General features: G+C 43.8%; 3 protein-coding genes and 1 long non-coding RNA gene across 10 annotated transcripts in view; 2 read left to right on the top strand and 2 right to left on the bottom strand.

Annotated features, from left to right (window-relative positions):
- The first annotated feature begins 23455 nt into the window (after positions 1–23455).
- Positions 23456–97093, top strand: PRDM11 (PR/SET domain 11). Of its 6 annotated transcripts, none has more exons than XM_029582957.1 (9): positions 23456–23538; positions 44607–44739; positions 46320–46444; positions 47291–47394; positions 53329–53591; positions 54970–55037; positions 74847–75034; positions 87114–87743; positions 89180–97093. In XM_029582957.1, exons 2-9 carry the CDS (start codon positions 44698–44700, stop codon positions 91342–91344), a joined length of 3585 nt encoding a protein of 1194 aa, XP_029438817.1. In that variant the 5' UTR covers positions 23456–23538; positions 44607–44697; the 3' UTR covers positions 91345–97093. The 6 variants fall into 6 exon arrangements, with proteins under 6 accessions (XP_029438817.1, XP_029438815.1, XP_029438816.1 ...); XM_029582955.1 differs by lacking the exon at positions 23456–23538 and adding an exon at positions 23559–24063; XM_029582956.1 differs by lacking the exon at positions 23456–23538 and adding an exon at positions 23559–24067.
- On the bottom strand, positions 77767–109208 carry LOC115079402. Its single transcript, XR_003853282.1, has 3 exons — positions 108908–109208; positions 80730–81107; positions 77767–79272 (listed from the first exon to the last, which is right to left on the bottom strand). It is a non-coding gene; the product is annotated as an uncharacterized LOC115079402 (long non-coding RNA).
- Positions 109209–111291: 2083 nt separating this feature from the next.
- Positions 111292–125961, bottom strand: LOC115079460 (embryonic protein UVS.2-like). Its single transcript, XM_029583078.1, has 12 exons — positions 125844–125961; positions 124242–124313; positions 123593–123715; positions 122787–122904; positions 122376–122554; positions 121491–121572; positions 119766–119893; positions 118369–118484; positions 117279–117504; positions 115010–115125; positions 113988–114210; positions 111292–111392 (listed from the first exon to the last, which is right to left on the bottom strand). Exons 1-12 carry the CDS (start codon positions 125959–125961, stop codon positions 111370–111372), a joined length of 1524 nt encoding a protein of 507 aa, XP_029438938.1. The 3' UTR covers positions 111292–111369.
- Positions 125962–133648: 7687 nt separating this feature from the next.
- LOC115079401 (astacin-like metalloendopeptidase) overlaps positions 133649–144179 on the top strand; it is a 20538-nt gene continuing 10007 nt past the window's right edge. For both annotated transcript variants that reach the window (XM_029582963.1, XM_029582962.1), the window contains exons 1-9: positions 133649–133735; positions 133980–134001; positions 134407–134487; positions 135426–135566; positions 137933–138056; positions 138366–138544; positions 138621–138705; positions 140458–140585; positions 141149–141261. In XM_029582963.1, the coding sequence (XP_029438823.1) occupies positions 133664–133735; positions 133980–134001; positions 134407–134487; positions 135426–135566; positions 137933–138056; positions 138366–138544; positions 138621–138705; positions 140458–140585; positions 141149–141261 (945 nt within the window). In that variant the 5' untranslated portion in view covers positions 133649–133663. The remainder of the gene's footprint in view (positions 133736–133979; positions 134002–134406; positions 134488–135425; positions 135567–137932; positions 138057–138365; positions 138545–138620; positions 138706–140457; positions 140586–141148; positions 141262–144179) is intronic.

The following is a 144179-nucleotide window of genomic DNA, read 5'->3' as shown; positions in this document are numbered from 1 at the left end:
TAGCCACACCTTGAGTGCTATTTGCAGTTCTGGTCACCCCATCTCAAGAAAGATATAGCAGAACTAGAAACCGTACAGAGAAGGGCAACCAAAATGGTTAAGGGACTGGAACAGCTTCTTCTAAAGAAAGGTTATACAGGTTACAGCTCTCAAAGAGGATCTAAAAGAGGTTTAGAAAATCATGAGTGTTACGCATGGGCTCCGGTCAGGAGTCGTGAACACCACCTAGAAGGGTGGCTCCAGGTGGAGAGAGACAGGAAAGGCTAGAAACAGTGTCTGGGTCCAGGCTGGGTCAAGGCAGGCGGCAAGTAACAGTGTCTGGGTCCAGGCTGGGTCAGGGCAGGCGGCAAGTAGCAGAGTCTAGGTTCAGGCTGGGTCAGGGCAGGCGGCAGAAAGCAGTGTCTAGGTTCAGGCTGGGTCAGGGCACAGTAAGCAGGGCAAGGCAGGTCAGAAGGCCCGTAGGCCACACACACACCCAGAAGGCCCGTAGGCCACACACCGTAAGCGGGGCAAGGCAGGTCAGAAGGCCCGTAGGCCACACACACACAGAGAAGGCCCGTAGGCCACACACACACAGAAGGCCTGTAGGCCACACACACACAGAAGGCCCGTAGGCCACACACCGTAAGCGGGGCGAGGCAGGTCAGAAGGCCCGTAGGCCACACACACACAGAGAAGGCCCGTAGGCCACACACACACAGAAGGCCCGTAGGCCACACACCGTAAGCGGGGCAAGGCAGGTCAGAAGGCCCGTAGGCCACACACACACAGAAGGCCCGTAGGCCACACACCGTAAGCAGAGCAAGGCAGGTCAGAAGGCCCGTAGGCCACACATACACAGAAGGCCCATAGGCCACACACCGTAAGCAGAGCAAGGCAGGTCAGAAGGCCCGTAGGCCACGCAAGGCAAGGCAAGGAAAAGGCCCGAAGGCCGCGCTGGGCAAGGCAAGGAAAGGCCCGAAGGCCGCGCAGGGCAAGGCAAGGAAAGGCCTGAAGGCCGCGCAGGCAAGGCAAGGAAAGGCCCGAAGGCCGCGCAAGGCTAGAGCAGGGAGCCCAGGAGAGCTCGATGCCGAAGCACCGAGGGAACTGTCAGGCAGGGTTATAAGGAAAAGCCCAGAACATGGAGTGGACAGGGGAGATGGACTGGGCCTGCCAGGAGAGCCAGCACTAGAGGGACCCCTGGTGGTGAGGCGGTTGCACAGCAGCCATAGCCGTAACAATGAGTGGGGTGGAACAGGTATATAGGGGATGGTTATTTATCCTTTCAAACAGTGCTAGGACCAGGGGACGCTCCATGAATCTATCAGATTTAAAATAAATTGTAGAAAGAATTTTTTCACTCCATACACAATCAAGCTGTGGAATTTGTTGCCAGAGGACATGGTCAAGGTAGCTGACATAGCAGGGCTTAAAAAGGGGTTTGGAAAAGTTCCCAGAGGGAAAAATCCATAAACAATTATTAGCCAGATAGGCACAGGGAAGTGAGGAACAGGGAACTTCCTAATGACCAGGACTGGCCACTTTCAGAGACAGGATTCTGAGCTCTTGGGACCTTTGTTGTGACCTAGCAGGGCACTGCTTATGTTCTGCCTGGCCAAAAGGAAAAGGATAGAAGAAAAGAGTTTACGAGGAGCACTGGGATCATTCTTTAGTCCTAACCAGAATCCTCAGAAGAGCAGTTTCGCTCTTTACCGGAACTCATCGTTCTCCGTCTCCGCTCTCCTTTCCTTTCATATATTTTTATACTTTTTTTTAAAAATAAGGACTGTGTTCCTTTATGGAGGGCAATTTACAAGAGGTATTTACCTGGGTAAAATGGCCTGACAGTCACTTGTCCTCCTGAAATGTGGCTAAAGGTAGCCGCGGCTGCAGTAGCACGAGTCCATTGAGGCATCCCTGTGGGCTGGGGGAGGGAAATATTTATTTTTTATTGACTTCAGCTTGTTTTTTTCACTCTTTCCACATTCTTCAATGTGGAGAACAAGAAGAACATTCATAATAAAATACAATTAAAACATACACATAATTAAAATAAAATAAAACAAAAATCTAACACGTTGCACTATACATGGACTCCTAAATTACTGCCACTTTACTGTACTTTATTTAGCAATGGCTTGCTGCAATAATACTGCCTTAACCTCTTTACTGAATTTCATAAGATCTGGTTTATTTTGCAGCTCGAATGGTAAGAAGTTCCATAAGATCGGTGTTGCTCTAGAGTAGGCTTTTTCTCTGGTCTTATTTAAACGAAAAACAGAACTTGGAGAAGTTTCCGAGATTCTGACTTCAAAGCCCGTGCTGGAAAATACCAATGTATTCTGTATGATAGGCAGAAATTCTCTGAATATACTGATTTATGAACCAAAATGAGCATTTTACATACCACTCTCTGATGGACTGGCAGCCAATGTAATGCCTTCATATAAGATAAAATAATTGAACCCAATGCAAGTAATTGAACCCAGTGCAAGTAGAGCTGAAAATGCCCCATCCTTTGATCCCTATAGGGATCAAAGGATGGGGCATTTTCAGCTCTACTTGCACTAATTTCCCAACCACCTCTGCCATTCCCAATGCGTGTGGGCTCTCATCGCACACGTACATTGCAGCAGTTGATATTCAAAGGTCAATAACGTGGGTTGTTTCCTGTGTAAAGTAGTCACATAGTTTGCCACTGCCCAGTGTAATGTTTTGGGCAGTCACTGGATGTCCTGCAACCGACCGCATTTATCCCCAAATGCCACCAACACGGACAAGATGCAGCAATGCTCCCAGGTCTCCCTATACATGCGAGTGCATATTGCACCAACTCTTGAAGGTCCTGTGGCAGGAAACGAACTCTGGCACTCAGTGATGATGTCACACAGCTGAGTATTTAAACCCCAGCCACGCTCCAAAGCCTTGCCTCAGCAAAAGGTCCTCCTGCCTTGCAGTGCATGTTGCTTGCTGTCTCTGTGCATTACCTTGCATCATCCTGACTTGATGCTGCTTGCCTTGTCTTGCCCTGTTTGTGTCTTGGTTCCTAGTGCCTTACCTTTGTTTTCTCCATCTGTCTCTATCTGACTCCTGGTTCTAACCTTGCTAGAGATGACTACTCTTCTGGACTGCCGCGTGCCCTGACCCCAGCTTGGACCTCAACCCACTTGCCTGTTGCCTGCCCCGACCTTGACCAGGGTACCGCTTGCCTGTTGTCTGCCCCCAAGCTTGGCCTGGACCCAGACACCATTTGCTCACTGCTTTCCCTCTGCTCAAGACTCGACTCCATACAACTGCTCCTTACAGGACTCTCGGCTAAGCCCTGCTGGACCCTGGAACCCAAGGGCTCAACCTGCAGGAAACGGAGTTTGTTTAGGTAAAGCCCTAGATCTAGTCCTAGTAAGAGTGAATCTACCTGCTGTCAGCTGTTCTGGATTTGCTAGGGAGTTAGCAATCTGTCTGAATCTGATGCTTGATGGGAGGAGCAATCAGATAGAAGTTAGCAATCCGTTTGGGTGGATCCTTGGACCAGTGGCAGATGATCACGCCCCCAGGGAATGATCCTGAGAGGGACCACCGGTCAGGCTCAGAGTATGGAGACAAACACACACTAGTTCTTTATTAGACAGTATATTGAACAACCAGGGATGGCAGTAATGAGCTGGTAAGCCCGGCTGGGCTGTAGTCCCTCAGATACTGGAACAGCGATCCCTGGAGGCTGAGCTGTAGAGAGACTGAGAAATAGTGAGTAGGCAGGGTATGCAGATGGTGACACTCACACAATGTCCCAATGAAGCCCAGGAGCTGGAAAGTATAGGCCCTCGAGGAGCGAGTACCTGGTTCCAGGGAAAGCTCAGAGAGAACGATGGTAACTTATTGATGTAGCTGAGATAGTTGGTAGTGAAGACTTCCAGGCAGAGGAGTATATGAAGCAAGTCTGGGATCAGGACCCTCGAGGAGCGAGTACCTGGTTCCAGACTGTCACCTGAAAAACAAGGAGAGAGCGAGGCCCCCGAGGAGCGGGTACCTCTGGTAAGTCCGAGGAGGCAGAGTTGCTTAGGTAGCGAAACCTTTGCCAACTCAATCTGTTAGCAAATTCCAAGACCTTAAATATCCATCGCGGGTGACGTCATCTTCGGGGGACGCCCCTGAAGTTCGCGCCAATGCCGGTACTTCAATCGGGGCCGCGCCCTGCGTGCGCCCCTAGGCCTCCAGGAAACATGGCGATTGCAGCGTCGAGCCAGTCCGGAATGCCCGAGGACAAGTGGCAGGAGAACGCCGCGGTAGCCAGTCTTCCCGCGGACGGAGAGGGAGGCACCAGAGAGGTAAGGAGGGCGGAAAGAGGGCGTCGGGCTCCGACGGACACAACATTCGCATGGGCCTAGTAGGTTAGCCTGCTAGGCTGCATCAACCAAGCCACAGCCCAAGGGCTCATATCCATGAAACCCAGGTTACTTGCAAATTATCCCCATGGTGGCTGTGTCATTCTGGTTTTATAAACTCTTGCCCTGCATCAGCTCATCTCCTGGCGCTGCTGCATTCGTACTTTGCATGTTTCAGGGGAAGATTTTTCCAAACCAGGAAAAGCCTATTCCGCCTCAAGAAAGATGAAACTGCAGAGCCAGCTGAATTTTCGTTCCACCCTTATGTCTGCTGGCCAAGGGTATACAGCTGCAGGTTTTTAAGAAGTCCGGGATGCATCTGTACCCCATTGGTGTGCTTCCAATAATGTACTTACACTGTGCAATGGTTCTGCCATTCTCATTGGGATAGCATCACTGTCCGAAGTGCAGCTTTTGTAAGGCCATCTCCTAATACTGAAGGAAAACAGCTCCTGCTCCAGGGTCTGTAAAAATCCGAATATGGGTCTATCATAGGGGTGCTGGCCACAATGGCATGGGCTGAGGAGTTAAAAATGGATGGGGGCAATTGAGAGAAAGTGCCTGACTGCTGGGGATGAGAGAAGGAGGAGAGGTGGTTTGCATGAGTGTTCCAATTTATGATATGGTTTTGGATCTCAACATAATTTGAAGAAAGAAAAAAACCATGATATGGTTGTTCTATTTTTAAAGGTTGCAGGCCCCTGTCCAAAACTGAGGTCCCCATTCTCGCATGAGCAAGAAGCATTTATTTTACATTTCTGATGCCATCTAGTGGAGAAGTTATGTACTGCCATTTCAGGTCTGCTGCGTACAATAGGGCACAGGAGGTTTTGTTCTGGTTTATTTGCTTATATAAAACACAGGCCCAGGAATGAAACTGTGTAGCATTGCAAAGGTCCAAATAAGCTGGGGAAAGGTGGAAATGTTAGATGAGAAGCAAGGGCCTGAGTCTGGACTTGAACAGTAGCAGAGCATACTGGGAGGGGGAGTAATTATATGCTCATGTTTGAATAGGTGCTGCTCTCTCTGTGTTCCAGAAACATCCAAGAATGCAGGGAGCCCTTGGTGGCAAGAGTCAGGGGCTTGGGGCATTTCAATGTCCTATTTTCATACCCACTTTTTGTTAAAGTAAAGGTCAAACAACACAAAAAATATAAAGTGAGACCTTTTTATTGGACTAATTGAATACATTTTTAGACTAACTTTCACTCCCATCAGCAGGTGAAGGGAAAGGAAGAAGCTACCTGAATCTAGAAGTGATTCACAGATTACATTATAAGGTGGCACCGGGGAACTGTTAGCAGAGTGACAAGCTGGCAGACAGAGCCAACACAATTGTATCTGCTAGTACGTGAGATAGCCCATGTCTCTGTAAAATCTTGGTTTGCTTGCTCTGAAGTGTCTGATCATTTTAATTTTGAATTTCTTATGTTCTTGGACAGTTTTGACTTTCCTTTTTAGTATCCTCATCACAAGATCATTGATGCAGGGTTCTGGTTCCAAAATATGTTCCCCCCATGGAGGTGCTGCTTCGCTCTTCTCTGGTGTCTGTGCACATTTACTCTTGCCTTTAACTTCTAGCTCTTTTTGCCAGTATAGCATCCTTCTGCCACCTTATATTTTTTCTTTAATAACTTGTATTTTCTTGTACTTAAATGGCTAATATTGCAACCATACCAACCTTAGGGTCCTTTACGGAAAATGAAGGCGTTCCTGTGTTCCCTGAACTACAGAGCACTCTCTGTCTTAGTTTTATGCTTTTCAATCCTGCTATGTCAACATTCTTCACGGAGAAGTCATTTCTTTTTGCTATTTCCTTTTCCTTCCATTCAGCTCTTAATGCCGCTCAACGCCTAACTATAATCAAAGTAGCAGAACGCGGCTGACAAGCTTATAGAAATAGTGCCACTGTCAACCTACTTCTGTGTCACTGCAATCTATTTTAATTGCTGTTCAATCATAAGTGAAAAGACATTTGCCAGTTTGCACAAATAGAGAGAAAGAAAGAAAGATGCTCTAAATCGTTACGATTATAAATAATTACCACGGCATCAGCAAGCCAGATAACTTTTTCCCTTTGTGCCAGAGATGCTTTCATATCTGTAGCATTTACAAGGTAAACACATATTTCTCTGCAGGTCTTCTTTGCAGTTGTTTTGAAAGATTAATACGGATATGATTATTCTGTACTAGCACAGACAAGCATGGCCTGATCGTGGCAGCTCTAGAATAAGTGTGAAGAATCCTAGTAGTCACTGGTTCTGGAAAAAACTGGAGACCACAGTTTTTTTTTTCCAGATGTCAAGATTTTGGCTCTCGAAAGCTTGTGTACTACACTGCCTCCTTTTTTCATCCTTTAAAAGGCATCGTGGCCTTCAAACACTGCACTGTAAAGTCAAACACTGTGGTCCTCAAACTGGCTTAGTCATTAATATGCTCCAGCTCTTCACACCATAACACCAGTGCATTTTATCATTGGTAATAAAAACAATTAATTGTGTCTCTTCTTTCAGAAAAGCATCGCAGTGTTACATTTTCAGGCTGAAGAGATGTTTCAAAATGTTAGAATATCAAGCATTACCCATGCTGAGACAGTGCTTGCACGAAAAGAAAGCAATAATCTGATCTTCTGACACTTATCTGGATGCAGTTCTGTCCTCAAGCTGTGCTATTCTAAGCTGCCAGTTCCAGCACAACCTCACACTTGTCTACCTTTCCTAGATCCTCTTCCTCCCTGTCACAAGCAGCACATGAGGGTCATGTTTAAGTTATGCGGTACCACTGGTGGGTGCTGAGAGAAAGGGAGCACGGCATTAGTGGGAAAGGGGCCCTGTCTCCCAGCACCCTGTAGTGGTCCTGTCATCACACAGCAGCAGAGGGCATGTATGGGAAATTCCTTTACTTAACATAAACATCAGGTACTATTGGCACCAACTGACAAAATTCAAAATGGCAGCTATGAAAGAATGATGCATGTGCAGCACTAGATGCAACCCTCTCTCATGCAGCATTAGCGTGCAGTGGATTTTCTCTACGAAAAAAGAGGAGTTGGCTACAAAATAAATATGTAATTTGCTTGCTTTAAATATACCAGCGGCACACTTCCAAGGATTGCTTCTTCGGATAATAGGCCCCATTGCGATGAAGTCATCGGCCCCAGTCTTCCCATCGCTTGCTTAATAGGCTAACTCTGAGTAATAAAACCGGAGAGATACATACATTTCTAATTAGCTGCACTCCCATCTCGGCGGCATGTGGGACCAGCAGACCTGCCACTTTGTTACAGAACATTGCAGGAGCTGTGGAGATGATGTGTCACCAGCTGCTTCCTGATGAGAGAAGGTGACAGGCTGATGTGATTTCTTGCTCTGAGCTGTCAGCTCCTGCACAGAGCCTTTGGCAGCACTATTATTTCAAAAAGACAAAAAAAACGTCAGCACACATCTTCAAACGCAGAAGCCTGCAGCACTGGCTCGAGTAACCCGTTGGTGCTGGGGTCTTTGAAGGCCGTGATGGCTTTATAAAGGACCAACAAAAATGATGTGATAGTCTAGCCTTTGAGATTTATGTCCCTGTGCTCTAGTGCAATGGTCATGAAGAATCACTCAGGCAGTCGCCAGTCTGACCTTCTGAGATATATTTGCACACAACTGAGAAGAAGCACTGCTAGTTTACCAAAGTGCATTTGAGTAATGGGAATCATCCTATGTCCATTTTATTTCTCTTCTTGCTGAATCCCTTGACTGCTCAGACAGGATAAAGTCTAGACTCTCTTGCAGTGTACGCTGTACTGAGACTGCTTACTAGCTGTGGCTCCTTCTGCATGGGGCGTGCGCTATAATTGCAAACCATGTGCAGTCATTTACTGTCATACATCTGCAGTGAGGATTCACAGCAACCTTAAACACCAAATGTAATGTTAGTAGTAGAGAGGAAACGTTTTGCTTTGCTGCTTCTGCCCTGCTTTGGTTCCCCAGATCCTCCTTATTCAGAATTGTGTAAGTATCAAATGTTCACAGTTTCTTGATGGTTTATTTAGGGCTGAAATGAGCCTCTCCTGCTGTCTCAGACATCAAAGACAGCTCCTAATGCTGGAAACAGTGAGGACCCACAGCAACTGAGAGGATGAGGAGTGTCGGAGGGCTTGAAGGGGATAACCAGTTAATATTACAAATACAGTCAAACAACTGCATATAATCTTTAACATGCAGGGCCAGAGGTGACAAAGGCTCTCCCAGAGGCACCGCTGACAAAGCAGACCCCAGTCCTTGGGGGACATACGAAGAATACAACGGCTCAGCTGCCAACTAGGAACCAGCATTTCAACTTTGCCACCCTTTCCTCAGATTTGAAAAAGGAATCTTTAGTCTCAAAAAGTTGCGCTTTTCAAAGTTCATTAGCCAAATATAGGAATCTCTTCTATCCAGTGCCTTTTGTTGGATTTCCTTTAGCAAATGTTCTTCCTGTTGGGCTAAGGTAACTTAACTTTTGTAAAAACTGTATGAAATAAATCTCCATTGTCAGCTCTATCTGGTCACTCTTTCCACCTAATAACAAAGACCAACTCAGCCTAGCAAAACGTCTGGCTTAGCCCTGATTCTTTTAGCCTGCATTATCTGTTCTGCATTGTTTTTGATCTGAGATCATATCAGCCTGCTTGCTGTATTATTTCATCATCACAAGCACACAAGTTGCAATAATATCCCAGCTGCCAGCCATACAGCATGGCTGCCTATAGAATATCACTCCGTGTCCAAGACAAGTTTTGTCATCTTCCTCCATTATGCTCTACCCTCCTGCGGAACTGAGCATTTAAAATCATCTTGCTCACACCCAGCACCCCCTTCCATTTCCAACCACAAGGTCCTACAAGAATTCCAAACAGTCACCAAAATCAGTCCCACTGGACTTTCTGGATCAAATACCATCAATGAGGGCTGGTGCAAGAGTACTTGGCACTCTAGGCAAACCTTCAGTCATGTATCCCCCTTGATCAACTTATCTCTAGTGCTCCCTTCTTTATCTGTGGATAATACTTTAAAATCATCGGCTCAGTGTGCTGCAGCAGTCAAAAAAGCAAACAGAATGTTAGGAATTATTAGGAAGGGAATGGTTAATAAAACGGAAAATGTCATAATGCCTCTATATCACTCCATGGTGAGACCGCACCTTGAATACTGTGTACAATTCTGGTCGCCGCATCTCAAAAAAGATATAGTTGTGATGGAAAAGGTACAGAGAAGGGCTACCAAAATGATAAGGGGAATGGAACAGCTCCCCTATGAGGAAAGGTTGAAGAGGTTAGGGCTGTTCAGCTTGGAGAAGAGACGGCTGAAGAGGGATATGATAGAGGTCTTTAAGATCATGAGAGGTCTTGAATGAGTAGATGTGACTCGGTTATTTACACTTTCGAATAATAGAAGGACTAGGAGGCATTCCATGAAGTTAGCAAGTAACACATTTAAGACTAATCGGAGAAAATTCTTTTTCACTCAATGCACAATAAAGCTCTGGAATTTGTTGCCAGAGGATGTGGTGAGTGCAGTTAGTGTAGCTGGGTTCAAAAAAGGTTTGGATAAGTTCTTGGAGGAGAAGTCCATTAACGGCTATTAATCAAGTTTACTTAGGGAATAGCCACTGCTATTAATTGCATCAGTAGCATGGGATCTTCTTAGTGTTTGGATAATTGCCAGGTTCTTGTGGCCTGCTGGGCTTGATGGACCCTTGGTCTGACCCAGCATGGTAATTTCTTGTGTTCTTATGAAGGTATTGGATCTGGCACAGTACCCCTTTGAACCTTGTTCCTGCAGGATTTTTCCAACCCTAAAATGTTGGTGCTTGCCTAATGAAAAAACCGGCCCTGTCACCAACTTGCTAGACCAATCCAGTCACATGAGAAGCACAAAGCCTGCTAGATAGACCTGGCTATGTGAGCATCTGTGTTTCTATTAAAACTTCTAGATTTTACAATTTTTGCAGCCTGCCACACAGACTTATGTGAACGTCTGCATTTCCACAAGGACTTCTAGTTCCAGTTCTTATTGTATTTACAGCCTGCCAGAGAGACCCAACTGCTAATTAATTATTTTGCTATGTCTTCACTTCTTTAGAACTAAAGTAATCTGTGCTTATCTCATGCCTTCTTGAAGTCCATTACTATCTTACCATACACCACCCACTCTGAGGGGAGGGGAGACATTCCATGAATCCAATAACCTTTCTGTGAAAAAACACTTCCTGATGTTGCTCCTGAGTCTGCCCCTTGGAGCCACCTTTGATGACCCTCTTTCTTTGAGAAAAAGGTTTGCTTCTTGTATGTTAATACCTTTCAGGTACTTATGCATATCACTATCATCTCTCCCCTGTCTCAGCTCTCCTCTCAGATGCAGATATTTACATCCCTAAGTTTAATTTACATAGAAACATAGAAATGATGGCAGAAGAAGACCATTAGGCCCATCAAGTCTGCCCAGCAAGCTTTCACACTTATTTTCTCATAATTATCTGTTACTCCAATTGCTGAGTTCAGGGCCCTTATCGGTAGCTTTTTGATTCTAATTTCCTTCCACCCCCGCCATTGATGCAGGGAGCTGTATCAAAGTGAAGTATAAGGCTTAATGTTTGAGGGTAGTAACTGTCATATCGAGCAAGTTATCCCGATGTTTGTATACTCATACTGCTCATATCAATGCTTTGTTAGATGTTGGCTGGATGTAAATCTTATTTCTTCATTCCCCCATGCCGTTGAAGCAGTGAGCTGCGCTGGATATGCATTCAAAGTGAAGTATCAGGCTTAATTTGTTAGGGGTAGTAACTGCCGCAATAAGCAAGCTACTCCCATGCTTATTTGTTTATCCAGACTGTGCAATTCAGTCCTTGTTGGTTGTTGTCTGAATGTAAATCCTCCTATCTTCATTCCCCTCCTTGAAGCAGAGATTTACGCTGGATATGCATTGAAAGTGAAGTATCAGGCTTAATTGGTTTGGGGTAGTAACCACTGCAACAAGCAAGCTACTCCCATGCTTATTTGTTTACCCAGATTGTGCTACCTTGTTGGTTGTTGCCTGAATGCAAATTCTCTTTTCCACATTTCCTCTTGCCATTGAAGCATAGAGCAATGTTGGAGTCGCATTAACCGTGTGAATGTTTATTGAGTAAGGGTATTAATCACCAGGTAGTAGCCATCATTCTCGCAAGCCACACCCATAACTCTTCTCTTCATTCCCATCCTCCAGGCTTTATGGATCCACAGTGTTTATCCCATGCCCCTTTGAAATCCTTCACAGTTTTTGTCTTCATCACTTCCTCTGGAAGGGCATTCCAGGCATCCACCACCGTCTCAGTGAAGAAATACTTCCTGACATTGGTTCTGAATCTTCCTCCCTGGATTTTTAAATCATGAACCCTGGTTCTGCTGATTTTTTTCCAATGGAAAAGGTTTGCAGTTGACTTTGGCTCATTAAAACCTTTCAAGTATCTGAACGTCTGTATCATATCACATCTGCTCCTTCTTTCCTCCAGGGTATACATATTTAGATTCTTCAATCTCTCCTCATAAGTCATTCGATGAAGACCATCCACCTTTTTGGTCGCTCTTCTCTGAACCGCTTCCATCCTGTCTCTGTCCCCTCAGAGATACGGTCTCCAGAACTGAACACAGTACTCCAGGTGAAGCCTCACCAAGGACCTGTACAAGGGGATAATTACTTCCCTTTTCTTACTCGATATTCCTCTCTCTATGCAGCCCAGCATTCTTCTGGCTTTAACTATTGCCTTGTCACATTGTTTCGCCAACTTCAGATAGTTCGATACGATCACCCCAAGGTCTCTCTCCTCTCCATGCACATCAGCCCTTCACCCCCCATCGAATACATTTCCTTCGGATTTCCCCACCCCATACACATGATTCTGCACTTCTTAGCATTGAATCACAGCTGCCAGAACTTTGACCAGTCTTCCAGCTTCCTTAAATCCCGTCTCATTCTCTCCACTCCTTCCGGCATGTTTACTCTGTTGCAGATCTTAGTATTTATTTATTATTTATTTAACATCTCTTTTATACCGATATCCGTTCGCACATCGCATCGGTTCACAATAAACAAAAACTTTTGGGCGGTGCCCTTACATGTAACAGATAACTTAGAGAACTAGGAAAAATACAATTAACTTTTGGGAGGAGCCCAAAAGTTTGTCTATTTGCGGAGTATCATCCGCAAATAGACAAACCTTACCTTCTATCCCATTTGCGATGTCGCTCACAAAGATATTGAACAGGACCGGTCCCAACACTGACCCTTGCAGCACTCCGCTCTCTCTTTAAGTTCCATTTACAATCACACATTGTCTTCTGTTCTTCAACCAGTTTGCTATCCAGGCCACCACCTTGGCACTCACACCCAAGCTTCTCGTTTTATTCACAAGCCTCCTGTGCAGGACCGTATCAAAAGCTTTGCTAAAATCCAAGTAGATGACATCGGGCGCTCTTCCTCGATCCAATTCCTTAGTCACCCAATCAAAAAAGTTGATCAGATTTGTCTGACAGGACCTTCCCTTGGTGAAACCATGCTGCCTGTGGTCCATCAATTCTGCTGCTTGTAGATAATTCACTATTATTTCCTTCAGCAGTGACTCCAATACGTTTCCCACCACCGAGGTGAGGCTAACTGGCCTGTCGTTTCCAGCCTCCACTGTGCTTCCACTCTTGTGAAGCAGGACCATCATCGCTCTTCTCCAATCACTCAGCACCACTCCCGTTCCCAGGGATCTATTGAACAGGTCACACAGCGGAGCCGACAGCACATCTCTGAGCTCCCTCAGTATCCTGGGATGAACCTCATCAGGCCCCATGGCTTTGTCCACCTTCAGTTTTCCTAGCTCTTCTCATACATTCTCATCTGTAAACGGAGTTTCATCCATTCCACTCCCCTCCAGTTTCTTGTTAACTAGCGACGGTCCTTCTGGGTCTTCTTTAGTGAATACCAAACTGAAGTATTCGTTTAATATTTCTGCCAGTTCTTCATCTGTCTCCACCCATTGATCCTTTTCACTTTTCAATTTCACTATACCACTTTGAACTTTTCTTCTTTCACTGATGTATCTGAAAAATGTTTTGTCACCTCACTTTACCTCTTTGGCAATCCTTTCTTCCACTTGATTTTTCACTTTCTTGATTACTTTTTTTTGTCTCCCTCAGTTCCACCAGATATTCTTCCTTGTGATCCTCCCTTTGGGATCAGTTATATTTCTTAAATGCTGTTCTTTTATCTTTTATTTTATCAGCCACCTCCTTTGTGAAACAGATAGGTTTCATTCTTTTCTTGCTTTTCTTTACTTTTCTAGCATATATATTAGTCGCTTCGGTAATTGCTCCTTTTAGTTTGGCCCACTGTTGTTCCACATCTCTTATTTCTCCCAGCCTTCTAGTTCTTCCTCCAGGTACTTTCCCATTTCAACAAAGTCCGTGTTTTTGAAACACAAAACCCAGGTCTTTGTGCAACTTCTCCATATCCTATTTGTGATATGAAACCATACCGTTTGATGATCACTGGTGCTGAGGTGGGCACCCACCTGGATGTTAGAGACATTATCTCCATTAGTGAGCATTAAACCTCGTAGGTTCCATTACCATTTGTTTGAACAGAGCCCCTTGCAGGGCATCCACTATCTCTCTACTACTGTTAGATTCCGCAGAAGGGATTCTCCAGTCTACATCTGGCAGATTAAAATCTCCAACAATCACCACTTCTCCCTTCTTCCCCATCTTTTGGATGTCTTCAACCAGATCTCTGTCTAGTACTTCCATTTGATTTGGAGGTCTGTAAACCACTACAATAAAAACCGTGTAGGCAACCATGCCTTGTTCATGCATGGTGGTGGTTGGTTGGTTCATGATTATAATATGCTTGAACAAGGCAGGGTTGCCTACATGGTTATATGAAACTTTACCAACACCACTTAAACAATTTATTATTTTTTTCAAAAACTTTCTCAGCAACACATAAAAAGGTAATTTCCACATGGCAGTTACAGTTATACTGTTCCATATGTTCTACGGTTCCATGTAAAGCTCTGCTCTCTGTTGAGCAGTTCTTCGTTTTATGTAAACCGGAGTAATTTGTAGTCCCTACAAGAACTTCGGTATATAAAAATTAAAAATAAATAAATAAAATAAATAAATGGCATGTAGGTTTAAAAAATGTTAGTATATAGATCAAACAAGGCAGAGTAAAAGTCAGTATACTAGCTCTGGAGAACAATTATGAATATTTAGTCTCACAGTGAGTGAACCTTCGATTCCTTTGGATATTAATTCTATTCAGGCTTTGGCCTGCTCTTGCTCGGGTGCCCCCTGTCTGACTGTGTTCCTGTTGGCGCCAAGGTCTCTGGGACTCCACCTCATCCAGTATAGACTGATACCTTCACCTGTTGCTGCCTCTGGGCTGACCTCGATCCATCCATCGACCACCACCAACGGAGGCCACCTAAGTCCAGCTGGCCCCAGCATCCAAACGTTCAACCCATGGGGAACAAGGGCTGGTATTGGTGAAGCACCAGCCGGCCTCCGTCCATCATCCCTCTCTGCCTGCCGATGGTGGAAACCCGTAGGATTCCTCCTACAGGTAGCGTCAACCCCACCTCGGCACAAGGGTCCACCTCCAGTGCAACAATACTTAGTTACATATTTACCTGCAAATACTATTTTGATTCTCACATAGTAACATTAAAGACTGTATTAATGCAATTCAGCCATTTATTTATTTATTTATAAAATCTATAGCCCACCAATCCACAGATTTCAAAAGTTAGAATAAACATACATAGTATTAAATGAAACATAACTCAATACAATATTGAGATGTAACATTTAAACAGACAGGATAAAAAACGTACATACAAGGTTTTGGTGGCTTATTCTCAACCACATGTATTACAGTGGCCAAGCATGGAAATGATCAAAAGGGCAAATTAGTCCATAGTTGCTCTCCCTTGTGTTATTGGTTCAGCAGAATATACTATCTGCATGTCAATCCAACACCCAGATAGTAATTATTTTGTAGATATAGAATAGATTATTGAAGAGTGCAAATACAGGGGCTCATTTTTTTTAAACTCTTGCACCGCAGGTGGGTGGGAGGAGATACAGTAAGTGGTACACCTTAGTTTAACTGTTCCAGATACATATAAAATATAATAAAGCAAGGTGTGAACTGCCAGTGGGAGATGCTGACTTGAGACCAGAATTTATCATAAGGTAGAGAAGCACCCAAATAATTGCAGATGTAGAGAACTGTGAACTTTTGTTAAGCAGGCCATGATAAGCAAAGTGGACCTGACAATGAACAGCAAACAAGTGCTGGACCATAGCCTGTAATGTCAGGTGTTCCCCAAAAGTCTGATCAACTAACCAGTTATTCAGCTACCAGCACAGAGATCACAACAGATGACAGAAGATAGTGAGACCTATTGCAGAGGCTCCTGGCAGCCTGAAGGCATGCCCTGCTACAGATTTCAAATAGACCAGACTTCTGGGTCAACTAAACTCCAGGTGAAATAAGGTTTAGATTTATGCATTTATATATTTAGAAGTTTAGGTATTCCTGATGAGGGTCATCTGACTATCTGCGCCAGGAGAACAACATATGTAGTCAGTTGATAGGTTTTAGTAGTATTACTCACATAACTTTGAACCTATTGACCAGAACACTCTTTTTGTTAATTTTTTTTGTTTCCTAATGTGGGTTTTCTACTTGGTTGTCTGTGCCCAGGAATTGAGCCTAGTTTGAAGGCCATAGGCCAACCTCTTCATAAACTGATATTTACTGTTTTGCACTGTGAAATGCAACACAATGCTTATGAACAGGTAAGAATCTGAGAACTGTAGTGCCAGCAATTCCCAGATGGGAAAGTAAAATATTTAGCCTGTTGTACTGCAAATCTCAATGATAGGGGAGAATGGAATGTATTAACCATAGGGAGAGATAATGTGAAGACATCTTGGTGTTATGTGGAAAGGTTAAATAAGCCCCCATGGAGATTTGTACCTCATCAGATCACTAGGTCTTAGGGTTCAGCAAGGTCTTATGATATATTGTACCAAAGTATATTATGGTTTAACAAGTGGTCAGGGAGGTTTACACTAAATTATATAACTGTAATGTTTGGTACCAAGAGACATTAGACTGTGCACATCGTGAATTCAGCACACAGCAATGAATGCCAAATAGCTAAAATTCCATAGATAAGAAAATGAGTAGTGATGTAGAGTGGAATAAGAATTTGTCAGTAAGGAAATTGGCAAAAAAGCAGACAAAAAAACAGATTGTGACAAAGGAAGGGAAAATTATATAAAAGAAAGCTTATAAATACTGCAAATTTGATACAGGCGGTAGCTCAATGTTCAACGCATACCTTACCCTGGTGCTGAGGTCACAAAGACACTGGTACAGACTGTCACCACTGGATTATAGAGGACCAATTCAGGGAAGTCACAAATTTAGAACTAAATTGTAAATATTATATATATACAGGATATACATATACTCTCATATCTTATTTACTCAGTGTATTATTATTCTATGATTCTTCTCACTACATATTATTAGTCTCATTATATATTACCAGTCATAGCAATAAATTCTAAATTGCTTTTTATATAGTGTGCATTGTATGTGTGTATATATTACAAAAGTAAGAGCACCATCTAGTGGCCATTATACTCACCCATTACAACTTTCTCAAACAAAAGTCAATGAGAAAAAAAGCAAATGTCAAGACAAAACAAAACAATTGTTTTGCTGTATTTTTCATCTCACTTAAAATGAATGCATACCCTTAATTGTAAATGTGGGCTATTCCAAATTGTACCCTTTGTGATTTAACTATATAAACTTGGGAGGAAAATCCAGGGGTTAATGGTAGCTAATCCAATTCCGAGGAGCTTTTCTCTGGTTCACTTTTCTTTAGTATTCTGGGGCACATTGTCTAAAGCAGAGAAAGCCTCTCAGAGCAGCTGACTCCCCATAGGTGCACATAGTGGAGTTCATTCCCTACTCTTCTGGTGATTAAGCATATTTGTTTGCCACCATCACAACAGCTGCTGGGCTCTCACTTTCCAATTAAAGCATGCTCTCTCACTAATTTTAACTCCAAGAGAGTCAATTCTTTGCAGAGTACATGATTATTTTACTTCCACTTCATCTCTTCCCCAATTTATTCTGATTGCACCATGTCTCATCTCAGATTGTTTCTCATGCATTAAACTCTTCAGCCCGCAGTGTCTTCGACAACATACAAATGAGATTTGGAAAGGTATTAAATTTTTAAGACTGCATACCAGCAACTGTATGCAAACTCTTAAAAATGCATTTCAGGATGATCTTGTGAAGCAGGAAGCAGCACTCTCAGCTCTATACAGCTCTGAATTCAGATTCTAATCTTCACACCAACACCTGGATGCATTGCTGAAGAAATGTGTTCATGAGAAAGGGAAGACAGCTGTCATTACAGTAAAAACTTCTTCTGTGAGACTGACAGGCAGCTGTTGATACCGTCTGGTCTTCCAAAGCACAGTACCCAGGGCAATTGCCCCACTTCTCCCCTCCATCCCAAAACTGGCCCTGAATAATACAGTAATAATACTTCCTTGTCTACATGCAATCTAGCTGGGCACTGCATGTGTAGAAGCTTGAGCATCCTATGTACCAGGGTCACTACTGAGTATGATGAAGATGACCTTTGTCTTAATGCTGTATTCTTATAGCCCTGTTTGAATAAAGTATGTGTGTCTAACTTAGCCCTGCAGTATTTCTCTGTGCCATATATTCCTACAATATTTGCTGTTAACGTCTATGGCAGGGGTAGGCAACTCTGGTCCCCGAGTGCCATAAATCAGTCAGGTTTTCAGGATACAGTAGTCTACAATTATTTATTTATTTATTTAAAAAACTTTTTTATACCGGCATTAGTGAGTACATCATACCGGTTCACAATTGAACCAAAGGTGGAAAATACATAAAACAGGGAGCTGGGGGGGGGGGGGGGGGGGGGGGGGGGGGGACACACAACAACAGAAAGAGGAGGCCGAAAGAGAGCACACAGCAGGAATTAGTAATTAAATAACAGGCTAAATAACAGAAACTATCAATATAAATACAATTATGTGCTCACAGTTATGTTTTTATTACAATAATTTGTTGCAAAACAAAAACATAACCTTACTTATACAGAGGTCTGAGGGGCAGAGAATAACTGAATAGAGCAAAAGTCTCAATGTTGTATAACATTTCAGCAAATCTCAGCAAAGTGATCACTGTTATTTAAGTATGAAAGGATGAAAAAACACAAATCCATACTGGCCACACATCACCCAGGATTAAAAAAATGCCCACCCTTAGCCTCATCATTAGGGCTAATGATGGTGATAGAAACCGTGCAGAATATTCAGAAGATGATAACATCCCTGCCTCAGTTATAGGTCATAGGAACCTCTTCATGGACTCAGTGTAGCAGAAAATTGTGAGGACCTGTTGGGCAGTTCTTGCCTCCAGCAGAGGGCCTCAGTGGGCCTCTTGGACTATGTTTAGGTCTCCTAGCTCTATGGGCCACACTTTCTACTGACGGCCATCATATTCCATTTGGACACAGTTATATTCCAGGCTCACAGTCAGTGCTTTGCCAGAGCTTGATCCTAGACTTGATCTTGGTGGTCCTACATTTCATGTTCCTGTTTACTCCTAGGTTCCTGTCTGGTCCTAGATTGCATCATGTTTCCAGTCCTTCTGCAGTGGTCCTATACTGCTACTGTGGGTGCCTTCATATCTCCAGGTTGGGAGTTCTACTTTCTCTCCTGTCCTTGCTGAGAGGGGGCTATTTGGAGGGTTTTGCCCCAGCCCTTTTGTAAGAGAGGAAAATTTGAGCCAGGGTGGAGTCAGGGCCAGACTTCAGATTATGGTCCCCATAGTTAGAATACTAAGGGTGGGGGATTACACCCCTAGAAATGAAAGAGTATTGGGGCAGTCCCAGTTTTGGGATGCCTTCAGGATATGGCACATTAGGCACTTGCTTATGCCTAGATCCAGCCCTGATGGGGTAGATATGGGCATGCCTCAGCCCCTTTGTGAGAGATTTGGGGATAAGTAAGGGAGCGAAAATCGGGTAAAATTTGTTTTGGATATTTTATGATAGGGAAAATATTATTGTATTTTAAATTGGGTTTGTTTTGTTAATTATATCATGCTTTTATAATTCCATAATTCTGTTGTAAGTTGTGATTTTTGTTTTTGTAAGCTCCTCTGAAAGAAGAGGCACAGAAAATATAATGACTAAAATAATAATAAGTGTGAAGACTAAAATCTCATTTACCAAGCTGCTCATTAAGGCAATGATATGCAGAGCATGTGCAGCAGCCCCAGGTGGCAGGAGACGTTCATATGACTGTGGCCCGACGTGATTCAGGATGGCTGATACGTTTGAGGCCATAGCTAAGCGTCACTAATTTACCCCTGTGTTTGCATGAGCTCATTATGCCTTCATCTGCATCTCATTATGCTCTTTAGCATGCACCTAGATGTTATGGTTTACTGCCCACTCGTTGTGTTTGCACAAGCATGTTACAGCTTTAGTGAAGTTATCAGGCACACTAAACTGGACTGGCCTGGAAGCAACTTTTATTGAATCGGCCCCATAGTAATAACGAAGAAAACCACAAGAGAAGCATCGCTAACAGAAGTATTTGTACCAAGCAACTATTCTGTACTATGCAGTAAGAAACAGAAGAACATCAAATTCCAAGAAATGCAATCAAAGACTAGGAAAATTCAGCAAAAAGATGTAACTGGACCTAATTATCTCAGGTGCCACTGGCTAGATTGAAAATAATTTCCAAGTGCACTTCAATATGTTATCTCTCTTTCTCTCTCTCTATATATATATATGACACTGTGAGATCACACCCAGCTTGTGAGCAAAGTTCATTCCTGTCATATGGGCAAAATAAACCCATTTAGAGAGACAACCAACCTATTGTTTTAAGGATGGATATTCATGGAGGTGAGTAAAGAGCTACTGTTTTCCGAAGAATATTTAATTTTGTTGGCCAGTGCAAGAAATGTATTCATAGCAAGTTCAAGGCAAGAATATGGGGACTGAGCTTGTGATAGGTAAGGGAAGCTGTGTACTACCTTCAGCGCTATCTTATAAAGCCAGAGAAACTTTCTAAATGCAACTACTAAATGTGGAACATGTTCCTAGTCCATTTTGGGAAGTGCTTGACCAGATGACTTGGGGGATGGGCTGGTTGTTTTTATTTGTTAACCTTTTATTTCAGTATGTTCCCCAAGATCTGGTAAATTTTTAACTTTGTATATTTCAGTGAAAAGACAACGCTCAAATGAAAATGCCATACCTAGAACTGATCCTCAAAAGATGCAGTAGGGTGAGTTAATTTGGGAAGATCTCCTACACTCCCTACCAAGCAGTGCAAGACACTCCAAATATCTCCAGGAGTATCTTACCTGAAAAAGGAATGATGTAAAATAAAGACTAGAGGAAGAAAATGTATGATTCCTCTGAACTGTGAGATGAAGCTTGTATTTAAACCACAAGCTCAGATTTCAGATGTTCAGAAAAATTCCAGGCGGCTTCAGTCTGAAGACCTTTGACCTCAAAATATGAGTAAAATCCTCGTGAAAAATGGTGGGTATAACTTAGCACATTCTCTGTATAACTGGTAAAAGAAAATGAAATGGATTTGACAGCAGCAGGTACTTCATTCTGTACTGCAGGCTGTTATCATTAATGCTAAGACTTTCCCTCTGCCCCACTGTGGAATGAATAGTAAAAGCTACAACCACTTCTCTCTCTGCCAGTCAAATCCCTGAATTAGAAAAGATTCACCCCGGACTCACAGAAGGGCATGTGTCAGAAATTCATTTAAAAAAAGCAAAACAAATTGTATTATCGCCTGAGGACTTTTGTTTGGTGGTTCAAGCGCTGCTCCTGACCAGTTTGGATTATTGTAGTACTCTATATCTTGCTTTGCTTGATTCACTTCTTAAACCCCTTCAGATTGTACAAAATTTGGCAGCACAGGTCCTGTCTTTTATGGACCTTAGACAACATATTACAACGATTTTACAAAGCCAGCACTGACTTCCAATTACATACAGGATTAAATTTAAAGTCGCTATAATAATTTATAAAGCATTAAACACTCCAGCCTGAATTCCATATTGTGGATTTACCATCCCAGAAGAACATTTCACTCTGCTAATAAAGACCTATTGGAAGTACCATCACTATGTGGTGCACCATCCGAGACTGGGCTTTTTCCATTGCAGAGCCTAGTCTTTGGAATTTTCTCTCAGAAGAGTTATAATTAACCTGCTGTTCCAACTCATTCTGAAAACAGCTAAAGCCTGCCTACTTCATATGATAGTATGTGGTGTGGACTTCATTCTGATCTATGTCTCAATGTTCTTGTTTTATTGTTATGAAACTGTTATTGTGAATATTTTATTTTCCTTAGCCACAATGGAATACAAAGATATTTATGGGATACAAGCTTTTAAATTAAATACATTATATTGCTGGATTCTTAAAAAGGTATGTGCAGCCAAGAAATAATATAGGAAAGTCAAGCAAGATACTAAACAAGCTCAGTTTTAACATAGCAGAGGAAGCTGGTCAGGACTCAGGTGCATTGGCAGACCTGAGTGGATCTTAGTACTGGAAAATCTTCACACATGCTTCTCTCAGAAGCATATAGGAAACAGGAATTTGATATTTGGTCCTGGGTTCAGCTCTGAGAGGCAGCAGGACAGCAGAATGACAAGATATATTCATGTACAGACTTAATCAGGTGTATTTTCTGGTACTAGGATGATCTTACTGACACAGGCAGAGTCTGGGTTCCATATAGTTAAGCATCTAAATTTCATCAGCCTGTAAAGCATGGGTCTTGCTATCCATTAAGGTTCATGATAATTTTTAGCACCTTGTCTGCAGCTGCTCATTAGCTCAGCCACATCTTCCCTATTCCTTTGTTTTCACAAGAACCACCAGCCTTTACTTCTGATCTCTGCAGGGCCAGATTTACTTCTCATGTACCCCAAGTGCTTTCATCCAACAAATATGATCCTTTCCCCACCCCCTCCTCTATTTGTTAGTCTGAAGAAGCTGTGCAAGTGGGTCCCACAAGACTATGGGGCCCCTGGTGGTTCAGATTGAAGCCAACTAAGGAGATCCTTCAAACTGATTACAGATTTCCATTTAACACCATGGTCAATTTGGTTATACTTTAAAAAATAAGCTTATCTCGTCATTTTTAACCCACAGCACTCCAAGTTATGTTCCAACTGTGCCCAAGGCCACTCCTTTGAACTTGTGCAGCACAGATGAACATATCAATGACTTCTGACCAACTTCCCAGGCCTTGCTGCCCTCTTCTGTGTAATATTTAAAGGGAGTGCTCCAGAACTGAGGTGCATTAGCAGTCTGGTAGAGCTGGGTGGGGCTTTCAATGCTGGGATAGCAGGGGACGCTACTGGTCAGGACTGAAGCACATTGGCAGTGCCGTGTTTGGATCTGAGTAGTGGAATCTGCATGCTGCAGGTTAGGATAGATATTAATAATAATAATAATATATAAATAAAAAAAGCCCTTGCATTTAAGAAGTCTTTCTTTCACCTGACTCAGTGAGTGTTTGTTTCCGACCTTTTCAAACCCAAGGCACGCCTACATTGACAAAAATGTTATGGGGGGACATCAGCCTCCAGGAAGCAGGTAGTGCAGAGGCGTGGTATAGCGGGGGGCTTGCTCTTTAAGCGGCTCGGACTGTAACATTAGGACTAGAGATAGTCTTTCCGCTACTATAGCATGGGAGCCGAGTCATAGCGCTCAGCTCCACCATAAGCAAGACGCAGCGTCAGAGATCTGCGACGCTCTGACTGGAAGAAGGAAAATGCGTGACGTCACGTTATGCGACGCCAGATCGCGCAAGCCGAAGGGGGAGTTTGCGTCATCAGATCGCGCGAGCCGGGGGGGGGGGGGGGGAAGGGAGCGTCATCGGCTCGCGCGAGCCGAAGGGGAGGAGGTTGCGTCATCATCCCGCGCGGGCCGAAGTGGAAGGAGGTTGCGTCATCGGCCCGCGCGGGTGAAGTGCCTTCTGGCTGGAGACAGGGTAAGAGAGACTGCTGTGGATGGGGGTGGAGAGTTGAGAGGGACTGCTGGGGATGGGAGACAGGTTGAGAGAAGCTGCTAAGGACGAGAGGTGGGGTGATTGACAGAGCGACGGTGGAGGATGGGGAAGGGTTGAGCCAGCGAGAGAGGGAGTGTGTGACTGCTGGGGAGGGAGGGGGCGAATTAAGAGAGAGAGTGAGTGCTGAGGAAGGGGGATGGGCATTGAGAGACAGAGAGTACATGCATGGGAAGGAATATGCACAGTTCACACCCAGATGCAGACTTGTGTATTGCTAGGCTCCAGTGCTTTGCAGCAGATGAAAAAACGAAACTAAAATGAACAAGTTCTGATGTACAACTGTCAAATCACACTGACTTGTTTGGGGATAGTTTTGAGTGAATGAGTCTCTTCAGACGTATATGAAGATATCAGTGAGTGAATGGTATACATAGTTATACAGATTATATTGAAAGAAGACCAGAAGACAAATTTTGAAAAAAGATATTGGCGGGTATGAAGATAATGGTCAGTAAGTATACTTAAGCAGTTTCTCTTTGCTCTTGTTCCTATATGTTTGAAACTAAATAGGACTCTAAAATGTTCTTACAAAAACTGCTGCTTTGTGACTTTATAATAATTCAATTGACATTTATAATATGCTGTTTCTATTTAGAAACTGAATGAGGCTTTTCCATGGTTACAATTGAGTGCTGGATAGAAAATGCCCCTTCCCTTCCTTCTCCTGCTTCCTGATTTTCTTCATAGGCTTTTTTTCAGCGAAAGAGGCAGGCTTTTTTGTAATCTTCCTCATCTAAGCAAAGTTGTTCATATGCTTAGATCTGTTGTTTAATAGACAATATTTCATAGGGTTACAAGAAGCAGTTAGGAAAGGAAAGCTTTTTTTTCTTTAATAGAAAACAAATGCATAGTAACGATAGCAGAGATACAATGTTCATGTGTGTATTCAGCTTTCAGCTATGCACTTTCTTCATAGTGCTTTTAGATGCATCTGATGTGGAGACAGGGTTGAAGCATATAAAGAAGAATGTGAATGTTGTGTCAGAGAGTCCTAGGTGGAAGCACTTTAATAAACAGATCTAGGGGTAAGATTAGCAGTTGATGAGAAGGTTAAATGCCTGTCAGGATGTTTGGCTAGCCTACAAAGCACAGTCTTATGAAAAATGCTGATAATCTTTAGAAAGCAAGGAGGGGGAGACAAGATAGATGCAGTGGTGAACATGCAGAGAGTGCTGCTGGAGTTTTATAATTGAATTTGGTGGAAACCTGCTTTCTCTTCTATTCCACTTCTGTAGTTTTTGGCTTTCTAGTCATCTCTTATGTTGGCTGGTTTTGGACTAATGCGGTCTCCACTGAGATTAGCATTAACTTTGCCACTTGTTTGGTTAGGTATTGAACCCCATTGATGGTGGATCATTGACTGGGCTGCCTTCTATTTTAATTTTTGGTGTTGCAAATTAAGGAGGCCTTTAGCTTTGCTAAATATTAACAGGAGATGTAAGGTTGCATAATTTCAGGGATGTTATTTGGATTACTCAAATATTTGTATGTTTTATTCTGATTTTATGGGTGTTGATTTGTATAACTGCCTATAAGTGATGATAGTGCAGTTTATACATTTTATAAATAAAATAACAAAACTCTTCTTTTAAAATTTCTAGCTAACAAAGCTGTATACTTCTGCCTTGTCAAACATTCCAGTAGGCAAACTAGTCAACCTCAGAATTTATAGTTTTACTTGATTCATGATATTTTAATTTTATCTTTGTAAATTCAAATTATCTTTAATAAGGCTAGATAAAACTTTTTTTTTAACTTGGGGTTCTGAGAAATATAAAATATGTATAATCTCTGACTGTCAAAATCTATTTGACTATTTTTGTGTGTGTTATAACAGGATGTAGGTGTTGTGCTTGGTTGTTGGAATAGGACATTTTAATTTGCCAGAGATTGATTGTAGTATCCTGTCTGCAAAAATAGCTAGAAGTAGAGAGATCATGGATTGTCTTTAGAGACACCTCCCTCAAGCAAATAGTAACAGAATCTGCAGGGGAGGAGGCAGCACTTGACTTGATGCTTACCAATGGGGAGATGTAATCACTTTTGCTCCAGTGATTATCAGACACTGTGTTTAATATTAGAGTAGAGGAGGAGGAGGTAGGTCACATGAAAATCAAGTTCTTGGACTTCAAGAATACTAACTTTGTTAAAAGTGGGAAATGCTTTAGGGAGGCTTTGGTTCTGCTGTCATAGCCTATATTCCGGTAAATGAGACTCCATTCATGGGATAATGATGGCTTCACTGAATTGTATAGCAGTGAGTCAGGCACCATTAAAGGGGCGGAAGATAATGATGGGAATGAGCCTTTATTACAGGGTATAGGGATCACCGTCTGCAGGAGTTAACTTCTAGCCGAAAGTTTTCTGAGGCTTGTGATTTTTGTGGCTACACAGTTTCCCTTATCTCCTGCATTAGCTTGCTGTCTGAGTTGATGAGAGGAAAAATGAAGATGTTAAAGGTGACAAAATCCTGTAGTGTGGGGTTTCTGGACACTGTCTTTTGCTGGAGGGAATATTCCATCCTATTTTTTGTGCCAGGTTTATTTTTAGTCTTTGAATTTAGAAGGCAATTTTCTGAAGTCATTTAGAGTGGTAAATGATGATTTACCAGATTAAGGAGCTGTCTGAAAATGGCCCAGCCTTAATCCAGCTAAATTTGCACACGTGGGTTTGCATGGCGTACGTTCTTTAAGCTGCATTAGAGGGTGCCATTCCTGGTCAGGGGAGGAAAATAATACATGTAGATTTGCCTTTTTAAATGTATACTTGTTGTTTTTTGTGCAAAAAAAAAAAGGCCCCTGTGTCCATGGCGCTTTCTCCCTGCAGCAGTCATGGAAGTGAAAGGGCATAAAAACCACAGGTGTAAAGCACTGATTCGGGGCACTCCCTGCCCCCACACTGCACTCAGGCTACTCTTCGGGTTTTAATTTCCCGCAAGATGAATAAAGCTAGAATGAAATGTCAGCCTTTACGGGTGTTTATGCTGATACCAAGGAGGGAAAGGAGCAAGGACTATTTATGTAGTACACTTGCAGCCATTGCTGTATCAAGGGATGAAGCTGTGGACCCTGTAAATACCAAAATATTCCTAAGTCATGTTGGAGATCACTAGTACCGAGCTGTTGCTCCCACAGTATTTTCACTGAAGACTAGAAGGCGGTTATGCCAGATAAAGAAACAAACAATTGGAGAAAGCCAGGATACTGCTGCCTCTTTCTGTCCTTAAATCCATTCATTTGTAATCCGAGGAAGAATCCAGGACTGGAAGAACTAAAAATGTTTGTCATGGGGAAAAATACCATAAATAGCTGCCTCCGGGAAAGAGTAATGTGTTTAATAACACTGTGGAAGTTAAGCAACCGTTCCTCGAGCTCTGGGCTTGATTGAGAAACACTGTACCTAGAAAGCATGGTTGTGACTCAGCCGAGGCACACCTGAAGCTACACCCACAGACAGGATTCCTGCTCCTGCTCCTGCTTAATGAGGGCAAGCCAGCTTTCCATCGCCTTGCAGAAGGAAATTCCTATAGCGCCGGAAACCAGGCTGCGCGAGCTGTGCTCTCCTGCTGTCATGACAAAAGGCCAAATGTTTATCTGAAGTAAATGCTCAGCTGTATTGACAATGTTGCACATTCTGACAAAATAGCCTTTCTGTGGGCAAAACAAAATAAGTAGAAATGCAGTTATTTAGTATAACAAAGCACTGTCCAGATCGGACGTACTCCTCTAACAGAGTGCTTTATGTTTGTATAAAATAAAAATTAGTAAGAATCAGCCTTGCCCCCTTGACAGAAAATGCCCCCAATGTGAAAAGGGCAATGCAGTGCTTAAGGGTCAGCCAGCACCATTTTGAAAACTTGGGGCAGGCTCATTTTTATTTTATGGGAGGGGATTGAGGACGAGAGGGTCCCACTAGACCCCATGAAGTTTTGAAACAATGCAGCCTCTTTCAAACATGGCAGTCCCAGGCTGGATAGCCACCATGATTTCCGTAACGTGCTGAAATCCCTTGCTAGTTTTCCCTGTGGTACAAAAGTTGCACATTAATAAATAGGCCCCCATGTGCCCAGTATATGTGCCTTTATTGTTCTAGGCAAGTTGGCCAGTGAAGCAGTTCATTCATTCATTCACTTAGAATAATTGGCCTTGAGCAGTGTCTGTACTCAGTCTTGGAACAGATTAGATTATCCCCAGTCGAGCCTTTATCCCACCTTCCACTTCCCTACATTGCATTTCACGCCAGACAAGCTTATGCCTCTCTATTTCAGCTTCATCAACATGTTCAGTAGCATAGGATGGAGGGAGAAGAGGCTCTTGTCTGCTTTCAAAGAGGCGCCTGTTAGGCTTATTCTGGAGCAACGTTCTCGAGCCTCTTGTCCTTGTCAGTTGTCGCCCTGCCTCGTTATGTTCTTTCTTGTCTAGAGTCCCTGAGCATGCTGTGTACAGGCTGCTCTCAGGATTTGACACTCTTATTCCTGCTCATGGTCCCTGGCCTTCATTCTGCTTATTCCACTGATCCCATCTTTGTCCATCTTCTGAGATCCCGTCCAGCTGGCTCATCTTCTGTATTTGCCCTTCTTGATCTCTTTGCAGCCTTTGACTCCGTGAAGGTTTTTGATAAAGTCTTGGATTGCTTTTCTTCTTACCTGTCTAACTGATTCTTCAGCGTTCTTTTAATAAATCATCATTGAACTGTTCACCTTTCATGGTTGCTGAGTTTTTCCGTTTTCCTTCATGGCCTTCACCCTCTCATCTCCTCCCATGAAAGTCTGCAGGACCTGCTGATGACAGCGAGTGCTTCTTGCTTCTGTCGTCCTTGTTGAGCTCTCCCCTGTCACTTATTGAATGCATCTAAAATAGGAACAATCGTTTTCCCTGAACATTTCTCACTCTACTCCTGCATCTCTTGGCTTTATTTCTATTTTTTCTACTCCCCTTCATTTCTCTGACTCAGCAAGAAATCAGAGTATTATTTCTGTCCCTACTTTATCATTTTCTGCTCCCCACCTCACTGTGCATGCAAAATCTGCACCTGCTTAACTCTCAGTGCTCGCTGTGCACTCCAGTAAACTCTTTTTATCTCTAAGCTCAACCACTGCTGTGGCTTACTGGCTGGCCTTCCCAGCTGCCCTCTGCCCCACAGTCTATAAGCCAAATGACACTTGCAAGGAGAGGTGTTTAAAAAAGGTTTGGATAAGTTCTTGGAGGAGAAGTCCATTACCTGCTATTAATCAAGTTTACTTAGGGAAGAGCCACTGCTATTACTGGCATCAGTAGCGTGGGATCTACCTAGTGTTTGGGTACTTGCCAGGATTGACCTCTGTTGGAAACAGGATGCTGAGCTTGATGGACTCTTGGTCTGACCCAGTATGGCATTTTCTTATGTTCCAGCTACACTAACTGCACTAACCACATCCTCTGGCAACAAATTCCAAAGTTTAATTATGCGTTGAGTGAAAAAGAACTTTCTCCGATTAGTTTTAAATGTGCTACTTGCTAACTTCATGGAGTGCCCCCCTAGTCTTTCTATTATCCGAAAGAGTAAATAACCAATTCACATTTACCCATTCTAGACCTCTCATGATCTTAAACACCACTATCATATCCCTCCTCAGTCGTCTCTTCTCCAAGCTGAACAGCCCTAACCTCTTCAGCCTTTCCTAATAGGGGAGCTGTTCCATCCCCTTTATCATTTTGGTCGCCCTTCTCTGTACCTTCTCCAGTGCAATTATATCTTTTTTGAGATGCGGCGACCAGAATTGTACACAGTATTCAAGGTGCGGTCTCACCATGGAGCAACACAGAGGCTTTATGACATTTTCCATTTAATCACCATTCCCTTCCTAATAATTCCTAACATTCTGTTTGCTTTTTTGACTGCCACAACACTCTGAGCCGACGATTTCAATGTATTATCCACTATGCTGCCTAGATCTCTTTCCTGGGTGGTAACTCCAAATGTGGAGCCCAACATCGTGTGACCACAGCATGGGTTATTTTCCCCTATATGCATCACTTTGCATTTGTCCACATTAAATTTCATCTGCCATTTGGATGCCCAATCTTCCAGTCTCACAAGGTCCTCCTGCAATTTATCACAATCTGCTTGTGATTTAACTAATCTGAACAATTTTGTGTCATCTGCAAATTTGATTATCTCACTCGTCGTATTTCTTTCCAGATCATTTATAAATATATTGAAAAGTAAGGGTCCCAATACAGATCCCTGAGGCACTCCACTGCCCACTCCCTTCCACTGAGAAAATTGTCCATTTAATCCTACTCTCTGTTTCCTGTCTTTTAGCCAGTTTGCAATCCACGAAAGGACATCGCCACCTATCCCATGACTTTTTACTTTTCCTAGAAGCCTCTCATGAGGAACTTTGTCAAACGCCTTCTGAAAATCCAAGTATACTATATCTACCGGTTCACCTTTATCCACATGTTTATTAACTCCTTCAAAAAAGTGAAGCAGATTTGTGAGGCAAGACTTGCCCTGGGTAAATCCATGCTGACTTTGTTCCATTAAACCATGTCTTTCTATATGTTCTGTGATTTTGATCTTTAGAATAGTTTCCACTATTTTTCCTGGCACTGAAGTCAGGCTCACTGGTTTATAGTTTCCCATATCGCCCCTAGAGCCCTTTTTAAATATTGGGGTTACATTGGCCACCCTCCAGTCTTCAGGTACAATGGATGATTTTAATGATAGGTTACAAATTTTAACTAATAGATCTGAAATTTCATTTTTTAGTTCAGAACCCTGGGGTGCAAACTATCCGGTCCAGGTGATTTGCTAATCTTTAGTTTGTCAATCTGGCCTACTACATCTTCTAGGTTCTCAGTGATTTGGTTCACTTCATTTGACTCATCACCCTTTAAAACCATTTCCGGATCCTCATTAGTAAACACGGAGGCAAAGAATTCATTTAGTCTTTCTGCAATGGCCTTATCTTCCCTAAGAGCCCCTTTAACTCCTCGGTCATCTAACAGTCCAACCGACTCCCTTACAGGTCTCTTGCTTCAGATATATTTTAAAAAGTAATAATTATGAGTTTTTGCCTCTATGGCCAACTTCATTTCAAATTCTCTCTTATCCTGCCTTATCAATTACTTACACTTAACTTGACAATGCTTATACTTTTTCCTATTTTCTTCAGATGGATCCTTCTTCTAATTTTTGAAGAATGTTATTTTGGCTAAAATAGCCTCTTTCACCTCACCTTTTAACCATGCTGGAAATCGTTTTGCCTTCCTTTTACCTTTCTTAATAAATGGACTACATCTAGATTGCGGGTCTAAGATTGTATTTTTAAACAATGTCAACGCCTGTTGTACACTTTTAACCTTTGCAGCTGCACCTTTCAGATTTTTTCTATTTTCCTCATTTTATCAAAATTTCCCTTTTGAAAATTTAGTGTTAGAGCTGCAGATTTACTTATTGTCCCCCTTCCAGTTATTAGTTTAAATCTGATCATGTTATGATCACTGTTGCCAAGTGGCCCCATCACCATTACCTCTCTCACCAAATCCTGCGTTCCACTAAGAATTAAATCTAAAATAGCTCCCTCTCTTGTTGGTTCCTGAACCAATTGCTCCATGAAGCAATCATTTATTACATCCAGGAACTTTATGTCTCTAGCAAGTCCTGATGTTACATTTACCCAGTCAGTGTTGGGGTAATTGCAATCTCCCATTATTATTGCACTGCCAAATTAGTTAGCTTCCCTGATTTCTCTTAGCAATTCATCATCTGTCTGCGGTGTGAGGGGTTTGGTTTTCCTGTCTTGGAATCCCTTCATGTTTATGATCATCTTGTCATGTGGCTGCCATGTTAGTCCAGTTGGCTACTCAGAAATCAATGAATTGACCTGAATAAGGAAGCAGTGCTTGCAGAGGCTTGTCACAAATGTACTGTTAGTCCAGTAAAAAGGTATCACCTACACATTATGTACTGATCTTTATTTCTGTTTATAATTTATTTTAAAAAAAACTTTTTTTTTCTATACCGTTAAGTTAAATCACCATCACAACGGTTTACAAAAAGGCACAAAAGGATATTCAAGGTTAATTGGTATAGATTACAAGTTATACATGTGCCAACATGGACCGGTAATTTAAAATTATATCTATGTTTTCTCTTATAGTTTAGGGTTGTTGCTTATTCCTTATGATGTGATCAGTTAAAATGCTAAATTCATAATTAAAAATAAACTGGCTGCACCAGCTGAAGGTCTGGGCATGATCACGACTGAGAAACCCACTTTGCTGGGCAGTCTATCTGCTTCTGGTTTCCTCCCATGCAAACATCTGAGCCTAAAGCCAAGACTGACAGCAGCTTTGGATTTGAATTGAACCATTTTAAACATTTGCTTGGAAGGGAAGATTTTATCATTAGGGAACAGTCCTAAATTAAAAGTTTTTTCTTTTGTTTATGAATATATGGCATGCCCCAGGCTCCTCCATACACAACGCCATTCAAAACCGAGCACCACACCATTGGGATTCCCTACCCCCGGATCTACGCCAGGAAGAATGTCACCTGTCCTTCAGAAAGAAACTGAAAGCCTTCCCCTGATGAGACCCTCCCCAACTCGCATTGACTCTCACACCTCTTCCTTATCACCTTCCTCCTCTCCTGGACGCTTTACCCACTTCCCCTGCCCTCCCTTGCTCTTCCGGCTGCCGCCTCTGCCCCTTATCCAAAGGAACTGTTTATTTAAACTCGCTGCTAAATCAGCACCCCAAGCTAGTCAATTGTATTTTCTGCCTTTTTGTACGACTGCTTTTGTAGCGTTAAGTTAAACTAATTCTCTCTCTCTTAATGGCCCTGAATTGTACCCCCTGTTTATTGTAACTTTCTTTCTAGTTAAATGGTTTTCCCCCGGTTATGCTGTAAACCGGTACGATAAGACTTCGTCTTGAGCATCGGTATATTAAAAGAGTTTAAATAAATAAATAAATAAATAGTGCCCCTTTAAAGGGCTTATAACAAAGCTGGATAATTATGAAAAACAACACTTTCAGTTTTAGAACAATAAACAGAGACTTTATCACTTCCTTTTTTTTCTACTGGTTATGCCTTTCTCTGTGCCCCCTGCCACTGCCCCGTCAGATGTGCTCATCCCCCAGGCCTCTCTCGTTATTGGTGCACATCACATACCCATGCCTTTCTCTCTGCCCCCTGCCACTGCCCCGTCAGATGTGCTCATCCTCCAGGCCTCTCTCATGCTTGGTGCACATCACATACCCATGCCTTTCTCTGTGCCCCCTGCCACTGCCCCGTCAGATGTGCTCATCCCCCAGGCCTCTCTCATGCTTGGTGCACATCACATACCCATGCCTTTCTCTGTGCCCCCTGCCACTGCCCCGTCAGATGTGATCATCCCCCAGGCCTCTCTCGTGCTTGGTGCACATCACATACCCATGCCTTTCTCTCTGCCCCCTGCCACTGCCCCGTCAGATGTGCTCATCCCCCAGGCCTCTCTCGTGCTTGGTGCACATCACATACCCATGCCTTTCTCTCTGCCCCCTGCCACTGCCCCGTCAGATGTGATCATCCCCCAGGCCTCTCTCCTGCTTGGTGCACATCACATACCCATGCCTTTCTCTGTGCCCCCTGCCACTGCCCCCTCAGATGTGATCATCCCCCAGGCCTCTCTCGTGCTTGGTGCACATCACATACCCATGCCTTTCTCTCTGCCCCCCTGCCACTGCCCCGTCAGATGTGCTCATCCCCCAGGCCTCTCTCATGCTTGGTGCACATCACATACCCATGCCTTTCTCTGTGCCCCCTGCCACTGCCCCGTCAGATGTGATCATCCCCCAGGCCTCTCTCATGCTTGGTGCACATCACATACCCATGCCTTTCTCTGTGCCCCCTGCCACTGCCCCGTCAGATGTGCTCATCCCCCAGGCCTCTCTCGTGCTTGGTGCACATCACATACCCATGCCTTTCTCTGTGCCCCCTGCCACTGCCCCGTCAGATGTGATCATCCCCCAGGCCTCTCTCGTGCTTGGTGCACATCACATACCCATGCCTTTCTCTGTGCCCCCTGCCACTGCCCCGTCAGATGTGATCATCCCCCAGGCCTCTCTCGTGCTTGGTGCACATCACATACCCATGCCTTTCTCTGTGCCCCCTGCCACTGCCCCGTCAGATGTGATCATCCTCCAGGCCTCTCTCGTGCTTGGTGCACATCACATACCCATGCCTTTCTCTGTGCCCCCTGCCACTGCCCCGTCAGATGTGATCATCCCCCAGGCCTCTCTCGTGCTTGGTGCACATCACATACCCATGCCTTTCTCTGTGCCCCCTGCCACTGCCCCGTCAGATGTGATCATCCCCCAGGCCTCTCTCGTGCTTGGTGCACATCACATACCCATGCCTTTCTCTGTGCCCCCTGCCACTGCCCCGTCAGATGTGATCATCCCCCAGGCCTCTCTCGTGCTTGGTGCACATCACATACCCATGCCTTTCTCTGTGCCCCCTGCCACTGCCCCGTCAGATGTGATCATCCCCCAGGCCTCTCTCGTGCTTGGTGCACATCACATACCCATGCCTTTCTCTCTGCCCCCTGCCACTGCCCCGTCAGATGTGATCATCCCCCAGGCCTCTCTCGTGCTTGGTGCACATCACATACCCATGCCTTTCTCTCTGCCCCCTGCCACTGCCCCGTCAGATGTGATCATCCTCCAGGCCTCTCTCATGCTTGGTGCACATCACATACCCATGCCTTTCTCTGTGCCCCCTGCCACTGCCCCGTCAGATGTGCTCATCCCCAGGCCTCTCTCATGCTTGGTGCACATCACATACCCATGCCTTTCTCTGTGCCCCCTGCCACTGCCCCGTCAGATGTGATCATCCCCCAGGCCTCTCTCATGCTTGGTGCACATCACATACCCATGCCTTTCTCTGTGCCCCCTGCCACTGCCCCGTCAGATGTGATCATCCCCCAGGCCTCTCTCATGCTTGGTGCACATCACATACCCATGCCTTTCTCTGTGCCCCCTGCCACTGCCCCGTCAGATGTGCTCATCCCCCAGGCCTCTCTCCTGCTTGGTGCACATCACATACCCATGCCTTTCTCTCTGCCCCCTGCCACTGCCCCGTCAGATGTGATCATCCCCCAGGCCTCTCTCGTGCTTGGTGCACATCACATACCCATGCCTTTCTCTGTGCCCCCTGCCACTGCCCCGTCAGATGTGATCATCCCCCAGGCCTCTCTCATGCTTGGTGCACATCACATACCCTGTCCTTCAGTTCTGTTCCCCAAAGGCAAGAGTCCACACCTTGATGCACTCAATCGATCCTCAGACTTTCTTATATTTTATTCCTTATTCTCTCTCCTGTCCCAAGGCCATAAGATAATAACTAAAATATGCTCCCATCGTGACTGGAATTCGTACGCAGGACAAGCTCCCAAATTAACCTTTTAGTAGTTGAGATCTTACCTGGAGTACTGGGTCTGGTTCTGGAGGGTAGGAGGCAGTCCGGGAAAGGGCTATTAAAATAGCTAAAAGTCTGCACCAATAGCCCTGTCAAAATAAGAGTATATTGGGGAAGGGGCAGCTCTGATAGGCATTCAGATGCCTCAGAGTTTTAAGTTTTGTTCAAGAAGCAAACCATGTGTAGTGCAAGGAAAATTCTAGGACAAGAGATCATGATATGAGGCTCAGAGGGCGTATGCCAGAGAATAACCACTGCAGGTGGCAGAGACAAGAGAGCCTGGGAGAAGCTCTTAATTGCAGAAGAAATGAGTTGAAAGTTCAGGATCAGCTGTAGTCTGTAGCACTCTAAAAGGAATCAAATTTGGCATGCCAGATGTGTCTGTCATATTTTATGAAAGCAGATGTGGGTTTGACATCATTTCTGGTCTATATGCCACTGTGCATACTGCTTCACCATCCCGTGTCAGGCTGGGCACACTGAGGTGTCTTTTTCAAAGCATGAACAACAGCCGTTTGGTGGTTTTTGGCACCATGAGATAAGATAAGTCTCTTTGAGCTGCATTGAAATGTAAATTTTATAGGCAACAAAAAAACCTTTAAAAATTCTATTTAAAGACTGAAATAGACTGATGATTATATATAAGGCAGAAGATTTGACAAATGTTTTATTACATTTATCTGATGATGCCTAGTATGATGGTCTAACTTACAGGCACCTTCTATGACATTTCTTTAATGAGGTGGATTTATTACTTTTTGATTTTTGGTCATATTTTATGGGACAGTTTACAGATCTTCTGAACTGGGTTTATAAATCTTTAGCTGGTGGGCACTGGAAATCCAGTGCTTGCTACCTGAGGAGAAGGCACACTAGCGCACAGTGTGCCAAAAAATCCCATAAATAAATAACTTGGGACAGCAATATTTAATTTACTTTAATGTGTTTGTTGATTGCCTTACCTGGGGGCTCCAAGCGATGTGTATAACACAAACATTAACAAACTGTGTCAATAAATGGAATGAATTGCCATGGAAGTTAGAGAGGAAAAAAGATGTAATGTGATTCCCGAGGGAAACTAAAGACCTGATTGATGACCACTGAGGTGTATGGAGGGAGATCTGGCCATAGTAGTTAAGGATGTGAATAATGATCTGTGAGGTATGGGAAGGAAGGTATTTGATTTTCTTCGAGCACAAGCAAGATGTCAGTCTTCACACATGGGTGACATCATCAGATGGAGCCCAACATGGGAAACGTATGTCAACGTTTCTAGAACTGTGACGTGGCACACTGGGCATGCCAAGGATGCAGGATCCCCCTTCAGTCTCTTTTTCCACAGAGCTGACAGCATCACAGTTGGTCAGCTCACTTTTGGCCTTTTTGGCCTGTGTTGGAAAATTTCCAGTTTTTTGCTAATAACCCAGTTTTCTCACTACATTTCGATGCCGGGTCCCTCTTGATCCTCCCTGGAGTGGTTCTAGTCAGGATTCTCATCGTTTATTGCTGTTTCCTTTCGTGGTCGATTCCCCAGCGGCGGCAGTGCTTTGGTGTCCTCTGACCTTCAATGCCCGCTGCATCGATTTTGATATTGTTTCCCATTTATTTTGGCCCATCATGGCCACGTCTGGTTTCCAGTGACGGATCTCTGTGCCTGAGGACCAAGTCTGTCACGGACCCCCATGATGAATGTGTTCTCTGCCTGGGGGCATCGCATGACGTCCAGGATTGCCGTAAATGTGCCCAGAAGACCCAAAGGGACATTGTCTTCGGCTCGATAAGGTTTTTATTGTAATTTTGTTTTAGTATATTTATTGTTCTTCATTGTACATCACATCAAGCGATTTTAAAGTAAATCTGGAAAGTGATTCTTACATTTTATTAAATAAAAATAAGGTCAGATAATATTAATTTAATTCTAAGTCATGAATAAGCTAATACAATAATACTAAAACCAAACTTCCAAAATCAATATTTTATTTTACTTCGATTTTTTATAGTCTGCAGATTACATTCAGGTGCTGTAGGTATTTCCCTATCCCCAGAGGGCTTACAATCTAAGGGGGTTATTTTTCAAAGCATTAGGGCCTTTTCGCATGCAATATAATGCAAATTAGAGGGAGGGGAGGGGGAGGAGTCGGACGCGGCACCCCTGCCGGCGATAATGTGAGGAACATTATCGCCGGCAGTAGCACGGCGAATAGCTACATCTTTTACGGTGTCGCTATTCGCTGTGAAAGGCTGCAGCCAGCCCCACTGCTGCGGGTGAAATCACACCGCCCCCTTTTTCACGGGATTCATCATTCCTGCCCTAAGTTTGTACCTGAGGCAATGGAGGGTAAAGTGACTTGCCCAAGGTCACAAGGAACGACAGCGGGACTCGAACCCTGGTCTCCTGGTTCATAGCCCCCTGCTCTAAGCACTAGGCTACTCCTCCACATAAACAATGTTAATAAACGAATACAAATATTTATTACCAGGTTGTTGGGAATGACTGGTTACGTTTACATCTTTACTTTTTAAATTATCTGCGGTTAAGTACCAAGTTTGTGTATTTGGTTTACTGTGTGCCTTTTTGAGGGGGCTGCTTTAATTTAATTAAATAGGCAAAATGGTTGGATTTTAAATTGTTTTGTGGCTTTAAAAAAGAAAAATATTAGCTATTGGTTGCCTGGCTTGGGGAAAGCCCGTAATAGCAGCTGAAAAGCATTAAGCCATTGATTTCCAGCTAATTGGGAACACATTTGAATAGAGCTCTGTTCTACAGTGGAACTGAAATGCTCTAGCTAAGTGAATTTATGGGAAAAGTTTTTCTGCAGCTAAACTCAACTGTTTCAATCCCTCCCACCCACCCCTTAAATGTGACTGTGTGGGGCCGATTTTCAAGAAACCTCATTCTAGTCATACTGGTCTTGCAAGCTATAGGCTGCTTTCCTTCCTTATAGGCTTACAAGCCTGTGAGAGAGATTATAAAAGATCCTGAACACTTCAACTTTGGAGCTGACCATAGTACAGAGACCCTATTAATGGCCAGTCTAGATGTGTTTCATCACAGTTTTGATGCAGGGCAGTGTTTCTCGATATCTCTTCTGTTTTTGACTCTTAGAGTCACAATGTATTATTTTCTAGACTTTCTGACTTGGGGATGTGCAACGCCATATTGTCCTAGTTTCAACCTTATCTTTCTGATCAAGACTGAAACCAGACCAATATGGTAGTAGAGAGTGTATCTTCATCATGCTTTCCATTGGAGACGCGAGTTCTTCAGGAATCGGCACCCTCCACCATGTTGTTTAATATCTACCTATTTGTAGAATTCTTTTTGATTTAGGTGTTATCTATCATATCTTCACTGATGTTATACAATTTCAGTTTTCCGTAGGTTTAACTTTAATTTGTTTGCAAATAGCCAATGATGTACAGTAGTAATACAAATAATTGCATCTTTCAACGTATCTTCACTGGAATCACAAATTCTTCTTCTGTCAAGATAAGTGAAACCAAATGTTCTTTTGTCCATTCAACTAGGAGATTGTAAGATCGCTGTCACTAATCAGGTCTGCAGTTTAGGCATGGTGTTTGACACTGCTCTTTCACATAAGCCTCAGGTAAATGCTGTAGTAAAAAGCACATTTTTTTACATCTTCAGATTTTCCGTCGGCCAATCATTTTTGGACACTGGTTATCATTGGACTTGACTACTGCAACACAGTACATATTGCTCTGCCATTAGCAACAGTACATGCTTTTCAGGTGGTGCAGAATACCTCTGCAAGGGGGTTAGCAGAAATTACTATAATGTATTTTCCCAATTCTATTTAGATTCCATTGGCTCTGGTGGCATAGCGGATAAAGTTCAAATTTTACTCTACCAATTTTCAATGCCTTCAAAATGGTGTACAATAAAACAACATAGATAATTACAATAAAGTAAAAACAACATTGAATAAAATTATATATAAAATCAAAGCTCAACATTACCTCAAAATTAAAATCAAGTGATAAAATGTTCTTAATAAAAAAAATAAAAGCATTCTGGGACTCAATCAGAAACCTGCTTATACAACCAGGATTTAATCAACGTCCTACATTTCATAAAGTTGTTCTATGTTTGAAGATCAAATGGTAGGGAGTTGCATACTAGGGGAGCCTGATATTGGAAAATAGACTTTCCCTTAGAATAAAGCCTTAGGACAGAGCAGTTTAAAACAAACCTACAGCAAACAGACAACCAGTGTAGATCGTGTAGTAGAATAATGAGATCAAGTTTGGAGGCCCCAAACACAATTGTTCTGCAGTAATTTGAAGCAATTGGATTTGTTTCAGATTAGTTTCTGTGATGCCTGTATACAGAGAATTATGGTAGTCAATTTGTGATAGAACAAAGGCACAAGACAGCATTACTAAGTCTGATTTACCTGAGAAAGAAGGCAATATGCAAATCATCTAAAGGGTATAAAAGATAAAGAGACACTTGCTTTGATATAGATAAGGCATTATCTAAATTTATCCCTAAAATTTTAATCGAGTCAGTAAGAGAAATGGTAACAAAACAAGAGAGTCCAATGTGATGCAGACGTACAAATTATTTATGCAAAAATGTCCCTAGAAAAAGATTTTCAAATTTTTAAATTCTTAAATCTTATACATTACATTTAGATGCAGAGAAACCCCAAAACAATTTCTTTATCAATATTCAGTCTAACTTCATTAACTATGAACAATTATGTAGCCTCGGTACTAAAATGTTTACAAAAACCTGATTGCTGCAGATGGAATGCATTAACATTTTCAGCAAAATCACTTAACTGCACGAAGACTACCTTTTCAACAACCTTCATCGCAAAAGGTAGTTTAAATATTGGATGGGAATTCGTGGGATCAGTACATTCCAAGGATTTTTTTTTTTCTCTTAAGAATTAGGTGCACTGGTGACAACTTTAAGGATGCTGGTTGAGCAGGGCCTGGATTTTTGGCTTCCAGGATTCCCTTTGGGATCTGGTTAACCAAAGGCCTGGTCTGTGACCCCCAGGTTCTCTTATGGGAATGGTCAAGCAAGGCCTGGATCATAACAGAGTTTAACTGTGTTTCAGTACCACTCAAGGTTCACGGTTTAGCTCGATACACCTATATGAGGTTCTGAAAGTAAAAGATGGTCTCCTCTAGCACTTCCTATGAGAAGGGATCATCAGATGTCTTGGGATTCCTCACTTCGATATTGAAACCGTTGCTCCTTCAGTCTGGCACTGAGGCACAAAGAGCTTCTTTCTTCCTTGGACTAGAGGCTTCTGTCAAACTCCCATCGGGGAAGATCTCTAGAGGTTCTCTTGGACCTGTTTTGTATTCAAGGGAAATACTTTCACTTTTGATTTCTGACTTGCCTTGGTGACATCCTTTACTTAGGGGTCAGAAGGATTCATCTCAGCTTTATGTTGCTTGATGTCTTGGTCTTTGAAGACTAAGAAGTGTCTATTGACTTTGTCCAAAGGGGCTCAGGTCTTCAGAGTCTTAGGCTGTGTGATGAGCTTTACAGGAAATCCTGTGCCTTCCCAGTTTCTGGGTTTGCTGGAGGTTTGTCTTGATATCAGGGTAGGCAGAGGTCTCCTGACTTAAGAGAGAGTCAGTAAATGGTTTGCTCAAGTGGGAAACTTAATTCATGGAATTCCCCAGGGTGTGTAGAAGTATCACCATCTCATGGGTTCTGTGATTACATCTCTGGATCCAATTCCCAGCTTGTGGCTTCATATGTTGCTGTTATCTTATTAGTCCCAGCAGTCAGTGTACTGCAGATTGTGTCTCCTTCTTCCACTCAGGCAGCGATGGCCTGACTTGAGTGGCAGGTACCATGAGCTATCAAAGGAATGGATCTGGATCCTTCCAAATTTTTTGTGGACACATCTACATTCTATAGCCCCTCGCATAGCCCGAGGAATAGGGTCCGAAGAAGAAGTATGAGGGTTTTAAATTTTGATTCTAACTGCTTTCCTTGAGGTGTTACTGGGACAGGAAAGCAAACACCTGTGCTGCTCTGTTTTCTGCCTCTGAATATGGAGAAGATACATTACTGATTATTCCACATGGTGGAAGAGATTGCTTAGAATTTTAGTACAGTTCTGGTCGCCACATCTCAAAAAAGATATACTTGCCATGGAGAAGTAGCAGAGAAGGCGAACCAAAATGATAAAGGGGATGGAACAGCTCCCCTATGAGGAAAGACTAAAGAGGTTAGGGCTGTTCAGCTTGGAGAAGAGACGACTGAGGGGGGATATGATAGAGGTGTTTAAAATCATGAGAGGTCTAGAACGGGTAAATGTGAATTGGTTATTTACTCTTTCGGATAATAGAAGGACTAGGGGGCACTCCATGAAGTTAGCGTATGACACATTTAAAACTAATCGGAGAAAGTTCTTTTTCACTCAACACACAATTAAACTCTGGAATTTGTTGCCAGAGGATGAGGTTGGTGCAGTTAGTGTAGCTGAGTTTAAAAAAGGTTTGGATAAGTTCTTGGAGGAGAAGTCCATTACCTGCTATTAAGTTCACTTAGAGAATAGCCACTGCCATTAGCAATGGTAACATGGAATAGACTTAGTTTTTGGGTAATTGCCAGGTTCTTATGGCCTGGATTGGCCACTGTTGGAAACAGGATCCTGGGCTTGATGGACCCTTGGTCTGACCCAGTATGGCATTTTCTTATCTGCTGATCTGCTTTCAACAAGGGACTATCAGCAGGGAATGATTCTGTCAGTGAAAGCAAATGTTATTAAGTAAATTCAAATAAAGTTTATTTTGTAGCTTGTTGCTAATAAGAAAGGTATTTTGTCTGTGTATTTTAGTTGAGATAAGTTTTATGTGGTAGGAGGATGATTTTATTTATTTTGTAACCAGCTGTGACCTGTCTTGAGCGCTTGTGCTCAAGCTGAGTAAGAAATATCAGTAGTGTTTCTGTAACAGTTTGTGCATTCTGGGGCCGATGCAATAAAATGCGCACTGAAAAGTGCGCTTGGATTGAGCGCCTGTTTTCCTAATGCGCATGCAGCCACGTCCCCTGGGCACCTGATGCACTATTTAAATGAGGGGGTGCGCTAGGGGAGAATTGTGCATCCTTAGCGCTCAGAAGCATCGGGTGCGGAATCCGAGCGTCCGTTTTTATCTCACTGCTTCTTCAGGCCGAGTTCTTTGTTATTTTCCTGAGGTTGCTGAAGACGCCCATAGCTAAGCGCCCCAGCTTCTAAATTATGCGGCCAGAAGAATTTGTTTTTAAATCAAGCCAATATACATTTCTTTTTCAACACTGTAAGCCGTTAATTTAAGTGTCAATATGATACTAAATAAGAGGACCATATTTTATTTTTCATGAGCCCTTGACTCGCAGATTTACTTTACAGCATCTCCAGGGCTGGAGTTAAATTTACCACATTGAAAAGCGTGCGTTAGCGCCCAGCAATTTCCCGCATCTGTGGATAGTAGTAAATAGCCTTCTCTACATGGAATTTAGATGTGATGGGCGCTATCGGCTGCACATTTGGGATGCATTTAATCTCCTTGATGCATCTGGTGCTAATCTATGCGTCCAAAACGCTCTCCATGCTGATAAGCAATCTGAAGGACTGAAGATAGATTTCAAATACTCACAATATAGATGTCATGTTTTTCAATGTAACATACTTTTATTTCTAGAATGGTGAAAGGTAATATGTCTGAAAAGATTCAACAAAAAAACTGTACAGGAATAATGGAAGAATCTCTCCTAGTTGCCTTTGGTACTTTCAGTTTACTTTTATTTTTGTACTTTTAATGATTTCTTGGCCCAGTTAGATCTTTATATACTTTCTGAAAGGCAGTAAGTCCAAACCTCTCCCATGCCTTTGCACACGTGATGCATGCCCACATATTGGATAAGCACTTTTATAAAATGTCAAGATCAGTCCACTCTGCGTCCTCCTTCACCTCTGACTCTCTCTTCTGGAAGATGGGCCGACAAAGCTTCAGTGGCCTCTTACTGATTTTCTGCTTCTCCGTGCGTCAGCAGCAGGCTGGACGATGCCCACTGGGATCTTTTCCCCTCTCTCCGTTTGGGAACTGCTTTCTGCCATTAATGACTGATATTTCCAGCTGTTGCTCAGCTGCATTTTCTCTTCTGCAGGCTGCTGCTCTTTATAGCTGTCTGGCCATGGCTTTGTTTAACTTTTATTCTTTTTTTGGGAGTCCCCTGGGTTCTCTTGGCCACTCCTCTTCATTTCCTCCTTTACATTTTAAGTCTTCCTTTTTCACGTCTTGTTACTAATAATTCCGTTTTCTGTGGCACCCTGCCTGACAAATATGATTTTGTGTAATCTTTCCAGTGCTGACATTCACAGGCTTTTAGGGGATCCTAGATCCAAAGGGCAGACTCGTACAGGCAGCCGGATCGGTCCACTCTGGGGAGCAGGGATTGAGGGCATAATCTTGAAACGCTTCCTGCTTTGTAAAGGTGCTTATTTGATTTCCTTTTGGCCTCTCAGCTGTGGTGTTCACTAAGGTTCAGTTTTACCATGTTATTTGATATTTATTTATTTATTTTATTTATTTATAGCTTTTCTATACCGACTTTCCAATAACAGAATTACTGATCAATTCGGTTTACATTTTAAACTTTAACAGTGACAAGTAATTGTCTTACAATGAACAGGAAGAAATAACTTGGAAATAAATATATGGAGAATATAACATAGATACAATATATAAAGCCTAATGTAGGCAAAGGCATAAAAAAACATAGGCATAAAAACATAGGCTTGGGTATTGATTTTTTTTTTTTTTTTTTTTGGACTGCCAAGGATTTGAAATTGAATTGATGAGTTCTTTGGGGTATTATTTGTGTTATTCATTGGGGTATTTCTTTGGGGTTTGAGGAATGTTTAGAGTTGAACTTGTCTCTTTCTTATATAGATCTCTTGTCGGTTGTTTGAAAACCTGAGTTTTTAAGTATATATATTTATTATATATTCAACGCTGGGACAAATTATTCAGAAATTAGGAATAAAATATCACCTCTGTGTAGATGATGTCCAGCTCTACACAGATTTTATCCATGAGTGGAAAATCTGAATCCGTGTTTAGCAGCAGTGATAGCTTTCTGTTCAGGAATACAATTAAGACCACTGAAGTACTCTAGATTACCATGTCCAGTGCTCAGGGCCTGAGTAGCCTCTCAGGGTTGGATGGCTCCCTCTATAGTTTTGAGTGTTCAATTTTTCCTTAATTATAGAAGTCTGAAGTACAATGACTGTCAAGAGTTGTTTTGCCCGTTCAGTCTTGTTTTAATGGAGCAGTTCTAGCCGCTATTATGTGTTGTAATGCCCTTTACCAATGAGGCTTACTCGTAGACTACGATTCATGCAGAATGCGGCTGTGTGTGTTCTGAATGGTAGCACGTTCAGGAAGTACAGTCAGCTGGTTCATTTCTGTGCCCAACTGAAGATTTTAGCACTCGAGGGCCCAGACCAAATAAAACCATACAGCTAGAAACCCAATATATGCTTTTATGTTCCTTCTTGCAGGTTAAGCTCTGCCCAGAGAAGGCTTTTAGATGCCCCTCCATTTTTGGCCAAAGCAAATTTAACGGGAACCCGGAAGCAAGCCTTTTGTTGAATGGTGCCACGCTTATGGAATTCATTCCCAAAAAACATTTGTGTAAGTAGTGATTATTTCACCTTTACAGGACTATCAAAGACTTGGTTTTTCCTCAGGCAGCTTTAGTTAAATTACAGTGTGCCTTTTTGGATACTTTTATTTTATTTTAGTATGTTTTATTGGACTTGATCCAGGATGAATTTATTTGGTTATTTTTACTTGATTGTACTATTTTAAATTTTATTTTATCAGTATTCTTTAGTTTTATTTGCATTTGTTTTACTTCTTGGCAGATTATTATTCTATATTGATTTTGATTTTAATTTTAATGTTCTTGCCTTTTTGCCAAAATGGTGCTCAGGGTAAGGTTTTATTTATCTATCATGTTGATATTATCCTGTATATTATATTGCTGTTTTATTGGCCTATTTATTATATGTTCTTGCTTTATTTTAAAATGCACTGTATTTTTATTGTTTGATTTGTATCTTATTGTTTTCAATTTGTATAATTGTGTTTTTCACCTTGAGCATTTTTTGGAAATATGAGTCAAAACTGGAATAAATAAATACATAAATTCACTTGTTTTTCACATGAACACACACAATACCAAAGCCACACTGAATAACCCCCAGATTTCTGCCCTTATGGTTAAAGAATCAGGATGCTAAAACTATTCCTACGTAGTTGATCTCAGTGGGGCCGACGCAATATTTATGTGCAGAAAAGAGGCGCTTTGTGTTCAGTGCCTTTTTTCCTGGGTGTGTGATGCAATATTTAAATGAGGGGTTGCGCTAAGGAAAAATGTTCGTCCCTAGTGCCTCCGCATCGGGTGCACGGTAGAGGTGGCTGTCAGTGTGAGTTGGGAAAAGGAACGCTCAATCTACGAGTGTCCATTCTCTCCTGCTCCCGGCACATGCATGGCCTGGACCATGTATTTTCTGTGTGCATATTGGACAGCCAGAATGTTTTTTTCTAAAGACCTTTTTGTTTTACCTAAATCTGCTTTCTTTGCTTCCTCCTGCTTAGTATCATGCCGATACTTTTAGGAAGAATCACAGGAAGCAGGTTTTTTCTTTTTTTTGAGCGTGCTTTACCTTTACATCAGCCCTGGGTTGGCTTAAAATTAGCCGCGTTGCAGTGGGTGCATAGGCTGTGCAGGAAAGGTTTTGCATCGGGGTTAATAGCAAATCGCCTCATCTGCATGCATTTATACGTGATGAGCGCTATTAGAACATAAGAACATGCCATGCTGGGTCAGACCGAGGGTCCATCAAGCCCAGCATCCTGTTTCCAGGATGCACTAATCCCCGTATTGCATCTGGGTTATGGCCACGTGTCCAAAATGCACGTTAAGCCATGCGCTAGCCGCTGCGCACCGCGTCGCATTAGCGCCCCAGTGGGAGGGTGGATTTGGGAGGAGCTAGAAGTCCAAGTTTGTGACTTACCCCAAACAGTAGGAGTAGATTTGTGAGTGGGGAAACTTTATAGAGTAGAAGGAGCCTTGCCCCAGGAAAGCTGTATGTGATGTTAGTAGTGCAGGACCTTTCATCTTGGGCAGGATGTATTTCTCTTCTTCAGTAGTATTAAGACAATGTTAGTTCATTCGTCCTACATGGTATTTTATTTTCTCTTTTCAGAGCAGAATGAATGAAAATGTCAGAGAGTGCTATTCGTTACATGCCCCGGCAGCCATGGAGGACATAGTGACAGTGAAGACCGAGGCCTGCTCTCCACGCCATGAAGAGGACTATGCCCAGCAGTGGTGAGGGCTCTCTCTTCCGTGCCCTTCTCAGACACTGCATCTCTCTGCTGTGACCCCAGATGTCGCACCCAACTCAGCAAGCTGTGTACAAAATAGAAAGAAGGCCCCAGCAATCTGTAAAATTTCAAAAGTATCAAGGTTTTACTGCCTCGCAGTTTCTGTGCAAACAGCCTGACCACAAGAGAGTGTTAGATTTCCCTTACAGGTCCTGGTCGCTCGAAATGTCACAAATGACATCACACACACTAATTGGACCCCTTTCTATATGAGTTAATTCTTGACAAATTTCAGACATGGATGATCCTCGTGAGTCAGGGGAATTGCAGAAGAGCAGAATTAAATAGTTTCAAAAGAATTGGCAGTAAAATATTTATTTGGCACCGTTGGCTCAGCGTGATTCTCAAAGATTATTCAGTACCTATGGGATACAACGTCCTTTCAGAACTGACTCACATTTTTATTTTATTAGAAAATTGTAGATGTAGTAGAAACTTTTTTTCTGTCATCCATCATGTCCCTGGTTCCTCTCGTGCCTGTAACATCACCTCCCTTCTGTTAGTATGTACACGGACTGACACGTCATTAAGAGATGGGAAAAAGAGATTAATGCACTGTTCTTCCCAGTACTGAGGCCCCACACACACAGCATTGCTGACGCACCTCAGTCCTGCTTTGCACCGCCCCCTTGCTGTTGCCCCCGAACCCCAAAACACTACAAAAAGGCCGTACACCTGACCAGTAGAGAAGTTCCCACACTGCATCTCAGTCCTGATCGTCAAGAATTTGTCTGTTTTCTACTTTTCTTCCTGACAAAATCCATGTTTTTTGTGCTTTTGCTTCTTTCAGTTCTGGGATGGTCGATCATCGGTTCATGGAAGTGGAGCCCAAAAAACTGAAGGGGAAGCGGGATTTGATAATGAGCAAGAGCTTCCAGCAGGTGGACTTTTGGTGTAAGTTCAGCGGATGGAGTGAAAGGGTGGGAGGGACAGAGAGGAGAGAGGGTTTGTGCGACTCCTGCATGAGGTTGAAAGGACCCGAAGAAAAAATCTGAAACCACATATTAAAGTACACAGCTGATATCTCTCCATTCTTTATGGAGGCAATAATGAAACTGTTCACAATCCGACAAACCCCACAGGTAGTTTTCACTCGCGGGATTTGCTTTCATTATTGTTCCCTCAAATGTGCCTGCACTTCTCTGCACATGCTGTTTTATGCGGATGTTTTTGTTTAAGCAAAAAAACATCCTGCACATAGTTTTGAATAACCCAAACTACCCACATAGTTCTGTCCCCCAAGCTAACCCCACCCTGGAAATATCTACAGAAGTACGCAGGTAAAAATACACACGTCGTTGCTGTGCATGCGGGCAGACAATAAACTGCCCATTGGACAGGACTTTCATTATTTATTTAATTTTTTGGTTAGAAATAAACCTAGTCTGGAACAATCATAACAGTTTACAATTAATAAAACATACATAATATTGTCTTAGTAATAGACTATCCTTAGTTATCAACCCTGCTTGATCCTAAGAAGAACAGTAACATATTGCATATTCCTTCATCTGGAGGGTCCCTCCTTTATTATGAAGCACTTGCATTAAAACCTTGCCCAAAAAGCCCGATTTTCAATCATTTTTAAAAAATATTTTCATAAGATGTTAATCTTAAATGTTTATTTATTTATTTATTTAACATTTTTATATACCGCAATTCATGTAGCAGAGTTACATATCATTTCGGTTTACATTAGAACATTGAACAGGCATGTAAGAATGCAATTACATAGAACAAGGGAGATAAACTAGGATCAAAGTAACTGGGGAATAACGTGCAGTGAATAAATAGACAAGTAATAGGAGTCTGTTGTAGAGATTAAATTAATCTGGTTAAAGATCTAGGTGTATATTGGCATGAATTAAAGTCTCGGTACATGTAGTACATATTTGGATTTGTTGTTTGTGGATTTGGACTCTGAACTTAAGCTCAAATCTGATGGAGTTTGATGGAATTGGTTGTATGAACGATAGGTGTGGTAAGAGGGAATTATTGGCATAAGTTAAAAGCTTGTTCGAATAGCCAAGTTTTGAGTCTCTTTTTAAATGTGATCGGGCAAGGTTCCTGCCAGAGTTCTGGAGGTAGAGAATTCCATTGTGCCGGGCCTGCTGTAGATAGAGATCGTTTATTTAGAGAAGATTTGATGGGTGGGGCGAGGAGAGTATCTCTATAAGCAGCTCTCACTGGTCTTGATGATATATGTGGTCGATAAGGGATAGTGAGATCCAGTGTAATGAGCTTGTGAATGGATTTATGAATGATTGTTAGTGCTTTGTAAGTGATTCTAAATTTGATTGGGAGCCAGTGTAGGTTTCTCAAGATGGGGGTAATATGATTTCTTTTATTGGACTTAGTCGGAATCCTGGCTGAAGCATTTTGAAGCATTTGTAAGGGTTTTAAGGTGTAAGCTGGGAGGCCGAGTAGAAGAGAATTACAATAGTCAATTTTTGAGAAAATGATTGCTTGGAGTACTGAACGGTAGTCTTGGAAGTGGAGGAGTGGTCTGAGCCGTTTTAGGACTTGCAGTTTATAGAAACCATCCTTAGTGGTGTTATTAATAAATCTCTTTAGGTTTAGTTGATTGTCCATGATAAGTCCGAGTTTTCTAACTTGAGTAGAAAAGGATGGTAGACTAGTAGGGTGAATGTTCAACATTGCATAGCTGTCGTCTTGTGAGACGAGTAGTATTTCGGTTTTATTGGAATTAAGGATTATGTTAAGGCTCGAGAAGTTTGTTGATGGCTTGGAGGCAGTTGTTCCAGAATTCTATAGTTTTTAGTAGAGATTCGGTCACCGGGATGAATATTTGCACATCGTCTGCGTAGATGTAGTGAGTTAATTTTAGTTTGGTGAGGAGCTGGCAGAGTGGTAAAAGATAAATGCTGAAAAGGGTGGGGGATAAGGAAGAGCCTTGAGGAACTCCTAGAGTGGTGCAGACTGGGTGTGATTCGTTATTGTTTATTCTGACCTTGTAAAATCTGTTATGTAGGAAGGACTTGAACCAGTTGAGAGCCGTGCCTTTGATGCCGATGTCAGATAGCCAGTCTAGGAGTGTTGAGTGGTTCACCGTGTCGAATGCAGCTGATAGGTCGAGGAGAATGAGTAGGCCAGGTTGTTTTTTATCTAGATTCATAAGTATAGTGTCTGTTAGGGAGATTAAGAGAGCTTCAGTATTTCGGGCTTTTTGGAAGCCAAACTGAGATGGGACTAATATTTTGTTATCGTCCAGATACTCCGAAAGTTGCTTATTAACTATTTTTCCTAAGATTTTGGAAATGAAAGGGAGTTTAGCAATCGGGCGATAGTTGGCGGGGTCGTCTGGAGACAGGTTGGGTTTTTTCAAAAGTGGTTTTAGAATTGCGAGTTTCAAAGGGTCCGGAACTACGCCTTGCATTAGAGAGCAATTGATGATGTCGGCAATCGGTTTGGCGACAGTTTTTGAGATGGCAATGAGTAGGTTGGGGGGGGGGGGGGGATGGCATCAGTGGGGTGTGCAGCAGGTTTGAGTTTCTTTAGGACTGTTTCAATCTCTAATGAGGAGGTCGGTTTGAAGGTTTCCAGACTTGTGTTCTGTTGAATATGTAAATAGTAGGCTGGTGGAAGAAGAGGAGCATTGTTTATATTTAAAGGTCTGATCAGATCAGTGATCTTTTTCTTGAATTAAATGTCTAATTCTGTGGCTTTGTTAGCAGCTTGATCGACCGGGATGGTCATGGGGAACGATTTGGTGAGAGATGAGACGAGAGAGAATAAGGCTTTAGGATCGAAGATGAAGTGGTGGATTTTCTGTGAGAAGAAATCTCTTTTAGTTTGGAGGATGGCTGTCTGGTAGTGGTGCATGAGAGATTTGTAAGCTCCCAGGTTTGATGAGGAAGAGATTTTTCGCCATGTATGTTCAAGTCTTCTAAGTTCTTGTTTCATGGTTTTTAGTTGGGGGGTGTACCAGGGTTTCCTGTTTTTCGAATTGGAGTGGAGGGCTTTGGTAGTTACAGGGCACGTTAGGTCTGCTACGTTCTTCATTATTTTGATCCAGGAGGACATGGCTGAGTTGACATCCGTGAGGTCTAGTTTGTCTAATGCCATGGCTAGATGTGGGCTAAGGGTTTCTGGGTTGCATAACTTTCTGAATTGGAGTGTGGTTTTTTGTAATGGTGGGCGAATGGGTTGGGTGTGCTTCAGAGTTGTCGAGATCAGCCTGTGGTCCGGCCAGAGGACTGGGGTGCAAGTTGTAGTTGAGGCCGGGTAAGGCTTTCATTTATGAAAATTAAATCCAGTGTGTGTCCCGCTTTGTGTGTCGGACCTTTTATGATTTGTTTGAAGCCCATATATTTAAGGGTGGTGAGAAAGATTTCACAGCTGGAGGATTGAGGGGTTTTATCTACGTGGAGGTTGAAATCTCCCATTATAATAGCAGGGGTCTCTGTGTTGATATGTTTGGCTAAGAGTTCAATTAACGGAGACGGGTCAGATTCTAGGCTTCCTGGTGGGGCATAGGTAAGGCAGATTTGCAGGTGTTTAGATTTGAATAAGGCGAATTCGAGTGAGGTGGATGAGGTTGAAATCTGTAGAGATAGCCCTAGTTCTTTTTTTGCGGCTAATAGTAGGTCGCCGCCTCTTTTTTTTAAGTCTGGGGATGGAGAAAAAGTTGTAGGTGTGTGTAGGGAGTTGGTTGATTAGTGCCATGTCTTCATGTTTCAGCCATGTTTCGGTGATTGCGCAGCAGTCCGGTTGTGATTTTGTTAGATAGTCGTAGAGGAGATGAGTTTTTTTAGAGAGTGATTGTGCATTCAGCAGGGTTAAGGAGAGAAGCGTGAGGCCCAGAAGTTGGTTCAGTGGTGATGTCATGATTGGAATTATTCTTTTTTGAATGAAGCTGGGAGTGGTGTGGTTTTTTATGAGGTTTCTCCGTTGGTTGTAAATGATCGGGATAGCGAGGTTATACATGAAGAATGATGCCTAGCTAAGTGCTGGGGAAGTCTGACAGAATGCTGGGTAGGTTTTGTATGAGTTGCTGGAGGCGACTGGATGGATGCTGGGAAGGCGTCTAGATTATTGCTGGAGGTGTCTGGAAGTTGTTGTAGGCATCTTGGAGTAAGCTGGATGAGTCAGAAATGATGTCGGGTGAAAGGGTGTGAGAAAGTTGGGAGGCGGCTGGGTGTATTGGTGGTTCCTACTGAGATAAACGGGTGTTAAGAGCGCTTTTGCAGGAGTAGTGATGCTGGATACTAAAAATGAACTGGCATCTGGGTAGTTTCAGTGCAGTAGCCCTGGTGTTCAGGAGGAAGTTATAAATGGCTGGGAGAGCGGGTGGTTGAAGAGGTCCAGTTTCAAAGGAAAAAAAATTCAATGAAGTCCTTCGGGGCTGCACGAAGGGGCGCACAAAGGGGCGAGCCCCTTTGTCACGCTCCTTTGGCGCACGGCGAAGGAGCAATGTTCTGGCATTGCATTCATAGAGAAGGACAATGTTCTGGCATTGCATTCATAGAGAATGCTGATACACCTAACTGTGCATGATGAATGGAGGGGATTGCATTCCACCATATCATCCCGGCCACAGAGCATGGTTTTTTCCTAACATCTCCTAACTGTGCTGGACGAATGGAGGGGATTGCATTCTACCATATCATCCCGGCCCGACCACAGAGAATGCTCATTCACCTAAATGTACATGATAAATAGGATTGTATTCCAACATGCCGGCCAGTCACAGAGAATGCTCATTCTCTTATGTTACCGAGCTATGCATGATGAATGAAGAGGACCTCCAGTAAGCTTTTGTTTGCTGAGCAAACTGCATATAGAGGAGTGTAAATGCACACCATTGCGCCAAGTCAAGGCCTCCCAATATTAATGATTTTATGAATTAAGCACAAGATCTTATTATGAATTCTATATTTTATCAGCCTCTGTATGATATAAACTACCCTTGTTTTCCTGCTAGCATAATTTAGATATATTTTTGAATATTGAATTCTTTGATGTGCTTGAATGTTTTAAACTGTTAACTTGCGGGTGCATTTCATTAGTTCTGAGCACCTTTTGCTGTATCTATACCTCCTTGGCACAGGTAATGCTTGAAATTTTGTAGGCAATTGAATGTCTGGGAGTTGTACCATACATGGCCAAGTTTGAGCCAAATCTGTGCATCAGAAGGGCTCCCGATAGCTGTTTGCTTGTGCGATACCAAGAAAACTCTCTAATGTGCCTTATTTGTATTAGGCCACAGCATACACTTCTCCCAAGTATTTGATCCTTCTCTCTAAAGCCACTAAATTAACATTTTGCTTGTCAGATTGCTTATGTGGCATCCTTTGAGCTGTAAATCATGCAGCAGTCATGAGGGCCGGTGAAAAAGTAAGTACAGTGCTCCTCATTCAGCGCGCTGCACTTAGGGGAGACAGAATGCGCCGTATGCCATCGCTACAAAACAAAATGGTTGTCTATTTTAATCAGTTTTGTATTAAAGTACAATAAAAATTCTTGAACCTTGGAAGATGGTTAGGTTTGGTTGTAGTTTTGTTATTGTCTTCCCTGGCACATGCGATTACAGGCTGCTCTCCTTTGCATGGTGCATGTGACAATAGTCTTTCTCTTTGAATTAAAATACTCTACTTTGGGGTTTAGTGACCTTGCTTTCCTCACTTCTGGTTCTCTGTTTAGTTATTTGATGAGGGCTCCAGGCTTGTGAGTCTGGCAGTGGTTCTCCAGCACAAACTCTGCTCTCCCTTTAGTAAAAGAGGCGGAAGAATCTCCTTTCTTGTGTCAGTATCGCTGTCACGGTGATTTCTGTTCTGAATTAATGCCGCCCTCTCTCCTGCCCAACAGTTTGCGAGGCCTGCCAGGAGTACTTTGTAGACGAGTGCCCCAACCATGGTCCCCCCGTGTTTGTATCGGACACTCCTGTGCCAGTTGGGGTGCCGGAGCGAGCAGCGCTGACAGTGCCGGCGGGGATTGAGGTGGTAAAAGAAGCCAGTGGGGAAAGCGATGTACGATGCATGGATGAGGTGATTCCGAAAGGACACATCTTCGGCCCCTATGAAGGGCAGATCTCCAGCCAGGACAAGTCGGCTGGCTTCTTCTCGTGGCTGGTGAGTCCCTTCCTTTTTCCAGAGTGGGAAAAGCTGATTCACTGATCATGTGACCGCGGTATTCCAGTCCTCTTCAGGGTCCACTCATTGGTGGCTGCTGAGCAGAAGTAATTGGTATTTTCATTCTGCTGAACCTCCCGCATATACTCGTGGATAAATCGAGGGCAGCGTTTGGCCCCAAAATTAAGAAATTTGCTATGACCTGTGGATAAGTCGAGGCTATCCCCAGTCTTCACTCCTTCCCTCCCCGGTCTGCTTCGGCTGAAGACACAGCTGAAGCAGCTAGAAAGAGGCCGGTGGCAGTAGGACAGCTTCCCCTTCGCACCCCCTCTGGATCCCTTAGCCCACCCGCTGCTGGCAGGACGACAGCGGGCACTGCGGCTGCCCCCACGTGGTTCTAAGATTGCCAGTCAGGCCCTGGAAGGGAAGGAGCGAGGACGCTCCTGAGCAACTGCAACACCCGTTCTGGTCCTGCCAGCAGCGGGTGGGCTAAGGGATCCGGAGGGGGTGCGAGGGGGACGCTGTCCCGCTGCTGCGAACAGACCAGGGAGGGAAGGACTGAACAGACCATTGACCCCTGGCTAAGGCGACCCTGTTTTTCAAGATGAAGTTTGAGACTCTGTGTTGTAGCTTTCTAGTGTCAAGGGGTAAAGGCTTCCTTAAAGAGCAAGAGAAAACTATGGTTGCCAGAATCTTTTACTTTTCAAATGCTGATGGTTTTTAGGTCAGAAAAAGAACTTTTCAAGTTGGGGAAAGTGCAGCAGACAAAGCACGAGTCAGCTGGGGAAATACCATCAGTCAGAGAGCCTGAAGTTAATTGTTGCTCTGTAATTATGCAGATTATACAGTGGAAGAGCAGCAGGGAAGCCAGGGTTCAAATCCCACTGCCACTCTTTTAGGCAACTTATTGCCTCAGGCACAAACTTAGGGCCTGGTTTACTAAGCATTTTTACCATAGATGCAGAATGGGAGAAAAGCCTTAGTAAGTCGGGCCCCAGGGGATAGGGAGATACCTGCAGTACTGCTTTGAAGTGGAATACAAGTTATTAAAAAGAATTATTCTTATTCACCCCATGATGAGCTTCACTGGCCCTATTGGTCTAAATCCGGTAGAGTGAATGTTTATAAAATAATATTATAGCGTGCTCTTGGATATTGGGGGATGAAAGCTGCAATGTGACTGGCTGACTGAGCTACATTCAAATATCATATCTGTGCTGTAAAAGACAGACAGAATGATTGATTTGATTACCCAAATCTTTAAAAACAATGAAAGCAATATAACATTTTCTAATATGGTGCTGTTGCTGCCCTAAGATGCACCGGGGCTGGAAATGGGCATCAAACACTTAATGCAAACCTTTTGTCCCCTATCCAGATTGTTGATAAGAACAACCGATACAAATCCATTGATGGAACTGACGAGAGCAAAGCTAACTGGATGAGGTGAGCTTTCCCACTTGTGTGCTGACCCCTTTGGCTTGCAAGACTCTGCCCGTGTACGTTGCTGGTGCTTCCAGGCGTGGCTCACCTTTCTCAGAAGGCTGGCAGTGAGGTCACAAGGTGTACAGGAAGTGCTGCCATCCTGAGTTTCAGCTATGCATGGAATACATGCACAGGTGGGAGGCATAGGGAATGGTGTATGGGCTCATGCTTAGGGGGAGCACATAACGTTTAGTCTGTGAATACGCTGGCAGTGTGAGACTCCGTTGATAACTTCTGAGCCCAGTACCATCCTGTCTTACCTACAGAAAGCCTCAGGAAAGTGTCTCTGCTACTGAACTGCTCTGAGGATTATGAATAGCTCCTGGGGGCTTCCTGAATTCTTTGCTACAGAGTGCAAGCGGAAGTCCTGGGAGGTGTATGGATATATTTTTAGCATTGTTACATATTTAGTTTTCTGATTTCAGGTTCAAATGTTTTTTGGTAATACCACAGGGATTTCTGATAATGCTAATTAGCAGGACACCTGTAAGAAAAGGGATGTTTGCGTGCATGTGAGTGTATATCTGCGTGCAGAAGGCGTCCATTTTCAGAGGCTTTACACTTTGGGAGTTGGCCACTTTGAAAACTGGCTAGGGCTGAGTCCCGAAATTTAGGGGCCGGTTTTCATCTGAAGAGGCATTTAGAAAGTAGGCAGGGCACCTAAATGTAATCCAATAACTAGCAGGCCTCCATTTTAGGAATCTAACGCTAGGGGTATTTTCAGCCTAAAACTTAAGTCCCTAAGTTCAGCTGAATATTCATTGAACTTTACCCGGCTAAAGGTCAGACGCTTTGCTTTCTTTGAATATCAACCTCATAGGATTGGTTTTCTGTGTAAGTAGGCACATCCATACCTATTTAGCATAAAAATATACTCATGATTATCTTAAATGATTGGAAAGATTAACTCATGTACCCGAAGCAGCTCCGTTCCTTACCTGACAATTGCGGCATCATAAGCATGAAAGTGCATCAGATTAAGAAGAGCAGAGATCAGGAGGGGATGAGGGAGGAGAGGTCTCCTGACACCGCACTAGGAATGCCCGGGTTATTGTGCCCTGAACGCTTCCCGCCAGACGTGGCATGGTGGCAGACGGAGTCCCCTTTCTGCATGCACACGTAGTAAGAAAGCTTTATAGAGGTGGCATCACATTCAGAGGAGGGGATGAGGGAGGAGAGGTCTCCTGACACCGCACTAGGAATGCCTGGGTTATTATGCCCTGAACGCTTCCCGTCAGACGTGGCATGGTGGCAGACGGAGTCCCCTTTCTGCATGCACACGCAGTAAGAAAGCTTTACTACAGGTGGCATCAGATTCAGAGGAGGGGATGAGGGTCTCCTGACACCGCACTAGGAATGCCCGGGTTATTGTGCCCTGAACGCTTCCCGCCAGACGTGGCATGGTGGCAGACGGAGTCCCCTTTCTGCATGCACACGCAGTAAGAAAGCTTTATAGAGGTGGCATCACATTCAGAGGAGGGGATGAGGGAGGAGAGGTCTCCTGACACCGCACTAGGAATGCCTGGGTTATTATGCCCTGAACGCTTCCCGTCAGACGTGGCATGGTGGCAGACGGAGTCCCCTTTCTGCATGCACACGCAGTAAGAAAGCTTTACTACAGGTGGCATCAGATTCAGAGGCGGGGATGAGGGTCTCCTGACACAGCAGTAGGAATGCCCGGGTTATTGTGCCCTGAACGCTTCCCGCCAGACGTGGCATGGTGGCAGACGGAGTCCCCTTTCTGCATGCACACGCAGTAAGAAAGCTTTACTACAGGTGGCATCAGATTCAGAGGAGGGGATGAGGGTCTCCTGACACAGCAGTAGGAATGCCCGGGTTATTGTGCCCTGAATGCTTCCCGCCAGACGTGGCATGGTGGCAGACGGAGTCCCCTTTCTGCATGCACACGCAGTAAGAAAGCTTTACTACAGGTGGCATCAGATTCAGAGGAGGGGATGAGGGTCTCCTGACACAGCAGTAGGAATGCCCGGGTTATTGTGCCCTGAACGCTTCCCGCCAGACGTGGCATGGTGGCAGACGGAGTCCCCTTTCTGCATGCACACGCAGTAAGAAAGCTTTACTACAGGCGGCAGATACGGATTTTTTTTGTTTGTTTAAGAAGCAGCATTACTAATTTCTTTTATTGAGCATGACATTTTTCTTTCCCTTTATAACAGCAAAACGTGAACTTTGTAATTTCTGTGACCTGCCTATTGAAGGTTCAATTATTACTCTCTCTTCTTAACTTGATGAGGAGTTTCTCGGCAAGCAAAGCTGAGTGCTTAGGAGTCCTGTCTGGTTGCTTGTGCAGAGCGGTGCAGCCTGGCTCCTGAAAGAAGCCGCTTTTAGTTGCCAGAATTAAAGTGCAATTCCCTGCCCCTAAGCGAATGAATGGAGTCCCCTTCATCTCTCAGGTGTGGGCTGGTGTAGCCCATTCCAGAAGCAAATGAGCTTGGTATCCCCCATCTAAACAATAAACGAATTAATGGTGGATAATGTTATTTTAGATGAATATGAAATCCCAATTATCTGAATTCCTGATATGGGGAACGCTTCCTGCATTGCCTTCGTAACTTCTGCAAAACGCTCCAAGTATTTAGTAGAGATTTGCTCAACAAGATTTCCTGCAGCTCATTAGGATAACAACACATGCAGTGGGATTTAAGGGCAGATCCGACATTACCAGAGCCCTGGAGGATGTAATGGGAGGCGAGAAGGGTCAAAACCCAGGACCATTGCAGATGTTTAGCCAGGGCAGTTTAAATTCTGGGCAAGCTATTAATCAGGCTTGGCCAATGGAAAGATGATGCCCAAACTCTGGGTTTCTTAGCACCATGCCACCCAGGTAGCCTCTGAGCACCTCTGGCATCTGCCATGTAGTTTATTGAGTGAGCCACACTGAATGCCATTTACCCAATTGTGCTTTGTGGCATTCAACCCAAGGAACGTGGCAGCTGTGACCGACAGAAAGAGGAAGCCCAAGTTTTCCAAGCAGGAGCTGGACATTCTGGTCAGCGAGGTGACCCGCAACGAAGCCATGCTGTTTGGCAGGGAGACAATGAGGCTGTCCCATGCTGACAGGGACAAGATCTGGGAAGGAATAGCCAGGAAAATCAGCTCCATCAGCCAGGTGCACAGGTCTGTGAAAGACATTAAGCACAGATGGGACGACATGAAGAGGAGAACCAAAGACAAACTGGCCTTCATGCAGAGGTCCCTGTCCAGCCCAGGAGGACGCCCTCCAGCAGTCGTCCTGACGGCCCATGAGAGAGCCATTGAATCTACGCTCCATTCACAGCAAATGCACGGCTTCCTAAGAGCAAACCTTGGCATGGCCGAAAGTCCCTCAACAAGCTGTAAGTATTCTTCCTTAACCGCTCTTTCTGTCCGTGCTGTTTGTCTGTGCTATGATGCCCATTGCTGTCACTTAGAGCAAAGTAGATAAAAGTGAGTGGAAGAGGTCCATTTTCCTCTTTCACGCTCATTTAGAAGTATTATACTGGGAGGAATGGGGGACTGTAGGGACATCGCCTTAATGGTAGCGCTAGCACAACCAACCAGAGCAGTTCAGTAGCTGTTCTCAGCTAATTTTATGTGGTTCTCTTCCATATTACTGAGCGCTATGGATTGTGGATCTTGCCCTTGACTCTTTTCATGTGCATTAAAATCCCACCTTGGGTGTCACACGCTAGAGTTTTGAGGTGGATGCTAGATTTGTTTAAGCAAGAGTACACTGAATGGTGCTGCTGTACGGGATCTGAGAGGCTGTAGCTGTGCCTCTTTCAGTCATAAACTTAGCTTTGTCACGTCTTGATTGATTGCCTGGAAACTAACTTGATCTGCCCTTGAAACTCACAGTGCCATACAAGGCATCATATGTCTCCCACCTGCAGTCTCTCGGGTGATTTTGTTTTGTTCTAGAGGACACCAAAAAGTCCGAGAACCAGTCTGAGATGTTCTCAGAAATATCCCTTCTGCCTCTTGATAACGGAGATCAGTTTCTTCCTGAACTGACTTTAGCATTTTATCGGCAGTAGGGTTTTCCCCAGGAGTTGATCTCATCTTCTCTTAAATTCACACACACACACACTGACTCAGATCTAAAAAATGTGGTCCTTCGCCTCCTACTGTGCCTTTGAGAGCTTTCACTCTGCTCCCAATACCCTAATGCCCAACATGGTGCATTCTAGTTTTAGCAAGGAGTAGGGGTAGAAATGAGTGGACATTTTCTCATGAGGACATGCAGTGTGTTGCTGTCAGAAGCGTGATCTCAGAATGAGCCTGAGAATTTGGGGACACAGGTCATTTTTGTCTGCAGGGCAGATATGGTGCTTCGGAAAGTAAATAAGATTCAAGCATCCATGTTATGAATGTTTACATGTTCCTTTAGCTCTTCAGCAGGCCTAATCCAATCCAGAAACATTCCGTTGTCAGACCTCATGTCTTAGGTTTTATGCCTTAACGTCTTCACTGTAAAACATAAATAGTTTACCAAATGAATTCCAGGTAGCCATTCCTTACCTTCCTTGGCATGTGCATATTGCCACGTGGAGAGGCCCTGTACATGCTGGAAAAGGCCAAGCTGTCCTGTTTGGATTCATAATGCGCCTCTGCACATATTGGGCATACTGACCAAAAACCTTTCAGCCCTCTGTTCTCCGTTTTTAAACTTTTGATTCTACCCAAAATGCACCTGCTGGAGATATTAAACAGTGCTCCCCATTCTTCTCCAGGAAGTTTGACACCGACTAATGCCTGTTTCACTCTTTTGGGGTCTGCTCATTAATGAAGGGGGTGATCCTTTTAAATGGACACGCTGCATATATACAGCAGCCCAGATGTCCCTTAGCAATCCAATGTTATAAGCCGCATAGAATGCACACACAATTTATTATATATATATCTCTACCCCTCTCTCTATCTCCCTGGACATATATATAAATAATGTAAGCACACAGCTATTCAGTAGACCTGTCTGCACAGCATGTCGTATGTCTACTGTATAGAAGTTTATAGCAATCGCCAACATATAATAATCATTAGTTGGGGAAATCATTAGATAAATATCCATGCATTTCGTTTTTGATTTTAGAAGTGTAAGCCCTGCTCAAGGTTTGCAATACTCTGATGTTCAAAGCACCCTCTGATCAGTCACAGTCAAGCTCAAACAGCCATATGAGGAGTTAATTTAACATCTTTGAAAATAAATGGCATTCATGCATGACATAAATAGAATTCTTAATGGTTGCACTCTAGGTACTTATTTTATTTTGTGTCCATCCTGAGGGAAGAGGTTTCCAAAACTAACTCATGTGCTATGGAAACCTATCCCTTTACTCCTGGATAAAACAGTTATCTAATAAACAGCTATTTTCTATTTTTGCTGTGTATGTGTGTTCCTGCAAAGGCAAAAATGCAATGATCCAGCTTAAGATATCAACCTATTATAAGTAGTGAGATAGGCTACTGTGTAATAATTTAGACTGGAAGTTTGGGGGGGTTGGATGTGTGTGGATAACAGTGGCGGGTCATCCATGCAACAAGAAAGAAACAAAAACATTTAATTTCACAGAATCAAAGGAAATTTTTGTAAATTTCCAATTTATAAATGGCCAGAAATACCCCTAGAATTTAACAGGGATTGAAGAAGTTATTTCAGGACTGAACTGAGTTATTACAGAAAGGAAGAGCAGGTGAGATTTACATATTCCTTCTGTAGTATTCCTAGACACACACAGTTTGTGTGGGCACGCAGATTAGCTTTTGCATGGTTATGGGTTACAGGTTGGCTTTAGGATTTACAGAAGGGGCTCCTGGAGTATCACAGACATCAGCAACATGTGACGTCTTTTCATTTTCTCCTGTATATATACAGGTGGCTGTGATGAAAGATACCTGGTGATAATCTATGGCTCTCCTTCTGTTTTAAGCTGCTGCTGATGATGACGACGACGATGATGACGATGACGATGATGAAGAGATGCCGGGACCCTCTCAAGAGCATTATCTGCCAGCATTTGCTAGAGATCTGGGAGAAGCAGAGCTGATGCCTGGGCCCTCCTTCCTCCTCACGTCTTCCTCGTCGGATCAGTCAGAAGCCACCAGTCAGAGGCCTGAGGTTCAGCATGCGGCCCCTCGCGTCATGTCTTCCAGCAGGCCTACCCGTACCAGGAGCCCACCCCTCTCCAGTTTTGACAGGCAGCTCTTGAACGCTCATGCTCAGCAGACGGACCTTTTCAGACAGTTCTGCCATGAGCTGGTGGTGGTCCACAAGGACATGGCAGATAGCATGCGCGTCATTGGCCAGGCCATGGCTGAACTGACAGGGCAGGTGAGCCAAATGTGCCAGACCCTGAATGAGATACGGGACGGGGTGCAAGCTTTCAGTCTGAGTCCCGAAGCCTCTCAGATGAGCCTCCTGCAGACTCCTTTCTCCAGGGGCCTATCAGAACCCAGCATGGACCTGAGGCAAAGCCCCTTAGAAGAGACCCCCGTGCGCACCACGCGGTCACGAAAGAGGAAATATCACCTCTAAGTGTCCTTGCTTTCAGCGAAGAGGGCTTAGAGCCAGGAGTTAGGAGTGGAGTTTGACCTGGGGGGGTGGGGGTGGGGGATAGTGAGAGAGCCTGCCATGTAATTTCTCTTGGAAAACTTGCCAGTTAACGTATGCACGAATCAAGGGGAGGGGTAAAAACGTGTGCCTTTCATATGTACCCCGCCCTGCTGAAAGCTCAGGTGGTGTCCCCACTAAATAAGAGTGCAGGTGTCTTTCTCCCCCCTCCCCTTCAGGGCATTTCATGGGTCCTTCTGTGCCAGATTTTCCAAAAGCTGGACTCTTGCACTTAATTAGGCAGAGCTTTGACTAAATTGGGTCCATTGACTTTTAGTTTATTTATTTCTTTGCAGTAATTTACATTCCTCCTATTTCCAGAACTTCTATTCTAGCTCGAATGCAAGAAACCTAAATAATAGTTAGACATACAAATTATATATATCTATATATGCAATCTTCCTTTACTACTGCAGCAGATCCAGGATTCTAAACTTTTTAAAATATCGTTAAAGGCGTATTTATTTCAGCAAGCACTCAAGCCTGAGAGAAAATCGACTGCTCACTGAACTGAACCAGCCCCCTGAAATAAATACGCCTTGAACGACTTCTTAAAAAGTTTAGAATCCTGGATCTGCTGCAGTGATAAAGGAAGATTGCATTATGCCACAGTAAATTGAGATACGCACGCCAGAAACCATGATAGCATGGGTATTACCAACTCCTCCGCCGACTTTATTCTGGTGTCCCCCTGGTAGTGCCACCCAGGTACATTCATTCTCAATAGGCGGTCAGAGTCATTGCACTTATTGCCCTGGAAAACAGACTTAGGAACCTCAAATGTCTGTGTCCTACCTTCATCGGACAGACACATGGTTTCCAGATGGGGGAAGGGAACAGCTCTTACCGTCCATGTGTCCTGCTCTCTATCGCAGCATTTTATGAGTTACAGTTGCAGAGTTTCTGTTGTAGCTAATATATGTTACTTTGCACAGCATTCCCCGTGGCTTAACCACAGATCTCCACAAAAAATAAGTGAACCAAGAAGACTGCACTCTGTTGCATTACATAATCAGATGCTGGTGAAATGAATTGTGTTTTGAAATTCTTTCACATTTAAAAATCGACAACAAAGGAGTGAATATTCCGAGGCTGGGCATGCTGCTGAATACACCCAGATAAGCATTCACCCCAGAAAACCCCCATCCTGCCTCTCACGTAGGCGATAACTTCTCTTAAGGCTAAAAATGTATCGGGCTATATGAAGTCCACTGAATGCGCTGGGATTTGAAACTTAGCCAGACAAGTGGCGTTGAATATCAGCTTCAAAAAATCCAAACGTGCTTTAGAGCAACCCCGAGAGATTCTTGGAGCAGCTGTGCACAGGCTCTTGGGGGAGTCTTGTACACACTACATCTGGGAGACAAATGGCAAACCCCTTTTTGTTTTGGGCTGAGAAGTTCCTCCTGCTCCATGGTGCCATGAGCCAGCCTTCCCAGCTACACAGGGATTGTGCCCTCCTGTGGGCCACACCCCTGCTCTGTGGCTGTGCACGGCAAACGTATCTCCTGCCTGTTCATTGTAGGCATCCTGAAACAGGTTGTGAGCCACTGCTGTAACACACTATCAGTTTGGGCAGCCCACAGGACTCGCCATGTAAGTGATACATTAACACATACACAGCATAAGAGTAAATCCTATGTAACTATGTGAAAACAATCAGCAAAATACATACTGTAAATAATAAATCATTAAATACATCAACATAGATATTACTACAAAAATAAATAGAGCAAAATAATTAAGACTCTCACTCAAATTCCTTCTACATCACTCAAAAACCTTCAATGACAACCCCTACCCCCTTCCCACTCTCACTAGGCAGGAAAGGGGTGTGGCAGGATAGCTAAACATAGTAGGAATCGCGAGCACTAGGACTGATTCCCTCCCCAGGGACTGTGAACGCTGTCCTGGGGAGCAGAAGAGCTGAGCTCAGGTCACTCATGGCAGTAGAGAGAGAGCTGCCACTGCGCCAGCCCAGCACCTGAAGAAAGGGCAAGGGGGCTACTATTCCTCTATATAAGAACACAAGAACCTGCCATACTGAGAGGCTTGTGGGTGCAGGAAGTCCACGCAGCAGTGTAGGCCTTTGCCCTCTCCCCCCGCAGCCAGAGACCAACTCTGTACTCGGCCGGGCTGAGCTCTCAGGTAAAGAGTAAATATGTAAAAAGAAGGGGAGTTAATTTTAGGGATTCTATTCCCCTTCTGGTCTCCGAGCTCGGCTCACTGATCCATTCCCATCTCAGGGGGAGCTTTGGGAGTCGTAGCAGCTTGGTGGGTTGAGCAGCCTTTTTGGCTAGGCCCAGCTCTCAGGCTTGCTTAGACACCACGTGGTAGGCCGTGGCGGCGTTCACGTGCTTTTCTATGCACAAGTCTGTTTGACATCAGTTTGCACTTATGCACCCGGGTGAGCACTTAGGTGGGTGCTCAGGTGGGCCGCTTATTGGGCGTCTACATTTTTGGGCATCTGTAATGTGCACTTATTGGACAGAGCTTTTTTTTTTTTTTGAGTACATGATGTGGGAATAGGACCGGAGGGGAAACTGCCAGAGATGTCGTCTGGATTTGGGGCTCCCCTAACTGGTTCATCAGCAGGTGAAGGTAACTCAGTGGATGCATGACCGACACCCCCTAGTTTTGGTATAAGAACATAAGAAAATGCCATGCTGGGTCAGACCAAGGGTCCATCAAGCCCAGCATCCTGTTTCCAACAGTGGCCAATCCAGGCCATAAGAACCTGGCAAGTACCCAAAAACTAAGTCTATTCCATGTAACCATTGCTAATGGCAGTGGCTATTCTCTAAGTGAACTTAATAGCAGGTAATGGACTTCTCCTCCAAGAACTTATCCAATCCTTTTTAAACACAGCTACACTAACTGCACTAACCACATCTTCTGGCAACAAATTCCAGAGTTTAATTGTGCGTTGAGTAAAAAAGAACTTTCTCCGATTAGTTTTAAATGTGCCCCATGCTAACTTCATGGAGTACCCCCTAGTCTTTCTACTATCCGAAAGAGTAAATAACCGATTCACATCTACCCGTTCTAGACCTCTCATGATTTTAAACATCTCTATCATATCCCCCCCTCAGCCGTCTCTTCTCCAAGCTGAAAAGTCCTAACCTCCTCAGCCTTTCCTCATAGGGGAGCTGTTCCATCCCCTTTATCATTTTGGTTGCCCTTCTCTGTACCTTCTCCATCACAATTATATCTTTTTTGAGATGCGGCGACCAGAATTGTACACAGTATTCAAGGTGCGGTCTCACCATGGAGAGATACAGAGGCATTATGACATTTTCCGTTTTATTCACCATTCCCTTTCTAATAATTCCCAACATTCTGTTTGCTTTTTTGACTGCTGCAGCACACTGAGCCGACGATTTCAATGTGTTATCCACTATGACACCTAGATCTCTTTCTTGGGTTGTAGCACCTAATATGGAGCCCAACATTGTGTAATTATAGCATGGGTTATTTTTCCCTATATGCATCACCTTGCACTTATCCACATTAAATTTCATCTTCCATTTGGATGCTCAATTTTCCAGTCTCACAAGGATCCTTCTGCTTTTTTTGGGGTGGAATTTTTTCAAGGGCTGCAGCCCTTTCTTCAGGCACAGTCTGCAGATCTGGCCAAACCTAAAAGTTCAGGATCACAGGCTGTAGATTCCCGCATGCTTGGTGCCACAGGTAAGCCGGAGTACATCTGGACCTGCTGCAGGTTACCCTGCTAGGGACCCAGATAGCACGGATGATGAAGGCCATCCTTATTCCCTGGAGGATGGGGAAATTCCTCCGAGGTTGGAGCTGATCAGAATGTTGCATTTCTTTCATAGAGATGAGTTACCGTCGCTGATCTCCCAGACATTGAAGATGCTGGGGGTGCTGGGTACTGATTCCATGTCTGAGCCAAAGAAAAATCCCATTTTAATTTCTTTGCGTAAAGCATCATGTTTCTTCCGCATTATGGATGCTATTCAAGACTTGATGGATCTTGAATGGGGCACCCCGGAAGCTAATTTTAAAGGAGACAAGCCTTGGAAATGCTGTACCCCTAGATCCGGCAGTGAGAGAGCAGTTGTGCTTTCCAAAAGTGGATGCATGGGTGTTTGCCATCACCAAGCGGACTACTATCCCTGTAAAAGGGGGACCAGCATTGCAGGATAGGAGAATTGAGGCTATCCTTAAGCAGGTCTTTGAGGCAATGACAAAGAATTTGCAGATAGCCTCTTGCTGCTCCCTGGTGGTTTGCACTTGCTTCTCTCTCAGGAAGTTGATGAATCTGGTTTGAATTACAGGACAGTAATGGAACTGGCACCCGCCTTTTTGGCAGATGCGGGCTACAACTCGGTCTGCACTTAAGCCAGAAGGGTGGCTTCGGTGATAGCAGCCATGCATCAGCCATGGCTGAGGAATTGGTTGACCGATATAATTTCAAAGTCTAATCTTACAAAATTGCCCTTTAAAGGGTCACTCTTGTTTGGGAGTGGGAAAAAAATGGCCAATAAGTGGGGTGAGTCCCAGGTTCCTCAATTACTAGAGGATAAAAAGCAGGCGCCACGCTCTTTCGGGACAAGAGGTCATGCTAAGGGTTTCAAAAGCTTTCAGCCCTACAGAGGAGCGGCTTCTCAGAGGGCTTGACCTTTGGTTAGGTCTCAGTCCTTTCATCCCAGGCAGCCCAGACAGGGTGCAAGTTCGAGCAGCAGTGCTTCCTGACTCCCACAATGAAGGTGTTCCGACCCATCCCTGGGAACAGGAGCTAGGGGGTCTCCTCTCTCTTTTTTATCGGAGGTGAGTGGAAATCACGTCAGTGAGTTCTGAAGATGGCTATGCTCTGGAGTTTCTCGTTGTTCCTTGGAACGTTGTCATGGTGTCTCCCTGCAGCTCTCCACAGAAGAGACAGGCAGTAGAGTGTACATTGTCAAGGCTCTTCAGCCTGCGAGTGGTGAACCCAGTGCCCATGTCACAAGTAAATACAGGCCGATATTCCATTTATTTAGTTGTATCCAAGAAGGCAGTTCCTTTCGCCACATCCTGGATCTTAAGGGAGTCACCATCATTTGCAAGTGACTCGTTTCCGCATGGAAACTTTATGCTCGGTGATAATGGCAGTACAGTCAGGGGAGTTTATGTCTCTGGATTTGTCAGAAGCATACCTGCATATTCCCATCCAACTGGAGCATCAATGGTTTCTGTGTTTCACTGTTTTGGGGCAACATTATCAGTTTCAAGTGCTACCCTTCAGTTTAGCCACCACACACAGAACCTTGTGGTCCACCCATACTTAGACGACTGGCTACTTCGGGCCAAGAGCATGAAAGAGAGTTTTCAGGCCTTGCGCAAGGTGCTGTCCTTGCTACAGGAACTAGGTTGGGTGGGGAACTTGACCAAGAGCAATCTGCAGCCATCCCAGACACTGGAGTATATCTGTGTTCATTTCGACATGAAGCAAGGCAGGGTGTTCTACCAGAGAGCTGCATTCAGAAACTGATGACACATGAGCAGCTATTGACAGAAACAATATGCCCAATGGTATAGTCTTACCTAAAGGTGCTCGGGTTGATGGCAGCCACCCTAGAGGTAGTTCCATGGGCAAGGGCGCATATGCATCCTCTTCAGTGCACACTGCTTGAATGTTGGAGTACACAGGACTACTCAATACGGCTTCACTTACCGGTGGAGATGAGCATCCATCACTGGACTGGCTTGCACTCACAACAGGGGGGAGGCTCACTGTCAGGAGTTGATAGCTCAGAGGCGCTGGAGCACAGAAGAGTCTCTCTGGAGCATCAATCGGCTGGAAGCCTATGCCATTTGGTTGGCATGTATGTGCTTCATCAACTGCTTGCAGGGTTGAGCGGTCCGAATAATGTCAGACAATGCGAAGACAATGGCTTACATCAGTCGCCAGGGAGGAACCAAGAGCCAGCAAGTTTCAGGGAAAATAGCCCAACTCATGGAATGGGCAGAAGAATCTTCAGGAGATCTTAGCCTCATACATTGAAGGAAAAGACAATGTAAGAGCTGACTTTCTCAGCAGAGAAAGTCTGGATCCAGGAGAATGGGAATTGTCAAACGAAGCATTTCAGCTCATGATGGGCCGCTGGGGCCTCCCGTTTCTAAACTTGCTGGCAACATCACACAATGCAAAGGTTCCTCGCTTCTTCAGTTGCAGGAGAGATCTGTAGTCTTTGGGCATCAATGCCTTCATGCAGGAGTAACTGGAAGGCAAGCTTCTATAGGCCTTTCCCCCACATCCCATGTTCGACAGAGTGATTCGGAGGATTGAGAGATACATGAGGATATGGTTCTGGTGGCGCCAGATTGGTCCAGGAAACTGTGGTATGCAGATCTGCAGAGGCTCCTGGTGGACTCTCCTCTCTGATTATCGGTCCACAGGGATCTGCTGCGGTAGGGGCCTAGTCTGCATGAAGATCTGACTCGATTTTGTCTTACTGTATGGTCCTTGTGAGGTCTTCATTAAACAGAAGGAAATTATCAGGTAAGTAATAATTGCTCCTTTCTGACCAGTTTTTCCATTCTTTTTCAAGAAATGATCTCAGAATTGTTATTGTTAAAGAATATTCTTAATCTTGGGATTGTTTGCTAGTTATTGGGTGAATTAAGGCTCCTTGGCATTGGCACAGCCTTCCCCATGCTCTGAACCCCCCAGTATGATTGTGGTAATCATTTTTAGCAGCTAGCTTTCATTGACATCACCATTCCCCTGCCACGCCCCATTCACATTCCCCAGCATAGGAACGAAGTGAGGTATGATAGAGTTGCAAGGTTAAAATGGGTCACTTTGCATTCTTATCCCGGTCATCACTGACCCTCTTGGTCACTTGGGGAAAATAACTGTCACCATGCAGTTCACTTCTCATCCCGGTTCTGTCACTAACTTGGTTTTTCCTTAATCAACTCACTTTGCCTTGGGTAATAAATGTTAAGAATGTAAGCTCTCTGGGGCAGGGTCTTTTCCTGTATGAGTATTTTGAACAGTGCTGACAACGCTGTAATAAAGTTATCAGTATTCTGACCTTATCAGTATGTAGAATTATATCTAATTAGGTTAATCCTGATTTGCTTGTAAATTCTAAACTGTTGCTTTGAACAACTTTAAACTTTTTGTTGGAATAATTCTTAAATATGGTGCGTTCTGTAGACTGTGGAATGGAATGGCTGGTCAGCTGCTTTGTGAGGCTGGATACATTTGTGCTAGAGTAGGAAAGAGCCTAAGACCTGCAGTCAAAGACAGAATCCTTAGGCAAAGAATTTCATGGAAACGAAGCAAATGAGATAAAGCCCACGGTTCCCTGAGGAAGACATTATGAGGGTTATTTTTTTTAACATTGCAAGTTTCCAAAATTGAAAGCAGACTTATGTGCAGAAGCTTGCACACACCTTCTAAAAAGTAGGCAGAAATTATTTGCAAACATTTACAGGACTACATTTGAAAATCCAAAAGAAACTTGGCCCTTGGGAAAGTGTCCACTCACACTGGGTAAACTTGTGCTTCCCGACATGTTGGGTGGGCCATTTCGTAAACATTGTTTTACCCGCAGAAATACCTTTGCAAATTACCCACTCTGTGTGTGTGTTTGCGATGTTAAATCACCTGTGCCTGCTGGCCCCTTCCGCACAGTGTGGAAAGCAGAGCAAGGTCTGGGGATCTGTGCAGTGATTGCCTGCAAGGACGTAGAGAATAGTCCTGGGTGCATCTGTCTAGGCAAGGCCTCCAGGCTGCAGCAGCACTGAAGACTAAAGTGGGAAGTGCATCCTTCTTTTTCCATTTAGGTTGGGGTTTCTCTGCGAGAGCTTCTGACAGGCCTGTTTTTCAGGACATCCACAATAAATATTCATCAAATGTGTTTGCATGCATAAGAGTCTAAGAACAGGACAAATGTATAACTTAATTAACCCAAAACCCAGTCCTGCCAGCAGCCCTCAAGAAGCAGAGTTGAAAACACTTGATCTAGAAATAGTACTGCATATAGAAGGGGAAATGATTCTGTATTGAAACAGCTGTTTAGCTACTACTATGTGATGTAATCTAGCCTCACTGAATCTCCCTTAAATGTCAGGAGGGGTGATTTACTGTTCCGATGCAGATTCCCATAGTCCATGCTAAAGGTTAAGTACCCGTGCTGAGTTTTAAATCCAGTTTCCTCCTGAGTTTTTACACATGTAACTGCATCAAAGTTCGATTAAATATCATCTCTATCCAGCTATTTTATTGATTTTTCTTTTCATTAATTTTATTTTTGGCCAATTAACATGAAACCCTTTCTCCACATCTTCCATGGAAGACAAAAATTACTTTTTTTCACCTTGTTAAGGCAGTCATGCCATTTCTGTGCACCCAGTATGTTGATGTCTGTGCTTTAACCTGCCCGAGGCAGCCCTCAAGTGTCCCGAGCTTGTTTCTTCAGAAAAAAAGCATGTGATTTAGTAGTTGGGCAGACTTTTGGCTTCCTGCCCAGGGCATGCCTTGTCTTCCGGTTTTCATGTCTTAAACTTTTCGGTGTGTGCGTTTGTTTATATAACAAAAAAAATACCTCCTCATTTTCAATGTGTATTTTTGTTAGGAAAGAGGACAGTTTTGTGAATGCGCTTCTAAGATACTGAGAAATCTATGAAACAGAATATGTAAAGCTTTATGATCAGATGTCATGCTGCACAGTATTGTAATCCCTACTATTGTTGATAAGATGATGTTGCCGATGCTGGTGTGGTGTTTATGAAGCATCCAGGGTTACCCCCAACAACCCCTCTGTTATGATGTCAACAGGGGGGGTAATTCTGCTGGGGCATCCTCTTTGCAAGAGCTGAAAGGGGTAAGGGAAATCAAGACATGATTGGCATCTAAGATGGTAATGAATGCAAATTCATTGTACAGAAACCATCACATTAATTGAATTGTCTCATTAGTAAATAATATCAATGTAAAAAAAAAAAAGTATTTGTGATAAAGTGAATAAACTGCTTTAAAAATCCATTTCATAAAAGAATAAAATGCCCCAGGGCAGGGCCAGGTTGAAACAATAAGCTGTGAAACATGACTCGTTACAAAAATTGTCATGTCTGGATATTTTCAGCACTGCCTGTCGTGGCTGTTTGGTGAAATTTAATTGCTCTTGAATTAAGTGGGGGAAATTAAATACATAAAAATCTTCCAACAATGGTAAACCAATTCAGAATTAAAAGAGAGAAAGTTCAATGCAAGAAATTCTCAGGACACAAAGAATAATTGGAAATAGGGAGGCTATCGTGAGAGTTGGGTAGAGAGTTCGACACGATGCAGACTACTTTTGTAATCGGCCCCCAACAAAACAAAAAGAAGGGATAACCTAGGAGAGTTGGGTAGAGAGTTCGACACAATGCAGACTACTTTTGTAATCGGCCCCCAACAAAACAAAAAGAAGGGATAACCTAGGAGAATTGGGTGGAGAGCTCGACATGATGCAGACTACTTTTGTAATCGGCCCCCAACAAAACAAAAAGAAGGGATAACCTAGGAGAGTTGGGTAGAGAGTTCGACACAATGCAGACTACTTTTGTAATCGGCCCCCAACAAAACAAAAAGAAGGGATAACCTAGGAGAGTTGGGTGGAGAGCTCGACATGAGGCAGACTACTTTTGTAATCGGCCCCCAACAAAACAAAAAGAAGGGATAACCTAGGAGAGTTGGGTAGAGAGTTTGACACAATACAGACTACTTTTGTAATCGGCCCCCAACAAAACAAAAAGAAGGGTTATATCTAGGGAAGAAGCAGTCCATGAACCACCTGACAGTGGCCATTGCTTCTGAGTGCTTGCTCCTGCCTTAGGGGTGAAAGTATTCAACCATTGCCCTTATGAAATCTCACAGACAATTCAAAGGTTCCAACACGTAGATGCCAATCTTTTCGAAAAATCAAATTGTACTTAATGACAGGATTTCTTGGTGCATCGCGAATGGCTGAAGCTTTGCAAGCTCTTTAACTTTTGGGGTTAATTTATTTAGCTGCTTCTTTTTCAGTTGTTTTAACTGTTGTCATCTTGGTGGGAACATCTCATCCAAGAAAAGAAAAATTGTTGGTAGGCAAAAGAACTTGTGTCCAGGAAGCTGCAAAGTGCATGCATGTAAATTGGGGGCTTGGTAACAGACACGAAAAGGGGCTGCATAGCACAAATCTGAAACCCTGACTACTGTCCATTCGTGCATCTTTCGCAGGCATTCATAATTCAGTCAGCTTTTCAAGAAATCCATCTGACGTGGGTACTTTACTCACCTCGTGGCTGGGGAGCATTTGGGAAATGTAAATATTGATGGGTGCGATTGTCCAGGCAAAGGGGCAGGGGACGGGCGAGAAGCACATGTTAAAAGTAGCTGGGATGCAATCCTATGGAATGGAAGTAGAATCACAAACAATAGGGCAGGAAGATCAGTGACTGAATTAGGAATATGGGAAAGCTTGTCGATTTGGCACTGCTGCTGCTTATTCAACCCCTTTTTGTGTCTGTCCGGTAAACGCAAATGACTTAGCTGGCGCATACAGGGTAGCCAGATGTTTTTAAATGCTTCTCCAATATACGTCTTGTAGAGACTCCAGTGGTTCTCTGAACATCCTTTCTGTATAAAACGCCTTGTCTGGGCTGGGTAGCACATTTTTCTGCTAATGTAATTATATCCTGTCTTTTAAGGCCTCTAGGACTGCCCAGAATTTATCTTGTATATGCTGGAAAACGTACAAATATCTCCTTGCAGTATTTTTGTTAAGATAATAAAATCTACAACACTTTAAACATGCACTGTTGTTGGATTTTTATTTTAAGAAATGGACAAGAAGGGATAGGTCTTAAATTGCAGCATTGGAGATGTAGGCCCGAGGTGGTGAAGAACTTTCTTACTGTGAGGGTTTTAGGGACAGGAGTTGGAATTTGGCCCTGGAGGATGTAAGGGAGATTTCTCCTGCATAGGGTAGGTAGAGCTGGTCCTGTGGATGAATTTTCACATCAGATCCCCACTCCCCAAAAACACATCCTGAAATTTCCTTGCCCACCTCGGCACTAGTCTGGTGCTACGGCCATGTTCACCAGTGACAGCGTTGTTTGTTTGCTGTAATATAAACAAATGTTCATTGAAATGGGAACATTGACAGAAGCAGTGAAACCTCCACTCGGCCCCCTTCCTCTCCTCCACATGCGTACTTCCACGCTTCCCATAACCCTGGTAGAAACTGCACTGATTGGGCAAGCTTCAGATGTTTAGGTATTGCAGATATTGATTCTATGACCAGGGCTCCTGATTGCGGTTCAGATTTCTCATTTCTCAAAACTTTCCAAACCGCTTAAAAAATAAAAGAATTAATCGTGAGATGTTGCCATGAGCCAGTGTTTGGTTCTCAGATCTTTGTAATCTCAGGCTTTATTAAACCACCTTACAGGTTGTAAAGAATGGTGTCGGGGAATCTGGAAGCTTTTGTTATCCATGGCCATCTCTGTGCTAAATATGAGGGTCTCACCTGCATCACTACAACCAGCAAGTTGCTGGACCTATTTCCTACCTGACCCTGTGCCTGGTGTGGTTATGGAAGGATTAAAGCTGATCAGTCAGGCTCCTGTTAGGTGGCTCCAGGGTCAGATCTTGCTATACTGGGATGGCAAAGCACAGAATGTGATTCCTTACAAACACAAGCTTGTTCTGCTTTCCAGTACGTATCCAAATGCTATGTGCATACCTTGTCTTGCATTGGCAGTTTGAAAGGGACTCAAAATTGCTGCTCGCCTGTTCACTTAATTTGAAAGCAGATAAATATTTTCATGCCTACCATAGACGTGTTCCGAGTTGATCAGTATTTTCTTGTGAGTCTTGTCAGTTTTAGAGGGGTAAAATGATTTAGTTCCTTTTAAGAGCAGGAAGGGTGCAGTTGGCATTGGGTACCCGGAATGCTGTCCTGGATAGGGAGGGCTGTGTCGCACACAGCTGGAATGCTGTCCTGGATAGGGAGGGCTGTGTCGCACACAGCTGGAATGCTGTCCTGGATAGGGAGGGCTGTGTCGCACACAGCTGGAATGCTGTCCTGGATAGGGAGGGCTGTGTCGCACACAGCTGGAATGCTGTCCTGGATAGGGAGGGCTGTGTCGCACACAGCTGGAATGCTGTCCTGGATAGGGAGGGCTGTGTCGCACACAGCTGGAATGCTGTCCTGGATAGGGAGGGCTGTGTCGCACACAGCTGGAATGCTGTCCTGGATAGGGAGGGCTGTGTCGCACACAGCTGCACTGACTGGGTTACATCCTTGGAAGAATGGGCAGACTTGATAGACCAGGAGGTCCTTTTCTGCTCTCGTCTGCTTTGTTGTTTTGAATCGCAGCAGCTTTTGCCACCTTGGGTTCCTGCCAAATTTGTATGCACCCTTTCCTTTTTTTTTTTTTTTTTGACCTGCTTATTCCTCATGTCACCTTTTTCTTCCAGCTCGCTTGGATCCTGGTGCCATGAGCTTTCATTTGCAGCTACCCAGAGATTTTCTCCTATTTTCATAGGCCCTCCCTCCCTCCCGCTGTCATTACAGTAAGTGTTGTAAGGCTCCTTCCAGACCCCTGAATCCTCTGCCAGGCGTCACCCTTACTGATGACCAGGACACCCTTCCGTCTCTTCCCCCTAGGGGTTGTATATGCCGCCTTTGCAGGGACACAGAAGACCTGTTCTTGGATTGAAGCAGGAGCCCTCTGCAAGACAGCAGACAGCGCTGCCCTTATGCACTGCTCGGGGACAGGGACGCCCTCGTCTGGTGTTGGAACAGTGGATCTTTTTGCTTTGACCTGGACACTAAACTGAGCCAAACCCACTCCAGATGTGTAAGAGGTCCACAGTCCCATGGTAGCCCATTCATCCTGCTCCCCCACCACCACTCCAGACTCCAGTCCCAGGCCAAATTGAGTCTAGCAGTTTGCCAGATTTGATATGGTGCCTTTCTGTTATATATTAAATTACAGGCTTGCATGTTGTGCACATTGAGTTCCATAAAGCCTGTTTTTTGAGGGGAGAAGGAAAAGGAGGCCACACAATATGTGGATGCACTTCCTGAAAGGCCTGCTGGGTGGCCATCATCAGTAAGGTGAAAGGTTATCAGATGGTCATCAGATGCTTACGCTGGTAATGCTTATCCCTTCAGGTATGTGGTTATTTCCCGAGAGGAGAGGGAACAGAACCTGTTGGCTTTCCAGCACAGTGAGAAAATCTACTTCCGAGCATGCCAGGATCTCCAGCCGGGGGAAAGACTTCGAGTCTGGTACAGTGAGGATTACATGAAGCGACTGCACAGCATGTCCCAGGAGACTATCAACAGAAACCTGACTGGAGGTGAGACCTTCTTACCCTCCTCACTGTCTCTGCTTCTTGAAACTGGTCCTCGCCATTTTAATGCAAACTTGTGAATCCTGCAGCTGTGGTGCCGGGGGGATGGCTGTCTTCTCAAACCAGTACCTGTGAAAGAGTCACCTGCACAGCATCCTTGCACCACTGTGCTCACAGATGGTGTTACAATGCAGTCTAAGGATTTGGAATATTAGTTGTGACAAAGCTCTCTTCCTGAGGTTCCTGGAGCTTTTCAGCCCAACCATGGGAATATTTGCACTAAAATATCCTATAACACAAAAAAATAGTAGTAATATTTAAGTATGCAAACTGTCAGAAGAGTTTGAGTGGTGCTAAAGCTCCATATAGAAAAATACCTGGTGAAAAACAACCAGGTTGTCGGGTTTTTGTGCTGCACTTGGTGTGTCTTTCAGCTGTCAGGATTTAGAGAGTTACGCGATACTGTTGGGTTGTTTCACGCTTCAGTTTGTAAGTGGGCTGCACAGCAAACACTTTTATATTTAATTCAGAAATCTGTTTGCATCTCAGCCATGTACAGTATGAAGATGTAGGATAGCATCACGTCCTAAGAGAAGGCCGTACCTCATGGCAAGAAATGGGATTCTTTCTAAGCTGTCACTTCCTTACCTTTGACCTGTAAGAATACCCCCAGAGCTATGTGCATTATTGGCCTAATAAAGGGGAATCACAATCTACAGGAAGTTTAACTTTCTCCAGAACCAATATGGCTCTTATCGACCTCTATGAGACACTTATTTCATGTACTTCAGGACCATCCATGCTCAGATTTCCATCTACCAACACCGCAGTAAATGAGTCTTACATTGCATTTCCTGAGAGTATGTGTACTGTTAGTTTATTTCTTTTAGTATCATTTCAATTTCCCAAATTGCTGCATAACATGGGCTAGTGACCAATTGCAAAAAAGAAATGCAAATTAGCATGAGACTTGTTACATGGTTATATAATTGGTTGCCCTCAAAAAAAGGTAATCAGTCCCACACCATTAAATTATCAATATCCACAGAGAGTCAAAAAATGGTGTTCTTTTGAAACTATATATATTACAATAAGTAATTTTTCCAACACATTAATATTTTAAAAACCCACCCAAATATTGCACAACCCATTTGGGACCTAGTTTCAACAAACCAAAATAATCATCTTCCTCAGAGGACCCACACAATTAAAAATACCCTTTACCAAAACATACCCAATACATACAAAATAGCCCCACGTTCAATACAACATTAAATATCAATACATAATTTCACAAAATGTATAAAGATCTAAATACAATATCTTTTATATTTCACAAGGCTATAAATACAATATCACTTGTGTTGATGCATTCATATAATACCTAAAAACCAACACATAATAGATTAGAAAACCCCTGTTATTCAGATCTTATCCAATGCAATATTTAAATAAGGCACATAAATAACCTCATATAACACCCATAGAGTTACAATATAAACTTACCCAAAATGTCTTTACTAACTCTTTTCACCACAATGATCTCAGACACCCCTTATAAACAGATCATAATCTAAAAAACCAAAAAATATTTGCACAATTGACCTCACAGCCATCTTATTTTTACAAACTACATCTACTATACGGTTTCTCGTTTTTTAAATTACAAACCACGAATTCCCAATCTTCAACACTGCCCACTACACATTCTACTCTATTTCCACAAAATCATCACTCAACTAAATATCAAAGATGTTTCACTGCAAATCAACCCACCCCAATAGCGTCGCTGAAAGATCTTCACCATCAACATCCAAAACCATAGTTCTATCGTGAAAATGTCAACACATGCGTATCATAGACTTTTACTGCATACGAAGCCTCCCAATCTAAATGCACATCTATTTAAATGTTCTCATGAAGTTCACAAATCTTTCTACAAAATAAAAAGGACTCTGATAACCCAACATACCACCATTTCAAAAAAGTTTTCACCAAAATCAATACAGACTTACCTACCGCATCTCCAAAACCAGCAATCAATGCTCTAAAGCAAATTCTCCCTCAAAGAAGGCCAAAGGTCCATAAGAGTCTCACCCACTTTCTGATAAAAACAGGAACAAATTAAAGTGTGCGTATAAACAATATAATTATATTTCTCTTTGCCACCGCATGTAAATCTTCCAAGCTCCTTCATTCTGTCTGCACTATTACAGACTTCTCCCACACCAGCGAGCACCAGGAGTTATCTAGGGCCACTCATCTTCAGAATTACAGAATAATAACAATAATTTATAAGCCATCTTTCACAACAAAAATTGCACCAAGGTGGTGTGTACCAAATAAACCAAAGAATGTCCAATAGTGCTAAAAATACACAGTCAATATAATGCAAATGATGATCCATGCATAATCCAATATGACGAGAAATGACAATAAGTCGGTAACTTTTAAACAGGCGCAAGGACGCACTTGTGCACTTTCGTTATCCCGCACCCAGAGTCACGTTCATTTTATAACATACATGTGTATATGCGCACATGTTATAAAATAGCCTGACCGCACGCACACGTGCATGCAATTTTAAGTGGACATGTGCCCGTGCATGCAAATCCCATTTCTACCACTTAAGTGAGGGGATTTTAAAAGACACGCATGCCAATGTCATTGCCCATTTTCCCAGTTCATTCCTAGTTCACCCAGTTAAGGGATAGGCCTTCCACACCCACCTAGCCCTCCTTCTCCCCCCCTGTTAGACCTGCTGATTAGTTTTTTGGTTGTATGACTTGCATTCATCCATAGCAGAAGTAAAGTTATGTGGCGGGGACCCCGACGCGCCAGTGCGCGTAAGTATTTATGTGCAGATTTCAAGGGGAAATCCAGGAACACCCACGCCCCGCCACGTTTTTTGGAACTTTTTATTTGTGCGCATAGTGGTAAGTGTGCGTGTACTTGGGTGGCTAAAATCTGCTCAGCGTGCGCCAGCCCAACCTATGCGCGTATCTCGTGGTTTTGGCATGCGCTGGGCTTTTAAAATTCACCTTTAAATGTCTAAATAATAATGACAAATCATAAAATAAAAAAGCATATAATAAGTGATCAAAAATAAAATAAATGGCAGGCAATTGCTGCATACCGCTGAAAAATTCTACATCATATTAAAAGGGCAAGTTTTCAGGCTTTTTCTGAAAGCGTCATAATTAGACCCCAATCTCCAATTACAAGGGAGCCAATTCCAGAATATAGAGGCTGCTGATGGAAAATCTCTGGATCTAATTCTAATGTGCTTTATAATTGTGCAGGATGGACTTCCTGGCTAGATCTCAAACAATGGGTGGGCTCCTACATAGATTCCAGTCATCTGGTTATATACTCGGACCTGATTTATTGCCCATGATCCGACAGTTAATGGAAAAAATTAGAAGTAATACATTATATGATATGGGGGTGGGTGTTCAAAGTAGGCTAGCTGCTAACTCCATAGGTAGGTGGCTAGATCGGCTCTTTTGAAACCTGCCACAGCTGAGTAGTGAAATCTGAGCGGTCCTGGAGGTGTGGTGAGGTCAGGGGAGTTAACTTAGCTGGCTAGTGTTAGGTTAAGCAGCTATCCCTGTGCTGACTGAAACTAAATTTAGAGGTCCTTTTCATAGAAACGCAGAGACTTGTCGGCACGCAGGCAGCAGAGATGCCTGTCTGCTGACAGTGTGGCGCAGAGATCTGGTGAGGAACTTTGACATACTGGGAGGAGAAGCTAACAGAGAACGTAAGATGCTGATGTTTGTGCAGTGCATCCTAAAAGTATACAGCCCCTCCTCTTATTTTCTGGTTTCTTATTCTTGTCCCAGTGACAGTTCATCAGATTCACTCAGATCCTTTGCTCTTCTGCCTTCTCTTTATCAGGACGTATTCCTCAGCTTGCTGGGCTTGTAACGCTCCTGAAGCACCAGCACTAACCCATCCACTATGCAGCCTTTTGGCTTTTCCTTCTTGGTGATACTGCTTCCTTCAGACCACTCTCATGCCACAGGTTTACAAAGTGAATGAAATGGTTCTAGTTCACAGGGCTTCTGCCAGAGAGGGGCGCAATATGTCCCGCGCCATACTGTTAGCTAAAAGCTGTTCAGCCTCACGATCTGCAGTTGTCTATTTAGCACGCGATGGATGATTGCACGCGGAGCAGCTGGCAGTTCTCTTCACTCCACTGTTATGATGGTGGAAGGCATGGTAGGAGATGGAAGTTAGTGCTAGATTAGAAAAGACAAAAATGTTGAATAGTAAACGGTATGTAGTTCCGAGAATGGTTTTCCGACTCTGAGCTGGAACTTGCTTTTGGTAGAAACGCATACAAAAAGATGGGTGTAAAGTAGTCTCTATTTCTCTTGGTAAAGGGTTTCTCATACTTTAAATTAAAAATAAGCAGGTACTGTTAGAGTCCTTATTTATTTAATGGCCACTTAACACACACAGGAATACTGCTGCGATATCTGTTTGATGCTAGGATATTCTATTTGACTGGATCCTAAGGTGTGGACAGTTTTTCTGGTAGAAGTATTGTTTGTATGATGGTCTAATGGGTCACATCCACTCAGGGCTGAAAAAGCTACAGAGGTGACCTAGTCAGCACTTCCAAGTCATTGGTTACCACTCATTCATTGCCAGAGTGATTAACAGTACTTTAGGAAATGAATGCATTGCAGGCTACCTTCATTTTCTGTGCCTCTATTCTACAAAATCCCTCGCTAGTCTTCCCTGTATGGAGTCAAATATTCCCCTAAACCAGCCTGGATATCTTCTTTGCAGCATAAGAAAAAAATGCCTTGTGCCATATATCTCCAGGAAGTCTGCAGAATAGACGTTGCCCTACTGATCTTTTATTTATTTTTATTTAGTGACTTTTCATGTCATTTAGAGCAATTCCTTCACAATGATTCACTGGAGGCACAAAATATAAAACAGTATAAAAGAAATAAAAATTAGATCAAGTACCAAACATCTCACTTAAAATACAATTTTGCATAATAAACACAATAAATAATACATTAAAAATTTCAGATATTCATATCTGTAAACTATGAAATAAAATGTCTAAAAATCTTAAAAGAACCACAATTTCAAAATATAGAACCAGTAAAATAAAACCCATCTATCAATCCAGCTTTGAGATTAGTTGAGCACAAAGAAATGCTTAAATTGTCTTGAGATGGAAACTGAATTGCATAATTATCACATTAGTTAGATTCTCCAAACTATATGGGATGCTATTTTCAAAAGATTTCTCCCCAGGTGCACAATGGGAAGAGTCCCTTGCCAGTCAGGGCTCCCCTCTTCATGGAGCGAGTTTCAGACTACAGAGCTGCTGCGAAAAATGAGAAGGAACAAAAAAAAAACAAACCTGAATTGCTTGATTACCCCTGTAAAATTATCTCCTTTCCATTACTTTTGCACAAAGCAATTCACCTCCTTGGAAAGGTGATCAGATTACAGTGACTGTGACTAGCGCCGCAATCGCCGACGTGTCCCAGCACGCGACACACACGAGGGTTTGCAGTCTGAATAGACCTCCCGTGCATAAGAAGGAGAAGACCTCCATCCCCCCAGCCATGGACAGTGGTGACCTCCCCTAAGAATAGCACTGACCCCACCCCTGAGGAAAGCTTTCAAATTCCACCCCAATATCATCTTTTCAAAACAAAAAAATTACCCAAAATGAAGTCGGTTGATTTGGGACAGCAGCAGTCCTGAGGATGTCTGAAGCTTCTTTACAAGGGAGAAGACTTGCACAATGGACTTGAATCCAAGCTGTCATCCTTTGAGTAGCAGGTAAGGAAGCTCAGCTTTTCCTTTTTCCTTTAATCGTTTCTTCATGGAGGGCACTAGCTCTCTTCTTTTATTTTCGACCGCATTGCACTGCTGCAACTTGCACCTCATTTTGGCAGTTCTGGCCTGGGATAGTGGAATCTGTCTCAGGATAGACGGGGAGGTAATAAGTAATGTTACAGACTGCAGATGGCCTTCATCCTGTCACTGCAGAGAGACGCCAGGCAGCTCTCCGGGACTTTGCTTCAGGGGTAACTTCTGACTGAAAGAGAATTAAAGGGACAGTATAGGTAGAAATGATTTGGCAATTGTGACCTGCTCTAATTTAAGTATTTTCAGTGCCTAATGTAAAGCCTTGTATGTGCCTATTTTTGCCATTCCCTGGCCTTTAAGGGTGCATCCATTTTTATATGGTGAATGCAGCTGTGAGCACTCTTCATATCAGTGTCGCTATAAAAGGCAGTAACATAAAACAAAAACCAGAAAAGCAGCCATAGCTATAATTGAAAAGTAAAAGTTACAGGGACTGGTCCTTTTGGTCAGGCCCCAGCACTGTGAGGATGAAGGCCAGTCGGGCGTAGATGTGCCCAGGCCATGGAAGGGTGGCAAGGTGACTGCGCTTCCTCTAGAGGTTCTCAGAGCGACCTGGGTGTAATGCAGGGAAAAGATATTTTAAAACCTGAAAGGTACAGAAAAAGCAGCACAAAATAGAGACACTGAACTGTTTTTTTTTTCTTTTCTTTGGTGGAGCTGAAATGTATCTTATGCAGCTGCTCAAATACAAACATAAAAACATAGAAGTCAATATTCAGCAGCGCGGCAAGCAAATAAATTGTCATAGATATTCAGATCTCGCCAATTAGGCACTTCACTGAATATAAAGTGCTAGTTATCCAGCTAACTTTAGGTCTGCTCTCAGGCATGACTGGACTGCCATGCAATTTATCCACATAAGTTTATTTGGCTAGAAAGTTGTCAGGATAATTTGGAAAGAGTGTGGCAAAGTTTTTAAGTCCTATAGTTTGGCTAAGCCCCAGACAAAACTTATGAATATGGACCTCATACATTATGGCAGCAGATAAAGAGGGTAATTTTGAAAGGGATTCCTGTGCATACACTTGCCTGCATGTTTGTGCAGAAGTTTATCCAGTCTGAGTTGGGGTAGAGTTGGCGAGGGTTTTTTCTATTTATTAATTTATTTATTTGTTTATTTTATTTAGATTCTTTTATATACCGAAGTATAGCAGGGTGCCTTCACTCCGGTTTACAATGTAACCAACATCATACATAAAACGCATTCATAACGAACATATTGAAATGTGTATAGACAACTAGTAGCAATTCGGCATATGTCAGAAGTGTGAGGATAGGTATAAGAGAGTAAGACTTACAAATTGGACTTGTAGTGGTAGAGCATGTAAAATTAAGCATTTAAATACATAACTAAACTGAAAACACGCTTGGGTGTGTTAAGGAGACTTATACAAAAGGGAAAAGAGAAGTGGGAGGGAAAGGAGGAAAGGGTCCTAGGGGGCCATGGGAGGAGAAGATTTGCATGACATAATTTGAATAGAGGGATAAAAGAGAAAAGGTATGGGGGGGTAGGAAGTAAGTAGAGCATGGTTAGAAGGGGAGGTAAGTAAGTAAAACATGGTTAGCAGAGGAAGTAAGTCTGATCGAATGGGATTAGATTAACCAACTCCGTTTGTGAATGTTTGTTTAAATAACCATGTTTTAAGTTCTTTTTTTGAAAGAGTTGGAGTCTCTGATCGAACTTAGGTAGACTGGTAAAGAGTTCCATTCTTTTGGTCCAGCAATCGAAAATGCTCTATTCCTAGTGTTGGAAAGTTTAGCAGAGGGGAGGGAGGGTATGACTAGTAGCAATTTGCCAGTGTTTCTTGTCGTGCGTGGAGTTTTGTGCAGTTGAATCATGTGGTCGAGGGCGGTGTTATCATCTATGTAGATTTTGTTGTGTAGAGTGGTTAAGATTTTGTATTTGATCTTTTGTAAAATCGGTAGCCAGTGAAGACTCCTCAGTACTGGGGTGATGTGTTCAGATTTCTTCTTGCCAGTAAGTACTCTGGCCGCGGCATTTTGTAGCAATTGGAGTGGTTTTAGTGCAGATTTTGGAAGGCCAATGAACAGCACATTACAATAATCGAGACTAGAAAAAATGAGAGATTGTAGGACGGTTCTGAAATCATGCTGGTGTAAAAGCGGTTTAAGGTGTTTGAGTATATGGAGTTTGTGAAATCCTTCTTTTGTTTTCATTTCGATGCTTTTTTTAAGGTTCAGATCGTTGTCTATCCAGATACCGAGGTCTTTCACAAGACTTTTCAGTTGGATGTTATTGTTGTTGATTTTTATGGAAGGCATTAGGGTTGTTAGCTCTGGGTTGATTCTTTTGATAAGGATGCATTCAGTTTTGTTCATATTGAGGCATAATTTTAGTTGGTTCAGTAAGTTTCTAATCGAGATTAGGTGGTTTACTGTGAGGTTGATTGCATCTTCGATAGTTGAGGTTATTGGGATAAGTAATTGAATGTCATCAGCATACAAAAAGAATGAGATGCCTAGATTTGAGATGAATTGACAGAGTGGGCGTAGGTATATATTAAAGAGGGTGGCCGAGAGGGCAGAACCTTGTGGTACTCCGGTTTCTAGGGGGTATGGATCAGATGAGATGTTATTAAGGGTGACTTTGAAGAACCTGTCTTTTAAGAAGGAGGAGAACCAGTTTAGAGTTTTTCCTGATAGACCTATGTTGGTAAGACTAGATAATAGTTTTTTGTGGTCTACAGTGTCAAAGGCCACAGATAGATCAAGTAGGATTAATAAGTGGTTTAATTTGTTGTCAAAACCTCTTATTATTTTGTTAGATAAGTTGATTAGAAGGGTTTCTGTGCTGCGGTTCTTTCTGAAGTCGTGTTGTGAGGGGTGGAGAATATTATTGATCTCAAGGTGTTCATTGAGTTGTTTTAGAGCAGCTTTCTCGGTCATCTTGGCGAGTAAGGGGAGGTTGGAGATAGGGCGGTAATTGTTCAGATCTTTCGGATCCATGTTCTTTTTTTTTCAAAATGGGAGTGATTGTAGCGGTTTTCAGAATGGTAGGTAGTTGGCCTTCTTCCAGAGATTTGTTAATTATGGCAGCTAGGGTTGGTGCAATGAAATGAGCCATTTCCTTTAATACGCGGGTTGGGATAGTATCGAGATCATTTCTCGCAGGATTTATTTTTTGTAGCATCTTTTCTGTTTCTGTAATTGAGATTGGTTCAAAATTCGACCATGTTGTTATAGTTGATGTGTCGGAAGGTAATTCATCAATAGAAGAGTTATTGAAGGTTTTTGTTATTTTTTCAATTTTGTTTTTAAAGAAAATTGCAAGGTCTTGGCTTATGTTATTTGTTGCAGAACAAGGGGTGATTTTGTTGTTATGGTCTATTAGGTTTTTAACTATTTTGAAGAGGGAGTTAGATTTGTTTGAGGAATTTTTTATCTTGAAACTATAGTAGTCGCGTTTGGCGTTCAAAATCGGTTTCTTGTAGTTGGAGAGTTGCATGCGGTATCTTTGGAGGGTAGCTTGGCATTTGTCTTTGTGCCATTCTTTTTCCAACTTCCTGAGGTTGGATTTCATTGATCTGAGTTGTGTTTTGAACCACGGGTTGTTTTTCTCTCTGTTTTGTTTTATCAATTTTGTTTTCTCAGGATTTATGTTGTTAGCAGATTGCTTTGTCAGGTGGAACCAGGACTGGGTGGCGTTATGTATATTGGATAGGTCTAGATTCATTAGCTGTCTCCCCAATTCTTGTTTGATAGAGTCAGGATGGAAGGGAGGTCTGTATTTGAATGACAATTGTTTATTTGTTCTAGTTATTTTGATGGTATTAATTTGTGCACAGCATTGATTTATATGCATATTTTGTAAAATTGGATTATGAGTAAGTAAAGTTTCGGGGAAACTTTTGTGCGCATCAAATAGATATAGATTTGAATAATTTTCAAAGTGAACATACACGCACACAAGTTCACTTTGACATTTGGTATAACTTATGTATGTATATGTTTTGTTTATTCTTACTTGATTAATCACAGTTATTACAAATGTAAAACAAAGTGATGTACAAATAAAATTAGTAAAACTAACAATTTAAAAATAGCAAAGACATAGCATAAAACATATAAAAAATAAAAGGTAAATATAATACAATAAAATGATAAAAATAAAACCAAAAGTTAGGTCAATATATATAAATAAGATAAAAATAAAATGAGTAAAACAATACAAAAGAAAATATAACCAGAAAAGCAGAGAATCAGGCCAGGTGTAAACAAAATGTGAGAAGGCATGTATAAGCGAGTTCAGATATTACTCAAATGTGGGAAAGCTTGTACAAACAAGTAAGATTTAAAGAGATAAATAAGAAAAGCAAATAGCTCTAGAACTTTCAAAATGAATGTTTTGAATGGAGGAAGCACTGGACGTTCTTGTGAGAAGACCATAGCAGGCGAGAAGGAAGATAGGGAGAAGTAACAGAGGCACGATAAGACGTAAGGCCTTAAAAGTAAGGCATCCAATTTTAAATTGTATATGAAGGAACACTGGAAGGCAGTGTAACTCAGCCAAAAGGGGAGTCACGTGATCATATTTAGATTTACAAAAAAATGACCTTTGCAGCAGTGTTCTGAGCCAGTTGAAGCTGCTTAAGTTGGGCTGTTGATAGATCACATAATAAAACGTTACAGTGGTTCAATCTAGACAGAACAAGGAATGAGTTAAAATGTTAAGATCAGGCCGAAGATGATGTATCGATCTGAGGAAAAACATAAATTCTTGAGAATGCTGGAAATACAATGAGTGAAATTGAGCTGGCTACCAAAAGTAACACCTAATGTAGTGACTGGAATGGCACAGCCTGCCCTGATAGGAACTGAGACAGCAGTAAAAGAAAAGTACGAGAAAACCAAATGGCTTCGGATTTTAAAGGATTGACTTTAAGCTGAGAAGAAACCTTTGAAAGACATTTATTAGTGGATGTTGGTTTAAAGCTAGCAAGAATGCCCTCTCTGACCTCATCTTCCCATTTTCTGTCCTGCTGCAGTACCAGAGACCCATCTTGGTCTCTCTTCACTGCTACCATGGATTCTCTGTGCATGGCCTGTACTTTCTGGGATTCTCATAGCAATCCTGCATTGGCAAGGCTGCTCCATACACTCGCCACCCATTCTTACGTTACTCCTGCATATTCCTCTCTCCACCCTCCTATTCTGACTTCCTTGTCTCCAAATAACCCTGCATTCTTGTGCATTATTTATACCCTTGAGGTATATGAATGTTTCTGTCATATCTTATCACATAACTCTTGCCCTCCATGTCTTCTCGAAATGGTTAGGATGCTGCATGCATGCCTACAAAAATGGATGCCCTAATGGTATAGAATCGAGGAAAATATTTGGAAATGGGCAAAGAAATTGCAGTTCTGCATTGTGATCCTAAATCTTGCCCAAAATCTGGGTTACTGCTTTGTTGCTCACAAGCCATAATCTCAGAAAAAGCTTATGAATATCCCAAGAGAAAAGATAAAGTCCCTGATCTTATTGCAGACTTTTGTCATTTTGCCCACAGTTTTACATTGATTTTTAGGATTATTTTGGAGTGCAGTCAGCCAAATTGCTGTACATGGGGTACATTTATAAATTTAGGGTAGGCTTTAAGATCACTAGTATCTGGAGCAGGCACTGATTTACTTAAAAGTTCATACTACAATGTCTGATAATAAGACCGGCAACAAGCTTTACATTCCCCTCCAGTGAGCCTCTCAGCTGACTGTCATGAAAGAAATGGCGGAGAGTTCTGGGTTAAAGCCATATCTTATGCCGATGAGTGAGATGCCTTTCACCAAGTCCTAACTTGCAGCTCTGCAATAGATCATGAGTATTCCTTTGAAATAGTCATTTGATTTTACTTTCCTTGAAGTTTAATTTCAAGAGTTGGGTTGTACATTACTCACCTTTTACTTTCTTCCCTTGATAATTCTGGGACCCTTCCTGGACAATTGCCGAATCTTTTTCTTTGTTACTGCCCTGTTCTTGCTTCCAGTGTCATCTGAGTTATTCGGTGCATTACAATTCTGTGATGTTGGTTCAACTCCAAGGTACAAGAGTACTTTGATACTAGGCAGGAGCTTCTAAGGAAAAGTGCTTATTTCTTCTGCATTTAACCAGAATGTGTTTGGCTTCTAATGATAATCCCAATGATTTTCCTTTGCAGGAGATAAAAAGTCACAGCGGGAAAGGTCTGATAAGCTATTGGAGAGTCAAGAAGATGTTAAAGGCCCATTTCAACTAATATTAAAGCAAGGGAGGAACCCTTACAAACGTGGTGGTAGTGGTGATGATGGGGACGTCCACCCACAGATAAAGAAAAAGAAGATAGACCTTATCTTCAAAGATGTTCTTGAAGCTTCCCTGGAGTCAGCAAAAATGAGTGAGCGCCCAATGGCAACCAGCAGCCCTCTTTCTGTGAAGAAAACTGCCAAGTATCAAATTGAAGATATCTATGAACGATGCCGTGGAGCCACTCAACATAGTTCTTCTACCCTCAGCATAAGCATGGGCGAGGGCAAATGGAAAGTTCCCCATGGCTCATCCTTTGGTAGCCTCCCAGAGGAAGATGAGGAAGATCCATCGGCACTGAAAGCAGAGAGCCCAGCTAAGGTGTCCACTCCGGGAGACTGTAAAGAGATTCCCACTACGTCCTTCTGTCCCAACTGCATAAGACTGAAGAAGAAAATTCGAGAACTTGAGGCAGAGCTGGAGATGTTGAGGTCTGGGAAGCTTTCTGAACACCCCCAGACGATAGTCCAGGTTCCCGAGCTTCAAGAGCTATCAGATCCTCCAGGTAAGTTAAAGAATAAAATCAAGTGCCCAGACAGGAAGATAATATGAATCAGATGTTGTGTGCATGTTCTTGTGCAGAGGAATAGTCTTATTAAGGTGCTGGAGTGGTCTTAACATGATACTAATGGGATGTCTGTAATGAGAAGCCATTTATTTACTTTGTATTGAATGCACTGCCAATAAAGAAAGCTGGATTACAGATGGGTTGTTTGCAGTATTTTTTATTTTCTTTCCCTGGGGAAATATTACCAAGCAAAAAAATGGGGAACTTAATTCTGAAAAGTAGCATGACAAAATACAACCTTTGATGAATTTAATGGAGTTTTCAGACTGGACAAGAATAGAAGGTCATATCTAATCTAAACTGATGTACTTTCTCACATTTATACATCAGCTATGTTTGGGTTTACTGCTTTTCTGCTCCTGTTATGAAGACACAGGGCTGAAGTTGTGATACCACACACACCGCTCGTGGTGTCCTACACAAAGTCAGTGTAGAGAGCAGCAGAGGGGAACAGGGACTTAAGCTCCTAATTGCACCCAGCATTTAGCATTAAGAGGAGGCGAGTCAGACAAAACCTTTATTTTATTTTTCATTCATTCATTCATTCTAACCCAGGAGCTCAGTAAATAATGTGAGTTTCAGGAGGGATGTTTGTGATAAAATAAACTTTAAAAAGAGAAGATATGGAATAATGAAAATAAAACTGAGTTTCTAAATTCAATGAGGCCACCCTTTCCCCTCTGTGAAATCTCTTATTTTACAGTCGTGTTGCAGTGTGGGTTTCTGTGAATTCTGCCTTTCTTACAGGTTTTAATGGTTCTTGACTGGGCTGCTAGAATCTCACACCAGATCTTGCTTTCCAGGGTCACATGGCGCATTGCATAGAGCAGGGCTGAGTGCTAAAATGACCTGACAGAAGATTGCCCATCCTGAAATCCAGCTAAATGTGCACATGGCTGGCATAGCGCATGCAGTTTTCACTGTGGGGAAACAGAGGCATTTCTCTGGGCGTGTTTGGGTCAAAGGAGAAAAACCACAGAATGCAAACAGTCGATTTTCAGGCACAGGCCCCCCTGCTCATACAAACAGCAAATGCTTTTAGTGTGCATGCTTTACACTTTCTAATTTTCACAGAAAAATGACACTTTTTGAAAATTTTCCTAAATATCCACATTAAAACCACTCACATATTTTGCAACTATGCAGCTCTTTGAAGATTGCCCCTCCTGCCCCCACCCCATTGTATTCAGTAAGGTGCCTGGCAGATTTTGAGATAATCTGTGATTATAGGCCGTGATTAACTAATATTACGTCGGTATCTTTAAAAGTGTTCCTGTCTTTTCCATAAAACATTTATATCTTGCAGCTTGGATGATGCTTGAATGGTTGAAGATAGTGTACAGTTCTAATGTTTATTTTCCCTTATTTTTCAGCCTCTGAAGGCATTGTTAATGTGCCACCCATCATGGAGGATGATGACCAGGAAGTGGACTCTGCTGACGAGTCGGTATCCAATGAGATGGTGGCTACAGCAGATGAGCCTTCCAAAATGTCCGCCGCAGCTGGCAGGAGAATTCGTCGTTTCAAGCAAGAGTGGCTGAAAAAGTTTTGGTTCCTCCGGTACTCTTCCACACTGAACGAAATGTGGTGCCACGTGTGCAGACAGTACACCGTGCAATCCTCTCGGACTTCTGCCTTTATCATTGGCTCGAAGCAGTTTAAGATCCACACCATAAAACTTCACAGTCAGAGCAACCTCCACAAGAAGTGCCTGCAGCTTTATAAGCTCAGAATGCATCCAGAAAAGACTGAAGAAATGTGCCGCAACATGACCCTGCTCTTTAACACAGCCTACCACTTGGCTTTAGAAGGCAGGCCCTACTTTGATTTCAGGCCCCTTGCAGAATTACTAAGAAAGTGTGAACTCAGAGTGGTTGACCAGTACATGAATGAGGGAGATTGTCAGATATTAATTCACCACATTGCCAGGGCTCTTCGAGAAGACCTTGTGGAACGAATAAGACAGTCCCCATTTCTTAGCATCATACTGGATGGGCAAAGTGAAGATTTAATTGCTGACACCGTAGCAGTCTATGTACAGTACACAAGCAGTGATGGACCTCCAGCAACAGAATTCCTGTCTCTCCAAGAGCTTGGCTTGTCTACCACAGAGAGTTACCTCCAAGGAATAGACCGAGCTTTTTCAGCCTTAGGAATAAGACTTCAGGATGAGAAGCCAACTGTTGGCTTGGGCATAGATGGTGCTAACATTACAGCTGGTCTAAGAGCTAATATGTATATGACACTCAGAAAGACCTTGCCATGGCTAATTTGCTTGCCTTTCATGGTGTACAGGCCTCATTTGGAAATTTTGGATGCAATCAGTGGGAAAGAGCTCCCATGCTTAGAAGAACTAGAAAACAATCTAAAGCAGCTTCTCAGTTTCTACCGTTACTCACCAAGACTGATGTGCGAATTAAGAGCAACTGCCTCAACTCTTTGTGAAGAAACCGAATTCCTGGGAGATATACGAGCTGTGAAGTGGATTATTGGTGAACAAAATGTTCTTAATGCTTTGATCAAGGATTACATTGAAGTTGTGGCACATCTCAAGGATATCAGCAGCCAGACCCAAAGAGCTGATGCCTCTGCTATTGCATTAGCTCTCCTCCAATTTCTTCTGGATTATCAGTCAATTAAGCTCATCTACTTCTTACTGGATGTGATTGCTGTGCTGTCACGCCTAGCTTACGTCTTCCAAGGGGAATACCTCCTAGTGTCTCAAGTGGATGAGAAGATAGAGGAGGCCATTCAGGAGATCAGTCGGTTGGCAGATTCTCCTGGGGAATACCTACAAGAGTTTGAAGAAAACTTTCGAGAAAGCTTTAATGGTGTGGCACTGAAAAATCTGCGGGTAGCTGAAGCCAAATTTCAGTCAATCAGAGAGAAGATTTGCCAGAAGACCCAGTTAACCCTAGCTCAAAGGTTTGATTCCCGTAGTCAGACATTTGTCAAGGCCTGCCAAGTGTTTGACCTGTCAGCCTGGCCTCGAAGTACAGAGGAGCTGGTGAATTATGGAGAGGAGGATATGGTTCAAATATTCGATCACTTGGAGGCAATCCCATCTTTTCTAAAAGAAATCTGCAGGGAGGGAGCAGACAGCAGAGGAAGTTTGTTAATGGAATGGCGGGAGCTGAAAGGGGATTATTACACTAAAAATGGCTTCAAAGACTTAATCAGTCACATTTGTAAATACAAACAGAGATTTTCCCTCTTAAACAAGGTGGTGCAGATCTTGAAAGTCCTTCCCACATCAACGGCTTGCTGTGAGAAAGGTCGCACTGCCCTTCAGAGAGTGCGCAGAAACAACCGCTCCAGACTCACACTGGAGCAATTGAGCGACCTTTTGACCGTTGCCGTAAATGGACCCCCCATTGCCAACTTTGATGCCAAGAGGGCGCTGGATAGTTGGTTTGAGGAGAAATCGGGGAATAGTTATTCTCTGTCGGCAGAAATACTGAGCAGGATGTCCTCCCTAGATCAGAAGCCAGTGCACCCCAGCATGGACATGGGCTCTGAATTTTACTCTGATATCTAGGAAGGAAGCTAGAAAATATTTTTTTATTCTATTCCTAAGCTTTGATATGTTATATAAATATATTATATATATATATATATATAAAACAATATATATATCTATATATGTATCTAAATATAGATATAGATATATATTAAACAAGAATCCCACTAAAATTACGAAAAACCTTGCTCTGGCTTTCTAGAAACTCTGTGAAAGTGAAAACGTGGAGAGTCCTGCATTGTATTTAGTGCTGCTCTGCAAACACGGCAGCTGCCCCTGAGATCTGAACGTTTCCCCTCTTCTTTTCTATCGCTCTCCCTCAGGTGTGGCGTTTTTCTTCTGCCCTCGTCTGCAGGGAATGGGGGCCTCCGCATGCAGACGGACACCGCGCTGCTTTCTGCTCAGCCCCACTTTGCTTATTTAGAGGGGAATTTATAATCACTCTTGTGTGCTTAGGGTTTTGGGGTGGGCTTGGGGGTTCTTGATGCTGTTATTAAAAAGAGTTCTCTTCTAAAGTGCGACCCCCCCCCTCCCCCTCAAATGGGACAGGGCCTGTAGTGCAGCTGAGGGCCCATCCCCTGTGGCTGCAACATTTATCATTTCTAGAGACTGCAATGTGACGTTATGTACAGAATAAGCTATGGGAGAAGGGGATTATTGCATTTTTATAATGGGATTAAACCCCGAGTATCAGCACTACTGGTAAAGCTGTATAGCAGGCGAGAGTGGTCCCAGCAGGGCACAAGGAATCTTGGACTTAAAATAATTATATTCCTCTCAGCCCGTGTGCGTGTGTGTGTGTGTGTGTGGGTGCGCGCGTGGGGGGGGATTATCACTCTGGTTAACGGATTTAACCCCTTCATATCCGGTTCTGGAAGCAGCCGGCCTCAGAACGAGGCATTGGGAGGGAACTCGCTGGGTGGTTGTGAAGGAAGACTCATGGGAGTAGGATCCCAGCATTAGTAGTGGCTCAGAGGTTAGAAGCAGGGCAATCACTTCCCCTCTCCTGGCACGCCTTCTGACCTTGGGCAAGTCATTTTATCTCCCATTGTCTCAGGTACCCACTTAGACTGTAAGCTCTTTGGGGCAGGGACTTACTGTACCTGAATTACTAATAATGCTGTAAACTGTTGTGAGCATTATTTAGAAAAGCAGGCTAAAAATCCAAGCTTTTATGACTTTTATTATTGGAAAGGTGGAACTATTGGGCCAACTTGTTATATTCTAATTTGCAGGCTCTATTTATACTCTTTATACATATAGCTTTTATTGTATTGTTGACTACAAAGTGTTTTATGGCTGGAGGTATCAATGCAAAGTCTACCCTTGAAGGTGGGGGTATTTTAATATTATTCTACTTCATCTTCAGTTTTTATTTTTTGTCATGGGAATTAATCGGTGTTCATTGTAATCAACAAAACTGGAAAACAATTGGTGGAAAAGTTATTTTTTTCCACTGATTTTCTTCCATAGTTTTTGTTGCAATAAAAACCAAAGATTAATTCATGGGAAAAATAAAATAAAAACTGAAAATAAAGATCCCTAATTAAGTGGGAAGATGAAATCTCTTCTCCCCATGTGCTTTGCTGCATCTCTGGGCAAGCAGCATTGATCTCACTGAATAAAACTTTCCATTGGTTATAATTGCAACTCTTTAAGCAGCTCCATGAGGAAGAATAGGCAGATTAGTGACAGTATCACATAGATCCAATGGATCAACCAGGTAAAATGAACTAAAATGCTGCAATGTGAAAACACACACTATTGGCCCATTTAGCATGCAAAGCTGATTTTTGTTTCCGCAAATAACTATTTTAGTGCATGCAGTTTTTCTCTTGTAAGTTTTATTGCAATTTCAATGCTAATGAGTGGCTGCTATGCAAAATTATGCAAAGCAGTTCATTAGCTGTGAACACATAGTTAAACTATGCTTGCTAAATGCTTTATAAACCCAATTACATAAACAATTTAACTACACTTCAATGCTGTGTAGTTAAAGGATTTGCAATAAAAGCCATAGGAAAAGTGTGCATGTTGTTTTGCTATTGGGCTTATTTGCATATAATTCAAGGATAGCAAAATAGCGCACAATAAAAAGCAGAGAGCACACCCACTTTAGCACGCTGTAGTACATTGGTCTCTTAGCGAGATCCTATGTGTTACTCATGACAAAATGGTTGCTCCCAGGAATAGCGGGGAACTACTGAAAGAAGTGAAAATGAAAACTGTTGGAAAATTGAGGTATTGCTCCTTTCTGGGTGAAGCTCTGAAGCAGAGATTCCTTTTGCTCCAGGCGGAAACCTGAAACCCTGGCAATGTGACAGCAGAAGGTTTTCTGGCCTGCACCTGCTCTGCTGAAATATTTGCTCCTTTCTGTTTGGGTGAAAATAATCCCACAAAAGCAATGTGAAAAAGTGGAACATAACCCTGAAAGTGGCCTCCTCAGATGTCCTTTTGAGGAAAGGAGGAGGCCAATAACGGCGTTGCCTGGATGGCACAGATCTGTGCACAATTCAGTCCACAGCACAACCGGAAATCATCCCAACCAATTTGTCACTTGTCAGTAGGGCAGATCTTTGCCTAAGCTGAGCTGACATTGAGTACAGAAACTCTGAAAATGTTTCTGTGTCCCCCGTCCTGGTTCTGATGCTAAAACACTGAACCATTGCTGCTGGTCAGTGGCAGTCTCAGCAGTGGATGCTGCAAGCCCTTCTAATGTAAGAAAAAACACAGCTTTTTGTGATCCCAGCCCAGCAAATCAAACCCAAGCCAGAGTTATGTGAGGACAGGAGACCTGTAGGGCTTTCAGCCTGTAGGAAAGGGGTGGATGGTTTATAGTTTTTTGCTTGGCAGGATTTGAGGTTAACCTGAAACTCTGGCAGCCCAACCTTCAGTCCCTCCTGTTGTTTCTGTAAGCAAAGTTCATTTTCATATTTACTGTGCATCAGGTGCTTGTTCATATTTCCAGGGCATGCTCGGAAAACTGATGCCTCTTGGACATGACTTGTGGTCAGTCCTGGACCTCGTGCTTTTCTATCTTAAAATTGGTGGTCATGAACGTTTTAACCAATACGGAGGAGGGGAATTTTTACTGTAGGCTGTAAAGGTGGCTCCTGCACTTTGGTGTCAGTAGGTTTCAGAGCAGCCCTGGCCAGCCAGTGAAACTCAGGACATGGTCTCTCCCCGTGCGGTCATCGGGCTGTATCCTGAGCAGTAGGAAGACTGCGCTGGATTTTTAATTTAAGAAGCATGAGAAGAGCACTGTGTGCATTTGAGCTGTTTGGGACGAGCTGCGGCCCACACACTGCTCTACTTTCTGCACTGAGGTTTTATCACTGGTGGGGCACTTTATAGTAGAAGGCAGCTGTGGCCTGCTCTCTAATCACGTCAGAGTGATAGGAAAGCGTAGAAAGGCCCACCAGTAATTTTTGGCTGTGCCGGCAGGATTGTGGGACTGTGCGTGCCAGTGCAGAAGCCACTGCCACACCTGGGGGTGCTGCTGAAATCTCTCTACTGTGAAAAAGGCTTAGCAGCTTTTGCAGTGCCCTTGGTTTATCTGCTTTCCAGAGGCTTCATTTTCTAGGGCTTCTCTCCCATTCGGTCCCTGTGGAGGGGGCAAACCTTAGTAAATCAGGCTCTGCTTGTTTTAAGCTGCATTGCATTTCTCCAATGCCTCCTTTGTGCTGTTATCAGCTGGTGTGAGATATTGGTAGCCTAATTCACCCCCTACCTCTGTCTTTATTTTTTTCTTGGTTCTCTTTATTAGGGATCCCTTTTCACAAAAGATTTTGGCCTGTGCTTAAATGGGCAAGTCCCTGTCTCTCTCTCCTCTGAGACATTCCCTGGTGACAGCAGCACCAAAGCAGCAGGCATCGTCCCGGGAGGCTTACAAAGTGTACGCAGGGCTCACACAGACGCTACATTAGATATCAACTTGCTTATATATGAGCAATAAATGCAGCTTTCCTAATGCGTGATCATGTAATCTGTACTCACATGACTTATTTACCACTGCACCTTCACCATTCTATAAATGATGGTGACGTTTTCTCTGTCATTACCACGAAAGGCAGAATATTATTTTCACTACAGAAAACTCCATATATTCGCTTTGTGTCAGCAGGTGTGGTCAGTTCTGAGGAATTGTCTGTTGCTTACTTTAAAGCTGAATTACTGTACTCTCAGAGTGGAACGAACCCTCGGCATTAAATCCACATTGATTTTCATGCATGCAAAAGTCTGTGATGTCACAAGCTATGCAACAGCTCCTGTTTTTTGGGAGGGGAATAGGTTCAGCTGCTGCAGTTTGTTACTGTATTCATTTTTTAAATTACACTGCGCTTGCAGATGGGGCTAAAATGTATTTTTAGAGAGGTGAGAGGTATCCTCAGTGAAAGTTTTGGATACATAAAGGTCTCAGCAGTCGGGGCACTGAGAGTGCACACATCCAGTCCTGGAGTCGAATCCCTGTGTCGCTGTTTCCAGGAGCTGTGCTGTGGCAGGGAAAGGCTTTATAATGAAAACGTTTACTCCTGTACCACTCCCTCCCTTTGTGTGTGGAGAGTGGGCATGTGTAGAAGCAAGAGAGGGTTTTCTTCTGTCTTTCAGTGAAATTCTTGCTGGTTTCTGACCCATTGGAGCAGTGACTTTGCTTGCTTACACATGTGGCTTGTAGCTGGCTGTCTCCTTCCATATGGGATCATGACTTGTATCATGTTTGACGTATTTGGATGGGTAGTCATCATCCCAAGAAAGGAAAAGACTGTGCTGGTAATGTTCATTAAGCTAATGAAGAGACACAGGGCCTGAGCAAAGAATGTGTAAGAGACTCTCTCTCCCAGCCTAGGGAACCACTCCAACAGTGGGTTTAAGATTTAATGAGATAGGAGGGGTGAAAGGATGTTAACAGCCTCCTCGCTATTGACCAGAAGTCTAGCTTCTTGGAGCTGCGTCATGCCCACGGGTCATAGATGTTCAACAGCATCAACCATACTCACAACATCCAGAGTGACTCCCTGACTCCAGGCTATGAGGAACAGGTGAAGTTGTCCTGGGATTTTTAACTACTGTTTCGAAAACATTCTGGGAGTTTCCCATTGCAAAAAGAGTTTTAAAAAACAGGACCAAGTACCAGTTGCTAGGGATCTGGAAGTGGGGCATGAACAGCAAGCAGTTGCTCACCTAGCACCCCCTCCGTTTGTCTACCAAGTGCCCTGTCTTGCCCCCGAAATGAATCTGGGATTTATGATAGCTTTGGCATGAGCAGACAGCTGTGCCCACTTTACTTCTCGCTTTGTTCTCATTGTGGGAGGCGTGCAGCCCCTGAATACCAGGATCAGGTTGTGAATGCCCTGTTCCAGCTGCAAATTCCACACCTTGGCTGATGTAGAAAGCACTTGCGCAGCTTGTGAGCATGCGGTGAGCTCCCAGCCCCTTTGCTGTAAGGACAGAACTCCAAATCTCCAAATCTGCCATGAACATCCCACTAGGTAGTGAGAAAAGCGTTTGGGAGGGAACCAGCCCCCTTGTCCCAGTATGTAACCAGTTACACCCAAAGCATGAAAGAAGTTCAGAGGCAAACTATTAGAAATCTCACACGGAAAGGTTTAATGTTCTTCCTCACAGACAGACCATGCTTTATCGTACCTGTGTGACCTGACAGAACACTGGATACAAACAGAGCTATGCTGAGAAATATAAGACTATGTATACATGTACTTCCTGTAATGTAAGATGATTGCTAATAAAACAGTTAAGTTTATCTATCTGTTTTGACCGGCATTTGTCTTTTTGATATGAGGTGCCCATTATCAAAATTGAGTCAAATCAGCTGTCCCAAGGCCAATGACGATCCGGCTGCAGAGAGAAGCTTGCAGTCAAGCTGAGAGCTCTTAAAGAAAGAGCAAAATGGGGGGAAAAAAGGCGAGAGAAGCCGAACCAGACCCCAGCCAGTCCAAACAAGGCACTCCCTGGTCAAAATACAAAAGGAACGATCCTGGCCACGTGACGTCGCTCAATCTGCATTTAGAAAGTTAAGCAAGAAGAGATCCCCAAGCATTAAAGGGAAATCTTTCAAACATCTACGGGTACCTTTCCTCGCAGGCATTGCACCAGTTCATTTAAGGACAAGTAAATGTGTGCTTTACCTTTGAAAACTGTGTACAGAGATTCGCACCTGCCTGCTTGAGGGACACTTCTCACTTTCCAAATGAAAATGCAAACCTGTGTGCATTGCTGCAGTCCCTGCCCTCGGGGACGCCGCCATGTGTGTGGTTGGAAAATGCATGGGGAGGAGCGTGGGGGATTTTACCCCATAAATGACTATTTTTCAAAATTTCCCTCTGCCAGGAGCTTGCAGCCTTTCATCGCACGTGGATTCTAGTCATGAATTAAAGAAGGGCCTGATGATAAGACATAGATGTGTAATCCCACTTTGAGGCTTCCCAAACCTATCCTGAGGACCCCCACAGACAGTTGGGTTTTCAGGATATCCATAATGAATATGCATGAATAAATTTGTGTACACTGAGTCGCCAAGATATGCAAGTTTATCTCATGCATATTACATAAGGTTTGCCATACTGGGACAGACCCAGGGTCCATCAAGCCCAGCATCCTGTGGCCAAGCCAGGCCATAAGTACCTGGCAGGATCCCATGGGGTAGAGAGATTCCAAGCTGCTTATCCCAGGAATAAGCAGGGGATTTCTGCAACTCCACCTTAATAAAGGTTAATGGACTTTTCCCCCAGGAACTTGTCCAAACCTTTTTTTAAACTCAGCTACACTAACATCTTTCACCACATCCTCTGGCAACAGATTCCCAAGCTTAATTATGCATTGAGTAAAAAATATTTTCTCTTATTAGTTTTAAATATATAACCCAGTAACTTCATTGTGTGTCCCCTGGTCTTTGTACTTTTCAAAAGAGTAAACAACTGATTAACGTTTACTCGTTCCATTCCACTCATTATTTTATAGACCTCTATCATATCTCCCCTCGCTGTCTCTTCTCCAAGCTGAAGAGACCTAACCTCTTTAGCCTTTCCTCAAAGGGGAATCATTCCATCCCCTTTATCATTTTGGTCACCCTTACCTGTACCTTTTCTAATTCTGCTATATCTTTCTTGAGATGTGGTGACCAGAACTCCGCACAATACTCAAGATGAGGTTGTACCATGATATTCTGTGTTTTATTCTCCATTCCTTTCATAATAATAATTAGCAATCTATTTGCTTTCTTGGCTGCTGCTGCACACTGAGCAGAAGATTTCTTTATATAATTTTTCAACGATGACCCCTAGATCCTTTTCCTGAGTGATGATTCCTAATGCGGAACCTTGTTATTTTCATTATTCATTGTGGATATCCAGAAAACCCAGCTGGCTGTGGGAAGCCTGTTTTACAGTAATTACAGCCACATGATCCAGAGCAGCAGGATATCCATAAGTATGTATAAGAGAGCTCTGCATGCAAATCTATCTCATGCATATTCATTATGGATATCCTGAAAATCAGACTGAGTAGGATTAGATTGAAAAATGCTGATTCAGACCAAGTGCATATGAAATAATCATGATTACCCTAAGAGTATGAATGATTATTTTTTATTGTGCTCATATAAACAAGAATTATTAAATGCATAATTGTCAACCATTGTAGAGGCTTCAGTAATACAGGATGCTGTGGCCAATTTAGGTGCATGCAGGGTAGAATACAGCAGTGTTTCCCAGGCCTCTCCTAGAAGCACACCTATCCAGTCAGGTTTTCAGGATTACCACAATGAATATGCATGAGATACATTTGTATGCAAATCTATCTCAGGCACATTCATTATGGATATCCTGTAAACCAGACTGGTTAGGTGTGCTTCTAGGAGAGGCCTGGGAAACACTGGAATACATTATTTCAGAGTTGCCAATTTCAGGATGGAGAATTTTGACCAGTCCTGGTGTTGAATTTACCAATGCATTGTGGTATTTGAAGTCCCTGATTCTACCAGAATGCATCTGGATGGGAATGGCCTGAAATTGTCCCTCCTTATATTGGCTAACTTGGCAGCTCTCTAATCAAAACCATTAGCCTGTGCATTTCCACTGCAGGTCATGCATTCCCTTGCTGCAGGCTTTACAGTTTGACGATGGCTATTGCTAGTAATTTCGGTTGTATGATAATTTAGGGGAACCTCGCCCCCGATAGAATTCTGAAATGCAACTGAACTCTTTAATCAGTATAATCAACCCCAAATGCTCTCTGCAAGGGTTTCAGATGTGAGATCAGCTGCTGGAGCTGGGAGCTACGGCTATGCTGTATGGAAATCCTGCTAAAGCCGAGGGCACAGTCCAATTCCAACCTCTCCCTCACTGCGCAGAAAAATGAAAAGCATTTTTGCATGGGCTAGCTCGGGGGGTGAATTTCCAAGAAAAAGATGAATGCATCTGTCAGGTTTTTAGGAAATGATGCGGAGACATTACTTCTTAATGAGGCACTCTGGCAGTTACTATGGAAACCACTCTCTCTCATTTATCAAATACATTTTTCACCCCTCAGGTGTTGCCATGTCCAGCTCTCTTGCATTGCTGAATGTGAGAAATCGCATTAATCAGACCCTGTCTCATGGCAGCTACAGCCTGAGCTCTGTCTGCTCTTTTCACAGCACAAGAACTTGAGTGTAGAAGGAATTACAGGAGAAAACGAAGCTGCCACAATATTTGTATGCACAGCCTTTTGCAACCAGATGGACAAGTGGGGTTTCTGCTTGGTTTGCAGTGCCAGCTACCCCTTTTTATGGACCAGGTATCTTCCTACGGCTCCTTTGGACCTCCAGCTCAGTCGGAACTGGACTCTAATGGGTTTATTTATTTACGATTTTTATATACCGATGTTCATTTCAAAAAGAGATATCACATCGGTTTACAATAAGGTACAATAGGTAATTCACTATCCCCTAAAAGGGCTTACAATCTAAAAGTTTTGTACCTGAGGCTAAGAGATTACAAAAATAAAACCATCAAAATCAAAGTTCTTAACAATTAAGCAAAAGGTATAACAAGGAGCATATTAAAGAAATAACACAAAGGGTTGCTTGGTGCCTTTCAAACTGCCCGGCTCTGCGATGATGTCAGGGGAGGGGGCGGGTCTCAGAATCATGGTTTTCCCCACAGAAATCTCTTCTCAGTTTCAAAGACAGTTTTTTTCAATTTTTTTGTCTTTTTACCTTGGATGTTAGCTGTTATTGAGCTGTGAATCTTTATTCAGAACTGCTGAGGATTATTTCCTTATTACATGCCTTGGCCAGGGGCCATGCAAACCTAGTCCAGCAGGTGTCACCCTTGAGCAATGACCACAACTCTCTCTTCTGCCTGGCCCCCCAGTGGTCTCTGGGCACCCTTTCTGAGCATTTCTAACCCCAACTCCATCCAAGGCACGGAAGATCTAACTGTGGGACGAAGCCAAGAGCTTTCCACGTGGCAGTGCACTGGGCCAGCCCACCAGGCTTTGCAGCAGAGCTGGTGTTTGCTTCGTGAATATGAGGAATTACTTTTCAAAAGATGATGTTCTGTTCCACATTCATGTTCTAAAGGTAACAGCAAAAGGTAGGGCGGAAGATGCTTTCGCCATAGAGGAAAGGAATAAATACAAAATGTTTTCAGCATTTAAATGAGAAAACAGTAGAATGGATTTTGTTGGTCTCTCATCTAACTGCTAATCTTTTTCCTGTAGAGCACTGAGGCCGCCTCTCGAGGAAGTTCGTCTGCTCTCTTATGTGGATGTCATCATGTGCATGGTGCGTATGAGTTTGCTGAGCATCACCTGGTGTTTTATAATGCGAAGAGGTGTTATAACTGCTGTTCTCTCACTTAATATATCTCCTTTTGCACATTTCTATCAGTATAAGACCTTGCCTTAGCAAGCCTAGCAAAAACAGCTCTCATGCAGAAAAATGCAGGCATCCAATCGGCTGATTAATCCTGACTGTGGTAGAAAACAGAGAAAGGGACTCCTCCAACCCCAAGAAAGCAATTAGCAAAGTTTAATAGGATTTCATTTTCCATGCAGCCGTAGAGAGGGTTTCCCTATGAAGGTCTCGCTCTTACGGTGAAGGGAGCAGAAAGATATTGCTTTCATATCATTGCAAAACCTGGGCCTCCATCAACACATTGACTGAAAGACAGAAACCATTCTGCTTCTCTGCCCTTCTCCTCCTCTCATGTTTCTGTCCCTCCTTCTCCAACATGGATGGCTGCTGCTAGCTCTCTGGATGATCTTTGGGATATTTGCTTATAGCGAGCAAACATGCAGAGTTCCTTCTAACAGGTGGCGCACCTCACTAGGTAAACAGCAAGCTTTGCCAGGGCCTCTCTGACTCGGCTCTGGGCACCCATCCTGCGGGCACTCTGTCGACTGCCACTAAGCTAATGAACAATTTGATTTAATCCTCCCTCTCCCAACTAGTTACTAGCCATGGTTCTTGCAGGACATGAATAGGGTCAAAGGGCAATGAAGAGGTGGGTAGTGAGGACTTGCCCAGGTTCTGCTGCAATGTATCTGTCCTTTGCACAAGTTTAGTATCCCTGAAACGTATAATATTCCAAATGGTTTGCAAGCTTTGTAACCAAACTCTACCCTTTTTGGAAAACACCTTTTCCAAAAATGGTTTTAAATTTAAAAAAATTTAAAGTGCAGTGCCTTAATGTGTCATGCACTGAGAAAGTGAAGAGTATGAAATGGAAACAGAGCCTGGTTCCTAGGGATGGGGAGAGCTGGATAAATTAATGCGGTTAGTGCTGTAGCTAAGGAGGAGAAGACCCAGGCTGCTGCCCGTAGGTGAGGGAATGGAAAACAGAGTGTGGGTTGGTTGTTTTAGGTGGTGGATAGAAGATAAAATATAAGTGTGACATCTTCAAAGGGGCTCCCATATGTTCTATATAACCATTATGGCTGTAGATTAATGTTTATATAATATAATGCAATTTTAAATGTACCTATAAGATCATTACTTAATCAATGGGGTTGGTATCCTACCTCAGAGTGTCACTTCGCTGTCAATCTCCAGTGCCAGGCACAAAAAATATAAACATAGACCAACTTCAAGTCTTCTTGCTTCCAACAAAGTTTAAAAAAAAACCAAAACAACTTTTTTCCCTATTTTTCTTTAAAAAAGCAGCTAGCAATGAAGCAAACACTAAATGGCTTGTAACTTTATGTAGACATATTTCTACTTGCATTAGTCTTATAAAGGCCGTCCCTGTGGCGAAAGTAATTGAAGGTCAACAGATGTTTCACTTACTATACTGCAGCTGTCAGCTAGAAATCTAGAGAAGTTACTCCGCTAAAAATAATTGTAAAAAGCTTTAAAATACACCAGCATGAGTACTTTGCAGGAATATAAATACAATATTAGTGTAGTGATGTGAGGATGAGGAGCTTCACATTGGTCGTGCACCATGTGCTTCTCAGAACTTTACAAGCTATTTTCCTACTGTTTTGCATGACTGCCATCCATGTATTAGAGTACAGAGCACTAACTCTAGTGCACTAACAGAGGAATAGCCAATGCACGATCAGGAATTCTTCCCTATAGTGGGCCGCACCTGGAGCATTACTTCACGAATTCCATCAGAACTAGATGTGACTTTGTTTTCAATCCTTATTGCTAAGGGTCCACACCAGAGCTACTCCCATTTCATCTTCCAACATAATGGTGCTGTAAGAACATTATCACACACACAGCAAGTTCAGTCCCCTTGACCCTTCGGTAAACAGTAAGTGCAGTCCCACAGACTCAGTTCCTCAGACTCTCCTGTTTATAGCAAGTTCAGTCCTGCAGACGATTCTGCGTCTTCCAGTGCAAGTAAAGTACTACCCAGCTGACACTGCAGCAGCTCTATCCATCAACCAAAAGCAAGGTTTGCTGATGGCTAGGTTGAGAGAACACTGCCCAAATCTCATCTTGGAGTGAGTTTCCTCACTCCGAAGGCCATCAGATCTTCACAAGAGACCACTGTTCTGTTCGTAGGTGTCACGAAGAATGTCAAAGTGGCCCCTAATCCCCTACACTCGTACCTAATCCCTACCTCGAGTTACTAGGTGGGCCTCCCATAGGGATACAAATACCTGTCTCGGGAGGAGGCAGTATAGCAAGTCTCTCTCTCTCTCTCTCTCTCTCTCTCTCTCTCTCTCTCTCCCCCCCCCCCCCCCCCCCCCCCCCAAGGCTCTGAACCTGTCAATTCAGCTGAAATCGGACTTACGGGAGACATCACAAATGGCAATGAAACCTTACAGCGCGGTCACGGCAGCTGTCGCACAGCCTAACACAATCCAAAGAGGAGTAGTTACAGCTGTGGCTAACCCAGCCCTAACTCCTCCTATTTCCGGAATTTGCATCGCACCATACGATATGGTGCGATCGCATGCGTTAAACAGGTTTTCGCATGCGTTAAGGGCTTTTTGCATGCAATAAGCCCTTAACGCATGCGAAAACGCCTTAGCGCATTTTGAAAAATGACCCCCTAAGTTTATACCTGAGGCAACAAACAGCAAAGTGACCTGCCCAAGGTCACAAGGAGTGACAGTGGGACTTACATCCCGGTTTTCCTGGTTCATAGCCCCCTGGCTACTCCTCCCTTCAGTGATGCAATGAATGTTATATCACTGAGCCCACTGATAGAGTCAGGAGACATGGGACACATCCAAGAAAAATGATCCTTGTGCAAGGCCCCTTTGCCTTCACTTAATGAAATTCATTACCCTAGCTCAAGAAAAAGGTACGATCCCGTCACCCCTATGATGGATGAGAACTGATCTTGTCCAGGATGCACTACAATCACAGAGAGTTTCCAGAGTCCTCTCCTCCTGGAGGCCTGAGAAAGCCACCAGGACAAGGATACTGAGGAATCAGCAGGATATTCAGAGAGCCTGAAAGACCCAACACCCCATCTTTCCAGCAGGACCACACAGGTGAGCTGTAAATAAGAGGCATATTTGAAGTGCCAGTGCACATGATCTTGTGGGATGTGAGAACCAGACTCAGAGTTTTGGCATGGTGATTGGTGACCAGACAGTATCACATCTCTGCATCTATCCAGGTGGGCAGGGGATGGGGTTTTTTCTGCCCTAAACAAAGGATTTGCCTGTGACCTTGAAGGCTTAATTCAGAACTCTCAGTACAAAGGTCAGCATCTTAGTACTGAGGAGTCTTCCATTCATCAAGGATAGAAATAGGAACTTTGCATAGACTGTATTTTTCTCTGTTGGAAATATCTGCAACTGTTCTACCTCAATAACAAATGCAAACCATCAGAAGCACCAGCATGGTATATGTTTTGTTCACAACACCTGTGTTCCCTGCCATCCAGGGTCCTTTTCAACATCTACAACACCCTTTAAACAGGACTCCTGCCTCTTCTGCCTCTGTAACTGGGATGTGTAGCCACCCACTGTCCCAAAGAGCTTATAATGTAAAAATGACAAGACAGGATGCAGTGTGACATCCAATGCACATGGGGTCTTGTACAGTAAAGGAGCTCCCTGAGACCAGAGAGAAATTGCCAAGAGTGAGGGAAACTCTAGAGCCTCAGAGCAATATCTGAGAGTGAGCAAGACTGCTGGGTCACAGAGTGGTGCTTGAGAGCGAGGTCACGGAGATGGCACTGGTGTTATTTATAATACCTGCTGTTAATGTTTATATTCCACCTTCATCAAGCCAAGTTTGAAGTCAAAGCAGTTTACAAAATAATCAGTAAATAATACAATAAAATGTAATACATGAATAATTTTAAAATGCATAATTTAAATACAATTACTGAAATGTAAATCATAGTTCAATAGATAATTACAAAACAATAAAGAGTATCCTAAAACCCAACAAAATCCCAGTCCCTATTCGCACTACGGCAAGCACTAAAACGGGTTCTAATCCCAGTTTTTCCCAGCGGCTGTAGGTGTAACTGCCTGTGCTTTGGGGGAAATACAATTTAGAGACCATTTTCAGGAGTGGGAGCGCTAAGGGAAAAATTCCTCCAGCAGGGTTAGTAAGGAGACTTGTTATTCCCACAGATAGTTCATGTAAATTATTTTCTGAATAATTTATACTGCTCTAGCAATCCTATGAACTTAGTAATGAGAAACAATCAGCTAGGGATGCCATTCATTGCTGCTTCTTCCATTGCATTGCACATGTCCAGGAGGTGACACACAGTAGCAGTGTGGGACTATATCTAATCACCAAAGCCCTTTCCAAACTCATCCACAACACTGGTCTACATTTGAAAAAATGTTTTCTGCTGACCTAATTATTTTTGCTGATTTTACCCAAATGAAAGGTGCTGATTCCAAATATGAAGTCAAAAAGTATGCAATACGTCAAATTTATTTATTATTTATTTATTTATTTATAGATTCTTTTATACCGCGGTACGTATAGACATACATCACCTCGGTTTACAAATGTTTTCACAAATGAGAAATGTTTGATTACAGATTATCTGCCATCATGTTTGTGGTCCATCTGCCTTGATGTCTATGTTCCGTGGTCTTGATGTCTTGATGGAAGCATTCTCCTTGTTCTTCACTCATAGCTCCAAGATTTGAGGGGAAGTAGGAAATGCAATTGACACTCATGTTTGCTCCCAGTCTTTGAAAAGCAATCAACAAATTTTGAACTAAAAGTTATAATTTTTGGCCCTGCAGTTGCCAAGAAAGTCTGTAATCACGTCAGAAAAAGCAGCCCAAGCATCCTTTTCCATGGTTTTCATTGATTTGAGGAATTCTCTGTCTTTGATTAGAAGCCTAATTTGCGGGCCATCAAATATGCCAGCTTTCAACTTCTCATGTGAAAGAGCAGGAAATTTGGTACACGGGACCTTGAAGCACTCGCCATCGTGATCCAAAGCTCTAGCGGGCTGTTTCACGAGTCCCGATTCTATATGCAATGGGGGGAGCAACACTTTCTGAGGATTAACAAGTGGTTCATTCTTAATGTTCTTTTCACCGATCTTAAATTTCTCTCTAGCGGGCCATTCTTTCCTTGTATAATGTTCTGCCTTTGCTCGGCTATCCCAAAGGCACAAGAAGCAAGGAAATTTTGTGTAACTGCTTTGTTGTCCTAGAAGCGTTGATTTAACCTTCAGATCGCCACATAAAATCCAACAATGATCATTATATTTGATTTTTTGGAGAATGGTTCTCATGGTTTCATAAGTTGCGCATTAATTATCTTTTTGCGTATTCAGTATATCTAAATAATAATGTTACGTTATTGCTAACTCAGTTTACTCCTGAAGTTAGCCAGATTAATCTTTGGAAAATTTCACCCCCTACGCCCTGCAGAGCTACCATGATGGTTCATCTTTAAAGAGGGACTTTCAACTTTGTTGGTTCAAAAGGTCTGTGACATTATATATAAAGGTCCTCCAGAGGGCACAGCACTGAAATGTAGCACTATACACCCTCAAGGAGAGAAAATAATTGCCACCCCTCCGTGGAATCAGTGAGCGGAGCATTGCCGAGCATTTGGCTCACCAGTAGTGTAGAGAAGGCACTTGGAGCACTGTAGCGGAGGGAACCTTTCTTCTCTTGGCATGCGCCTGGTTGTTTCTCACTTGGAGAGTTCACAGTGCTCTACTTTAGGGGAATGCACCCTTGGAGCACTATTCAAAGTCATCAACCTTTTTTTTAGCTGGCAGAGCTGACACCCCCTTTTCCAAGGAATAATATCTGATGTTAAAGAGGGAGGCTATTCAGTGGAGCCTACAGTTGTTGCTGAAATTAAAATCAGTATCAAGTGAAAGCATTGTCCCCACTAATCTCTGTTAGAAATCTGAGAAACTAAATGTAATAAAAATAAAACAAACACAAAACCAGTGCCACTAGACATGGGGTATAGCTGCTTTTCCTGCACATGCTACTTTGCAGATTGAGAAAGTGGGAAACAAAATGTGTTGAAAATCATGTGCCTAACAAAAGCTCTATAATACCTGGTGATGGATGACGATCTCAGTACATTCATTCAGAGTAGACTATAAAGCTGGACTGGCAGCATGGAATTGAACTGGAAAGGGGCCATGATCTCACTCAAATGGAGCTCCACGGCACTTTCATTACTGGTGAGGTCAGGTGTCAGGTTCCGAATGGGCTGGAAACCAGAGGATGAAGGCTGACATGTTAAGTAATAGCAAGAATACCGATAGAATCATGGAAAAGTGAGGTTGGAATTGTTGTGAAGGTGGACCCTTGGACCGAGATGAGGTTGATGCTACCTGCAGGGAGGAGCCCTGCAGGTCCTCATCTTGAACTAGTAGATGTGAATCGGTTATTTACACTTTCGGATAATCATGAAGTTAGCAAGTAGCACATTTAAGACTAATAGGAGAAAATCCTTTTTCACTCAACGCACAATTGAGCTCTGGAATTTGTTTCCAGAGGATGTGGTTAGTGCAGTTAGTGTAGCTGGGTTCAAAAAGGTTTGGATAAGTTCTTGGAGGAGAAATCCATTTCCTGCTATTAATCAAGTTTACTTAGGGAATAGCCACTGCTATTAATTGCATCAGTAGCATGGAATAGACTTAGTTTTTGGGTACTTGCCAGGTTCTTGTGGCCTGGTTTGGCCTCTGTTGGAAACAGGATGCTGGGCTTGATGGACCCTTAGTCTGACCCAGCATGGCAAGTTCTTATGTTCTTATGCTATAAGAGTTTATGAGTAGACAGTGTTTTGCGGAGGAAACGGATATGATTTTTGGATTCAGCACACTAAAATACATAAAGATCACATGTTATCTTGTAGTCAGCAAAATTGATGAAGACCAGTGTTAATGAGAGCCAAGACTCAGAGAGACCAGGAGCACCACTGATAAATTCTAATCTCTGCTCTGTCCCTGAGTCCCTGTGTGAACCTGGACCCTGCTCTTCCCCCTCCAGCTGTAGCTGAGCACTTCTGGCAGCAGGACAGGCAGGAGCCATCTCGCCCTTTGCTCACTAGAATGCATGAAACAGAAAAAGGTTGCCAAGCTATGGGCTCCAGAGGTAGCTGCAGGTGTTTCTGAGGGGCATCTTTCAATAGGCACTGAAGTTATTTCAAACAGCCAGAGCCTGAGAGAAAAAAAAACAGAACCTGAGGGCTGGTGAGGAAGGAGAGGAGGCTAAACACACTGCCTGGGTCCCTCTGCATTCGTTTTCTGATCCTCTCTAAGCAGAATATAACTAGAAGCAAAGGCATGCAAAGCACAATTGCGAAAGCAAGTCATAAAGGACAAATTTACAAATCCCTCAGTTTTCTGCACCACAGCAATAAAATTGCAATGTGCTCCCATGCATGAAAGAACAAAGAGCACGACCTGGTGGTGACGGTTTCTTAGCAAGAGAATCCCAGAGAAGAGGATGTGGATGTGCAGTCCGGACAGCAGAGAACCACAATAACAGGCCCTGAGTGGGACGGATTTGGGAGAGCAGGAGCCCAGTGTCTGCACTATCCCCCAAACTTCCCAGCACACCCACTGCATCTTAGCTGGAACATCTTCGTGCCCCAGCGTGGAACTGCAGCTGCCCAGCCCGGAGGGGACTGTGGCAGGGCACGGAGCGTCCTTACCTGCTGGGGCGGCTGCAGCAGATTCAGCTCAGGATCCTTCCCTGTCCGCATGCACTTACACAGGAAACTGAGGCCGCACAAGGCTAGCAGGCCACTGGCCGTCCCTAGGGTGGCCCCGAGGGCCATCGCCGGCGCTGAGAACATTCTGCGAGTGGTGGCCCCACTTTCCTCCTGCTCAGGCCAGGAGGAAGCCTCTGCCTCTGCTCCAGGTGCCAGCCCGCTGTGCCGCAGCCCGGGCAGGAGGCGGTCACTGCCAGCCTGGGAGGCAGGGCTCTACGTGTTCGGCTCTTTCATTGACGCTTTGCAGCTCCTCAGGTACAGAGAGGATTTCGGAGGTAAGAGGGTGGGGCCTCCATGGGCAGATATAGTGTTACAACCCCCTTTTGTATCCAATAGTGTTACAGGCATTCTACATCCACTTTATATATGCAAGTGTTATACACGTACATTGATTTACAAAGTGCGCTGGCAATCCAGGTGCTCTGCCTTTAATAGAAGGATATAGACCTATGCCAGGGAGTCCCTGTAACCACAGGCTTCTCTGCCTTAAAGAAATGAGTCACAGTTCAGTCAGGAATTCTTTTTAATCTTTAAACGTAGGAGAACTAATTGGAACAAATACATTTCAGCTTATTCTGCAGAATGCGGCAGGACTTGCCACACATTTCCTGCTTAGTTCACTGATTATTACTGGCGTTGTGGCTCCTAGGCCTTGTCTGCACCCCCCACAAATTGCCTGCTCAAATTCAGAGGGTTAAAATGTGAATTTCCCAGGGGCACCTGGGCCGCGCTCAGCATGGAAGGATTTTAATCTCTGTGCACACTGCACAGTGCCATCTATGCAAAAACAAAGCACAATCCACACGGGCTGGCAGGTACTGCAGAGGTTGCCTGCAGGCTGGCAGCATCCGAGTCCCCTTTCTTTTCCCCATGTGGTAACACAAGAAGACAGAGAAACTCCTGACTGAAGTCTCAGCCAAGCTTAGTTTCCTCTCATGTGATTACAGAAGAGAGAGAGATTTCTTTGGCCAAGCTTCCCTTGCTGCTACTGTTGCCCTCTTTTCCTGAGGCAATAATTTCAAATCCGTGATGCGGCACTCGTAGGGACTAAAGTGAACTCTTGCAACCGTCTGTACCTGGGTCTTCCAGACAAATGAGTTAGAAAGCTGCAGTTATTCCAAAACTGTGCCGGTAGGGTAGCGAGAGCTGCAAAAAGCGGCATGAAACATTGCTTCCCGAGTGCAATAGAAATAAAGGTTTCAGGATGTGCTGGAAGCTGATCACAGGAGTCAATCTCTAAGGAAACAGCATTAATTAGAAAGTCCCAAGCTGGCTGCTTTCCTAGTGACATAATAAAGATCCAAGCGGTTCATCCAGTCTGCCCAGCAAGCTTTCATTATTAATATTTTTCTTTTTCTTAGGGTAATAACTGCCACTCCATGCAACGCTCTCCTATGCCTTTGTATTTCATGATGATGCACCCAGACTTAGGCATGAGTAACAGCAAAAGGAGGTGACCCTGATGTCCCCAAATATATCCAGACTACAACAGCTCCATACACAAGCCCCAGCTTTAAAAAAAAAAAAGACCTTTGTAAGTGTCTTGCAGTGCAGCCACACAGGGGCCAGGGGCCATTGCTTAGGGAATCCTCCTTATATCCTGAGCCTTTTTTTCTATGGCTGTGTTAACCATTTCCTTCTGCTAGGTCCCCAGAAGACTGTATTCTCCTTTCTCTGTACCTTCTTTATGCTTTTACAGACTGACGTCAAGTCACCTTATGATGCCTCATAATTTACAACTCCTACCTCACTGGGCCATAAGCGCATAAGACCAGACTCACTCAGGCTTTGTATCGTTCTATGTCCATGGATCAGTTCAGTAAATCGGGCTCTGAGACACTTTACACTCATATCGCAGACACAGTTAAGAAATGAAAAATAAGCTCCATTTCAGTAAATTCAATGCTTTTAGCTGTGAGAAATTTGGATGGTGGATTTAATTATTTGCCTTTTGAAATCTGAGCTGAAGGTGAGTTACATGTCCCTGCCCCAAAGGGCTTACAGTCTAAGTTTGCACCTGAGGCAATGAAGCATAAAATAACTTGCTTACGGTCCCAAGGAGCGTCAGTAGGAGAGACAAGATCTGAAGCCAGGCTTTCCTGGGTGTCAGCCCACGGCACTGGCTACGCCTCTCCACACCTTCCCTTCATGCCAGAAAGCATCAGTTTTGCTTTCTTATCATCACAAAATGTACAAACCCCTCTAATAATGAAAAGAATGTCTCGTAGAGTAATATTAATTTAGACAATAGTTTTCTCATTTTAAAAACTCTTTCATGTTTTAAATACTTTTTAAAAATAAGTATGATAAAAAATATATTATGTCTGGATAATTCCTGCAGCTGCGTCTAGATACGGGGATTGTAGGAAGGGTGGCTCCATCAGTCAGACTAGAGGAGGATTCTAGGCCATGTCAGATGCAGCAACTAGAAGAAAAATACACCAAGATATTATTTGTAAATTACCAATTTGTATTTTGTTCTTTTACCTCACAAACTCTTCCTTTGTCCCCCAAATACATTGGATATAAAAGTCAGGTAAGAGGAATCTGCTGGAAATAATTCTACCAGTGCACCTCATTCCTTCTCTGTAGCACCCCCTGGTAATGCAGTATTACAACCTACACACAGAGCTTGGCCAGTGCACCTCATTCCTTCTCTGTAGCACCCCCTGGTAATGCAGTATTACAACCTACACACAGAGCTTGGCCAGTGCACCTCATTCCTTCTCTGTAGCACCCCCTGGTAATGCAGTATTACAACCTTCACACAGAGCTTGGCCAGTGCACCTCATTCCTTCTCTGTAGCACCCCCTGGTAATGCAGTATTACAACCTTCACACAGAGCTTGGCCAGTGCACCTCATTCCTTCTCTGTAGCACCCCCTGGTAATGCAGTATTACAACCTACACACAGAGCTTGGCCAGTGCACCTCATTCCTTCTCTGTAGCACCCCCCTGGTAATGCAGTATTACAACCTACACACAGAGCTTGGCCAGTGCACCTCATTCCTTCTCTGTAGCACCCCCTGGTAATGCAGTATTACAACCTACACACAGAGCTTGGCCAGTGCACCTCATTCCTTCTCTGTAGCACCCCCTGGTAATGCAGTATTACAACCTTCACACAGAGCTTGGCCAGTGCACCTCATTCCTTCTCTGTAGCACCCCCTGGTAATGCAATATTACAACCTACACACAGAGCTTGGCCAGTGCACCTCATTCCTTCTCTGTAGCACCCCCTGGTAATGCAGTATTACAACCTTCACACAGAGCTTGGCCAGTGCACCTCATTCCTTCTCTGTAGCACCCCCTGTTAATGCAATATTACAACCTTCACACAGAGCTTGGCCAGTGCACCTCATTCCTTCTCTGTAGCACCCCCCTGTTAATGCAATATTACAACCTTCACACAGAGCTTGGCCAGTGCACCTCATTCCTTCTCTGTAGCACCCCCTGTTAATGCAGTATTACAACCTACACACAGAGCTTGGCCAGTGCACCTCATTCCTTCTCTGTAGCACCCCCTGGTAATGCAGTATTACAACCTTCATACAGAGCTTGGCCAGTGCACCTCATTCCTTCTCTGTAGCACCCCCTGGTAATGCAGTATTACAACCTTCACACAGAGCTTGGCCAGTGCACCTCATTCCTTCTCTGTAGCACCCCCTGTTAATGCAGTATTACAACCTTCACACAGAGCTTGGCCAGTGCACCTCATTCCTTCTCTGTAGCACCCCCTGGTAATGCAGTATTACAACCTTCACACAGAGCTTGGCCAGTGCACCTCATTCCTTCTCTGTAGCACCCCCTGGTAATGCAGTATTACAACCTTCACACAGAGCTTGGCCAGTGCACCTCATTCCTTCTCTGTAGCACCCCCTGTTAATGCAGTATTACAACCTTCACACAGAGCTTGGCCAGTGCACCTCATTCCTTCTCTGTAGCACCCCCTGGTAATGCAGTATTACAACCTACACACAGAGCTTGGCCAGTGCACCTCATTCCTTCTCTGTAGCACCCCCTGGTAATGCAGTATTACAACCTTCACACAGAGCTTGGCCAGTGCACCTCATTCCTTCTCTGTAGCACCCCCTGGTAATGCAGTATTACAACCTTCACACAGAGCTTGGCCAGTGCACCTCATTCCTTCTCTGTAGCACCCCCTGTTAATGCAATATTACAACCTTCACACAGAGCTTGGCCAGTGCACCTCATTCCTTCTCTGTAGCACCCCCTGTTAATGCAATATTACAACCTACACACAGAGCTTGGCCAGTGCACCTCATTCCTTCTCTGTAGCACCCCCTGTTAATGCAATATTACAACCTTCACACAGAGCTTGGCCAGTGCACCTCATTCCTTCTCTGTAGCACCCCCTGGTAATGCAGTATTACAACCTACACACAGAGCTTGGCCAGTGCACCTCATTCCTTCTCTGTAGCACCCCCTGGTAATGCAGTATTACAACCTACACACAGAGCTTGGCCAGTGCACCTCATTCCTTCTCTGTAGCACCCCCTGGTAATGCAGTATTACAACCTACACACAGAGCTTGGCCAGTGCACCTCATTCCTTCTCTGTAGCACCCCCTGGTAATGCAGTATTACAACCTACACACAGAGCTTGGCCAGTGCACCTCATTCCTTCTCTGTAGCACCCCCTGGTAATGCAGTATTACAACCTACACACAGAGCTTGGCCAGTGCACCTCATTCCTTCTCTGTAGCACCCCCTGGTAATGCAGTATTACAACCTACACACAGAGCTTGGCCAGTGCACCTCATTTCTTCCCTACAACACCCTCTGCCACTTTAATACAGCTCTGCCATGCATCTCCTTTCTGCCCTGTAGCATTTCCTGCTATTCCAGTCTTGCCATGCAATGCACCCCACTTCTGTCCAGCAGAACCCCTGCTTTTCAAACACAGATCCATTCACGGGAAACTGTAAATCCCTAGTAATTTTGCTGCAAGAGAGCAGCATAAATTAGATGAAGAAAGGAAGCAATGATGCTGGGACTTACTGACTGAGTAATGTGCCAGGAAGCCCATGTATTCCTGGGAGCCATCACTGTGGAACTGTAGCAGCAGTGCACTCCCACTGGAGACTAGGGTTGGAATGGCTGTGGTACCGCAGAATTTGCCCAAAGACCTGGAAGTGAGTCTTCCTCCATCACGAACGATCACATAGTCATAGTCACAGCCGCTGCTCATCTCCAGACTGAAGGATGTGAAATTCAGTAATACCTGTGTCATGGCAGCAACCCCCACAAGTTATAGCATCTGGTTGCTTCTCTTACCTCTCTGTATATTGCTTCTACATGACCTCTCTGTGCATGGGTTGCACACACCTTAACTCTTTGTACATGTCTTGTACAAGTTATAGCATCTGGTTGCTTCTCTCACCTCTCTGTATATTGTTCTACATGACCTCTCTGTGCATGGGTTGCACACACCTTAACTCTTTGTACATGTCTTGTACAAGTTATAGCATCTGGTTGCTTCTCTTACCTCTCTGTATATTGTTCTACATGACCTCTCTGTGCATGGGTTGCACACACCTTAACTCTTTGTACATGTCTTGTACAAGTTATAGCATCTGGTTGCTTCTCTTACCTCTCTGTATATTGTTCTACATGACCTCTCTGTGCATGGGTTGCACACACCTTAACTCTTTGTACATGTCTTGTACAAGTTATAGCATCTGGTTGCTTCTCTTACCTCTCTGTATATTGCTTCTACATGACCTCTCTGTGCATGGGTTGCACACACCTTAACTCTTTGTACATGTCTTGTACAAGTTGTAGCATCTCGTTGCTTCTCTTACCTCTCTGTATATTGCTTCTACATGACCTCTCTGTGCATGGGTTGCACACACCTTAACTCTTTGTACATGTCTTTTACAAGTTATAGCATCTCGTTGCTTCTCTTACCTCTCTGTATATTGTTCTACATGACCTCTCTGTGCATGGGTTGCACACACCTTAACTCTTTGTACATGTTTTGTACAAGCCTCACCCCTCCCATGTGTCACAGCCCTGCTCACCTTGTATTGCAGAGGAGCATTGATTGTCCAGGTGCAATCTGACAGGGGTGGATAGTATGGGGAACCCGGGGAGGAGACGTTTCCTCTAGCCGTGGTCAGAGTGCCACCACAGGTCACTAGAAAAACAAGAGGAGAGTGAAACAGTAAGAGTTGGGTATACCACATAGCAATGGAACTAACCAGGGAGTAATCTTAAATTTATAATTTTGCAAAGGAAACAAACATCATGCTTCCAGATTTGTGGTATTCTTATGTTCTTATTTATATATTTATTAATAAAATCTTACATCCAGAGCGGATTCTAATACAAAACATACATAAAACAATCTCATAAAACAAACCTCACATAACTTATATGTCATAATAATAATGATGATAATAAACCTGTCTATAGCTCCTGATCCAGGGAGGAGGAGGCAAGACCCAGAACTGGGAGGCTCCTTCAGAATTACAGGGGAAAACTGAAGGCTGCGAGCTATGGTGGTACTCGTTGTGACCCTCTCAGAATCCTGAAGAGTAATGTTAGAACCTTAAGCTGCCAATGCATCTTCTCCAAGCTTTGAAGGGGTTTAATGTGCAGATTTTTATTTATTTATTAAAAACATTTATTAACCTTAAAATACAGTATCTATTCTAAACAGTGTACACTATACATAAACAGTAAAATTTAACATAAAACAGTTTTACAAAACAAAAATCATATTAAATCATATTAAAACAAAAATAAAATTATCAGATGGAACCATCTCTTTAGCAAAGGCCTCCCAGAATTATCATGCTTCAGCTGTTTATGAAACAGATTAATATCAGCTTTTATATTTTTTCATTTTATATTTTAATTAGGCTATTTTATTTTATATTTTAGTTGTATTACTGATTGGGAATTGTTTTATTGTACTTTGAAACATGGTCGTACACCGTTCCAGTCACCTTTTGCTGAGTGTACAGTATATAAATGATTGAAATAAATAAATAAATGGATCGGCAGCCAATGAAGTTCTTTCAGGATTGGTGATATATGTTTGTCTCTTTTTGTGGCTGTCACCACCTACCTACACAGTTTTGGACTAATTTCAACTTTATTATTATAGAGACATTTAAATATCTCAAAGGTTTCCATGCACAGGAAGTGAGCCTCTTTCAACAGAAAGGAGGCTCTAGAACAAGGGGTCATGGGATGAGAGTGAAAGAGGGTAGACTTAGGAAATATTTATTTACAGAGAGGCTGGTGGATGCATGGAAGGGCCTCCCAGTGGAGGAGGTTGAGACAAAAACAGTATCTGAATTCAAGAAAGCCTGGGATAAATACAGGGATCTCTGAGGAAGTGGTGGGAATGGTAAGGGCTACATAAATTGGATGGATGGGCAGACTAGATGAGCCATACGGTCTTCTTCAGCCATCATGTTTCTATTTGCTGGAAGACCCAGGTATAGACTGTTGGAATAATTCACTTGAGTCCTTACTAGTGCCCATATAACAGATTTTTATTCATTCATTTCCAGGCAAGGTGAAAACCCTTCTTGAAATATTTGCAATATGTTTTTCACAGTAAAAAGAGGAGTCAAGAATGACCCTAAACTGCACACATCATCTTACTCATGAAAGTTACTTATTGCAGGAGTAATAATCAGTAATGACATGAAGGCGGTCTGTCTTGGCCAAGGAACCTCCATTATTTATGGGTTCAGTTTAACTGAAATAGTTGCCAAACATTGATTCTCTATTGACTCGGTGGAAGAAATAGCTGGGTCTCGGGGATAACCACACTCTGGCTGTCCCAGTTAGGAGACTCTTCATAATGATGTTTCTTTTGGAGTGTTAGACAATATACAATCTTCCTTGCATGTAATGTAGGTAGCGTCCATAGCCGTCTTTTTAAGGAAGTCTCTCTGTCTGTATCTGAGTAAGCAACATATCTGCTGGCAGGCTTCTTACCTCTTCCAAGTCAACCTAAATAGCCTGATCCAGTCTTGGCTTTGCCCGTTGCATGCATGGGATATGAATCATATTTTTCTTAGGGAACGCTGAAGTACAGGTCACGCAATGCGGCAAAACCAGGTCTGGATTAGCCTGTTCAAGCCAACCTGGCTGAGATGCATGTCCTGCATGCAGGCCAAATGCTGCACAGTAATTCGGTACTATCGTACATTGTGCTTTGCCTCACTATGGGCAACAAGACAACAGTGTACACTGAATAAATCGCCTTTGCAGGCTAACTCTGAGAGAATGAGAGCAAGGCGACAGTACTGGAACTTGAGCATACGTTACCAGAGCTGTAGGAAACCTTGAAGCCACTGGCTGGAATGGAGACATCAGTTACAAACTGCACAAGCATCTTGTTGGCAGAAGCTATCAGCAAGGGAAGCATCTGAGTCCCACAAGCCCTGTCCAGTAAGACAGGGGACGACTGGCTGTCTCCATCATAAACCCTAATGTAGTCCGAGACACAGCCAGGGGAGGTCTGGACATCAAAAGCATCGAACTGCAGGAGAACCTGAAAATGGAGAGCCATTACAATTATTTATAAAGTGCCCATATCCTGCTGAGCAGGATACAATATTACAATAAACACACATTTACAGTCAAATGTTCACAAGTTACTGTAACAAACCCTACATATTAATGAGGTTATGCGAAAGCATTTCTTTAAAAGGCATGAATGGCGGGAACTTATAAACTGAAATAAATAAATACGTAAACTGATCAAAGCGATGGAGGCTGGGGTCTCTGTAGCCTGCACTGTGCACTCCCTGCTCTGTGGGTTCTGTGCATAAACTGAAATAAATAAATATATAAACTGATCAAAGCGATGGAGGCTGGGGTCTCTGTAGCCTGCACCGTGCACTCCCTGCTCTGTGGGTCCTGTGCATAAACTGAAATAAATAAATATATAAACTGATCAAAGCGATGGAGGCTGGGGTCTCTGTAGCCTGCACTGTGCACTCCCTGCTCTGTGGGCTCTGTGCATAAACTGAAATAAATAAATATATAAACTGATCAAAGCAATGGAGGCTGGGGTCTCTGTAGCCTGCACTGTGCACTCCCTGCTCTGTGGGTCCTGTGCATAAACTGAAATAAATAAATATATAAACTGATCAAAGCAATGGAGGCTGGGGTCTCTGTAGCCTGCACTGTGCACTCCCTGCTCTGTGGACTCTGTGCATTATATAGAACTAGATCCACTTTCTTTTCATGAATAGTTTTGTCTGAACAAGGATTTATTGTTCTGAATTTTTTCTTCATTGACTCTGGATTGCTTTGTAAACAGGGGTACTGATCCCATGCAGCAGCAGAGAGAGATGGATCTGGTCAGTCCACCTCTTGTCCATTTCAAGATCCCTCTTAACCCTTCACTCACCTTTTCCCTTGGTATACGAAGCAGCCAGACACAGTTGGCATTATTGGGGTACTGCGATGGGTAGTTGGCAGACACAAAACTTCCATTAAATTCGGAAAGCAAAGTGCTACAAACACCTAAACAGAGGAATAAAATAATACATTCTGTCAATGTGTATCAAACAAGGTGGAACCTGTAGTGAAAAAGTAATGCCCTGAAAATGGTGGCAGTCAAGTTGATCTCAAGGGAAGGGAAATGTAACAAGTAAGAAATGCTTCACTCAATGTAGACGGAAATCCTTTCTAATTATTTGAGGCCGGTCCCAGTCCAACCAGCTCATTTTAGAGCAGAATGGGGTGGGAGTGAGAAGGGGAACAGCGCCAAGAGCGAGGAAGGCTGCTGGGATTGTAGAGTGCTAACCCTGCCTCTGCCTCTCTGCTAGTCACCCGGGCTTCGCACCTGTAGTACTGATAGTAACAATAGAGATGTTTACTTATGTCTGAGCCCTGTAGTACTGATAGTAACGATAGAGATGTTTACTTATGTCTGAGCCCTGTAGTACTGATAGTAACGATAGAGATGTTTACTTATGTCTGAGCCCTGTAGTACTGATAGTAACGATAGAGATGTTTACTTATGTCTGAGCCCTGTAGTACTGATAGTAACGATAGAGATGTTTACTTATGTCTGAGCCCTGTAGTACTGATAGTAACGATAGGTGAGATCAGAGATGTCTGAGCCAAGCACTGGAGACCAACTGCTGTCAATCTTTTTCTTAGCTGGAGAGTAGGGGAGTGAATGATAAAAAATCCCTTTAGCTCAGTTTGTTATGGTTTCTTTCTATTTCCTTTTGTTCCTGTCGTGCTTGTGCCAAGCCATTGTACTGCATTCTGGATAATTTTAGGACACCTACACGCTGTAGCACAGGGTAAAACTACAGAGCCCTGCCCAGGATGACAGTCAGTTGTTTTATGTGTCCTCATGAACAGGAAATGACAGAAAACAGAAATGTCACCCTTCTTTTCCTGTCATTCCTAGAGAGACGAGGAGCCAAGCTTCCCAGTGGAGGTGGTAGAGGGAGGGCTAAACCAGAACCAGGAGACAGGAGAAGCCCAGAGGATCCCTGGCTGAGCGGACGTAAGGATAAAATCAGCGATTAAGCAGGGTCCGCGGTATGAAATGGGCCTGACAGATTCAGCGTCTCCTCTCCATTTTGCACCCATAGGATGCAGTAATCTGACCTTAAACCATAAAAGATGAATGAAGGAACAAAATATGCACTAAGCAGTGTAAAACTGCAGGTCACCATCCACTGTGCACAGCACAGGACTGCGAGAGGAGGACATTGCCCGACAAGCAACACAAAATGCCTTCCTTCCTCATAGTTTCGCGATTTGGGATTACAAGAAGGCACTCACTGCAGTTGTACAGTTTGTTGATTTTCGCCACATCCAGGTTACTGAGTCCATATCTCTGTCCAATGGGGATGAACTCATTAGGGATGGGCTTGATGGTTGCTTTGAGGTAATTGGTTGTGAAAGCAAATCTGTAGAGAGAAAGAGAGAATGGAGCTGTTCATGTTTAGGGGAGAAAATGGATCTCACAAGCAGAAGAGAACTTTTAGGTAATTGGCTACGTTTATGGATTGGGCATTTTATATGTCACATTTGAACTATGTTTTTTGGGATATTTAAATGATTGATTTTTTTTCCTTAGAGTCTTTTCTTGGCATATCACCCGCTTAATTAAACCTGAAATACAAGTAAAATGTGTTTCTCCCGAGACACGTAAAGACAGCAATTTTCCACGCACTGCAAAGTATTCGCTCTTTCCTCGTGCAGTGTAACGCTGCATGTACTTTCTTCGTGGTATTATAGTCCGTTTGTTTTCTATCCTGATGGCCGGGAAGGGGGCTGCTGATAAATTGCCTTTTCTACCCATCATTGCACTTGTCTGTGTATAGAGACAGGGAGAGCTAAGCTCACTTCTTTACACAGAGCAAGGGAGAGCAGGAAGTGAGAGACAGCATTACAGAGCATATTGATGGCATCAGTAACACGAGATAAAGATGTGCTGCTCACTGGAAATGTAACATACAGAACAGGCCTTCCATAGAGAAGCTCAGAGCTGAGAGCAGAGGAAAGCTATGACCTTCACAGCGTCCCATGCAGGCCATGCAAACTGAAGGCTCGAGCTGACCCCTCTGCCCTGCAGAAACCTGCATTCTCCTGGGAATCCCGGAGGGGTAGTAATTGTGCCAGGCTGGGCACTAGGGCCAACAAGCAGTCTAAATCCTGGGAGGCGTGGCCTAGCAGTGAAAGCACTAGGCTGAGAACCCTGGAAACCAGCGTTCAGATCCCTCCTGGGAGGCGTGGCCTAGCAGTGAAAGCACTAGGCTGAGAACCCTGGAAACCAGCGTTCAGATCCCTCCTGGGAGGCGTGGCCTAGCAGTGAAAGCACTAGGCTGAGAACCCTGGAAACCAGCGTTCAGATCCCTCCTGGGAGGCGTGGCCTAGCAGTGAAAGCACTAGGCTGAGAACCCTGGAAACCAGCGTTCAGATCCCTCCTGGGAGGCGTGGCCTAGCAGTGAAAGCACTAGGCTGAGAACCCTGGAAACCAGCGTTCAGATCCCTCCTGGGAGGCGTGGCCTAGCAGTGAAAGCACTAGGCTGAGAACCCTGGAAACCAGCGTTCAGATCCCCCTTCTCACATTGGCACTTTGACCAAGCCAATTTACCTCCTGTTGCCTCAGGTACCCACTTAGATTTTAAGCTGTTTGGGGCAGGGCCTTATCGTAGCTGAATATTTATGACCATTGTACAGTGCTGTGTACATTTAGTAATGTTATAAAAACGGTAAGTACTCTTAACATCTTCAGGTTTCTGCAGCCTCAGTGGCAGGACTACAAAAGCCAGACGCTTTAGGACATGAGCTGAACAGTTCTGCAGGATCAGAGCAGTAATGCTGTCAGTTCCCTCCCTAGTGGCCATCTGACTCCTGCTGTAAGGAACAGGTGGGTCAGGCCTGGATTTTCACTCCCATTACAAAGCATCCTGGGAGTTTCTTAAATTAAAAAAGGCTTTGAAGCAGGAATTGAGAAACCTGCTCCTGTGGTCATTCGGAACAGCGGGCTGAGGGACTTACTTCCCATAATGCATCACAGAAGAGTAATCGTACTCTGCGCCCAGCGTATCCAGGTCAGAGATGAAAAAGTTACTCTGGTAACCTGTTGAAAAAGCAGATGAACATTTCGTTACACAGGAGGAGCTTCCAACAGCCAGGCCGGACAATACCTCTTATTTAGGAAGCAGGCTATGTTAGATGACCGCTTCTTATGGCCACATTTTACCAGTCAGATATTTTTTCTGCAGTAAAAGTTCCTTTCCTCACATGTGTTTGAGTGAGTGGCTAAGCGACCATCTCTCGCTCTCTCTCAAAGCAGCTGGATTTAACCCATCCCTCTGAAGATCAACCTGCCTCTGCGCACTATCTTGCATCATCTGTTTGCTTTAGTCACAGGTCTCCTTCTGGGGTAACATTTCAAAGACTTGGTGGCTAGTTACGGGAGTGAAAACAGAGTTAAAACTGCATGAGCTAGCGATATGTGGATAAGTGGATTTTCGGCACTTTGATCATGAGACCTTCACGCATATCTTAGATGTCACCTCACCTTGCACCCCCCGTTTCACTCCTGAATGTATGTGTGCACATTTACTGCGATAACAATGGGATCTTCAGGTGTGGTGTTCTGCGCGGGCTTCCAGGAATACGCACCCCTCTGTGGTTATTGTACTCGTTTGTCTGATATTATGCAGTGTGAGCCCATAGACACTCAGAATGGGAGAAGAGCAGAGCCTTTACTGAGTCAGTCCCTAAATAGCAAACACCAGCATGGGTGGAAATCAGTGAAAAAGAAAAAGCCTGCCACAGTACAAGAAATGGAGAAACCTAAACCGAAGACCCATCCCATGTCTGATACAATTTAAGGAACATTCTAGCAGAAGGAAATGGGCCAAATCTGAGCAGTACCATCAGCGATGTTCTCCCAGTAGATGTGCACAAAGTTGTCCCTGTCGGAGCGGCACTGCTCATGCTCAAAGCCCAGGGCGTGGTTCAGCTCGTGCTGAATGATTCCTGTGATCACGCAGCCACTCCTCTGCAGAGACAGGTCCTGGGCACCCCCAACTCTGCCCAGGTAGGAATAGCAGCTTGGAGAGAAACAGCAAGAGTTAAATTAATTTCTCGGCCTCAGCAGGATCCGGATTAGGGAGGGTGCGGAGTGCTGTGCCCGCTAACCTCAGAACAACCCAGGCTCTGGTCCATGGGCACGTCAACAAGCCATGGCATAAGATGAAAGCTCTGCTGAGCACTGCAGAAAAACAACTCAGGCCTTAGCCAAAACTGCAAATGGAGCTGTGGTGTAAAGCGTTCCACACTTACCCAGTATCAGAAATAATATTTATATAGTTAAATTCATTTGTTCTGTTTACGAATCGAATGCAAGTCAAGGTGGCATACTCCTGCATGGCTTCAGAGAATACGGCCTGGTCCTCTGCAGCTGGGGATGAAAGACACAGATATCATGCACCACGGGTGGAGAGCAACCCAGGGGTTTGCGTGTGTGACTGCGTGTGAATGAGTGTATGTGTGTGTGAGAGAGAGAGAATTGGTATTTCTATGTGTTTAGTCTTGTGCCTCAGAACACAAGTAGAGGGAATAAGGACGCATGGAGATATTGAGAAGAAGGGTTGGTCTCCTCCATCTAGCCCAAGAAAATGATCTATTGCTCATGTGCTCATTCTGAGTTGCTTGTGATTCACCATCTTTGCCAAATAAATCAAGTACACAGAGATGTGTTGCAGTTTGAAGTGTACATATGCACATCTAAAATCTCATATTGTATATGGGGTTGTATATATTGTATACAACCCCATATATACAGCTGCAGAAAATGACTGTACACTGTGCGCACAGCCCCAAGAAATGATTATACACATAACCCTATTTACATGGCCCCAAGAAATGACTGCATGTCTCCAATGCTGCAATTCTCTAGCTGTTGTAAGCCCTTAAAGCCTTTTGTTATCTATTGAGCTGCGGAAGAAGGGCTCGATGTCTCAGGCACTCTTTGGCCTCTGCCCCTGACTGGACAAATTGGTGATATATAATGGTACACAACGGATGGCCAATTTCTCCCTGTCTGCCTGCCTTGACACTATAGTGGCAGCACACCGGATATCTCTTACTGTAATCGGAAGAGATGGTGTATGGGACATGGACTGTTCCACTTCCGGATCTGGTCCAAACCTGGATAGCAGAGTGTGTGGTCTGGAGCGCAATGTCTCCGTGATGCATCTGCCTGTTGGTTCCTGGGAGAGAGATGAAGAGATTAGTTCAGAAGCATGAAGGATGTGTTCCGATGAGCAACTCAAGCACCAAGAAGCTGGGAATATCTACCTTCACTGAGGCTACTATCTAAGGAGACAGGCTAGAAGGACAGACTGTCAGACCTGAGCAGGAGAGCTACTGGAGAAAGCTTTCCAGGTGCCTGACTGCTAGCTCAGAGATGGGAAAGTTATAAACCAGCAGGCTGCCAGCACTATAGAGGTTTCCACCACTGCTGGTCACTGAACCCCCCTGCTGATGAGCAGCACAGTGCCAGCATATAGTACAGGGGTGGGCAATTCCACTTCTCAAGGGCCATCAGCCAGTCAGGTTTTCAGGATAACCCTCATAAATATGCATGACATAGATTTGCATACCCACTTCCTCAATTGTACTCAAATATGTCTCATGCATATTGTTAGCCCTCCAGGGCCAGAATTACTCACCCCTGATATAACATGTGTGCCATTGTCGGTATCAGCATGCCAAAGCTGAAACAGAATATCTTACCTTTGGTGTACTGTTCAATGATACTGAAAAGGTCCTGCTCTTCCACTCCAGCATCCCAACGTGCATCCAGAGCTGGAGAAAGAAATCATGGCTGGACTGAGCTGCAGCAGGAAACCCCTCCAGGAGCAGAGCAGACCATTTCTGCCTCTCTCCTTCACTTTACAATTTGTGGGAGCTCAAACCTTACTGTGGAATGCAGACCCCTGATCGGCATTACTGGTAAAATATGAAACAGCTGCTTACCTTGGGTTTTGTGGTCTACCAAACTCTGAAATGGAATGAAAAAAAAATATCCTTTTAGTGCAAAAGTGCGTTCAGTTCCTAGAAAGTGCCTGCACTCCAGAAAGAGCCCGAAACCATCCGGAGCAGTGGGAATGATCAGTGGTCCTTACTGGAACCTCCAGATGTGGGGAAAGGGGCTGGTTATGTGATGATCGGGAAGAGGTATCAGCACTTCACAGCTCGTTCCCAAACTATTCCATGGAAATTCATGAAGATCCCTAAATACTTTGGAATGGACCAAAGAGTCAAGCCCTGAAGGTCTCCTGCACAGTGCCAGCAAGCTACGAGTGCAGATTCCCCTCCTCAAACAGCTGAAACTGTAACTTCACATTTTAAGGTTTGAAAATATTTCTTTAGTTCTCATATTTGCTCTCTTGCCTTCATTCCCAAGAACCTCAAAGTGAGTTACAGAAACATAACAGAGCCCAATTTTAAACAGTATAACAAGGTAATAAAATAAACATACACATTTAAAAATAAGTATAAAAATTATTTAAACAAGACCAGCAAACCCCAGAGCCCAGAACAGACCGAAGTGTCAGTATGTGAAAAACATAGCAATGTAGAGTATTATGACAGAAAATAACCCCAAGGCCCATCTCGTCTGCTCAATTTAATTCCCGGTTGATCTCCAGTTTTCCCTTCACAATCAGTTCTTCATAAAAAAAAAAGCAGAATATATTTTAAATCAAATCAATAAGTAAAACTAAATATCCTCTGGACTGCCCTACGTTTCTTGAATTCTGTTCCTTTTTTTGTCTCCACCACCTCCCCTGGTTTCATGAACCCATCACCTCTGCTAATGTCGCTCCCGATATCTGCAGCATCTGACGGGGTGTCCAAATCAATCCCAAGCCATCCCTAATCTCCTCTCAGAGACATCCACCCTCCAGCCCTTTCACAGAGCCACAGAGGTGAACAAGGAGGGGGCTCAGAGAAAGACACTAAGGAGCAGGAGGTAGCAGAGCGGATTTCAGTCTCACTTGCAGAGGTCTCGCCCACGTGATAGAAACAAGGCAAACAAGCAAGGTCACAGTCATCCTGAAGGCCATCTTTATCCTCCGATGAGGTGGGCTTGCACCTTCTCCCTGGGAAGGGTCTGGTGGAAAACTCTGCTACCGCGCCTGCTTTTTATATACACTATGGGGAAGGGGGAGGGCGGGGGTCAGAGAGCAGGTGGGATCAAGACTGGGAGAGGATCTTACTGACCATCTCCCCAGGCCAAACAGCTCTGGTATTCTCCTAACGTAAACAAGGCAATCAATCTTGCTAGCCAGGGCGGTGAGCAGAATTCTGTACCTGAGGGCCTGCACTAATTACATCTCAGGAGAACACGTTTCCCATCCCTTCCTATCAGCTTAAGGAGCATTTCTTCTGCCTTGGAATGAACTCTGCCCTGCGATCCTAAATAGAAGAGGATCTCTTGTTTAACAGACATTACTAGTGATCTCTGTATGGCTTTGTAGGAAAATTCATGGTTCCATGCACAGGGCCAGGGTCCCAGGAGGTGCATGATGGCATGAGTAGGTCAATGATGAGAGCCAGAGATTCACATGGTCCTTCTACTATTGCAGGATGTAGGAGGCTCATCACTGGAACCTTCTACTATTGCAGGATGTAGGAGGCTCATCACTGGAACCTGCTGTGGACTGCCCTACTGTGGAACCTGCTGTGGACTGCCCAGGAGGTGCATGATGGCATGAGTAGGTCAATGATGAGAGCCAGAGATTCACAGGGTCCTTCTACTATTGCAGGATGTAGGAGGCTCATCACTGGAACCTGCTGTGGACTGCCCTACTGTGGAACCTGCTGTGGACTGCCCAGGAGGTGCATGATGGCATGAGTAGGTCAATGATGAGAGCCAGAGATTCACAGGGTCCTTCTACTATTGCAGGATGTAGGAGGCTCATCACTGGAACCTGCTGTGTCAGAGGCCTGGAATTCTTTACCTCAGGACTGTAGATAATTCATGGATAACTTTGAAATGATGATCAGGTCTCCAAGTGCTGTGGGATGGAACTTTGTCTGCTGTTCCCCCTGGGAACAACTTTCTGAGACTTGGAGAGAAAATGCATTAAAGTGTCTTTCCCTGTGATGATAAACGGGACCCACAGACTTTATATGTTTCTCTTGTTTGCTATAACAAGACTGAAGAGGACTCAGTACTGGAATAGCAGGGGTTGCTATGGAGCAGGACTGAGGGACATCAGAGAGCAATGTGTGATTCAGAAAGATGCTGCAGGCTAGGATTAAGGTGAATTGGCTACATGAGGAGACTCAGGTGTGGTGAGGTGCTTTGGCAGTGTGTGGGTCTCAGTACTGGAATAGCAGAGGATACTTTAAGGCAGGAATGAGGTGCAATGAAAGAGCTGTATGTGGGTTTCAGTACTGGAATAGCAGGGGTGCTTCAGGGCAGGAGCGAGGAACACTGGAATAGCTGTGTGCAGGTCTCAGGATAGGAATAGCAGGGGGTGCTTCTGGACAGAAGTGAGGTACATTGGAAGCACTGGAATAGCAGAGAAAGCGAGAGATGTAAACTGGTTGACTTTCTGTGGGAGAATACAGGCAGGTAGAGACAGTGGGGTGTTTATTCATGTTCATTAAAAGCACTGGAAAGCTGCGTGTGTCCGCTTTAAACAGACAGAGCTAAGTAAAGATTGTCTGTGGTCACCTGTCTCTGAGATTTGTTTGATGTGCTAAGATCACAATCAGTGCTAATAAATGCCTTGGTTGAATACTTTCTGTGGATAGCTAGGAGTCTTGTTTCTCTTGCACAGCTGGAAAAGCCAGATGAGACCTTCTTAAGGCAGGTGCTGGAGGCAATTACAAATCTGCAAGCAAAAGAATAATACGATAGCGATCTGGGAGGAAAAGACGGCTTTTCTCTATGTGCATTCTTTCCTTTCCTCTGTTCTTTACCCTGTGATATTTTTTTATAGCTGTATAACTGTTTTATTGATTATTTATTCCTTTTGATTTGGGGGTGGGGAGAAACCTCTATTGGCCTACAGTGCCATGAATCTTCATTCACAAGTCTATGGGAGGGGGATCCACCCTGTTTTATATCTCCCTCCCTAATCAGCCCTCCTCAAGCCTCAGCTTGCTCAGAACCCTTTCAGAATTCCACAGCATCCGCCAGGAAATGAACCCTGGTTCTCCACAGGGCTACTCACAGTACTTGTCACTGAGCCATCAGGTCAGGATTGAGGTGTATGGGAGAGAAGGTCTCGGTCCTGAAATAAGAAGAGGTTATGTGTGAGGTGCATTGGCAGAGCAGGGTGTGGGTCTCAGTACTGGAGTAGCAGGGAGTGGTACAGGACTGGCTTATACTGTGGAATTAGTTGCCTGGATCACACGCATAGTGTGAATTTGGATTCTAAGCACTAGGTGGCAGCAGATCCCCACATTATAAAAGATGTTATCCTGGCTTGTGGTAAGAGCTTTAAAACGAGGTCTGGAATCCATATCTAGGTCAGCTGGTTCACATGAATAAGTAGGAGATGTCTGTACCGTGCTCAACTGATCTGTGCCATTCAAATATATTTAATGCATTAAAAAATGCAGTCATGGAAAATAAAATGCAGGAATGGTCATGGCCTCCCATCAGCACAGCCCTGGGAGAGCTTCAGCTCTTCAAATCTTGGAAATTAAGCAGGATCAGACTTGGCTAGTACCCAACAGAGGGCAACAACAAACTGCTGGGGGGTCCTGCAAAAATGTCCTGGTCACTGTGCTGGCAGGGCTGTGATCACTTACCACCCTTGTCCTCAGGGAAGAGGTCAGACACCAGGAAAAGAGGGCGGTGAGGTGGAGCAAACTGCCCCAGTATTCATGCATGCGAGTCAGCCTGGAAAATGAATTGCCACCGAGGTGAAACTGGACCTGCACTTAGCAGCTGGGTGACGGGTCTGAGACACAGCGAGCTGGGACAGGGGCAGAGGACAGCAAAAACCCCCTTAATCCCAGAAAAGGGAATTTTTGAATTGTGGAATTTACTACCAATGGATGTTGGATCAAAAAGAAAGTAGCTTAACGTTTGAAAAAAGTTCAACCTTGGCTTTTTTCTAAAAGTCTTAGATTGAACGTGGAATGAAATGCATTTTTACAGTGGAGTTTAATAACTGAATGTTTCTGATGTGGTAGTAGAGAGAGAGCACTGTCCTTTTAAGGTACTGTGGCATGTGGAGCGTTGTGTAGTGAGGGCGAGTGGTGCTTTATGCATTGCACAATGTGCAATCAATTAATGTCTTATCTGCGCTTTTCTCCTTGATATCCCTTGTGCTAATTATGCATGTTCCTGTTATAAACTACCTCGGACGACTCTTTTATGAACCAGGGACGCAGTCAATAAGAAATTTTAAATAAGTAAAAATAAATGTAAAACCAAAGCAAGAACAAGACTTCTGCACAGGGGAGAATAAAGCTAAATCTTGGGAGGCTTCCACTCTGCTCCATTTTTTTTCCAGTTGGTGTTTGGGTACTTGCCAGGTTCTTATGGCCTGGATTGGCCACTGTTGGAAACAGGATGCTGGGCTTGCGGACCCTCAGTCTGACCAGGTGTGTTACCTTGTTATGTTCCTAGTGTAACACTTCACTAGTACTGGCATAGCACACTTCACTCAGCTGGTAGTGCAAACAATGATATAAGGATGTTAAAGGAATGTGCACTGTTCTTATTACCCTGGTCAAATAATTTATACTGGGCACATTGCTGATAATTTGGTCACAGTATTATTGTATGGTCCAGAACAGAGCAACCTCCTGTTTTGACAGAATAAAGAGATTAGCATATCCTGTTGGGCCTTTGTCTGTGTACTTTGGAGAGGGTGCAGTAGGTGTTACAATGCCTGCTCTCCCATGCTGCTTGCTGTCTCTGCCTATTCTCACGTCAATCCAGCACCCTTAGGGAACGATTCAGCCACCTTTGCACCTGCTGCACTCTGGGTAATCGGAGAGCCTGAGACCAGGGCTCTGTCTTGCTTAGCAAGAGAGTGGTCGTTTCTAAGACACTGGAAATTTACTGAGAAGTTTCCTAAAAAAGGCTATTGTGCCTTCTGTCTTTTTGCCTCCTACCTCTGGAACTCTCTCCTCCTCTTCTGAAGAGGAATCTTTCCCTTCTGGGTTCTTTATTTCTGAAGCTGAAATTGCTGTAAATCACCTCCAAAATGTTCCGGTTGTTTTGTGAAAGCCCAGCCTGTTCTGAGCTCTGCTTGTGCAGGGAGAGGGGAGACGTGAAGGAGAGAGCCCCCAGCACCTCTAAGTAAGTTTATAGATGAGGCACAATAGAAAGGAAGCCCCAAGACTAAAGATCAGGATATGAGACTCCATGGATTCACGGAAAGGCCCACGGGAGGATCCTTAGCTGTGAGGAAGCAAAGCAAAAGCCAGAGATGAAGTAGGAAGGGAGAGCAGGAAGACTCGATGGTCCCAGGGCCATCCTCGGAGGGGGTGAGCAGGCAGTTGCCCCCGTCCCTGTGCTGGAGCTGTGCAGCAGGTTCGCTGGCCGGCCCAGTGCTTCTGCCTTGTGCTAGGCCTGGCATTAAGAGCGGCCATTAGCGGGCACTGCATCCCCTACCCCCTTTCCTTACTCTGTGCCCCCCCCCCCCAGTCGCCTCCGGCAGGGTAAGATCGCTCTCAGCTGCCTCCCTGACTGGGCAGGAGTCTTCTCTACTTCTTTCAGGAGCATTTTGGTGAGGTCAGGGATTTACAAGAAAGACGAGATTGGAGGGATGATAAGCAGGAAGGAGAAATGGCATCCCTCCATCTCTCAGCTCCCTGGGCTGCAATTCATCAGATATCCTTTCACCTGGGAACACCTGGGAACACCTGAGTCTCAATCCCTGCCCAGTTAGGGCCCTGACTGAGCACGGGGGAAACCTGCACAGCGCAGCAGATACTGGCACAAGCTTGCTGGGCAGACTGGCTGCACCGTTTGCTCCTTTTCTGCCATCATTTCTATGTTTCTCTGTTTCTATATGTGGGGTTCCATCCCTGATGATTTACAAAATGAGCCCTTTGAACCAGAAAGCGAAGATCTTTTGTTTGCACAGGTCTGGATGACATTATCTACCTGGTTTCCCCTGCGTAGCTTGCTCTGTTTTCATATTGTGTCAGTGAGACATCTTATTGTAAGTCCTCGTACCTCACCCAGTGCTTGTGGATGGCGTGAGTAATCAATGCTTTAAAATAAATAAATGACCGGAGAGTGCAAATAACTTTTCTCCATTCTGCCCTTCCAGGAAACCCATCCCAGGGATCTGTGCAAAGCTGGAAGTCACGGCTCCTTGTTTGCAAGCGGAATCGATGCAGATATGTGAAGGCAAGGCTGGATTCCTGTTTGTGTGGCTGTCAGACGGACGAGCAGGAGGAAGGGTACAGGACAAAGAAGGAGAGGAGTGCAGCAAAAAGAGGTGGAGAAGATGAGGAAGAAAGTGCGAACAATGCCGCCATCGTTTGCAGGGGCTTGCGCCTGCCCTGTGAAGTAAGACAAGCCAGGGGGCTGCAGAGGGTCAGGACCAAGGAGATTGGGGGAGGAGGGCTCTATTTTTAAAACAATAAGAAAAAGAACATAAACAAGTTAAATTGTATTCATTTTTATTTTGTTTCATTTTAAAACTGAAATGAAATGAACAAAATGTATTTATTTATTTATTTGTTTTTATTTATCGCTATTCACCCAAGAGTATCACATCGGTTTACAAAATACCTAGTGCGATAGTGCGATCTAGTGCGATAGTCACACTGTCTTTACATTGAGACATTGTATAACTACAGCGAAGTATAGTTTTGTAAAGGATAGAATTATAACATTGTAAAAACAAAACGGCTTATGAGAAATATCATTAAAATTCCCCATTTCATTGCCAGTAAATGCTTATTTCTAGAAGGTAACTCTGAAGGGTAGCACTGCTGAACCTGTTGCTTCTGGGAAAATCCATAAAGTGAATAAAAAACAAAAGGAGCAAGGGGAGAGGATGAGGATTGAGCTAGGGAGAGGGAGAACCAATCCAGAGATCAAGCTGGGGGGACTATGGGAAGGAAGGTTGGGAGGGTGGGAAAGAGAACCAGGAATTGAGCTCGAGAGAGAGAAAGAGGATCAGTGATCAAGCTGGCGAGAGGGGGAAGAGTACCCGGGATCAAGCTGCAGAGATGGAGGTCTGGTCCAGGGATCAAACTGGAGAGAGGGAGGACTGGTCCAGGGATCAAACTGGAGAGATGGAGGTCTGGTCCAGGGATCAAACTGGAGAGAGGGAGGACTGGTCCAGGGATCAAACTGGAGAGATGGAGGACTGGTCCAGGGATCAAGCTGCAGAGGGAGGTCTGGTCCAGGGATCAAACTGGAGAGATGGAGGTCTGGTCCAGGGATCAAACTGGAGAGATGGAGGACTGGTCCAGGGATCAAACTGGAGCGAGGGAGGACTGGTCCAGGGATCAAGCTGGAGAGATGGAGGACTGGTCCAGGGATCAAACTGGAGAGATGGAGGTCTGGTCCAGGGATCAAACTGGAGAGATGGAGGTCTGGTCCAGGGATCAAGCTGGAGAGATGGAGGACTGGTCCAGGGATCAAACTGGAGAGATGGAGGTCTGGTCCAGGGATCAAGCTGGAGAGATGGAGGACTGGTCCAGGGATCAAGCTGGAGAGGTGGAGGACTGGTCCAGGGATCAAGCTGGAGAGATGGAGGACTGGTCCAGGGATCAAACTGGAGAGATGGAGGTCTGGTCCAGGGATCAAGCTGGAGAGAGGGAGGACTGGTCCAGGGATCAAACTGGAGAGATGGAGGACTGGTCCAGGGATCAAGCTGGAGAGATGGAGGTCTGGTCCAGGGATCAAGCTGCAGAGATGGAGGACTGGTCCAGGGATCAAGCTGGAGAGATGGAGGTCTGGTCCAGGGATCAAGCTGCAGAGAGGAAGGACTGGTCCAGGGATCAAGCTGGAGAGAGGGAGGACTGGTCCAGGGATCAAGCTGCAGAGAGGAAGGACTGGTCCAGGGATCAAGCTGGAGAGATGGAGGACTGGTCCAGGGATCAAGCTGGAGAGAGGGAGGACTGGTCCAGGGATCAAGCTGGAGAGAGGGGGAAGATCACCAAAGATCAAGCTGCAGAGATGGAGGTCTGGTCCAGGGATCAAGCTGCAGAGAGGAAGGACTGGTCCAGGGATCAAGCTGCAGAGAGGGAGGACTCGTCCAGGGATCAAACTGGGGGAAATATAGGAAGGAAGGGAGGGGAGGAGAGAGAACCAGGGATTAAGCTGCTGTAAAGCAGTAAGTAGATGCCTCTTATAGTGTTCATGTTGCAGTCAGCCCTACCTTGTGATCATTATCTATTTTCATAGTCCATGTTGCCAGTGGCTTCACTTTATCAACTGGAGGAAGCTTTTTCATTTCTCTGGGATGTCTGTGCTACTCGGCCAGGAAAAGCGGGGTGATGAAGAAGATCAACCAATAAAGCAGAGGGAGAACATTCCCAGAAGCTGAAGGAAGAAGCAATGAAAATTAATGAGCTGTTACTTGTTAGTCCAAGATGCTACTGAAAGCTTCTTTACCCATGTCTCTCAAGTCTGAGCCAAGCTGTGTCTTTTAATTATAGCAGATAGAGCAGGTAAGGAACTGGGATTTCGATTAACAGGTATTCCTAGAATTGTTCTTGACTGTGCTATTAAAAATGTTCCATGTTTTGCTCATGTTGCTTCTTTAGAACTGTAAAACATAAAATTGTTTGCATTGCTTTATGTTTGGATATTGTTTATGCTATGTGTATTGATTATTCTGTTTTAGTCTTATTTTTTTATATACTGTATATATGTATAATCTTACTACTGTTTGTTTATTATATTTTATCCTGTGTTGATATGTAACTGATTTTGTTTTTATGTTTTCATTGTGAATGTTGACTTGCTTTGATGTGTTTTAGAAAGGTTGTACAGCAAATCATTAAAAGTGCACAAAATAGGTCACAAAATGAAAGTGAACCCTAGCTGTGTCAATGGACTTTGACTAGTGACCTCCAACCTGTGTTATGGATAAGATATACAGCACAGTGAGTGGGAGTGGGAGTGGGAGGTGGCTCACTAACCACGCGCTGCTCTAAATTCCAGGGTCGCTCTCTCCCACGAGGCGTCGCACATGTTGCATGCCTGGAGGATGGCGCTAGTGCTGAAGGTGGTCATCCTTGCGGTTCTGCTTCGTGGGACTCTGGGCTTTCCCGTCCTGATGGTGAGACCTGTGCTCGTTCCACCTCTGCATCTCACAGCTTTCACCAATGAGTCTTTCTTTTACAGCGAGTAGCTCAAGTTTAAACATAACTTCAATTCTTTCTCACTGGGGCATGCAGTCCTGAGAGGCGCTGTCTTTCTGTAGCCAGTGAGTGAAACAAATCTGTTGCTCAGAAAATGAAGTTAGCAATTTTCTCGACCAAAAACGTTGCTGAGATCTGCTTAGGTTCTTTTTCATTTTGCAGGTGAGGGGAGGAGGAGAAGGACGTAAGTGTGATTTATTCTGCTTATTATTAATAAGAATCAGAATTTATTTTATGTTTACAGACCTAGATGTCCTGACATTGGGTATAGAAGAAGGGAGGAAGGGCTCACAGCTTTAAACTGAGGCAGGATTATACAGTATCTTGCACTGCTGCAGGCTCAGGGAGGCAGGGGTGGAGGAGAATCTGCCACTTCATCTGCCTATACCTCAGGTTATCCACGTATAAGAGGCTAACACTAATCAGTGTCTCTTTTCTGCCTCTGGTGCTAATTCAGCCCTTTCCTGTGTATGCTCCCAGGAGCACATATTACATCCACCCCAGCAGCTTATACTGCTTTCTGGGAAAGGATACAGTTCAGTAATAACTAAGATTTCTGTGTTTGACTCTGTGCTGCTTTCTTCTGCAGGGCGCTGGATTTATTTGCCGTTTCATTCCCAGGCGGAGGATGACAAGATGATTTTCAATAAAATTTTAAGACTTAATCGAGGTAATTCTAGGGCCTAGAAAGTGCTTCTGTCTTTGATGCAGAATTCTGTAAGTCCTTCTCTTTCATTTTGTCCAGTACGTCTCTTGATTCCTGCTGAATTCTGCTTGTGAAGGGAGGACACTAATGGGAGTGATGTAGAGGGGACTGGGGAGTTGTGGAGGGGATGGAGTTGTGAGGTTGGGTCACTATGAACAGCAGGAGAGAGTGGAGGGGGCTCTGGGAATGACTACAAAGAGAAGAGGCTCCTGGGGGTTGATGACTGTGGAGGAGAGAGTGCTTTGGGGATGACTGCAGAGAGGAGGGGGTTCCTGGGGTTTGGTAACTGTGGAGGTGAGAGTGCTGTGGGATGACTACAGAGAGGGCTCCTGGAGGTTGGTGACTCTGGAGGTGAGAGTGCTGTGGGATGACTACAGAGAGGGCTCCTGGAGGTTGGTGACTGTGGAGGTGAGAGTACTTTGGGGGTAACTGTGGAGAAGAGGGGCTCCTGGGGGTTGGTGATTCTGGAGGTGAGATTGCTTTGAGGTGACTGCGGCATAGAGGGGCTCTGGGATTGACTTTGGTTGAATGTATTGCAGGGGTTTAGGCAGGAGGGGACAGTGGCTGTGGAAGATCTGATGCTAAGTTTGCTGCTCTTGGTGCTCTGCATGTGAAGCTTGATCTTGTCTCAGGAAGCATCATACTGTTGTGCACAGAATTCTTTTCTGTATAGTGCATTTCATCAGGGTGGCAATATGCAGGTCTACAGTGTTCATCTGATTCAAGGATATGTTCCATAAATAATCAAAAGTCATGTATACCTACAGTGACTCTATTTCTGAAAGTTAATATGCATATTCATTATTTTGAAAACAGACGAGTGTCCCCAGAAGTCCATGTGGTCTGCCTTGCACTGAATGTAAGGAGAATTCATCCCTTTTTTCTTGCCTGTATCCCCCCAGATTCCCCACAGAAATTATCAGAGGGGGACATCGCCCTGAGGTTCAGCCGCAGTGCCTGGAACTGTCCGGGAAACAATTGTTACTGGCCGAAATCCAGTGATGGGACCATCCATGTCCCCTATACTTTCTCCTTGGTTTATTGTAAGTTTATTTTCTTTCTGGTCCCAACCTCAGGTATCCTGTGTGTCCCCGCATACTGCAGGACCACTGGAGACAAACCTTGTATTTCCTCTGGCAGCAGAGATTGCACCTGCATAATCTTGTGCTGTTTGACTGAGCTGCATCCCTTTGTTGCACCTGCATAATCTTGTGCTGTTTGACTGAGCTGCATCCCTTTGTTGCACCTGCATAATCTTGTGCTGTTTGACTGAGCTGCATCCCTTTGTTGCACCTGCATATTCTTGTGCAGTGTGACTGAGCTGCATCCCTTTGTTGCACCTGTATATTCTTGTGCAGTGTGACTGAGCTGCATCCATATGTTGCACCTGTATATTCTTGTGCAGTTTGACTGAGCTGCATCCCTATGTTGCACCTGTATATTCTTGTGCAGTGTGACTGAGCTGCATCCCTTTGTTGCACCTGTATATTCTTGTGCAGTGTGACTGAGCTGCATCCCTATGCTACACCTGTATAATCTTGTGCAGTGTGACTGAGCTGCATCCCTTTGTTGCACCTGTATATTCTTGTGCAGTGTGACTGAGCTGCATCCCTATGCTGCACCTGTATATTCTTGTGCAGTTTGACTGAGCTGCATCCCTTTGTTGCACCTGTATATTCTTGTGCAGTGTGACTGAGCTGCATCCCTATGCTGCACCTGTATATTCTTGTGCAGTGTGACTGAGCTGCATCCCTTTGTTGCACCTGTATATTCTTGTGCAGTGTGACTGAGCTGCATCCCTTTGTTGCACCTGTATATTCTTGTGCAGTTTGACTGAGCTGCATCCCTTTGTTGCACCTGTATATTCTTGTGCAGTGTGACTGAGCTGCATCCCTATGTTGCACCTGTATATTCTTGTGCAGTGTGACTGAGCTGCATCCCTATGTTGCACCTGTATATTCTTGTGCAGTTTGACTGAGCTGCATCCCTTTGTTGCACCTGTATATTCTTGTGCAGTGTGACTGAGCTGCATCCCTATGTTGCACCTGTATATTCTTGTGCAGTGTGACTGAGCTGCATCCCTTTGTTGCACCTGTATATTCTTGTGCAGTTTGACTGAGCTGCATCCCTTTGTTGCACCTGTATATTCTTGTGCAGTGTGACTGAGCTGCATCCCTATGCTGCACCTGTATAATCTTGTGCAGTGTGACTGAGCTGCATCCCTTTGTTGCACCTGTATATTCTTGTGCAGTGTGACTGAGCTGCATCCCTATGCTGCACCTGTATAATCTTGTGCAGTGTGACTGAGCTGCATCCCTTTGTTGCACCTGTATATTCTTGTGCAGTGTGACTGAGCTGCATCCCTATGCTGCACCTGTATAATCTTGTGCAGTGTGACTGAGCTGCATCCCTTTGTTGCACCTGTATATTCTTGTGCAGTGTGACTGAGCTGCATCCCTATGCTGCACCTGTATATTCTTGTGCAGTTTGACTGAGCTGCATCCCTTTGTTGCACCTGTGTATTCTTGTAAGTGTGACTGAGCTGCATCCCTTTGTTGCACCTGTATATTCTTGTGCAGTTTGACTGAGCTGCATCCCTTTGTTGCACCTGTATATTCTTGTGCAGTTTGACTGAGCTGCATCCCTATGTTGCACCTGTATATTCTTGTGCAGTGTGACTGAGCTGCATCCCTATGCTGCACCTGTATATTCTTGTGCAGTTTGACTGAGCTGCATCCCTATGTTGCACCTGTATATTCTTGTGCAGTGTGACTGAGCTGCATCCCTTTGTTGCACCTGTATATTCTTGTGCAGTGTGACTGAGCTGCATCCCTTTGTTGCACCTGTATATTCTTGTGCAGTGTGACTGAGCTGCATCCCTATGTTGCACCTGTATATTCTTGTGCAGTGTGACTGAGCTGCATCCCTTTGTTGCACCTGTATATTCTTGTGCAGTTTGACTGAGCTGCATCCCTTTGTTGCACCTCTATATTCTTGTGCAGTGTGACTGAGCTGCATCCCTTTGTTGCACCTGTATATTCTTGTGCAGTGTGACTGAGCTGCATCCCTTTGTTGCACCTGTATATTCTTGTGCAGTTTGACTGAGCTGCATCCCTTTGTTGCACCTGTATATTCTTGTGCAGTGTGACTGAGCTGCATCCCTTTGTTGCACCTGTATATTCTTGTGCAGTGTGACTGAGCTGCATCCCTTTGTTGCACCTGTATATTCTTGTGCAGTTTGACTGAGCTGCATCCCTTTGTTGCACCTGTATATTCTTGTGCAGTGTGACTGAGCTGCATCCCTTTGTTGCACCTGTATATTCTTGTGCAGTGTGACTGAGCTGCATCCCTTTGTTGCACCTGCATATTCTTGTGCAGTGTGACTGAGCTGCATCCCTTTCTTCATCAGCTGTGGACGATAGGGCAGCGATCACTACGGCAATGCAGGAGTTTGCCACCATGACCTGCATTCGCTTCATTCCCCGCATGGCAGAGAGTAATTACCTGCAGTTTACCTCCAGCCCTAAGTCTGGGTGAGATTTTATAATATTCCAATTACAATGCTGAAAATGTTCTTTCCTCAAACGGGTGCATGGGGGGAAGGGATGGGATGGGAAGAAGCATTCTGAAGTGTTACTGCAGCATGCACCACCCACCCTCAATGTGTACTCAGATAATACCGAAATGACTTTGGTTTAACAAAGGAGAGGACACTGTGCTGAAAGGTACACGTGAGTCTAATCAGAATGGGATCAGCAATCTTCCCACCTTACGATCCTGCATCGAGTCCCCCTTCACCCCTGCCTCCCACGCCATGCTTTTCTTCTGGTCTCCTCCTGCAGCTGCTGGTCTTACATCGGGATGGTCGGTGGTGTCCAAGCTCTGAACTTGGAACAGGAAGGCTGTCTGGAGAGTGGAATCATTCAGCATGAGCTCTTCCATGCCCTGGGCTTCATCCATGAGAACAATCGGAGTGACCGGGACACATTTATCCAGATCCAGTGGCAATACATTTCTGAACGTACGTAACGGGATGGGGCTCATGTGCTGTGCTGGTTGCGATGAGAATAGTTTGTAGTGAAAATTGTGCCTTGCAGGTGACCAGTACAACTTCAAACGGCAGACAGACTCCAATAACCTGGGTCTTCCCTATGATTATAATTCGCTGATGCATATGGGCAGGTAAACTACTGCATTTACTTTCCAGGAAACAAATTCCTTGCATCTGATTAGCTAATAAAATGACTCAATAGACCCCTGCAGTGGGCTTATGACCTCATCCTCCATAGCTTGCACAAGTGATTGATAGCATTGCCCTGCATAGTAAGCAGGAAGCAGTGCCCCAAATCCTCCAGTCACCTTAGAATGAGCATGACTGCCCCGTATGGATAGGGCAATCTTATCACAGTCCTTCACCCCCTTGCCTTTCAAACAATATTGCCCCTCTATGTGCCTCCAAAATAGCCCCCATGTGCTTCCTAAGTGGCAGAGCTATCTAAACACAAAACCCCCGCAACAACTGTCCTCAGTTACACATGAAACACAAGTCAAAGGCACAGTGAAAACTCAAATGACAGCAAAACCTTAATGAGTGAGCCTACATCAGCAAATTAGTCAAAAGAGTGGAGTGTCAGCAAGCCAGATGTGTGTGAGACCTCCCTATTAAAGGAGGTTACCCGGACCTGTCGGTCATCCACCCTCGGCCCCGCAGGTGCTGTGCATAGGAACTTTTGCACACAAGAATAATTTTTTAAAGCACAAAATGTATCCAAATAAAAATGCCTGTAGACAAATATAAGAAAATCACAATGATATTGTGAATGCTGATGCCCCAGACTTTTGACTAATTAGTGGTTGTAGGCGTCATCCATTGAGATTTTGCCATCATTTTTGAGTTTTCACCCTGCGCTTCCTAAATGATATACGTGCCCACTGCATGCTTCTCAAACACTGCTTATGTCACCATGCGCTTCCTAAATGATATACGTGCCCATTGCATGCTTCTCAAACACTGCTTATGTCACCATGCGCTTCCTAAATGATATACGTGCCCATTGCATGCTTCTCAAACACTGCTTATGTCACCATGCGCTTCCTAAATGATATACGTGCCCATTGCATGCTTCTCAAACACTGCTTATGTCACCACGTGCTTCCTAAATGATATACATGCCCACTGCATGCTTCTCAAATACTGCTCATGTCACCATGCGCTTCCTAAATGATATACGTGCCCACTGCATGCTTCTCAAACACTGCTCACGTCATTATGTGCTTCTTAAATGATATACGTGCCCACTGCATGCTTCTCAAACAATGCTCACATCATCATGCGCTTCCTAAATGATATACGTGCCCACTGCATGCTTCTCAAATACTGCTTATGTCACCACGTGCTTCCTAAATGATATACGTGCCCACTGCATGCTTCTCAAATACTGCTTATGTCACCACACGCTCCTAAATGATATACATGCCCACTGCATGCTTCTCAAATACTGCTTATGTCACCACGCACTTCCTAAATGATATACGTGCCCACTGCATGCTTCTCAAATACTGCTTATGTCACCACGCGCTTCCTAAATGATATACGTGCCCACTGCATGCTTCTCAAATACTGCTTATGTCACCACGCGCTTCCTAAATGATATACGTGCCCACTGCATGCTTCTCAAATACTGCTTATGTCACCACGTGCTTCCTAAATGATATACATGCCCACTGCATGCTTCTCAAACACTGCTTATGTCACCATCTGCTTCCGAAACAGTGCCTGGCTCCCATATGCCCTTGTGTGCCTTGTAAACAGTTCTCATGGTCTCAGGTGCCTTCCAAATGGCATATGTGTTCGTATTTGCTTCCCTTACTGTATGTGTGGCCTCCACTGTGCTCTGCATCAAACACTGAAACCTTCTTCCTGCTTGCTCACAGATACTCTTATACTAACACATCGGGCATGGCAACAATTGTGCCCATTCCTGACCCAGACATATTCATTGGACAGAGATATGGACTGAGTAATCTGGACGTAGCCAAAATCAACAAGCTGTATAAGTGCAGTAAGTGCCCCTATCTCTCGTTCATCTGCTGCTGTTTAGAGCTGCCTGGCAGACAGGAGCCCGGATTGTGGGCCCATCACAGCCTGAAACTGAAGGAAGTCTGCCCAGTCATTCAGGGCAGATTCTCTTGGTGTTGTGTATTGTGAAGCGCCTTGTAATTTATTGAGTGTTTATGAAATGACAAGAAATAACCTCCTCTCGGCCCCACTGCACACATTTCTGTGTGCTCCCTTGATCTCTTGTGGATTTTGCATTGGCAAACAGTTTGTCAAACCAAATCCTTAAATTGTGAAAATATGTGTGTGAGAAATATTGGTTCATGTAATAAGGTTCAGGAATTTCATGTGAATAATTTCCCTTCCACGCTGCAACAAAACCAATATTACTTTTTAAACTAATGCATCTCAGTGAGTTTATGCAAATTCCATGGCCTTCTTTCCATCATCACCAAAGAAACTCCGAAACTACTCAAGAGCTGAATTCAGGTTTGCAAACTCCTTGAAAAGAGCCCCATTTCTATCCCTTGCCTGGCTCCCAGCTTTGTTAACCCCTTCTTCTTCCAGATCTCTGCCGGACTTTGCTGAGTGATCCTAGCGGAAGGTTTTCCTTTAACGCCTCCCTGCCCCTGTGGAGCGGAGGCAGCTGTCTGTGGCTCATGAGAATCCCCTCAGAGCAGGTGAGGTCATGCACCGTTCTAATGGGAGGGGGTCGTGCACTGAGAAGGTGATGGATCTGGAGCTAGCAAAAACCCAACGGAAAGGAGGTGAAATTCTTCTAAGCACAAAGGAAGAGCAGGATCTGGGGGTGATAGTATCTGATGGTCTTAGGAATTGCTAAACAGGTGGATAAAGTGACCATAAAAGCCAGAAAGATGCTTGGCTGCCTAGGGAGAGGAATGGTCAGCAAAAAAAGGGAGGTGATATTGCTCCTGTATAGGTTCCCTCACTCAACGCACAATTAAACTCTGGAATTTGTTGCCAGAGGATGTGGTTAGTGCAGTTAGTGTAGCTGTGTTTAAAAAAGGTTTGGATAAGTTCTTGGAGGAGAAGTCCATTAACTGCTATTAATCAAATTTACTTAGGGAATAGTCACTGCTATTAATTGCATCAGTAGCATGGGATCTTATAAGTGTTTGGGTAATTGCCAGGTTCTTGTGGCCTGGATTGACCACTGTTGGAAACAGGATGCTGGGCTTGATGGACCCTTGGTCTGACCCAGCATGGCAATTTCTTATGTTCTTATGTTCCCTGGTGAGACCTCACTTGGGATACTGATATAAACAGGATGGAATCTGTCCAGAGAGAGGCCACTAAAATGGTCAGTGACCTTCCTTCTAAAGCATATGGGGAAAGACTTAAAGATGCAAACATGTACATCCGGGAAGAAAGGCAAGATAGGGGAGATAGGAGAGAGACATTCAAATATCTCATTTTCATACATAGGAGATGAGCTTTTTCCAATGGAAAGGAAGCTTTAGAATGAGAGATCATGAGATGAGGGTAAAAGGGGTATTCTCAGCAGTAATCCTAGGAAATATTTCTTTACAGAGAGGGTAGTAGGTGCATGGAACAGCCTCCCAGTGGAAGTAGTGGAGACTGAAACAGTGTCTGCATTCAAGAAAGCCTGGGATCTCTAAGGAAGTGATGAGCTTATTAATGCTGAATTAATTGGATGGACAGTTGGACGCACTATATAAGCCGTATGGTCTTTTTCTGCCGTTGTGTTTCTATGTTTCTAGCTGCTCACAGGCAGCTGCTGTCAGTATGCGGTCATCTGGAATATGTTACAGAAGCCCATGGTGCAGCTGTGGGTTGCTAGGCAACCCTTGCCACATCTGCAGCAGTACCAGCAACTGCCATGTCTGTATCTTTTGTTCCCCTGATGTGCATAAGGAAGGACATTATTAATAATAAAATAATTTTGCAAATACATTGTAGGAAGCAGAAATTTCCAAATAAGGTTTTATTATAAGATTACAAATTACAAGCAAATCAGATTATAATATCATTTTTTATAGCAATTTAGATAGGTGCATTCACAAGGGATATCCAAAGGTCATATGCAAACTGGAAGACAGATTTGCTGATTATTCTTACAGCTAATGCTTGGATATTACCTTTAGTCTGCTAAACCACACCAGGGGAATAGCCATAACTGAATGTTTGAAGAAGCCTAAGGTTAACATGAGTGGTCTCTGTGCCCTGCTCCCATCGTATGTGGGTCTTCATGGCAGCAGCTACAAAAGCCTTTTATTTCTGGCACTACTTGTAACTTCTCTCTCTCTCTCTCTCTCCCTCTGTGGTTATAGCAGCTGAAGAGTAGTTGTGTAAATGGGCTTCCACCAGGCCAAGCATACTTGAACTTTTAAAGTGCTGAAAGGAAGGAGAATAATTGCAAAGAAAGACACTTACAGGACCAGCCCAAGGGCAAGTTAGCCTTGTAGTTGCAGGGATCATGAACTGGCAGTGATTCCCTGCCTCCAGGCCCTCTAACGGCAGCACCTTTAAGTGCTCACTTAGATGTGACAGGATCCTGCTGCTGGGGGTGGAGGCCTGAGGCAAATATAAGGGGGCAGAGGCCCCTGAAGCCCACTCCTGGCCACACCGAATAAAGGTAAGAATGGCGGGAGATTTTAGATCAGGTTATTGCAGGAAATCTTCTTCTTTGTAGTTGGCTTAATAACATAAGCCTAGATGCTTTTAATGCACTACAACATCGCTCTCCACGACAACGGCGGGGCTGGGAAAAGCAGGAATTGGATTCAGATGACAACCAAAGGGGGCCCTGACGTTTATGGTCCAGGATACTGATACTTACACATTAAGGAAAAAGCACAGAACAGGTCCAAAAGCAAAGCAGGTCAAGCAGCATTGCCTGAATTTTTAAGAAAGCTGCTCACCCAGTAAAAATGATGCTAGCAATAATGTTTTATGGGTGAACAGTTGCTTGGTTTTGATTGTAAATATTACTGTCCTTAACATAAGGCTTGGGGATAACTGCACGGGGGGCAGTTACTACCTTAGTAAGCTTGCTGTGCAGACTAAATGGACCATTTGATGCTCTTCTGCCATCATTGCTATGTTACTATGTATTATATCCTTTGCAACTGTGGCATATGCTGGACTTCCCTCCAGTTATAAGTGGCATATAGATGGGTCAGGCCTGCTTCTCTGAAACCTTTCCACTTCGCCTTGTTGCAAGTATCGTACTTGTGTTGTGTCTTTTTACCACTGTTACTGCTGCGGGTTGTTTTGGTAAGGCAGGAGAAACGGAAATGTCCAGGTGAGCCTGCACATCTTGTAGAGCCTGCGGTAAGTTGCTTTTTGACAGGTTTCAGCACCTTCAGCTTCCATCGTGGTTGGTTCAGTAGTTAGCATGAGTCTGTCACATGAGTCCCACTTCAGCCAATAGGGATGCCTGAAGGCCTGGTCCAAGCATTAAGTGCAGTATCCAACACATCATGTTGACTGTCACCGAGTGAAGGCAGCTGGCATAAGCAAGGTGTCACAATAAAACAATGTAAATATCAATAAATGACATTTAAATAATACATTGTGAAACCCAATGGAAATCTAATAATAAATTAAAATCTAA

Source organism: Rhinatrema bivittatum, chromosome 17, assembly GCF_901001135.1.
Source record: "Rhinatrema bivittatum chromosome 17, aRhiBiv1.1, whole genome shotgun sequence".
NCBI lineage: Eukaryota > Metazoa > Chordata > Amphibia > Gymnophiona > Rhinatrematidae > Rhinatrema > Rhinatrema bivittatum.
Note: the sequence above shows the minus strand (reverse complement) of the source record. Positions and strands in the feature narration are given on the sequence as shown.

What these genes read in the sequence shown, in the direction of transcription:
- PRDM11 (XM_029582957.1), top strand. Translation starts at nt 44,698, where the DNA reads ATGGTGCCACGCTTATGGAATTCATTCCCAAAAAACATTTGT. An exon ending in GAGGACTATGCCCAGCAGTG is followed by an intron (nt 46,445 to 47,290) that starts GTGAGGGCTCTC and finishes TGCTTCTTTCAG; the next exon opens with TTCTGGGATGGTCGATCATC. An exon ending in CCAGCAGGTGGACTTTTGGT is followed by an intron (nt 47,395 to 53,328) that starts GTAAGTTCAGCG and finishes CCTGCCCAACAG; the next exon opens with TTTGCGAGGCCTGCCAGGAG.
- LOC115079460 (XM_029583078.1), bottom strand. Translation starts at nt 125,961, where the DNA reads ATGTCTGTTAAACAAGAGATCCTCTTCTATTTAGGATCGCAGGGCAGA. An exon ending in CATTGAACAGTACACCAAAG is followed by an intron (nt 123,716 to 124,241) that starts GTAAGATATTCT and finishes TCTCTCTCCCAG; the next exon opens with GAACCAACAGGCAGATGCAT. An exon ending in ATGCTCCTCTGCAATACAAG is followed by an intron (nt 114,211 to 115,009) that starts GTGAGCAGGGCT and finishes GCCATGACACAG; the next exon opens with GTATTACTGAATTTCACATC.